General features: G+C 32.6%; 8 protein-coding genes and 3 long non-coding RNA genes across 14 annotated transcripts in view; 7 read left to right on the plus strand and 4 right to left on the minus strand.

Annotated features, from left to right (window-relative positions):
• Positions 1–3796: 3796 nt before the first annotated feature.
• Positions 3797–6413, plus strand: LOC143053612 (uncharacterized). The gene is made up of 5 exons (XM_076226407.1): positions 3797–3942; positions 4385–4495; positions 4844–4920; positions 5265–5502; positions 5968–6413. The coding sequence occupies exons 1-5, from the start codon at positions 3804–3806 to the stop codon at positions 6411–6413; spliced, it is 1011 nt and encodes a 336-aa protein (XP_076082522.1). The 5' UTR covers positions 3797–3803.
• Positions 6414–9192: 2779 nt separating this feature from the next.
• LOC143053760 (uncharacterized) lies at positions 9193–17091 on the plus strand. The gene is made up of 5 exons (XM_076226538.1): positions 9193–9302; positions 9950–10101; positions 12185–12292; positions 12616–12692; positions 17083–17091. The coding sequence occupies exons 1-5, from the start codon at positions 9268–9270 to the stop codon at positions 17089–17091; spliced, it is 381 nt and encodes a 126-aa protein (XP_076082653.1). The 5' UTR covers positions 9193–9267.
• LOC143054762 (uncharacterized) lies at positions 13027–33057 on the plus strand. Its single transcript, XM_076227810.1, has 7 exons — positions 13027–13137; positions 17722–18154; positions 20325–20413; positions 20752–20888; positions 22588–22742; positions 24424–24663; positions 25564–33057. Exons 2-7 carry the CDS (start codon positions 17810–17812, stop codon positions 25660–25662), a joined length of 1065 nt encoding a protein of 354 aa, XP_076083925.1. The 5' UTR covers positions 13027–13137; positions 17722–17809; the 3' UTR covers positions 25663–33057.
• Positions 33058–36811: 3754 nt separating this feature from the next.
• Positions 36812–42117, plus strand: LOC143054763 (uncharacterized). The gene is made up of 3 exons (XR_012971819.1): positions 36812–36931; positions 39771–39890; positions 41969–42117. It is a non-coding gene; the product is annotated as an uncharacterized LOC143054763 (long non-coding RNA).
• Positions 42118–45024: 2907 nt separating this feature from the next.
• Positions 45025–52262, plus strand: LOC143054767 (neo-calmodulin-like). 2 transcript variants are annotated; one of them, XM_076227817.1, is made up of 4 exons: positions 45025–45202; positions 49246–49389; positions 51216–51467; positions 51942–52262. In XM_076227817.1, exons 1-4 carry the CDS (start codon positions 45190–45192, stop codon positions 51974–51976), a joined length of 444 nt encoding a protein of 147 aa, XP_076083932.1. In that variant the 5' UTR covers positions 45025–45189; the 3' UTR covers positions 51977–52262. The 2 variants fall into 2 exon arrangements, with proteins under 2 accessions (XP_076083932.1, XP_076083931.1); XM_076227816.1 differs by having other exon boundaries at positions 45032–45202; positions 51213–51467.
• A 1047-nt stretch (positions 52263–53309) lies between these two features.
• On the plus strand, positions 53310–66562 carry LOC143054765 (uncharacterized). 2 transcript variants are annotated; one of them, XM_076227814.1, is made up of 5 exons: positions 53310–53385; positions 55563–55635; positions 57506–57649; positions 58546–58800; positions 61998–66562. In XM_076227814.1, the coding sequence occupies exons 2-5, from the start codon at positions 55602–55604 to the stop codon at positions 62024–62026; spliced, it is 462 nt and encodes a 153-aa protein (XP_076083929.1). In that variant the 5' UTR covers positions 53310–53385; positions 55563–55601; the 3' UTR covers positions 62027–66562. The 2 variants fall into 2 exon arrangements, with proteins under 2 accessions (XP_076083929.1, XP_076083928.1); XM_076227813.1 differs by lacking the exon at positions 53310–53385 and adding an exon at positions 53398–53500.
• LOC143054764 (uncharacterized) lies at positions 66477–72703 on the minus strand. 2 transcript variants are annotated; one of them, XM_076227811.1, is made up of 5 exons: positions 72321–72703; positions 71227–71278; positions 69927–70070; positions 68055–68306; positions 66477–66719 (listed from the first exon to the last, which is right to left on the minus strand). In XM_076227811.1, exons 2-5 carry the CDS (start codon positions 71264–71266, stop codon positions 66691–66693), a joined length of 465 nt encoding a protein of 154 aa, XP_076083926.1. In that variant the 5' UTR covers positions 71267–71278; positions 72321–72703; the 3' UTR covers positions 66477–66690. The 2 variants fall into 2 exon arrangements, with proteins under 2 accessions (XP_076083926.1, XP_076083927.1); XM_076227812.1 differs by having other exon boundaries at positions 72317–72396.
• A 2846-nt stretch (positions 72704–75549) lies between these two features.
• On the minus strand, positions 75550–80269 carry LOC143054766 (uncharacterized). Its single transcript, XM_076227815.1, has 4 exons — positions 80112–80269; positions 79100–79243; positions 77354–77599; positions 75550–76000 (listed from the first exon to the last, which is right to left on the minus strand). The coding sequence occupies exons 1-4, from the start codon at positions 80146–80148 to the stop codon at positions 75972–75974; spliced, it is 456 nt and encodes a 151-aa protein (XP_076083930.1). The 5' UTR covers positions 80149–80269; the 3' UTR covers positions 75550–75971.
• Positions 80270–82121: 1852 nt separating this feature from the next.
• Positions 82122–89470, minus strand: LOC143053614 (neo-calmodulin-like). The gene is made up of 5 exons (XM_076226409.1): positions 89341–89470; positions 88080–88167; positions 85541–85684; positions 84242–84487; positions 82122–82367 (listed from the first exon to the last, which is right to left on the minus strand). Exons 2-5 carry the CDS (start codon positions 88114–88116, stop codon positions 82339–82341), a joined length of 456 nt encoding a protein of 151 aa, XP_076082524.1. The 5' UTR covers positions 88117–88167; positions 89341–89470; the 3' UTR covers positions 82122–82338.
• Positions 89471–99596: 10126 nt separating this feature from the next.
• LOC143053615 (uncharacterized) lies at positions 99597–101767 on the minus strand. Its single transcript, XR_012971433.1, has 3 exons — positions 101588–101767; positions 101174–101244; positions 99597–99908 (listed from the first exon to the last, which is right to left on the minus strand). It is a non-coding gene; the product is annotated as an uncharacterized LOC143053615 (long non-coding RNA).
• Positions 101768–134197: 32430 nt separating this feature from the next.
• LOC143054769 (uncharacterized) overlaps positions 134198–144179 on the plus strand; it is a 10337-nt gene continuing 355 nt past the window's right edge. The window contains exons 1-3 of the long non-coding RNA XR_012971820.1: positions 134198–134343; positions 140903–141001; positions 144013–144179. The exon at positions 144013–144179 is cut by the window's right edge and continues 355 nt beyond it. This is a non-coding gene — a long non-coding RNA (uncharacterized LOC143054769). The remainder of the gene's footprint in view (positions 134344–140902; positions 141002–144012) is intronic.

Here is a 144179-nt window from a genome sequence, read left to right on the forward strand (position 1 = left end):
CAAGGTCATTCCTGCCAAACAGCGCTAACTAAACTAATTGACGAATGGTTAAAATATTTAGATAATGGAGAAATAGTTGGTACAGTGTTTTTAGATTTCAGTAAGGCTTTTGACCTTATTAACCATGCCATACTTCTAGAAAAGTTAAAATTTTATCATATCGGAAAACATATAATAGATTGGATAAAATCATATTTGTCTGATACGCTAACATTAAATCTGATAAATCGTTTGTAAAGTATGGAGTGCCTCAAGGTTCTATTTTAGGTCCGCTGTTATTTTTAATATATATAAATGATTTACCACTTCATGTTAAACAATCCAATATGGATTTATATGCTGATGATTCAACATTGCATTTTCATGATAAAAACATTGAAAAAATAAACAGCATATTGCAAAATGATTTAAATGCTATACAATCTTGGTGTAACAATAACAGTATGAAAATCAATGCACAAAAAACTAAGTGTATGAAATTGGGTTCAAAACAAAAACTTAAACAACTATCAGAATTATGTATTACCGTCAACGAAACATGTATTGAGAATGTCCATTCTTTCAAATTACTTGGAATAGACATTGATGAAAATTTAAGCTGGGAAGATCATGTTGATCGTATATGTAAAATTATCTCATCTAAAGTATCACTTTTATATAAAATTAAAGTATATTTGCCAATACACACAAGGCAACTATTTTATAATGCATATATTCTACCATATATAGACTATTGTAGTTCAGTTTGGGGAAATTTATTACAAAAAGATTCAGATAGAATCATAAAACTTCAAAAAAGAGTAGCAAGAATTATACTGGAATGCGATATTTCTATTCCATCTAATTTCATGTTTTCTTCTTTAAAATGGCTATCTTTTACCAAAAGAATAAAATACCAACAATCAATTCTAATGTATAAAATTGTAAATGGGCTAACACCTGATTACTTAGCAATACTAAATATTGATGATGTGCAACGCCACAACTTACGATCTGTCTCTAATAATGATCTTTTTGTTCCAAGACCAAATACAAATTTTTATAAAAAATCTTTTCATTATTCTGCAACCAAAGTATGGAATAATTTACCACTCGAAATAAAAAAATGTCCTAATGTGGAATTATTCAAGAAACATAGTTATAATCATTTTCTTGAAAATTATATGCAAGTCAACTAATTTGTTTTCCTCTAACAAAACTATATCAAATATTGTCATTTATTACCCTTTGTATATTTCAATGATTGAATTGTGTATATACTGGTAATATATATTGTAAATTAATGTATGAATGTATGAATGTTAACTATATGCATGTATTTTGTTTGAGGGCCTCATTGAAAATTAGACTATTTCTAATTGAGTTACCCTCTTTAAATAAAGAATTTATTATTATTATTATTATTATTATTATTATGTTGTCAACATTGCGATATCGGCGACATTGACTAACCGTGACTGATTTAAGGGATTACACAAAAATATGGTGCCATAGAATATCGGTCAATAATTAATTTCCATCTAAATAAATGCAGTCTTAAGTTATTTATTAAACGTCGTGGAAACCTTGCCCAAATTTCTTTGATGATTTTATTGTAGCAACGTTATACGTAAACGACTGCATGCGTAGAGGAATACTATTGTCAACAACGTCATAACCATTACCGCTGACAACGTCGAGGTTTCGCTGATGTCGACAGGACTTATTCTTAGACTTCTAATAAGGTAAGTTATTTTAATTGTATAAATAAAAAAGTCGTTGTGTTTTTAAATCTTTAAAGACATGTCGCTTGACCGAATATGTGTACTGCGTAAAAAACATGAGCTCGAAGATGAAAGACATTTTCCGTTGAACTGTCCATGCTGAAATAAACTCAATTAAACATTTCTACCTACGGTCGCATGAGAAGATTTTAGTGAAGATAGCGAAAGATTTATAATCATTTACTAAAACACTATCAAATAACAACTGCGAAATGTATAAATTCAGCATTCTTTCATAAAAAAAGAAATGAAGCCTAACTCTGTATTTTTATTTTGTAAACTTTTACGTTTTTTGCATATGATATCATTTTGCTAAAGTGACATATAGGTCCAATATGCCGGGTGTAGATATCAAATTGCTATGTAACTATATACTTGTCTAAATGTAATAAATAATTACCAACTTACATACTCATTATAAGTTTAACTTGTTTTATTGCCATAACAAGAAACAAACTTTTACATACAATTGAATGGAAAAAGGTTAGAAGTAAACTTCAACGAGACAGCAACACAACGATACAAACACATATCTAGAGGGCAACATCGATATCTTATCGATAGACACGTGTCTGAACAAGATACATGTATTTTCACAATTTGTTCTTGTATTGTGCTGTTTCGATCACCACTGTTCTAGGATAGGGGATGGTACAGAGCTCAAAACCATATCTAATCCAAAGGCAATCTTTGTGTGCCTTCCCAAAGTCAAGAGCCTGTAATTCAGTGGTTTTGACTGTCGTTAGATCATGTCTGTCATATTTACTTTTCGTTTATTGGTTTGTTTCGGCGTATGATAATAGTATAACATGTATTTAACACATGACATGGGTAAAATCTCTTTGTTCTTACTGTGCTATAATCTGACTAATGCATAGCTAAGATGTGCATTAACTACCTCAGATATACTGCACAGTTCAAATCTATTCTTACCTTTAGGGGCGTTTCCTGAATTCTGAAAGGGGTGTGACATGTATTCTATAAAATTAAAAAATATCGATTGTAGCGAGACTAAAAACGCCATCTGACTTGAAGTTACAAAAAAGTTGATAAATTAAACACTATGTACAAATATCGTAGTTTCAAAATACGATAAAAAAGATGAATTGATTGTTGATGTTTTATCATCACTTTTAAGCGCCACATTTCGGCTATTTCATGGCGCCCAGTTTTTATTGGTAGAGGGAGTCGGAGTGCCCGAAGAAAACCACACATTTCATAGGAAAACTGACCGTCCTAATCAATTAATATTGGAGTCGAAAACACCATCACGGGCGCAGTTCGCCCTCAAACCCTGAAGTGTTTTATTATCTAAACTGGGACATGAAATATTTTTATTTTTTTTATGTACACAGTGTAATCTTAAATCAGTGTTTCAAAGTCAGAACAGATAATAACGATCTTTTTGTATAGTTTCTGTCAAAAAAGAAATCATGTACTTAAGAATATTCAAATAAATGAAATCTGGTTTGAATAAGTTTTAGACTCGATGAATTTCATTACGATTTTTTGGCATATTTATTCCTATAAAGGGACTATTTGGGTATCGAATTTAAATTTGTGGTCGCGGGAGGGGGAGGGGGTTAAAGATTGGATAGCGAATCGTTGTTTCTGTTTATTTTTAAACATTTTAGATTTATGTACTAAATCTTCCTCGTTTCCTACATCGTTCGGGTTAATCAGGGTCACATGCACAAGCTCTGCAGATTAAATCCAATATACCGACTTGCTTGGTCAATAACTATAACATGTCTCTGGTGTTATAGATTATGTGTTGCGTTATCTCGTTTGAATAGTTTTACATTTGATTTGTCAGGAACTTTTATATCTGGCTATACGGTATTGGGTTTGCTCATTGTTGAAGACATTCTCGTCATTAAGATAATTGTTTCATTAGAAATCTTACCACATCTCCTTATTGGTATATGTATAATTATTTGTGACACTTACAAGCAAAGTATACGCTTTTATGATGGAGTATAATAGAATACTAGTTCTACAAATCGTATTTTTCTTCTTTCTTATAGACAAAATATTAAGATGGCAGATCAAGACAAAAGAGAGCAACATGTTTTGTACTTTTACGATGCGATTCTAAGCGAAGCTGTTTTTGAGTGTATACTTGAGGAGTGGGAAAACATAGAGATTGACAAAGGGACAGCTTTAAAGAAGGAACTGGGTATGTAAAAGTACGAGGTGGAGAATAAAAAGAGAGAGACTTAAAAAAACTGAAATACAAAACAGGATAAAAATAGTATAATAATAAAAAAACAACCACTGGAAATGAACACAACCAAAACTTCTTTAATAATAGGTATCGTATATATCTTCTCTTGTTGTTCATGTATTATAATCATCTAGCACATATCCTTTAGTTAATCTATATATAGCTAAATTTTGTACAAAGTTACATTTGGTAAAAAGTTAACATAAATTTCCATGGTTTGTGTTGTCATCGTGTCAAACAGGAACCAAGATGGCGCATATCGCGATTAATAATTTTCTAATTCACGAAAATTCTTCTCTTTTTAAAATATATTACAGTCATCTTTGTTCTTTAAATCTGGTCTTGAGGTTAAGTTCTTCGTGTTGATTTTTACATTTCTTTCTTTTTCAATTAGAAGACACTGATAATCTGCATAGCGAAAATGAAGAGAACAAAATGATGATCTTACAAAAATGGAAAAATAGAGAGAATGATATGATAGCAGAAGAACAGCAGACAACAACAGGTAACGGAACACAAATATCCCAAATTGATCGTTTGTCCTGAATATGCATGAAATATTTCCCACTGACCGTTAAGCAAATAAAAACCAATAATTCAATTATTCAAATTAACGTTTTAAGATTTCACTGATGATGCCAGTTTGTTTAAATCGCATTTAAAACTATTCATTTCATGACGGTTACGGATTTTGTTTTTGGAGAAATAACCCGTACACAGAATCTCCAAGTGCAGCTTGGAAATTCCAAATGTTATATTCAGAAATTTATATATGGAAGTTTTTTTTACCCACAAACATATTTAGCTTGTTTGATAATTCATTGAACTTACATTTTTGTAATTTGATTTTAAGGACTTGTGATTACAAAAATATACCAACAGAAGATCGCAGAAAACCCATTTAAGCATGCGGAAGGATGTGTTTATCAGGTAAGACCTACTTACATGCTAAATATGCAAACTTTATAAGATTTTAAAAATCTTCCGCGATCAAAGAGAGTACAAAGTATTCCCGGAAACATGAGAACACAAGAGATCTGTTTTTTGTTGTTGTTTATTATACTAAGTACTTTATTCTTTATATCTTAGCACATCTTTATTCTCTAATCTTTTTTTACCCTATAATTCTCTATTCTATAATCCCAACTCATATTGAAGGCCTTTTTGGTAAAATTATATTGAGCTGTTTTACTGGTGCTTATTTCACATCAAAATCATATTTTGATCCGAGATTTCAAGAAATATTTAAATGGCGTTAAACTTTTAAATCATAGAATCTGGAAGAGAAGAACGCTAAAGACAAACCCAAGAAGAAAAGAGAAATAAGGAGGGAAGAAAAAAGAAGGCTGAAGAGAGCCAGAGAGGAAGAAAAGATGATAAAGAAACAATTCGAAATGATAGACACAAAGATTGAAAACTATTCACGGGAGGTCAAAGTTCAGTGGAAAAAAGAACTGAAGAGAGAACAGATGACAAAGATGGATTGGAGAGAGAGAAGAAAATTAGAGAGAGGTATTTATTTGGGTTAAATTGCCTTTTTTCTTCTCTACATTCGATTCAGTTTTCAGTGTAGGGAAAAAGTTGACATTACAATATTCTCGGATTTAAAATCTTTGAAAACGTAAAATACTTAGATTACCGGTAGGTGTTATAAATATCTTTGTCTCTTTTGGTACGTCTTTTTACTTTCATTCGCTCCTTAACTTCGTATTTAATTTATCGTCCCTACTACGTTGATTCGCGTGTAACTTGTGAATCTTCGAGTCTTTTGTAGACGCATCGTGCGTCTGGGTTTACTAAATTAAAAGCCTGGGAAATAATTTTTTAACACAATTCGTAGTGTGTCTCTGCATTTTTCAAACAAGTTACATTTTTGCTGATAATTAACAAAATGCTATACACGTACACGTGACTTCACTGCAGTTTGAAAAGGTCCCGTATGTTAAAATATCATATAAATGGTATCTTATCTTACAGGAGTGAAAACAAAAGAAAATGAAAAAGTTAAAGTCGAAACGAAGGAAAAACCCAAAAACACGATCAATTCTAAGGAAAGACCAAATACTGTATTAAGGAAAAGTTTCATAAAGAAAGAGTCAGAGAAGAAAGAAGAAAAAAAGCCAGACTGTTATAAAGAGAACCATAAGCAACAAAATGGAGAAATCGAAATATTTATAAATAATATCGATATTAAAAAGGAAGAAGAAAAGGAAGAAGTACAAATCAAAATATTGATAAATGATATCGATATTGAAAAGAAAAAAGAAGAGAACGAAGAAAAGACAGAAGAAAAGGAAGAAACACAAACAGATATCAATGTCAACGTTAAAGTCGATGAACAAAATAAAGAAAACTTGAAGAAAACAGTGACAGCGAGAATTCGCTCATTTTTCATGTCATTGTGTTGTTTTAAAGGCCAGTAAAAAAAATACCTCACTAATTTATTAAAATGTTTTTATTCAACAACTGCATTTTGTTTTTTTTTCTTTCTTTTTTTGAAATTTTGGGTCATCAATGCTCTTCAACTTTGACCTAAGTCTCGTTTGGCTTTCTTTACTATTTTGATCCGAGAGTCACTGGTCACTGGTGAGTCTTATGTAGATGAAACGCACGCATGGTATATTAAATCAAAATCTTTGTATCTTAGTTATATTAGCATGTCGAAATGTCCTATTGTAATGTTTATTTGTGTATTGCTCTGTCCTGAATGTTCTTGCATTAATTTGTACTGAAGTCCTGTCATGTATTGTTGTCATTTTATTTTTATTTTTAACATTTCAATAAAGTCACTTGCTACCCTTACAGGGAAAACGGTATTATTTAATTTTACCCAAGACAGGTGAAGGAAGTCAAATTAGGAGCGCTGTGATTGGATGTCAGGATACAATATATTTTTTTATTTATCTATGAATAACTGCAGTGTGTATATTTACAATATAAATTTTGAAACCTATTGAAATATTTTCTAGAGAATTATTCGAAAAGACTTGCAAAATTTCATAAATTTGGTGCAAAATGACGGTTACATGAAAATGTAACAATAATATTTTTTTTATTGTTACATCGAAGACTAATTGCCGAAATGCAAAGTTGGGTAAGGAACCGATTAATTACGAATGTAAAAATAATTATTGAGGCTACGGTTACATTGCGTTATTGTTACATAAAAAGCAGCAATGTACGCTAGAATTATTAAACTTAAAAAAAAAATATATGCCATAAAACTGACTCTGAATTAGTACATGAAATTGATGTATAGAACCCACAAACTGAAGATTATTAGGAATACAAATGTTTTTTTTGTAATGAATTTTTTTCAATGAAACCCTTCAGCGCTATCAATTAAAATGATTTAGTCAAAATTTAACACTAGCATTTAGGTTCATCATAACAAATTGGCAAATACGCCCGTATTTTCACCTAAAAAACTGCTGTGTACAGACTTACCTGTGCGGTTTGGGAAGTTTTAAATGTTTTTAGATATATAAAAGTTAAATTTATTTTGCATATATCTAAAAGATAAAATAATTTTTTGTGATGATCTGGATTCAAAATATATTTTTTTTTGTCCTCTGCTTGAACAGATTTTATTTTTTTTATCAATTTGGGAATTGAATATATTTTTTTTAGAAAGAAAAAAAAATACACCTCCTGCCTTTTGATCGTTCCCTTTAACATTTTCCTTCTGAACTTATTATTCTATTTCAGACAAAAACTATATCTGTATATGTTAATGCCTATAGTTATTTTGACTTTGGTAAATAAAGATATATGAATTTAAAAAAAGTAACCTAGGACATTCGTCCTGAACATTTATAAAATATTTGCCACTGGGTGTTAAGCTACCAACAACCAATCAATAGGACATTGTCTTGGTATAAAGCTGGCATTTAAGGTAGTGCCTTTCTCATAAAATGTGTATATATTCATATATAAAAAAATAATTCTTATATGATTTGCATATAAGGGAATACGTCAGTGATATGATTGGTCGAGAGAACTTCCGGTAGTTGATCTGGACGTTGGTTAATTTTCGATAGACGATGTTGACCGAACTTCTTTTCGTAACCAATGTAAACAAGATGGCGGCTATGATAACACAGACATTTAACCAAGAATATTTCACTGCACGTTAATCGTTAAATAAAATAACAAAAACAAAAAGATTCGTTTGAATGATAATAAGAGTTTTTGTAGTTTATTTTTATCAGATTGGAAATTTCAAGGAGTACATATCTTTGCGTAAATAAATTCATGCGCCAGGCCTATTCAATGACACAAATATACAAGTTACGTAGGATAGAGGTTACGAGTGTCATAACATATTTTCCCTATTTCCAATTTTAAAGAATTATAAGGAATTTATTAGTGTATAAACTTGACCAAGTCACTCACAAACATATGATAAAAGTCCTTCGAACTTTTATTTGTTTGTGAGTGAATTGGTCGCGTTTAATCCTAGTATAATATATACACATTCATGGATCTACAATCTGTCGAATCCTGTATATTAATTGGCATTGCACAAGGTCATGTTTTTCTTTGACTGTTTATGACGTCTTTAATACACTAAATCCATTGAATGTTGGATGTGTACGGATTGACAATTTAGTCTTAGTTGTACGATTTTTTTTATTAGTTGTTAGTGGCTTTGAACTAGCTGTCAGTTAACTGCGAGTACTCTCAGATCTGTTCCTGATGTCTTTTCGTTGTTGGGATGTACAACTACCCGGCCACGTCCACTTGTATTTTTGTCCATCTGATGTGTAAAGCCTTTTTTCAACTGATTTTTTTTATAGTTCGTTCTTATGTTGTACTATTATATCACTTTCCCAGGTAACATGCTTAATCCCGCCACATTATGTATGTATTTGCTTGTCCCAAGTCAGGAGCCTGTGATTCAGTGGTTGTCGTTTGTTTATTTGTTACATATTTGATGTTTGTACATTTCTTTTATATATGGGCTTTGCTTATTGTTGAAGGCCGTAAGGTGACCTATAATTGTTAATTTCTGTGTCATTTTTGGTCTCTTGTGAAGAGTTGTCTCATGGTAATCATTCTACAACTTCTTTTTTATAAGCTACAAGTTGATTAGACTTCAACTTCATCGAAAGCTACTTTGACCAAAAAATTTAACATAAAGTGGGACAGACGGACGTACCAACCAACGACCGGACAGAGAGAGAGCAACGTTTTCGTCGAAGTTAACGACTGCGCAGAAGAATAATTGTCAACGACGTCATTATCATTACCGCTGACAACGTCGAAGTTTCACTGATGTCGACAGGACGAATTCTTAGACTTCTAATCAGGTAAGTTATTTTAAGTGTTTAAATAAAAAAAAGTCGTAAGGTTTTTAAATTATTTTTTAAAGAAAAGTCATTGGACTAAATGTGTGTATTGCATGAAACACATGAGTTCGAAGATGAAAGACATTTTTCTGTTAAACTGTTCATGCTAAGAAAAGTTGAATAACAAATTTCTACCTACGGCCGCATTAGACAATTTTAGTGACTATAGTGAAAGACTTATTCAGTATCAAATTCCAACTGCAAAATGTGTAAATTCAGCATCCTTTCATAGAATAATTTTATATTTTTCTTGTTGGGAACTTTATATCTGGCTATACGGGATGCATGGGTTTTGCTCATTGTTGAAGACTAACGGGGATATTTTCGCCAATTAGATAATGTAAAATTGAGAATGGAAATGGGGAAAGTACCAAAGAGACAACAACCCGACCATAGAGCAGACAACAGCAGAAGGTCACCAACAGGTCTTCAATGCAACGAGAAATGTGACTTAGTCTTATTACTATTAGCAATTATACCACAACTCCTTATTAGTACCGTATACACATACATATGTATTTGTGACATTTACAAGCAACAGTCGCTTTTACTTTTGAGTGTATATAAATGGTAGAAATATTAATCGTTTATTCTATTTTCTTATATAGACAAACTATAAAAATGACAGATCAAGATAAAAGAGAGCAACATGCTTTGTATTTCTCCGATTCGATTCTAAGCGAAGCTGTTTTTGAGTGTTTACTTGAGGAGTGGGAAAAGATAGAGACTGACAAAGGGAAAGCTTTAAAGAAGGAACTGGGTATGTAAAAGTACGAGGTGGAGAATAAATAGAGAGACTCAAAGCAAAACTGAAAAACAAAACAGGATAAAAAAAAGTTAAATTAAAAACAACCACTATAGAAATTAACACAACCAAAACTTCTCTAATAATAGGTATTGTATATTTCTTCTCTTGTTGCAGGGGCTGATCTAGGATTTTGGAAAGGGGGGCGAGGTAAATTAGAAATTCGGCGAGCGAAGCGAGGCGAAGCGAGGCGAAATTTTTTAGGGACCTTTTTTAGGCTAAAAAAAATAAAATAAGTGTACAATGAACTTTTCACACGGTTCAAGAAGTTTGGCATGTAAACTTCATAGTTGCTGTAAAGTGTAAGGGTCGGACATTTTTTATGTCGTATTCTCCCCATTAAATGTCTATTATAAAATGATTGGATAGATCGAAAGCTATGTACTAATATATTTGATGTGGGAGTTGTCAGTAATACATGGACATGGAAAATTCTCGTTTGTTTAATTAGTATAACCTCACATTTTATGGTGGAAGAAGACTTCAAGTCTTCTGAAGGCCTATGGTGCCGACTTTAAAATCATTGAGCCTCCGTATGCCGCATTCGTTTCTGTGTATTACAATTTCATAACAACTTCTGATTACTGACACCGATTTTTACACATGATTAAGCATCTGAATCATTTAATTTGTAAATTAGGATTGAAAAACAATCACCATTAGCCAAGAAGGGAAGTGAGAGTTCCAAATTAACCAAAGTCTACGAATGAGTCTGAAAGGACAACGAATTTATGAATCATTTTGACTGTCGACAAATGGAGACATAATGGTCATACCCAGCAGGCAGGTTACAGTCGGGCCTTGAAAAAGTATTCAATACATCAGTTCGGCGAAACAAATATTCCGGTCAGATATGGGATTTACATGCAAACCCCGGCATAAAAAAATAACACCCGTTTATTATTCACCATGTTCATTTTATGCTAAATAGTTATGCTTGAATTTTTTGTTTCTAATAGCAAATCTTAATGCTGTTTACAATCAATATATATTCGACCAGAATTTTTGATTAAGACAAAAATCTGGGTAAGAATTTTTTCTCTCAAACCTCTCAGACTCCCCACTCAAATCAAATAGTCCATACCTTAGACTTTAAATATATCTAGAGCTTACTGACTGGGGATCATTATTCAGCTACATTGTATGTTATCAATAGGCTGGGCATTTGGACATGTTTTCGTAGATAAATAATATTGCTATGGAACTTTCACGAGAGTGTAATAGAGTATTACTTTCTGTTTGGTGAAATTATGAAATAAAAGTCAGTACGTTCTTGCTCAACCCTTTGTCGCTTTGGAGGTGCCATACTTGTCACCCTCAGCATAAGCAAGTGTTACTGTAATCTGAATTTCAAAATGACTGAGTGACGTTTTTCCGACGCACTGGTTAACTCCACCGTAGCGAATCACATGACTTTGACATAACCAATAATATATAACAGTAAATACGAGCAAAAACTATCTTTATAAAATTAATAAAGAATTGTCGCTTAAAAACAAAATAGACGGGAAATGGCAAATTTCACGAAGTCTAGTCTGATTTATCGTTTTTACAAATAAAAAAATAAATAAAAGTCCAATCAAAAAGGGGGCGTACGCCCTCTACGCCCCCTCTGTATCCGCCACTGTGTTGTTCATGTATTATAATCATCTAGCACGTATCCTTAAATTCATCTAGCACGTATCCTTAAATTCATCTAGCACGTATCCTTAAATTTATCTAGCACGTATCCTTTAATTCACCTAGCACGTATCGATCCTTAAATTCATCTAGCACGTATCCTTAAATTCATCTAGCACCTATCCTTAAATTCATCTAGATTTTGTACAGTTGGTAAAAAGTTAACATAATTTTCCATGGTTTATGTTATCATCCTATCAAGCAAAAACAAAGATGGCGCATATTGCGATGAATAAAAAATCTAATTAAAATTCTTTTCTTCTTTATTAATTTGACCAAGGTCATTGTTGTCCTTTAAAACCAATCTTGATGTTGATTGTTAATTGTGGATTTTTATATTTCTTTCTTTTTCCATTAGAAGACACAGATACTCCGAATAGCGAAAACGAAGAGAACAAAATGAGGATCTTACAAGAATGGAAAAATAGAGAGAATGATAGGATAGCAGAACAGCAGACAAAAACAGGTAACGGATTTAAAAAAAAATCTCAAATCCATCGTATGTTTTAAATATGCATGATATATTTGCCACTGTACGTAAGCACATAATAACTTATAACTTAATTATTCAAACTAACTTTTTACGATTTTACTGATCATGCCTTTGTTTTAATTGCATATGAAACATTTTTTTTTCAATACGATTAAATGTATTGTGGGCAATTGTATAAATCTGATTAACCTATTTAACTTGATTTTGTGTTTAAGTTTATATATATGTTCAAGATTCATTTCTAAAATTTTTACAACTCATTTTACCTACTTGTTATGAAAATTTTGATTTTGAAGGACTTGTTATAACTAAGATATACCAGCAAAAGATCGCTGAAAACCCATTGAAGCATGCGGAAGGATATGTGTATCAGGTAAGACCTACTTACATGCTAAATATTCGAACTTTGTAAGATTTTAAAAATTCCGCGATCAAAGAAAATTTTTCGTTTTTGTACCTTTTCGCATGGACTGGCTTGGCTATATATCAGCTGTATATAGTTGGTTTTGTTTACTTAATTTTTTGGTTGAAAATGCATTGCATAGAAAAAAAATGTTTTAATCTCAAATATAGACTTTTTTATAAACCCTTTAAATTCGCTTCAATTTTCAATTATTATTTAGCCTTTTCAGAGATATAAATTTTGAAAATGTCATTTTTACGCTACTTCCGCGTTTTAGACCGCCCTCACCGGTTAGTCACGTGATTAGAAAATGGATGCGCCCATAGGAACAACTTCCTGTTTCGTGGAACTAGCTACGATATATCTGTCTTAAATCTTAACTGGCCAACCAAACCATAGCCCAAATGATTAATTAGTAAGTAATGTCATGTTATGTTTTTCAAAACACGTAAAGTCGGTAAACACAGAATATCGGTGACTTTAATATCTTCATTATATATTTATGTGTTAAGAATCAGAATGTATTGTTTATTGTTGTCATTATGTCCCGTCAGGGGCCCTTAATTGGAAAATAAAGAACTTTGAACTTTGAACTTTATACAAATTACTTCGTTGTAAATACCAATCAACTGCAACTTCAAAACAATATATATTTAAGGTTCATCATAACAAACGGACAAATATGGCTGTATTTACATGCCAAAAATTACTCTGAGTACAGACTTACCTGTAAAGTTGGAAAAGTTTTAATGCCTAGCATCCACTAGATATAATAAAGTTAAATGCATTTTGTGTTTCAGAAAGATAAAATCTCTTTTGGATTTTGATGGGCATTTTTTTTTCTTCATGCAAAAGGTGTAAAAATTGACTAAGTTGTGGTACAACTATGAGATGCTCCCTCAGGTAAAAAACCGGTTTGTATTGTTTTCATTGTCCTTAATTGACTTGGACACCAGGTATCTTCACAACTATAGGTGAGTTAAAGAGTTTATCTGAGTCAGTCAGTGAGTGGACAGTATCAAAGTAATTCAGGTGTTTGTTCATTTTTGCACCTTCTGCAGAACGGAAAAAAAATGCCCATCAAAAACCAAGAAAGATTTTATCTTTCTTAAGCACAAAATGCATTTAACTTTTATATATCTAGTGGATGCTAGGCATTAAAACTTTCCAAACAGCACAGGTAAGTCTGTACACAGAGTAGTTTTTGAGGTGAAAATACGGCCATATTTGTCCATTTGTTATGATGAACCTTAAAGTAATATTCTATTCACAAAAAAAATTCAAAATCAAGAATTTGTATACACGAAAATAATATGAGGCAGCTGCAGGCATTACCTTATAGTCCAAATAATTATGACGTCTGGCAAGGCTATTTTGGTTTTTTTCTGGGACGCTTTCGTAAAATAGCCTTGCCAGACGTCATAATTATTTGGACTAGCATTACTTGTGAATGGGGACGAAGCCTGTATGAATTTTTTGTAACTTACATATTTGATTAAAAAAGACACGGAAATACCGTAACGTTTCCGATTTTCGTTCTGTTGTCTGGGATTAAGTTGTGATGTTATTTCTAAGTTATGACATCATATTCAATTTTAACAAAGAAACGCTTTCATCAGGTAATGTTTTTTTCATATAAATATGAGGCAGGCATTACCTGTGAATGGGGACGAGGTCAGTATGATTTTTTTTTTTTAATTCAAACATGTTAAAAAAAGAAACGTTTCTGATTTTGGTTCTGTTGTTAGGGATTTATTTGTGACATTATTTGAATCCGGGTCCGTTCGCGCCCATTCACGTTCGCACCCACTCATGTTCGCCCCCTTTCACTTTCGCACCCTCCATGTTCGCACCCAAAGTCCGTTCGCACCCTACATGTTCGCGCCCAATTTTAATTCTTTTTTTTGTAATCATGCAAGAGTATTCTTGTTGTCAATGTATTAAAATAAAGTGAGACCCCCCTTTTTTTTTGTTGAATAAATCTTAATCATGTTTTGGATAGTGTATTGTTAAAAAAAATTATGATCCTTTCTATAAATAAATTGGGATTCTGTCAACGTTTTATTTTTTGTTAAATAACTCTTAATTATGTTTTGGTTAGTGTATTGCTGTAACTTTGTTTCATTGACTTGTTTCAAAACAACTAAGTGAGATTCTGACTACGCTTTTTTTGTGTGTGTTGAATATATTTTATCATGTTTTGGTTATAATAGTGTATTGCTATATTTTATTGTTTAATTGTTTCAGATCAAAGTGACCAAGCTGTCAAAAACAATTATCTTTTGTGTTTTTCATTTAAAATCTTCAATGTTTTACTCATACCAAGCTATAAATACATTCAATATTTACACCAAAGCAATTTAAAACAACAATCATGATTTCTGTCCAATTATTCAACTGGAATTTGAATTAAAATTGGGCGCGAACGTGTAGAGTGTGAACGGACCTTGGGTGCGAATGTGCGAAGTGCGAACGTGTAGGGTGCGAAAGTGTATTGGGCGCGAACGGACCTGATACCACATTATTTAAGTTATGATGTCATATTCAATATAAACAAAGAAATGCTTTCATCAGGTTACGTTTTTTTATAACAATCAAATTTTAAAAATGAATTAGTATTGAGTTCCTTTCTTAGACTGATAAATATACATTTCAGTCTTCACGATGAAGTATTAAATCTACAGGCCCGGAGCTCAATTTTTAAATTTTTTTAGTTAGATTCTGTTGGCCTATAGATATGATTTTTACAGGCCCGAGAGCAATTCTACTAGCCTGGGCTGCCAGGGCTGCCACTCAGCGTGAAGACTGACATTTTATTCAAAGTCTCATGCAAACAAGACCGGAAACAGAAGTAGAATTCTGGGCCGATCCCGAAATTATAAAATGTGATAAAAAATTTTGAACGATTTTGAGTTCATTAGTACAATGAAAAATTCAGGAAATTTTCCTGATTTTTTTTTTTTTTTTTATTGAATTTTGTACTTCGTCCCCATATAAAACAAATATCAAAAATGAATTGGTATTGAGCTAAAATCCTATATTTTACTCTACTGATAAATATAATATATATTTTATTCAAAGTCTCATGCATACAACTTACAAGACCAAAAAATGGACGTAGATTTCTGCACAAATGCAGGGATTTAAAAAAAATCTGAAAAAAAAGTTAATGATTTTGAGTTCATTAGTACCTGGTACAGGTAGTATATTAAAAAATTCGGGAAATTTTCCCGTTTTTTTGTTGTTGATTTTTTTTGATTTTTTGGAACTTTGTCCCCATATAAATATTTTGATAATGATATATACATTTTGTACATCTTAAAAACATCAAATAATTCAACCTGTTTTCGATTAAAAAATATTAACTGTTAGTCTAACATATATATGACGGGCAAACTGGTAGGTTGCAAAGGTGTTTTCATTAGAGAACGGACCATAATTTATCATTTATTTAGTACAAATTACAGTGTATCATCTACCCTGTTACGCATAACTAAACCCTTAGGCAGTAACCATTTGATTTTTGAAAATCAAATGGTTGCTGCCATTTTATCATATACCATTGTATACCATGTATTGTACCACTTTTTGGAAATCGATTATTTGTGAAATTTGATGCATGACTTCCCAGTTGTTATCTGCTTGGAATTTCACCATGTTCATACCAGGATGATGATGTTGATCCTCTTTTTGCTGCCGGAGGGACACATGTCTCCATATATTTAATGTATGCAAAAACCTATTCATTTCTACATCTACATCTCTTTTAAATTTAACATTAAAAATTAAATTTATTTGGTAGTTTAATTATATATAATCTTCTCCGAGGCTTAAATAGATCTCAAATAACATCAAAGTTAGACATACATTATTATTATACCTCAAGTTAAAATGCCACATTCACCACTATTGACAATGTTTTCTCAGGGTAACAATCTGCTCTATCACCCTCTCAGTTATGTGTTATTTATATAATGTAGTTGCCATATTTCGCATGTTTCTTGACAAAATCTAACACAGTTAATCAGCGTCAGCAAGAGGGCTAAGTAGAAGTAATTTATGGGCGGACCGTTTAGTTTTGTGGGGGCTGGCAAATTAATGAAGTCTAAATATTTATTGCCTACATAAAGACGGACAGATTTTTTTATGTTCACTCAAGTCAAGGCCAGAATATTTACTGTTTTGCCACCCCTTAGAACAACTTTTCACCCCCTAACATATTATTCATCTTTTGTGATACAGAGTCAATTTTTTATAAGAATAGAGGCGTGTTTTAACAAATGGTGAAATTTCTGGCGAGCGTAGAGAGTGTCATTTGTTTTTTAAAAAGATTTATAAACAACATTTTATATTTATTCAGGTCAAATAATAGGAGGGGACATTCACTGTGTATGCCTCAAAACAACCACTGACAATACTTCCTTCCTGATTTTCTGTTGATATCTATTATCTTTGTAAATGATTAATTGGATTTAAGTATTTGGGGTCAGAATAGTTATTTTTATGTTTGATAAGACAAGATTATTTTTTCCACCTGAATGGGGGTCAGAATATTTATTTCTTTAATATGACTCCCACATCATAATCAAATGGTTGTCCTCTTATATATTACAAAGCTGATTCTGTTAAAATATATGATAAACATATCAATAAAATTGAGAATGGAAATGGGGAATGTGCCAAAGAGACAACAACCCGACCATAGAAAAAAACAACAGCAGAAGGTCACCAACAGGTCTTTAATGTAGCGAGAAATTCCCGCACCCGGCGGCGTCCTTCAGCTTTTGTAGTAAAATAGTAAAATCTGTATCCTATATATGCTGTATCACCACTCGACCAATATCACACAATGTCATGCGATACAGATTTTGCCATGTATTATTCTATATTTACAAACTTTTTCTGTGAAGTACATTACTTAAAATTTAAAAAAAAATGGTCTATTGCTCATGTTTATTGTAGTTTAGAATACAAGAAATTTCTTTTGTTAAATTTCCAGACTGTATTCAAGACAAAAATGAAATAGGCCAGGGAATACTAATGTATATTGTACATATATAGAGAGAGACCATGTCACAGAGGTCAGTATGCCACGATACCTCAGAAACTCCCGTTACAACAGAATTTTCCTGCTAATTGGAATAGGAGCTCTAATCTTCATATCATTTCAATTATTGTCATTCAAAGTATTAAACTCATCTGCTCAAAAGAGAGCACAGAATGCCATCAATGAGTTTGAGGATAATGACGATGACAACGTCGATGATGATAGTGATTTAGATGAACCATCACAATTCGACAAAAAGATGCAGAAAGAACAAAAAGCACCTGAACATTTGGACCCAGTTGTTGATGTACGAGGTGTTAGTCCAGAAGACATTGAACTCTATCATCCTGACAGTAACCAGATGTTTACTTGTCTACAGTCAAAGGTACGATTACCATGGTTTCTGTACTATTGATATTTTAAACATAAGCAACAGTGCATCTTAAGCTTCTCAAGGCTGGTTGGTTTCAATATACGTTTCTTAGCATATATATATACATGAATATGCAGGCGAATTGGTGTCAAGATATCTCAGTAGCATGGTATCGAATCCCAGCGAGGGAAGAACAAAAAATTTGTGAAAGCAAATTTACAGCTCTAACATTGTTGGGTTGATGTTTAGACGAGTTGTATATACATGAATATGTACATGTACATGATGTATGTCTGAACTTGTAATTATTATTGTAGTGTATCATTGTATGCATTAAACCAGGGATATCGTTACCATAAATTACTTAAAACCTTTACTAAATTTTTCCATAGATATTTATAAGTTTGGTTGTACCTGTAGAAAACTTATTTCAAACGGGATTCAACATCCTCATTTTTACGGAAATGTTGTTAACCGTGCCTGGAAATTTAGAAATGATCCATGTAAACGTGTCGCTCCTTTAAATAAACTTATTCTAAAAGGTTACCTACAAAATGTATATTCAACACTGTAATAAGATCATTGAATATTGTTTTTATTGGTATAAATATTACTAGTATGTTATATGTATACATATACATATTCATGGATCTACAATCTGTTGATACCTGTAACTTGGCATTGCACAAGGTCATGTTTTTCTCTGGCTGTTTATGACATCTTTAGACTAAATCCATTGGATGTTGGATGTGTACAGATTGATAGTTTAGTCTTAGATGCATGATTTTTTTATTAATTGTTAGTGGCTTTGAACTAGCTGTCAGATAACTGCGAGTACTCTCAGATCTGTTCATTGCGTCTTTTTGTGTCGGGATATATAAGTACCCGGCCACGTCCACTTGTATTTTTGTCCATCTGATGAGTTAAGCCTTTTTTCAACTGATTTTTATAGTTCGTTCTTATGTTGTACTGTTATACCACTGTCCCAGGTTAGGGGGAGGGTTGGGATCTAGCTAACATGTTTAACCCAGCCACATTATTTATGTATGTGCCTGTCCCAAGTCAGGAGCCTGTAATTCAGTAGTTGTCGTTTGTTTAAATGTGTTACAATTTTGTTTTTCGTTAATTTTTTTATATAAATAAGGCCGTTAGTTTTCTCGTTTGAATTGTTTTACATTGTCTTATGGGGGCCTATTATAGCTGACTATGCGGTATGAGCTTTGCTCAAAGTTGAAGGCTGTACGGTGACCTATAGTTGTTAATGTTTGTGTCATTTTGGTCTTTTGTGGATAGTTGTCTCATTGACAATCATACCACATCTTCTTTTTTATATGTTTTTTTTTGTACATGAACCAAACTGTTGAAGGATTAATGTTTACACAAGCAATGATAAGTGTACGTATTCAATTAAAATTTACTCATTTGGGCGATTTTGGATAAATCACTCTGACTCTGGACTCTCTCATTCAATATTGGATTAACCTGAATAGGTATACATAACATGGTAATAAGGGGACAAAGTTCCCAATAACTAGAAAAATCAGTAAAAAAAAATTTTTTAAAAAAATCAGAAAAATTTTCCCGAAATTTTCATTGTACGAATGAACTCTAAATCGTTCAATTTTTTTGATGTCATGTTTTGAATTCGTGCATCTGCGCAGAAATCTACAATGAACTTCCTTTTTCCAGTCTTATTTGTATGAAACTTTGAGTAAAATATATATTTATCAGTCTAGTATAAAATAGGAAGGAACGCAATACCAATTTCATTTTTAATAATTCCTTGATATGAAAAAACGTTACCTGATGATAGTGTTTCTTTGTTAACATTGCATATGACGTCATAACTTAAATTACGTCACAACTAAAATCCCTAACAACAGAACCAAAATCGGAAACGTTACGGTATTTCCGTCAAAAAAATATTTAAGTTACAAAAAGATATTTCATACAGACTTCGTTCCCATTTACAGGTAATGCCTGCCGCATATTAATTCAGATTCTTGTCAACCCAAATCACTAGAAATCACTTTTTCAAACATTGTCAAAGTCAAACCTTATCAGATCAAGTTTTTGTACATGTTTATTTATTTCTAAATAAAACATTGTTTATACTTCATGTACTTAGTCATTTTACTTCATTTTAAATTGCAATGATAATGAATATACTTTTTATTTTCAGAAAAAAATTCCTTTCAGTGAAGTAAATGATGACTATTGTGACTGTGATGACAACACAGACGAACCAGGAACATCAGCCTGTGATGGAAAGTAAGACACTCATATATATGTACATATAAACATCTTCTTGACAAATGCTCAGGCTTATTTGCAAAACTATAATTTTAACAATTTTTTTTTTAATACTAGTTAGATTTGTGAAAATCAGTGTGATTACATGCTTTTTTTTAACACAAAAAAAGAACACTCATACATGTACATGAGGAAAATGTAATTTAATTTCGGATAAACATATACAAAGTACAGAATGTAATGGAAAAAAAGAACTCATGAACAAAATGTAATTATTGGAGAAAAAACGTTACACTGACTCATACATACATTAACATGTAAAAAACGTCAGTGGTTTGATATACATTATATTGTAGGTTTTACTGCAAAAAACAGATCCCTCACCAGGCACTAATAGTGTTGCCAAGTAACAGAGTGAATGATGGGATATGTGATTGTTGTGATGGAAGTGATGAATGGAAGAAAAGTCCACCTCCAAATGGTGTAATACCTGGTATGTATAGCATTGTTTGATGAAAGTAGACATGTAGGGGGGGGGGGGGGGGGGGGGTTGACACCTCAAACATGTTTATCCCGTCACATTCTCTATCATGTCTATGTGATGGTCTCAAGTCAAGAGCCTGTATTTCAGTGGTTTTTGTTAGTTTATGTCTGTTTTTATACGACCACAAAACCTTTTTTGCATCATAAAATTGAGAATGGAAATGGGGAAAGTGTCAAAGAGACCACAACCCGACTATAGAAAAAACAACAGCAGAAGGTCACGAACAGGTCTTCAATGTAGCGAGAAATTCCCGCACCCAGAGGTGTCCTTCAGCTGGCCCCTAAACAAATATATACTAGTTCAGTGATAATGAGCGCCATACTAATTTCAAAATTGTACACAAGAAACTAAAATTAAAATAATACAAGACTTAACAAAGGCCAGAGGCTCCTGACTTGGGACAGACGCAAAAATGCGGCAGGGTTTAACATGTTTATGAGATCTCAACCCTCCCCCTATACCTCTAGCCAATGTAGAAAAGTAAACGCATAACAATACGCACATTAAAATTCAGTTCAAGAGAAGTCCGAGTGATGTCAGAAGATGTAACCAAAGAAAATAAACAAAATGACAATAATACATAAATAACAACAGACTACTAGCACTAAGCAGTTAACTGTCATGCCAGCTCCAGACTTTTATTAAACTGATTGAAAGATTATGTGATTTTATCATATGAATATCAGACACAATCCTCCCCGTGAGGGGTTTAGTATCATACCATCATAACATATATGAGAAGAACATAACCCGTGTCATGCCAATGTCATACAATGCTATGACGAAGTCCTCTGTGTTGTCTGAATACACATTTGGTTTCAAGGGAAGACAAGGCTGGGATTGAGTTTGAGAGTAATGACTCTTGAGGGTGGGTTAAAAAAAAAAATGATCCATTTTTTATCATAATCTTTTGGGTTTTTTTTCCTCAAAGTTTTCCATTTTTCCATTGATTATTTCTGATTTATGTTTAAAAGCAAGAAATACTGATATGGCAGGAGTTACACACCAAACAGGATGTGTAAATTATTATATAAAGTTTAGTGCAGTATTGCACAATTGCAAGAAATCTTCAATTGCACACTATTGTTATTTGTATTTGACAATGGTAAATTCAGAATTGGTGAAAATCGTATTATACTTATTCGATAAACCTACACGTTAATGTACATGTATAACTAGCTTAAATGTTATTAATGTTGTTAAAATTTTTTATTTCTGTATAAATAATTAAATGTTTCATTTTGATTACTGTAAATTCAGAAATTATTGCGATGTTTTTATTATTGCGAAAAATGCTACAGGGTTATAATCGCAATAATTTAAAAAGCATTTTGAAGTATTGTACATAAATCAAACAGGATTTTTTTTCATGTCACAAAAAGTAAAAATCGCATTACAGTCTAAAATGACAAAATTGCAATAATAAATGCACGCAATAATTTCTGAATTTACAGTATGTAGAATATATGAGGGTCTGGATTGGGGGGGGGGGGGGGGGGTTCTATTATTCTGTAAACATTTAATTTTCACCCCTTTTTTCTCTAATCTTCATTTTTTTGGCCCCTTATTTTCTAATCTTCATTTTTTAAGGGCATTATTCTTTAATCATTTAACCCCATCCAAACCCTCATATATTTTCTATTTTCAGCTAACAGAGCAAAGTTATCAGTAAAATATGCTCCATGTGAAGACTTATGTGATAAGTTGATCCAAACAAATAAAGAAGATGAGAAAATACAGAAGATGGGAAAACGTCTACAATTACCTTATATCAAAGCTGCCAAACATCTACCTCACAAAAATGTAAGCACTAGTTAGTCCTTTAGGCAGTGTTCTCCCCAGATATTTCAATTAACATCCTTGTAAGGGAGCTTCCATTTGATTTTTATTGGGGGAAGGCTAGGATGAAATTTGAAAAAAATAGACAGGACAGGAGTTTTGAGTAAAAAAAAAAGGCAGGATGAAGCACATGCAAAAAAAGAGTCAGGACGACAATTTAGGTAAAAAAAAGTCAGGATAAACTTAAAAAAAAAAAAAAAAAAAAAAGGCAGGACCAAACAGAGTGAAAAATAAAAAGGCAGGACAGAGATTACAGCTAAAAAAAATGCAGGACAAAATTTTTCATCCTAGGCAAACCCCCCCCCCCCCCCCCACCCCCTCCCCATAAAAATCAAATGGTAGCTCCCTAATCAAGGAAATTTAAATACCATTTTGTTTATTAAAATTATCGTATCACATCAATAACATAATTTACTGGGGATTCATGTATTTTCGTAGGTATTACATTTTTATGGATATTTGATTTCGTGGTTTTGCGAATATCTGCATACAAAACCAATAAAAAATTTGTATTTCCTGGAATATTTAAATTCGTGGTGAACCTGTTACCACAAAACCCATGGAAATTGGTATCCAACGAATAATAATGAATTCACAGTATAGGATAACCAAATTAGACAGCATCCTGTTAAGAAATATAGCATCACGTTAATTACCACGATGCTAAAAGGAGAACACATTAATTACAAGACTTTAAGAAAGGAGTAGGTCCAGTAAGACCCCTTTTTGGCCCCAAATATAGCATTTTTACAAAATTGTTAAAATGTAAACTTTTAGTTATTTATTGGACAGAAGAATGATTCTGCTACATAAATATGGGCTGTTTTTGACAATACAAAGCACATATATCGGGTAGTAGCACCATTAAGTCATGCTAAATTACTGAAATCTCCACAATTCTAGCATTTTAGTTAAATTTTAGACGGTTTCTGTGTAAAACAAAAGTGGCCACATTCGTGTTCATCCTTAATATTGAAGTGTAAGTTTTTTATGGTGATAATACGCAACATATATAAAGGTTGTGGATGAACACGGATGCGGCCACTTTCAATTTTGACAAAAATCATCTGAAAAGTTACATTTTTCGGCACATTTGGTAGATTTTTCATATTTGAGCTTGAATCGGATTGAATCGGACTAAATCAGTTAAAATCTTTCACATAAACTAATTGAATCAAATAAAATAGACACTTAGTGTTTAAAAAGTGGTCAAAATATTTCGTCAGATGAACCTGAAATTTGAGGCCAAAATTGGTCCTTACCGGACCTACTCCTTTGCATTCTCTGAAATTCGTGAAATATATAGTGACCCACAAAAACCATCAAAATTAGTATCTGCTTATTTAAACTCAATACATGGTATTCAAAACAAATGTTCTACTCCCACCTCCCCCCTAAAAAAATCCACCCAAAATACAACAAGAGAAAAAGAAAAGAAGAAATTATCCCGATGTTACAAAGCTGTTGGAAGTAATTCAAAGTAAATCAATCAATTATTTGAAATATGTGGCTATCTTAGATATTTAAAGTGCTGTTTTCACACTAATCATCTATTTATATTTTTTTTATAATGAAAATTCATGCTATTTTATCCTTGAATATTGGGCATGATTACCATGGTAACCGCTACATTCATATATTTCAGGATTATGGACCAGACGGCATATTCTATAAACTCAGTCTTACATGCTTTAATTATAAAACCAAAGAGTATGAATACCAAGTTTGTCCTTTCCAAAAAATTACTCAGGACCACTTTCCAGGGACGGCTTTTAGCCTGGGTAAAGTATCTACATGGTCCAGTAGAAAAAATGGCCGATATTTGTTACGTATGGAAGGTGGAGACACTCATCTCTGTCCTGATGGAATTGGAAGAATGTCTGTGGTAAGTTGAATATCGCAGGATTTAAAAAGGGGGCACCTGGAGCCCCCAAATCTTGGCAAGGTTTGGGGTGGGACATGTAAAAAGATTATTCATTAACCATATATGTAGCTCCATTAAAGGCAACCTCCCCCTACCCCATTATTCATTAACCATATATGTAGCTCCATTAAAGGCAACCTCCCCTACCCCATTATTCATTAACCATATATGTAGCTCCATTAAAGGCAACCTCCCCCTACCCCTAAATATGCCTCTGATTTGTGTTGGCTCATTAGTGTCTTAAGTGATCTACCCTATGTCTAACTCAGAGTATCAAGACGAAAAAGTAAAGGTTGTTTGTTCTCACTATGAAAATAAGAAGATGTGGTATGATTGGCATTGAGACAGCTACACATATCCTCCAAAAGTTCAAAGTACAAAAATGTAAACAAGTATAAATAATGAAGATGTTGTATGACTGCCAATGAGACAACTCTCCACAAGAGACCAAAATGACACACAAATTAACAACTATAGTTCACCGTACAGCCTTCCACAATGAGAAAAGCCCATACCGCAATCAGCATTAAAAGGCTCTGAAACAAGAATTGGTTATTGCAATGTTTGTTGTTATAGAAATTTACATATAAAACAAACATATATCATGGCACCTATATCTACTTCAGTTATATTTCTAATACCCTATCACGTCATTATAATTATTCAATTTAGTAATGACTTCTACTAGCATAACAATACATATAATGTGTATAGCTTAGGTATTTTAGTGTTTAAAAGTTAGCAATTCAAAATTTATCTTGAATATAGAAACAACTGGTTTTTTTACACATGTATAATCTTTTTATAATCATCTTATTTTTAAAACTTTTTTTACACATGATTTATTGTTTTGTATTTTAGATAACCTTTCTCTGTGGATTGAACGATCGTGTTATCAGTTTACAAGAAGATGAAAAATGTGTCTATGGCATCAAGTTCTCAACACCAGCTGCATGCTGAGAATAATATTGTGCACTCCTGTGCAAACAGATAATGTTATATATGTTTTACCAACCATATTGATCTCGGCCTGCACTGTCAGGTGGCATTGAAACATTACAGTACATGGCTTAATCATTATGCAAAGAGTTTGCGGGAAAATTCTATATAATTTTACAACAGTATTGATCTCGGTCTGCAGTCTCATGTGGCATAAACGAATTACATAACATGGCATTGTCCGACACTGCAAAGAGGTTTCATTAAAATATTATATGAAAGGGCCACTTCATGGTTAGTTCAGCCATATTGAATAGGGGGCAGATTTTTTTGAAAATGTAGAAATAGTATGGGAAATCCTATGCATGTTTTTATACGACCGCAAAATTTGAAAAATTTTTCGTCGTATATTGCTATCACGTTGGCGTCGTCGTCTGCGTCGTCGTCCGAATACTTTTAGTTTTCGCACTCTAACTTTAGTAAAAGTGAATGGAAATCTATGAAATTTTAACACAAGGTTTATGACCACAAAAGGAAGGTTGGTATTGATTTTGGGAGTTTTGGTCCCAACATTTTAGGAATTAGGGGCCAAAAAGGGTCCAAATAAGCATTTTCTTGGTTTTCGCACTATAACTTTAGTTTAAGTTAATAGAAATCTATGAAATTTTGACACAAGGTTTATGACCACAAACGAACGGTTGGAATTGATTTTGGGAGTTTTGGTTTCAACAGTTTAGGAATTAGGGGCCAAAAAAGGGCCCAAATAAGCATTATTCTTGGTTTTCGCACAATAACTTTAGTTTAAGTAAATAGAAATCAATGAAATTTAAACACAATGTTAATGACTACAACAGGAAGGTTGGTATTGATTTTGGGAGTTTAGGTCCCAACAGTTTAGGAATTAGGGGCCAAAAAGGGACCCAAATAAGCATTTTTCTTGGTTTTCGCACCATAACGTTAGTATAAGTAAATAGAAATCTATGAAATTTAAACACAAGGTTTATGACCATAAAAGGAAGGTTGGTATTGATTTTGGGAGTTTTGGTCCCAACAGAATAAGGGGCCCAAAGGGTCCAAAATTAAACTTTGTTTGATTTCATCAAAATTGAATAATTGGGGTTCTTTGATATGCCGAATCTAACTGTCATGACTGTGTATGTAGATTCTTAACTTTTGGTCCCGTTTTCAAATTGGTCTACATTAAGGTCCAAAGGGTCCAAAATTAAACTTAGTTTGATTTTGACAAAAAATGAATCAGTTAGGTTCTTTGATATGCTGAATCTAAAAATGTACTTAGATTCTTGATTATTGGCCCAGTTTTCAAGTTGGTCCAAATCGGGTTCCAAAATTAAACTTTGTTTGATTTCATCAAAAATTGAATAAATGGGGTTCTTTGATATACCAAATCTAACTGTGTATGTAGATTCTTCATTTTTGGTCCTGTTTTCAAATTGGTCTACACTAAAGTCCAAAGGGTCCAAAATTAAACTTAGTCTGATTTTAACAAAAATTGAAATCTTGGGGTTCTTTGATATGCTGAATCCAAAAATGTACTTAGATTTTTGATTATGGGCCCAGTTTTCAAGTTGGTCCAAATCAGGATCTAAAATTATTATATTAAGTATTGTGCAATAGCAAGTCTTTTCAATTGCACAGTATTGCGCAATGGCAAGAAATATCTAATTGCACAATATTGTGAAATAGCAAATTTTTTTTTAATTAGAGTTATCTTTCTTTGTCCAGAATAGTAAGCAAGAAATATCTAATTGCAAAATAGTGTGCAATAGCAAGATTTTTTTTAATTGGAGTTATCTTTCTTTGTCCAGAATCAACTTAAATCTTTGTTATATACAATATACAATGTATATTCACTTTTTACTACCAACTGATAAATTAAAATAATCTTTACCATTCAGTGATAACAAGCAGTTTTTTTACATCTTAATATTTTATGATGTATTTAAATGAGTAGTTATTGTTGCAAACTCCATTAGAAATTTTAATTGAGATTAGTTTTGGAATAAGGGAAAGGGGGATGAGATTAAAAAAATTGGGTTCAATTTTTCTCATTTGAAATTTCATAAATAAAAAAGAAAATTTCTTCAAACATTTTTTTGAGAGGATTAATATTCAACAGCATAGTGAATTGCTCTAAGAGAAAACAAAAATTTTAAGTTCATTAGAACACATTCATTCTGTGTCAGAAACCTATGCTGTGTCAACTATTTAATCACAATCCAAATTTAGAGCTGAATCCAGCTTGAATGTTGTGTCCATACTTGCCCCAACCGTTCAGGGTTCAACCTCTGGGGTCGTATAAAGCTACGCCCTGCGGAGCATCTGGTTAACAAATGCACCATTATGAAAATCTGCCCCCTATCCAATATGGCAGAACTAACTGTGAAGGGGCCCATTGAAAGCACTATGATGGGATTTTGCTTTAAAAGCAACCAAGTAGAGATCATTCATAACATTATGCAAATATGCTTAAATTGAATATTTAGAATATGAAAGTGATTTGTTGTTGTTCTGATATTTTGAAACCAATTTGTTTTATACTTACTTACTTATTTTTCACATTAAGCTAATTCTAGCTGACATTTTGATAATTTATTATTGCCCTATTAAGCTTATTCATTGACTACTTATAGAATTTATTGCCCTTAAATGACTATTTTCTTTTACTAATTTAGAGATTTTGTATATAAATTCTAATTTTCGACAGTTGAGTGATTTAGACTATTTTGTGTGTATGTGTTATAGTAAAAGTATTTGTGCTTGAGGGAGCAGAAGACAACCTTCCAAACTGAAGACCAAGTCTTTATATTTTTATATTTGTTTTATTATTTGTGTGTTTGGATGATTACAAAGAAATAATATTAAAATTGAATACATTACATTTATTTATTTACATGTATTGTTAAGAATGTTAAGGAATTTGTATTTTTTGGTATAAGACAGAGAGTACTTGAACAAACTTCATTTAGAGAAACAGGAACTAGAATGCATTAACTAAAAGATTTTTTTTGATAAACATTCCATCATTTTCATATGCAAAACCCACAACCAATGTCTTTCATTTTAAATGTTGCATTAAAAACTGGGTTTGTCCTGAATAAAAGTTATTACACAGTAGTCAAAGTTGTTGACCCTCTGTCTTAAGGAAAAGAGGCCACTATTTGTCTTTTTGGTTGTGATTTATCTGTGATTAAATTTTCATGCATTCATTTTAAATATTGTTTATAACAATTTAAATATAGGAATATTGCTATAAATAGATTATAATTATTTGTTTTTCAGGAAGCTTATTTTAACTTGTACATTCAGACATGCAATATAATTGTATATTTAATGGTGTTTTTGGTGCACAGTATTATTCATATTTCATTATTCTTTCAATTTTTATACGACCGCAAAAATTGAAAATTTTTTTGTCGTATATTGGTATCACGTTGGCGTCGTAATTGTCATCCGAAGACCTTTGGTTTTTGCAATCTAACTTTAGTAAAGTAAATAGAAATCTATGAAATTTAAACACAAGGTTTATAACCATAAAAGGAAGGTTGGGATTGATTTTGGGTGTTTTGGTCCCAACAGTTTCTTCTATTAAAGCAAAATTTTGTATACCAACATAATTATTGTAATGGTTAAAAAAAAATATAAAACAAATAAAACGTTGCTTTTTGTAGTTTATTCCTATTGAGATTGGGGAGAGCAACTGCAGTTTTTATTCTTTCTGTAAAGTTATGTTTTTAGAATCTTTCTCCGATTTTAGTGGGTAATTACTCATCAAATGAGGTGCTCCTGAATTGGATAGAAGTTTCTTTTTGTAGTTTACTTTTTATTTATGAAATTTACAAATATATTAAAATGTGGGATCTGGAAACAAACTTCACACAGCTTACATCAATCAAATTTGATTTTATAAGTACATAATACATGTATCCCTGTGATGAGAGTTGTAACTGGGAACTTTGTAAATGGAAAATTAAAACTGAAAAATTTTTTCAGTCCTCTCTTTCTTGAGCAAAAATTAAAAAATCTTGAGAGTACTGTCACAAAAAAATTGAGAATAGTCCTAGCCTGCCGTTCGGTGGTACATAATGAAAATTCTAAAATATATTGTAGAAGTTGTTAAATTCAATTGAGTTTTTATACGACCGCAAAAATTGAAAATTTTTTGGTTGTATATTGGTATGATGTTGGCGTTGTCGTCTGTGTTGTCGTCATCTGAATACTTTTAGTTTTCGCACTCTAACTTTAGTAAAAGTGAATAGAAATCTATGAAATTTTAACACAAGGTTTATGACTACAAAAGGAAGGTTGGGATTGATTTTGGGAGTTTTGGTCCCAATATTTTAGGAATTAGGGGCCAAAAAGGGCCCAAATAAGCATTTTCTTGGTTTTCGCACTATAACTTTAGTTTAGGTAAATAGAAATCTATGAAATTTTAACACAAGGTTTATGACCACAAAAGGAAGGTTGGGATTGATTTTGGGATGTTTGGTTCCTACAGTTTAGGAATTAGGGGCCAAAAAAGGGCCCAAATAAGCATTATTCTTGGTTTTCGCACAATAACTTTAGTATAAGTAAATAGAAATCAATGAAATGTAAACACAAGGTTTATGACCACAAAAGGAAGGTTGGGATTGACTTTGGGAGTTGAGGTCCCAACAGTTTAGGAATTAGGGGCCAAAAAGGGGCCCAAATAAGCATTATTCTTGGTTTTCGCACCATAACTTTAGTATAAGTAAATAGAAATCTATGAAATTTAAACACAAGGTTTATGACCATAAAAGGAAGGTTGGGTTTGATTTTGGGAGTTTTGGTCCCAACAGTTTAGGAATAAGGGGCCAAAAGGGTCCAAAATTGAACTTTGTTTGATTTCATCAAAAATTGAATAATTGGGGTTCTTTGATATGCCAAATCTAACTGTGTATGTAGATTCTTAACTTTTGGTCCCGTTTTCAAATTGGTCTACATTAAGGTCCAAAGGGTCCAAAATTAAACTTGGTTTAATTTTAACAAAAATTGAATCCTTGGGGTTCTTTGATATGCTGAATGTAAAAATGTACTTAGATTTTTGATTATTGGTCCAGTTTTCAAGTTGGTCCAAATCGGGGTCCAAAATTTAACTTTGTTTGATTTCATCAAAAATTGAATAATTGGGGTTCTTTGATATGCCAATTCTAACTGTGTATGTAGATTCTTAATTTTTGGTCCCGTTTTCAAATTGGTCTACATTAACGTCCAAAGGGTCAAAAATTAAACTAAGTTTGATTTTAACAAAAAATGAATTCCTGGACTTTTTTGATATGCTGAATCTAAACATGTACTTAGATTTTTGATTATGGACCCAGTTTTCAAGTTGGTTCAAATCAGGATCCAAAATTATTATATTAAGTATTGTGCAATAGCAAGAAATTTTCAATTGCACAGTATTCAGCAATAGCAAGAAATCTTCAATTGCACAGTATTGTGCAGTAGCAAGAAATTTTCAATTGCACAGTATTGCGCAGTAGCAAGAAATCTTCAATTGCACAGTTTTGTGCAATAGCAAATATTTTCAATTGCACAGTATTGCGCAATAGCAAGAAATATCTAATTGCACAATATTGTGCAATAGCAAGAAATTTTCAATTGGAGTTATCTTTCTTTGTTCAGAATAGTAGTTGAATCAACTTAAATCATTGTTTTATACAATATACAATGTATATTCACTTTTACTACCAACGGATAAATTAAAACAATCTTTACCATTCAGTGATAACAAGCACTTTATTTTACATTTTAATATTTTATGATGTATTTAAGAGTAGTTATTGTTGCAAACTCTATTAGAAATTTGAATTGATATCAGTTTTGGAAAAAGGGAAAGGTGGATGTGAAAAAAAAATGGAGGGGGTTAAATTTTTCTCATTTCAGATTTCATAAATAAAAAGGAAATTTCTTCAAACATTTTTTTGAGAGGATTAATATTCAACAGCATAGTGAATTGCTGAAAGGCAAAAAAAAAAAATTTTAAGTTCATTAGACCACATTCATTCTGTGTCAGAAACTTATGCTGTGTCCACTATTTAATTTTAGATTTAAATAAGTTTGAAGAAGAAATCTTTAATTGATTTGTAAAATCTTGACATTTGTTTTGTGTAAAAAAACCCATATAATGTCAAAAATTTGATCACAATCCAAATTCAGAGCTGTATCACGCTTGAATGTTTTGTCGATACTTGCCCCAACTGTTCAGGGTTCGACCTCTGCGGTCGTATAAAGCTGCGCCCTGTGGAGCACCTGGTTTTAATAGATAATTAACTCCCAACTTTAATCAAATGTTTTGATTTAAAAGTTGCAGATCTAATTGGTCAAAATTGTCTCTATGATGAATTCTTGACTTAGGAAATAAAATAACAATAAACAACAATTAGTTTCATAATTGTCAACCTTTTGTTCTAGCTGTTCTTTTGCTCATTCTTGTATGTAGACTATCAAAAGATACCCCCCAAAAAATAGAAACAATGGCTGTCTTTTCCCTCAGAGCTCTTTAAAGGTCCAAAATTATTATATTAAGTATTGTGCAATAGCAAGAAATTTTCAATTGCACAGTATTCCGCAATAGCAAGAAATCTTCAATTGCACAGTATTGTGCAATAGGAAGAAATTTTCAATTGCACAATATTGTGCAATAGCAAGAAATCTTCAATTGCACAGTATTGCGCAATAGCAAGAAATATCTAATTGCACAATATTGCGGAAGAGCAAGAAATTTTCAATTGCACAGTTTTGCACAATAGCAAGAAATATTCAATTGCACAGTATTGTTCTGTTTTCAAATTGGTCTACATTAAGGTCCAAAGGATCAAAAATTAAACTTTGTTTGATTTCAACAAAAATCGAATATTTGGGGTTCTTCAATATGCTGAATCTAACCATGTATTTAGATTTTTAATATTTGGGCCCCGTAATCAAATTGATCCACATTTAGGTCTAAAGGGTCTAAAATTGAACATTATTTGATTTCATTAAAAATTGAATTCTTCTTGGTTCTGTTGATATGCTGAATCTAACCATGTATTTAGATTTTGGATATTGGACCATAATAGGTAAATGTCCAATTTAAAATTTTAAAGTTTTTTTAAGTTTAAGTTCTTAGACCACATTCATTTTGTGTCAGAAACCTATGTTGTGTCAGCTATTTAATCACAATCCAAATTCAGAGCTGTATCAAGCTTAAATGTTGTGTCCATACTTGCACCAACTGTTCAGGGTTGACCTCTGCAGTCGTATAAAGCTGTGCCCTGCGGAACATCTGGTTTTGTTATCATTTAGAGAAAAACTGAAGGTACATGTATTTCCTTTTGAAAATAGTATTTGTGATTATTTAAGTTGTAATAAACTGGAATAAAGATATTAAATTTGTTTAAATATTTTTAGAATAGAATTTTTAGAAATATAGTAAAATGAGGTTTGAGATACTTTTGGAATAAGAAGAAAGCTTATTTTACTTTTACCTATTTTAAGACTGTTTAAGTTATCTATCCCAAATTCATGTATTTGGTTTTCATGTTATATTGGTTATTCTCATCGGATTTTGTCTAATGCTTAGTCCGTTGCTATGTGTGTTACATTTTAATGTTATGTCGTTGTTCTCCTCTTATACATATTTAATGCGTTTCCCTCAGTTTTAGTTTGTTTCCCTGATTTTTGTCGAGCCTGCAACTTTTGTTGCAGAAAGCTCGACATAGGGATAGTGATCCAGCGGCGGCGGCAGCGGTGTTAGCTCACTTCTTAAAAGCTATATATTTTAGAAGGTGGAAGACCTGGATGCTTCATATTTTGTATATAGATGTCTCATGTTACGAAGTTTCCGTCAGTCACATGTCCATTGTCCTTGACCTCATTTTCATGGTTCAGTGACCACTTGAAAAAAAAGTTCAGATTTTTTGTAATGTTAAATTCTCTCTTACTGTAAGTAATAGGATAACTATATTTAGTATGTGCGTACCTTGCAAGGTCCTCATGCCCGACAAACAGTTTTCACTTGACCTCGACCTCATTTCATGGATCAGTGAACAAGGTTAAGTTTTGGTGGTCAAGTCCATATCTCCGATACTATAAGCAATAGGTCTAGTATATTAGGTGTATGGAAGGACTGTAATGTGTACATGTCCAACTGGCAGGTGTCATCTGACCTTGACCTCATTTTCATGGTTCAGTGGTTATAGTTAAGTTTTTGTGTTTTGGTCTGTTTTTCTCATACTTTATGCAATAGGTTTACTGTATTTGTTGTATGGAATGATTGTAAGGTGTACATGTCTAGCGGGCAGATGTCATTTGACCTTGACCTCATTTTCATGGTTCAGTTGTTATAGTTAAGTTTTTTGTGTTTTGGTCTGTTTTTCTCATACTTTATGCAATAGGTTTACTATATTTGTTGTATGGAATGATTGTAAGGTGTACATGTCTAGCGGGCAGATATCATGTGACCTTGACCTCATTTTCATGGTTCAGTGGTCAAAGTTAAGTTTTTCAGTTTTGGTCTTTTTATCTAATACTATATGTCATATATAGGTCAACTATATTTGGTTTATGGAAATATTTTATGATCTATATGTCAGTCGTGCAGGTTTTATTTGACCTTGACCTGGTTTTCAGGGTTCATTGCTCAGTGTTAAGTTTTTGTGTTTTGGTCTATTTTCTTAAACTATAAGCAATAGGTCAACTATATTTGTTGTATGGAAACATTGTTAGCTGTACATGTCTGCCTGGCATATGGTTCAACTGACCTTGACCTCATTTTCATGGTTCACATTAAGTTTATGTGACAGTCGTAATAAAGCTTTATATTTAGGAGTATCAACATAATATCAATGATTAGTAAAGAAGGCGAGACATTTCAGTGTGTGCAGTCTTGTGTTTTTTGTCCATTGATTCACGATTTTTGAACAGCGGTATACTACTGTTGCCTTTATTGAATCTTTTCATAAAGTACCAGAGATATTCAGTTACCTCCTATTAAATACTACTATGATAGCATACTTTTGACTGATTCCAAAAATGCAAAGATCTGTTTTAACTTGAAAAGGGGAGATAATTTGCTCTCCCCTTTTTCTGAAGTAACATCCTGTATAATACAATAACTTTTATTCCACCAATTCTAAAAATATCAGGTTTCTATGAACATTTGCATGGAACATATAAGGGATATCATTTGCTACTCTCAGTTTACACACTATTACTTCTGCTTTCATATGGTTGATAAATCAAGACTAACTTTGTTTTGAACCCAAACATATATGGTTTATTCACTTCAAATCCTGACAATTCAACCGTTTTGGGAGCCTAATATTTATTGCTACTTTTCCATTAATTCAATTCTTTTATTACTTTGAGCAAATGATGCTCATCAGTACAAATATAATATATATGCAAATACAAATTAAATGAAATAATTACAGGAATATGTTGGTTATCTAAGTGTACACATTCCTTAAATTCATAAATCCGTCAAATTCAACTTGACAGCTACACATGTAGACTGCAGAAAAAGTTCACTGTTACGTGACGATCTGATCAGATTTGTTAATACAACATGTTTCAGTATTTTACGATGAACATGTCATTCTGGCAGTGTTTTTTTTTTACCTTGACCTTATTTTCAGAGTTGAATGCCTAGTTGTGTTTTTTTATAAGTGATATGTATATATATTTGGTGTATCATCATTTATGGAATGATTGTAAGGCATGTATCCTCAGACATTGTCCTCAATTTCATTGTTCCTTGTCAATATTGCGTTTTCGTGTTGCGTTTTCGTGGTTTGGTAAGTATCTTGCATACTTTGAGCAATAGGTAAACTTTATTTGGTGTATGGAATGTTTGTAATGTGAACTTTATTTGTGACTTGGTTAATCTGACCTTCACCTCATTTTCTTGGATCATGCATGTTAATGTGATACTGGTAATAAATCTTTTAATGTATTATGGCTATGAACATACATTCATTTAAATCCTGTTTTGTGCAAGATTTTAAGTTCTTAATAGGCCATGAACTTTATTTTCAAAATCAAACCTCCCCCATAAAGACACTTAGTCGTCTCATAAAACTTCAAAAATGGTTGCCATGGAAATCAATTAAACTCAATCTTTATGGCATATCGGAAATGGCTCTCTAACTTCTGTTATCTTTCTTCAAGCATTTGTCTTAATTTTAGGATCAACTGATAAGGGAGATAACGGAATATTGGGTCACGACCTATAACAACTAATTTTTATCATAATAATTCTCGCTTGCCGTGGTTTATTATTTTTGTTTCAATTACTTGTTGAAGTAGGGGCGGTTCCCGTATTTAGATTAAGGGGAGAAGGAATAATCTTTATTGAGCTGCAAACGTATGCATTGCAAACTTAAAGGAGGAAGGGGGGGGGGGGGCACAACCCGGCCTGATTTAGCCTCTGCTCAATATTGAAATTACTTCTCTTCTCGGTAATTTTCGACATGTCAAAAGTGTGCACCACCCCTAAAGAAGACCAATGTCTATTTATTCATATAAGTCTTTACAGTTGAACAATGACCACGATTTATTTTTTAGTTTAAATTGTATTTCATTCAAATAAATTCAATTGGATTAGGCAACAGGCATGTCTATGCAAGCCCTCTCCTTTGCATTGAAAAACAAAACATAGTAAGCGTTGATATTTATAAAGATAAGATAATATGGTTTGGTTGCCAATGAGACAACACTCCACAAGAGACCAAAATGACATCATAGAAATAATTAATACCTATAGGTCACCGTATGGTCTTCAATAATGAACAAAGCCCATAAGAGATCACTTAAGACAAAACTATTCGATTTTTTATGGCAATAAAAGTTGTCTTTAAATACACGTTTAATAAATGAAATAGCTTGCAGTTCGGTATGAGCCAAGGCTCCGTTTTGAAGACCGTACCTTGACCAATAATGGTTTACATTTATAAATTATGACTTTGATGGAGATTTGTCTCATTGGCATTCATACCACATCTTCCTATATCTATTAATAAATGAAAATACGGATTAATTTCCCTGTAGTCTGTTTCTGAACACTAAGTTTGTTTCATTTATAATTCGCCTAACTCGATCTGCTTATATGGAGTCTCCAATAGTTCAGCTAGGTTTCTCTGTATTTCTTGTCACGATATTTAAGATAAGACCATATACACGTATAACTGTAGTGAAAGGATCCCACTTTTGAACTTGATTATAACCATGAAGTGTGTATTAGCTTTTCTTTTCGTTGCTGTTCTTTCAGGTAATGTGACAGTATTTATAAGTATTTTGCTGGGATGCATTTTTCTTGTATGTAATGTAAGTTGTTGAATTTCCGGCTTCAGAGGAGCATCCAGGATTTTTGAAAAGGGGGGGATTAATTTCCGATAATGTCCCCATTAATTATATACATTTTTTTTGGATGATTTTATAATAAAATACATACATATCGTAAAAACTGTGGGATCTATTTTTTTTGCGATTAAAAGGGGGGATGAAGTACGCCTTTTGCACCCCTTAATATGCCACTGTTCATGGATCTAATGTATCAAGTTCTTTTAATAATTACTGAACTTGCAACATTTTCCGTTTGATAATTCATCATCTACAACTTGTAAAGACTCTGGACAATTTAGAGGTTGACATATTATATCGACATTTATTTAACACAGAAGACTGCATCTTTCTCTAGATATCCTTTTCAGTTAAATTGGTGCTTTATTGACACCACTTCTCCCTTGAATTCATTTGAAACTTGGTTTGCATTTTGAAAAGGTGCACTTCATTTTATATTTTTCTATGGTGTTGATTAACAACTTTATTTTTACTATCCTTTACTGCCCCCTCACCCTCATGTTTTGATTTTAACATACTACGAATTGACCTGTTTTTTGTTGCTAGAGTTGTTATGTCTAAAATCCAATGAATTCGTTCAATCACATGTTATAATCTATTTTCACCTTTGCCAAATAAGGTGATATTGTATGATTCCTATTAGAGCTTTCTTACAAATTGACGAAAGGTTCGTACGCTTGACGAATCATACATTAGACTCGTTTTAGGGATCCTTAATTTTGGCATATCTAAATTAGTCATCGAACTTTGAACCATTACGATTACCTTACAGTCAACTTATTAAATTATATCTTTCTTGAGATATAGAGGTTTTCGGGACGTACGATAGGTTAAAATATAACACCACCAGGTGGAAGGAGATAACTCTACAAAGTACCCTAAATATAGGATACTAGTAGTCAGAAAAAACAAATGCCCTAAAAACTAAAAAAAAAAAGTGCTCCCACCCCCTCCATCACTCTTCAAAATTACAATGTTGCATTGTTTAACCTAAGAAATTATCAAAGCAAATACATTGTCCTCTTCCCTTACAGAAAAATAAGAGAAAATAAAAAAAAAAAAAAAAACAAATACCTCCTTGATCATGTTGATTCAAAATTTACAACGCCCAAAATAATAAAATGAAGAAAAACATATGACCTTCATACTATGCCATATGCTGGTGCTCGTTTAATAACTTGTGAATCATCGCCTCTCCCTGGGTAATATTCATTCCCCCCCCCCTTTAATGTGTCTATATGATACACCCGAGTTAGCTGATTACAAATAAAAAAATCTGAATCCAGATTTTCCCTGTACCTTATAGTGTTAAAATTTTGAGAGAGAAAAAAAAACGATTGATTGATAGCGTCGAAAACTAAGAAAAGAAAAAACCATAACCCCCTTTTGAAGTTCAAAGGTTGCTTCCATACTTGTTTTTTTTTATTCTTGTTTTCCCATTTTAAACTTGTTTAACAGTGTGAACTTTGTAAGTTAAACGTTCATATAAAACTGAATTTGCAATTAAAGTTATAGTTTCACATGTGTCGCCTGCGATCACAAGAGTTACATAACCTTCATAACATTAATAGAAAAAAACTTGATCACAAAATCTGTTTTTTTCTAGATTTATTTCACATTACTTCTTCTAAACATTGTAGCATCATTGTTTTGCAAATCTCGAAATTCCACGTTGACAATTTGATGATATACTTGTATTATAAAAAATTAAAAATAAATGTGAATCTTGTCGTTAAATTTAGACTAACGTACTTCAATAATGAACCGCGGTTTACGTAAGTAACGTATCGGACGTAAGTGTATTTGACACTATTTTTCTTTATTTTCTTATATTAAAAGTATATATCATTTACGATATGCTTATTTTTGAAAAATAAATTTGATTTAGAAATGAATGCTGTTTTATCGGATAAAACAAAGACTTGAAATTGTTATTTTGGAAATGTAATGCGTGTTCCCTTTACGTTGGTTCGTATCTTTCGTCAATCTGTATATGTAAGAAAGCTCTATTGAGACCACTATCAACCAGAGTTCACATGACGTGGATATTAGCAAGTATTACTGTAGGACATTTCAACGATAAGATAACTGTACAGTAAGCTATAGAAGGCGCCGACACGAAAAGTCATCATGGTGAAAGAAATAAAATAAGAAAAACTAGCGGAATAATCTATAACAATATAATTAACGAAAAAACAAATATGACAAGACAGGAACCAATGACAACCAAAATCAGATGCGTATTTAAGGGGTGGGACAGGGTGACCGTGCAGTGGCGGATTCAGAAATTTTCATAAGTGGGGGCCCACTGACTGACCTAAGAGGGGGCCCGCTCCAGTCACGCTTCAGTGATTCCCTTTATAAGCAACCAATTTTTTTCCCAAAAAGGGGGGGCCCGGGCCCCCTGCCCCCCCCTTAAATCCGCCTCTGCCGTGTCCCACGTACTTTTGTGGGAAAAGTTTGATTGCTTATTCATTTCATTTTAACGAAGCACTGCAGCATGACTGTATCGACCATCCTGATTATCCATTGAAATGTCTCCCACTGAACTAAACTAACACTAATCAATTTATTTAACGTTAATGGCTTTTTCAAGTCAGAACACAAATTGCAATTGAAGATTTAAACACCTGTTTTTACCATTTTTATATTTGTTTGTATAGTGGTGTATGGAGAGAGATGTCAAGTATAGCAAGTGACTGTACATTGTAATACTTATATTTTTATATTAATTTTTGTTTGTATAGTGGTGTATGGAGAGAGATGTCAAATAGCAAGTGACTGTACATTGGAATCATGCGGAAACGGTGCAATGGTGGAATGCAACGACGAAGACCTGTGTACCTGTCGCGACGCAACAGCAACCAGTATGTTTTTTTATAACTTTTTCATTCGGTTTTGTAAACTGCAGGTTCTCTCTTGTTTTCTGAAGTAATTTGCCACACTGTTGAAGAACATTTATCTATTAATTACACAGGACATAAATCCCAGTAAATCCCAAACGCTACTTCACTTATATATTTAACTTTCGGAGTTGTCTTTCTTTTACTTGAAAAATACTTTAAAAAAAGAATATGAACAGCATATATTTCTTCTGAATAAAACTATTGGTACACAATGGTAATAACAAAATTGTTTTGTAACAGGTTTGAATAATAATATTCATTTCAATGGTAAACAACACACATTATGCAAAGCCTTAAAATATGTCATAATTGTTTTTTTAATGACAGTCACTTGTACATGTTGTATGACAAATTGAAACTTCAAATACAATATATTTATTCTTAAGAACAAATCCAATAGTAGAACATTAATGTGTACCAATACTGCATTAATTTACCATATACAATACAGGTTTCACCTTCACGAAGCGGCTCATTATCATAATTTCCATTGTTTCCTGTTACGGCCTGTGCCGATTATTCTGGGTACGATTTACAAATAAAAATTATTTCAGTTCTTTACTTTAAATTGTGATAAACAGAGGGGTTCCTTCATTTCTTTATCCTTTGATTTCAAGAAGTTTCTATATGCAGTTTGTCAAGCAGCAGACAGGAAGCGCCAAAGAAAGCCTTATAACAGACGACGAGAGCACGATCATGTTGCCCACCTTAAGATGGTACCTAACACTACAGGGAGATAACTCTGTTAAATCAGCTAAACGTTTTAGATACATTGTGTTGGCTAGAAATTTTCTTTCTTTTGTAAAAAGATTAAAACTGGAACACTGTGTCCTCTGTTGGCATGTAGACTAAATTAAAACTCCATAATTACGACTTCAAGGGTTCACTCACTCACGAATATTAAGCTTTTCAATGAAGTGAAGGTGTTAGGTACCACATTAAGCCTGTTTCATCGTGTTACAGAACTGAAAGACGCGTCTTTCAAACGTAAAAACTACATTTTCAATCAAGAATGTCAAAGCTTGCATCTTTTTTCTCTTTAATTTATTTTCTTGCTTATTATTCTCTTTACTTAATTTAATTTAACATTCCATTAGTATGTATTCCTTAATTTTGTAGCCCATTCTTATATATTCTATATTATTTGTTTGGCAATTTTTTTCTAATACTGGCCCATTACTCTTCATTTTTTAAACCGCCTCACCCAGTCCATCATACATTGGTTTTTTTTTATACCCGATTTATGGGCATTATGTTTTTAGTTCTATGCGTCCTTTCGTCCGTCCGTTCGTTCGTCCGTTCGTCCTTCTCCAGGTTAAAGTTTTTGGTCGAAGTAGTTTTTGATGAAGTTGAGGTTCAATCAACTTGAAACTTAGTAAGCATGTTCCCTTTGATATTATCTTTGTAATTAGAAATTTTATCCCATTTTCACGGTCCACTGAACATAGAAAATGATAATGCGGACGGAGCATCCGTGTACTTGAGACACATTCTTGTTGTATATATAGTTGATCATATATCGGTATGTCTTTCTTCAATACAATCATTTTCGTTTTGAATCCTCTACAGATTTCATTTGTGTTTGTTTGTAGTTTTCCCCGTTTGTTTGATTGTATTGGGAGAGACGGGTATAAGAGTTAGTTCATCCTTTTGACGAAATCTTTACTAGTATCCGCCACTGTAAGAACGAGTAAAAAATAAATGTTGCCCACTACGAACAAATTAACCGCTTCAAACTGTACTAGATTCAATTTTGTAAAATTAACGTCATGTCATTGGTCGAATATCAATTTTTAAGAGATTACCAACCAATGGCAACGGTTTTAGTTCCTGAATTCAAAGGACTGTGGTAAATTCAATGTTGGTAAAACGAACGTCATGCCATTGGTCAAATATCATTTTTAAAGAGATGATCAGCCAATCGGAACGGTTTTGGTGCTTTCTTTTGACATTATTACCAATAATGCTTCAGATTCGGACTGGGAATGGCGAATTATCAATATCCGTTCTATAACTTTCGTTCATTTCTTTTCTTTCAGCCTGCCATACAGAGAAAGACTGTGACCACCATGGGCCATGCCATGAACATGGTCACGGACACCACGCCTCGTGGCATTGCTTTGACGGAGCATGCAGATGTATCTAAGCACCGAATTGAGTGATTGAAATAAACATATCATTTTCTCTGTGTTAAAAGTTTTTCTTGGTAGCAACACAGTACATCGTTGAATTTATTAAAAAAAAAAGATCGCTTACTAACTATACACACGAATAAAAAAGTACATCATACAACTATTATTACAAAATTGTATATAATATTTTCTTTCAAATGCTTGTATCTAAAAATTCCTTTCCAAGTAACATATGAGTCATACTGGTTTTTTTTTGTTTTATTTCTGTCGGAGCATACCAGCGAGCTAGTTCAAGCTAAAACTTATCTGTTCTTTTGTAATATTTTTAATGTATTATAAAATTGAAAATGGGAATAGGGAATACACAATATATGTCAAAAAGACAACAACCCTTCAACGTCTTCAACGCAGCGAGAAAATTCCGCAACCGGTGGTGGGCTCCTTAATACAAATGTTCAGTAAAAATTGACGTCATACTAAAGTCCGTTATCTCACGATATGACATCAACATGTTTCCGTCCTGGTATCCATGTAACACTCGCAACTGGACAATACACTTGGGTTATTTTCTGCTGTTTGACACATACCCGGTTTCCAATCTCAATTTTAGATGTACCACTGGACATTACACATCAATTAAATGCACTTTGCGGTTATGTGTTATCAAATCAACAGGTTTTGGCCCTGGTGTCTATGTAATAAACACCACTGAACAGTAAACATCAATACGCCTTAGTGTTCACATGGAATAAAAGTCAATATTTTTTCGTTCTGATATCCATACAATATTCACCACTGGACATTACACATCATTACGCCTTAGAAGTCACATTGCAACAAATCAACATGTTTTGTCCTACATGTATTATCGATGTAATAATCACCACTGGACATTACACATCACTACGCCTTAAAAGTCATATCATATCAAATCAACATGTTTCCGTCCTGGTCTCTACGTATATTCCCCACTGGACATCACGAGGCTTTAAATCAACAGGACATTGTTCTGATATTCATGTAATGTTTACCACTGGACATTACCAAGCAATACGTCTTAGTGCATGGTCACATGGAATATTACCCGCATGTTTTCGTCCTGCTGCCATTGCTATATACACCACTGGTCATTGCGATCAATACGCCTAAGTGGTCATTGTTATCAAATCACCATGTTTTGTTCTTCTATTCGTTCAATTTTCAGCACGGGACATTACAGACCGAAACACTTTAGTGATCATTTGGTATATTACCAACATGTTTTGTCCTGCTACCCATGTTATAAACGCCACTGGACATTACACACCAATACACTTTAGTGGTCAAATGGTATAAAATCAACATATTTTCCCCCTGCTTTATATGTAATATTCCACACTGAAAAATTACAGACCAATACACCTTTGTGTCACATTGTATCAAATCAACATGTTTTCGTCCTGGAATCTATGTAATATTCACCGCTGGACATTAGAGACCAATTCACCTAATTGATCACATGAATCAAATCAACATGTTTTTGTCCTGCTACCCATGTTATATTCACCACTGAACACTTCACATCACTAACCTATACCTTTATATGGTATGAAATCAACATGTTTTTGTCTATGTATATCAATGTAATTATATACCATTGGACATTACACACCAACAAATCTTGGTGGTGACATGGTATTAATTTAAAATGTTTTCGTGCTGGTATCTATGTAATATTCACCGCTGGACATTACAGACCAATTAATACGCCTAAGTGATTAAAGGGAATAAAATGAACTTAAATAGTTTCGTCTTGCTATACATGTAATATTCACCACTGGACATTACACATTAATATACCTATCTTTTTACATGGTATTAAATCAACATGTTTTCGTCCTAATATCCATGTAGCACAAGCCTCTAGACATACTAATACGCTTTTATGGTCTCATTATATCTCATCCACTGGTTTTCGTCCTAAGCACGGATATACTTCTTGGACCAAACAACCAGTGACAGACACCCCTCTTTCTCAAAAAAAAAAAAAAAAAAAAAAAAAAAAAAATGAAAAAATTATGAATTTGACAAAAAAGGGGGATAGCAAAACAATATTTCTTGTTCCCATCTTTCTGTGGTCCGTATATGCATGTAATACACACAATACAGTGCACATCTTATATCACTAGACGTTGCACACCAATCCATTATATATATATAAATATATATCTGTTCTTTATATTTTTGTCCATTATTCTCTATTCTGCAAACTGAATTGTACGTATAGATATAGCTTTACATTTGAATGCATACACTGAAGGAAATGCCTATTAACAATTGAATCCGTTAAATGCATTGTTAAAACACAATAGAGTGCTACAACAGTGTGAATGTGCACACGAACAGATATTTTATAATATGTTTCAAGCAGTTCATTGTAATTGTTACAAAAAATAAATCATTTCAAGTTGGTTAATTTCGTTACGATTAAATTTCAAGTGAGACCTTGAATAATCGAAATATTAGGGAACTATAATACATTTAATATTTATTTTTCAGCTTTAAGTATTTAAATTGTGCAACAGACAATTTAAATAAATTTAGTATATATTCTTCTATTATATACATCTTCTTTAAACTGAACTTTTAAATTATATGTTTGTGTATTTTATGTCTTATAGATAGTAAAAGATTTTTTTAAAAATTTAAAATGAACTTCTTGATTGTAAGAATGAATAAAAGAAAACCATTTAATGATAATCCACTTCTTTCAGATATTCAAATTCATGAAATAAAATAACACAAAATAAACAAGAATTTACCATTTTGTAACTCGTACAGGGGTTTCACTTACAAATTTAAAAATGTGTCAAAAATCTCTCTTTTAAGTGGGATCTTGATTAACATTGCATAATGTTGTGGCCTATCTACGCTCTTTCTATTCAAAACTTTTGTTTGTTGAGTTGTCGTTCCTGATTTAAGATTGATTCGTTTAAAAAGCTTTGAAAATCAAACGTTTACTTACTTTTCGCTAGGAACAATCTGGTTGTGAATTAGGAGTAAATAGAGAGATTCCTATCATTCTAGAACTTGACATAATTTGACAGGAAGATTTAGTTTCAATACTTTACTAATGAATCGTTGGTAACATGTCGGAAAAGGGTAAGTATAGTACTTTTTTAATTGTTACATTGACCACACAAATATGAAATTATGGAAATTCTATTTTTTCTTGAACCACATGCAAACACATGTTAGCTTATTGTAGAAATGAGTCTCAGACCTTTAGTAGTTCTGAGTTTGATTTTTTTCGTTTTGTTTTTCAATACATATCAAACATTTGTTTTTCCTAAACTATAAATTGGTAGAAATAAGTCTAGGACCGTAAATCCGAGTCAAATCATAGCTTCATAAATTTTATAATAGTTGTGTTTACAAAAATGTAGCTCATTGTTGATGGTCGTGCGATGACTTGTAACTTTCTAAAAACCTTATTTTGTCTTAGGGAGGGAAAAATCTTGTTTTCTAAAGGATCACTCTGATTAAAACAAAAAAATTCTATGAAACTGACAGTATCAAGATGCTTGATTTTGATTTTATAACATATTTGTTACGTTTGTGAGGACGTGTTTTTCAACAGACCGTCGGCATTCCATTGGGAACCAATTGTGCCCATCTTCTTGTCGATTTGTTTCTTTATTATCATGAGGCTGACTTTATACAGGAACTTCTTAGGAAGAAAGATAAGAAGGTAGTACTATCCTTAACTTAACTTTTCCCCGCTATAAAGATGATGTTCTCTCACTAAATCATTCAAAATTTGGTGACTATGTTGAACGCATTTATCCCATCGAACTAAAGATAAAGGATACAATAGATACAGTCAAGTCGGACTCATATCTTAACTTACATCTAGAAATTGACAATGAGGGTCAGAATTTACGACCAAAGAGATGATTTCAGCTTCCTAATTGTGAATTCTCCATTTCGAAGTAGCAACATTCCAGCAGCGACTGCATACAGATTATCTATCCCAATTGATACGATATTTCCGTGATTGTATTTCCTATCATTATTTTCTTGATAAAGGGTTGCTTCTCAAAAGGAAGCAATTAAACCAAGAGTTCCAAATAGTGAAGTTGAAATCATCTCTTCGTAAATGTTACGGACGCCATCACGAGTTGGTTAATCGTTACGGAATAAGTGTTTCACAAATGATATCGGAAATGTCCCTTACGTCGTTACTACAATCCCTTTCCCTTTTCATGAATGTGACCTACCGAATTAGACTATTTGCAGGGTTTGTAATAACATGATCAACATGACGGGTACCATATGTGAACCAGGATCTGCTTACCCTTCCGGAGCACCTGAGAGCACCCCCAGTTTTTGGTGGGGTTCGTGTTGCTTGGTATTTAGTTTTCTTTGTGTCATGTGTACTTTTATTTGTCTGTTTGCCTTTTTTAATTTTTAGCCATTGCGTTGTCAGTTTATTTTCGATTTATGAGAATTTCCCTCTGGTATATTTCGCCCCTCTTTTGCAATCATACCACATCATCTTATTTTTTTAAATGTCAGGGTTTACATTGACTTCATATTGATTTGATCGTACGTGACCTAAAGATACCGTTTGATATAATTATAAATCGCCATATTCTGTGCAAAAAGGTAAAAACGAGGGGAGTATTGTCTATTTCATAATTTGCATCCTAAATTACAAACTATCATTAAAATCTAAGTGCTGAAGAAGCAAAGATCGAGTCGGATTTTTGAAGGGTCAGGTGTGGGCCCTTCAGGGAAGTATGCCCACAGCTATTTTTATATTTATAAATTCTATATACTAAAATTATACGTCAAGGTTTGGAAAGATTTCCGGTTTATTACAGTTATTTGTTAGTTGGTTACAAATTATCTATAAGTATATTTGGAGAAAACTGGATGCATACTTTTTTGTATTTAAAGAAAACTACAGGCAGTTCAGTATTATTTGAAATGATAAATAGCGCAATTTTTGAGTTCTCAATATTGATTGATTTCTATCTAAAGACATAATATGTAGCAAAAACGTTATACAAACGTCTAGCAAACGCTTGACAGAAGTTTGTTTTTTAAATTACTTATTGTTCTTTAGACAAAAGCGACAGCTGCCAGATTGAGATAAAAAGAAAAAGAAAGGAAGAGAAAGTCATGGCAATTAAGTTTTTGTCCTTTAGTTTTTAAATCTATATTTTTTTGTTACTAACTAGTACGCCATGACCACAAATAGTATTGTTCGGCCTTTAAAATATACGATTTGTAAAAACAATTATTGATTGTTTAACGTTGTTTATTTAAACAGTTATTTTATAAACAATAATATTCAACACACATTTTCGGCAAGTAACATATGTTACTTTGTGTTTCATAATATTTAATTAAATGTAAAACAAAATGACTATTATACAGTCAATTGACAGAATTCTTTGCATCTATTTAAGTCATATTTGTGTTAGTTGTTAGTGGCTTTGAACTAGCTGTCGGATAACTGCGAGTACTCTCAGATCTGTTTCTAGTGTCTTTATGTGTCCGGATGTACAAGTACCCGGCCACGTCCACTTGTATTTTTGTCCATCTGATGAGTTAAGCCTTTTTCAACTGTTTTTTATAGTTCGTTCTTATGGTGTACTGTTATACCACTTGTCCCAGATTAAGGAGAGGGTTGGGATCCCGCTAACATGTTTAACCCAGCCACGTTATTTATGTATGTTCCTGTCCCAAGTCAGGAGCCTGTAATTCAGTGGTTGTCGTTTGTTTATGTGTTACATATTTGTTTTTCGTTATTTTTTTTTATATAATAGTTATCAAAGGTAACAGGATTATAATTTAATACGTCAGATGCGTATATAAATAAGGCCATTAGTTTTCTCGTTTGAATTGTTTTACTATAAGTTATATGGTGCGCTACTGACCCCCTACGGATCCATAGAGGGTTAGTAAAATCCATAGGGGGTGAGGCCGGAGGCCGAGTCCCCTATGAATTTTATTCACCCTCTATGGATCCGTAGGGGGTCAGTAGTTAACCGTATAACGAATTTATCGGACGCTGGACTTTTTCTGCGGCGTTTTGTTGAAAAATAAACAATGAAACACAACAACATTAACAGATGACGTCGCCATTAACGCGTCATGAACCCCATATGAGACAATTTATCGGGCCCTTTTATAGCTGACTATGGGCATTGCTCATTGTTGAAGGTCGTACGGTGACCTATAGTAGTTAATGTCTGTGTCATTTTGGTCTCTTGTGGATAGTTGTCTCATTGGCAATCATACCACATCTTCTATTATATAATCAAAGACGGATTTCTTTGTAGCTATATTGCAAATGTCTATACAGTCAAATGTCATATGTCTATACAGTCAAATGACAAATACCTATACAGTCAAATGAAGGATGTTTATACAGTTAGATTACATACGTCTATACAGACAAATTACAATTGTCTATACAGTCAAATGACAGATGTCTGTACAGTCAAATGACAAATATCTATAGAGTCAAATGACAAATATCTATAGAGTCAAATGACAGGTTTCTGTACAGTCAAATGACAAATGTCTGTACAGTCAAATGACAGATTTCTTTACAGTCAAATGACAGATGTCTATACTGTGAAATGACAATTGTCTATACAATCAAATGACAGATGTCTATACAGTCAAATGACAAGTGTATATACAATCAAATGACAGATGTCTATACAGTCAAATGACAGATGTCTATATAGACAAATTACAGATGTCTATATAGTCAAAATACATTTGTCTATACAGTCAAATGACAATTGTATATATAGTTAAATGACAGATGTCTATACAGTCAAATGACAGTTTGTATACAGTCAAAAGACGGATGTCTATATAGTCACTTGATAAGGGTCTATACAGTCACTTTACAAGGGTCTATACAGTCACTTTACAAGTGTCTATACAGTTAGATTAGGTATGTCTATACATTCAAATGATAAATGTCTATACATTCAAATGACAAATGTCTATACAGTCAAACGATTTCTTCAGTTTGTACCTATATAGTATATACATGAATTCATAAACATTTTTCTGAATGTGTGGAAAATTAAGGACACCAAAGAAGAAAATATGAATTGGCGTCAATTTTCGTTATATGTCATATTGTAAAACCTTATTGACTTCTTATATTTCAGATATTCGTGAAACGTTTGATCGTTTGGATCAAAATAAATCTGGAGGCATAACACCGAATGATGTTATTAAAGGCCTATATTTGCTGCGATACCATCCGACAGATCTTGAAGAGGCAGATATAAAACACAATCTCAGGATGACTGGTGAGATAATACTATAAGTTATATGGTTTGCTACTGACCCCCTACGGATCCATAGAGGGTTAGTAAAATCCATAGGGGGTGAGGCCGTAGGCCGAGTCCCCTATGGATTTTACTCACCCTCTATGGATTCGTAGGGGGTCAGTAGTGAACCGTATAACGAATTTATCGCACGCAGGACTTTTCCTGCTGAGTTTTGTAGAAAAATAAACAATGAAATACAATAACATCAATAGACGACGTCACCATTAACAGTAGGACGTGACGTCATGAACCCCCTATGAAATTTACTAACCCCCTACTGTCTCATAGGGGGTCACCACGTGACGGCGTTAAACCAATCACAACGTGATATTTTACCCGCGGTGCGATAATTGTCATTAGTCTTATCATCAAGTTATTTGCAAAAAAGGGAAGAAGCAAAAAAAAAAAAAAAAAAAAAAAAACCCAAAAACACCACTATACAGAAGGCAAAACGAGGGTGAACTTCTATATTATTCATTCAATATACTTTCGTATCAATCAATCAATCAATCAATCAATCAATCAATCAATGCGACAGTCAATATGACAATGAATGAAACATCACGACAGTCAAAAGATAAATTTGTGGATAAAAAAACGTAAACTATTATTTTCATGCGCAAATATCTGTTTTTGAAAACAAACTTTTGCATGCATACGCTCATATCTTTTATATAAAATTATGATCTTGTACCATACTTTCAAATATCTGACGAATTTGACAAACTGTTAACCGTAAATTTTTATTTATATTGTATTTATCTTTATATTGTATTTATCATGATATTGTATTTATCATGAAATTGATTTATCATGAAATTGTATTTATCATGAAATTGTATTTATCATGATATTATACTTATCATGATATTGTTTTTTATCTTAAAATTGTGTTTATCTTTATATTGCATTTATCTTTATGATAGACAATAATAGTGCATTGACTTGACATATCAACGCTATAAGGATGAGGCTTAGAAACGGTGAAATGTGAGGCTGTGCCGAGCTTTTTCCCCGTTTCGGGCCGAATCCTTATATCGTTGATATGTCAAGTCAATGCACTATTATTGTCTTTATACTGCAATCTAAGAAAACCATTTTCAATTGTTGTTGAGTGTGTTAATGTTATTTATTTGATTTAAATATTGGGGGAAATCCCGCTTTGAAAAGGCCTTATATCATACAGCCGGAGAAATATACTACACGATGAAATGTACATCATTATCTGTTCAAAACCGCAATCAATGGTGAACGAATTCGTTTGTTTATAGACTAAAATATCTAAATATCAACAATAAACATAAAACATAATGATTTATAGGTTGCAAACAAAAAATATTGACAGGTGAAATATGTTTTTCCAAAAATTGTAAAAGAAACAAGTTTGAGTCGTTAAACGCATCGTTGTTTACATTGGAAACAAGAACAGGTTACAATTTCTATTTAAATATTCATGAGGAAATGTGATATCAGGTCAGTGACTGTATATGACATAGAAATATACGGTCAACGCATTTTGACTGCTCAAATAGAACGAGTGCAGTATAAATTGCATTTATCTTTATATTGCATCTATCTTGGTATTGTATTTATCTTTATATTGCATTTATCTTGGTATTGTATTTATCTTGATATTGTATTTATCTTGGTATTGTATTTATCTTGATATTGCATTTATCTTGGTATTGTATTTATCTTTATATTGTATTTATCTTGGTATTGTATTTATCTTGGTATTGTATTTATCTTGGTATTGTATCCATGTTCATATTGTATTTATTTTTTTATTGTCTAATTAAAAGAAGATGGACTTGTGACATATGAAGAGTTTGAAAGTGTTATTTCTTCTTGGATAAAGGGAGTATCTTATGAAAGCCAATTATTCATGGAGGCATTTAGTAAAGTGGACAAAGATAATAGTGGATATATAGATAAAGATGAACTCAGAACATGGTTAAAAAGAAAAGACCACGAATGGACTGCAGAAGATGAAGAGGACTTAGGCGATCTTTTCAACGATGCTGATGTAAATCACAATGGAAAAGTAGAATACAACGGTAAGAAATTCATGGTTGATCAAGGATTTAAATATACGGATAAAAGGGGTTGACATAGTCAAACGATTTCTTCGGAATCTACAGCTGAATAAAGGCAACAGTAGTATACCGCTGTTCAAAATTCACAAATCGATTGCAAAAAAAAAAAACCCAACAAATCTGGGTTACAAACTAAAAAAGAGGGAAACACATACCGCATAGCCAGCTTTAAAAGGCCACTAAATCACAAATATAAAACAATTCAAACGTGAAAAATAACGGCCTAATGTCTATATTTCCAACTCAGGAATAAGGCAGCTGTTTTCCATTCATACCGTTGATAAAGTCTGAACTTTGACTTTGTACGTTTCTTTTGAATTTAATTTCGGTTCGGTATTTCTTTATACTTTTTTTTACACATGCATGTACCTACAAGATCTATTAATATAATTGAGTTATCCCGCTTTGGTTATAAATATCAAACTTATTTTACAGAATTTGTTAAAGCCTTTTGTGGTGAAGAACTATGACAAGAGAGAAAGAAGCCCAAATTACGAAAACCACGCACTATAATTGAACATTCGTCACAACTCGGCCGATTCCGTACTTTCATCTAACATCTAACGCAGAGTAGCGGATTCTACCGAGGATTGCCGATAGTATATTTGAATTCATTCGCCTACTCTCTGTATCATCGTCGTGCACAACTATTGTCAATTAATGTGTAACAGGTTTTTTTTTTCTTTTTTGACACTGGTCACATGATAGCTCTGTAAATTGTATATATGTACATAAATAAAAATATATTATTTTTACTTATTGTATTGAATACTTATACATATTCTACATATTTTTGAAGTATTATTTGATATATTTGGTCCATCCAAATCATTTTTGTGATCTATATTAAAAAAAAAAATCCCTTTTTTTTTTTTTTTTATTTTGTGATTATTTTTCTCGTCTGCTCAGATCAGTGTAGTCCCATGTACTTATTTTCAGATTATATGATAATCTTACTTTTAATTGGTGATTAAAGGTTTAAGTGCCTCTCAGTCGTGGCAAAGATGAGATTAAGGAGTAGGTTTATGTAGACTAAAAACATACCTGTATAACTAATAAAACTATTAAATAAACATAATTCAATCACAAATAAGGAGGATATTTTTGTTCCATTGACATATAAATGTCTATCTATACTATAGTTATATAACCTTCACGAAATTGCACCCCATTCATATATTTGAAATTCCAAAAAGGTACCATTACCTGAGGGACGTCTGTTATAAGAGCCCCCTTTTCCGCTAAGTCAAAGATATGGTTATCATTCAATTTCTATCTACTTTATTAGAACCAATTGACATCAGAGGATATTAATTCATACCTGGCAGGATATTAATGATCTTTTTTTCCCTTTTTTGTCTAACTATACATCTGTAATATTTTTGAATTAAACGACAGAGGCTGCTATTAACACGTGTGTTTGCAAGTGTAGACGAAAATAACTAAAACAAATTACGTGAATACAAAATTCAAAAGATCATTGGAAAGTACTTTTTAGGTATACATGTACAGATTTTATTTTCTTATCAATTTTAAGTCTTTTTGGCCATAATGGCCGCAAGTAGTGCACTATCATCGGCAATTATAAACCTCCGTTTATAACCTGTACGTCTCAACACTGCTAGGACTCCTTGATGCACCAAGGACTTGCATGTATAATATGCCACTAAGGACTCGAAGGAGCGCTGTTATATATTTACATTAATTTCATATTACGGTAGAGAATATCAGATTGATAGTTATTTGTCACAAGTCATAGTTAATCATCGGGATTATGGACAATTAAAGTGAATTATTGATTCAAAGTTCTTACACTGAACTTCACACTCTATTGAATAAGATTATTTGCTTAATCTCAATAGGCTGAAATATTTGTAATGTAAGTATCCAGATTTTTTTTTATAAATTCCAATGTACATTAAAGTCCAAGTGTGATTTATAAACAAATTGAAATATTTGTCATGGTAGTTCACATTACTTAAATGTTTTGAAAGGTAAGGCACTATTTTTTCTAATATGTATAATTATTATGATCATTATAATTTCTCGTTAGAAAATTAACAAGCCATTACTGCTAGCATGTTTAACCCCGCCACATTCTGTATGTACATGTATGTGGCTGTCCAAAAGTCAGACGCTTGTAATCAATTAATTGGTTGTCTTTAGTTGCTGTGTTACATATTTGTGTTTCGTTCTTTTGTTTTGTACATAAACTCATCTTCGCTAGCCAAGGGTTAAAATCCACTCCCGTGGAGAGAGCGGGAGTGGATTGTAACCCTTGGCTAGCGAAGATGACATAAACTAGGCCTTTAAAATATTTTACATTTGTCTTTTATAACTAACTATGCGGTTTGGTTTTGCTCTTTGTTAAAGGCCGTACGGTGACCTATAGTTGTTAATTTCTGTGTCATTTTGCCTTTTGGGAGACAAAAAGGCCAACCAGCTAATTCAATAGACATGTACCAGATCATCTAAAATGGGCGATGCTACGCACTGAAATGAAATGGGGTTTGGGGGGGGGGGCGGAACTTCTGTTCAAATGTTCAATTAAATCGAACTTTCTTGAAAAAAATACACGGGTGCTAGATGTATCCAGCAAATAAAAACCCCAGCAAATGCAAAGAAATAAGTAGTTGAGAAAATTTTATAAGAGTTATACTTACATGTATGTGTAAGACAAAGTTTTTAATTTGTTTTTGGAATATAAGTTTTTAATCATTGCTACATATACCTCACATTCCTGTCATACAATAAGTGAGCTACCACTTGATTTTTAGGAGGGGGAAGAGGGGCTATGATGATTTTTTAAAGATGTAATCCCTGTCGTGTCCTGCCTTTTTATTTTTCATTCTATTCAGTCCTGCTTTATTATTATTATTTTATCCTGACTTTTATTTTTTGAATAAAAATAAAAAATCATCCTGCCTTTTATTTTACACAAAACCCCTGTCCTGCCTTTTCCAGATTTTATCCTAGTTCTCCCTTGCACTAAAAAAATAAGGGTAGCTCCCTAAGACGATCCATGCTATGGGGCTTCAGAGTTCTGTTTAGTTATGCGGAATGGGCAAATACGCATATATATCGTTTCGTAGAGTATATTAAATATCACGTAAGATCATTGCGGAAAGTACAATGCATGTTCCTGCATCAACTTCCATTTGGAAGGAATAATGCACGTTCGACTTGGTGCATTAGCCTGGGATCCTGTCTTACTACTGGCCGAAAGTAGGCGTTGAGTCAGGGTGCCAAGGTTGTTGGTACATCAACGTCTGTTCGGAAATTATCATGCATGTTCCTATATTAACGTTCGGAAAGTTTACCCATATGATAAAGAATACTTTTGTAACATATGTAATTTCTACTTGTGACCAATATATCCGAGTCGATTTCTCGTCATCTAACCGTTTTTCCCTTCTGTTAAGGCCAAATAAAAATAAATGTGTGGTTCCAATTACCCTACCTACCCTACTTACCCTACTTTTTATTCGTAAAAATAGCCTACCTTAAAGATTTTTTTGTCATTTTCCATGAAGCACTGTTAAAGTCAGAATGTTGCTCCCATAGACTCAATGTAAAAAAAATAACATAAAATAAACAAAAAAGTCTACCTACCTACCCTAATTTTTTTTTATATCTAACTGGAACCACACATTCTATTTTATTTGGCCTTACAAAACCTGTAACATATTTTCTCCAGAATATACATGAAATCATTGCCATTGGCAATAAAGATAAACAATATCAATTAAAGTTAATAAATATATTGGCATTTGATTAAAGTATTAGACTTGAATCATGTATACCAATTACATTGTAATGTCATAACCAAAAAATGGACACAAAGGGAAAAAACCTCAGGCACAACTTTAATAAGTTTAAAAAAAAAACATAATACAATGTACAGAATGTGTTACAACATGCATGTAAATTGGTTCCAGAGACAATGTGGAAAACTTTATATTACGACAAAATCATTGAAATACATGTACAAATATTATCTAATAATATAAGTGTAAATAAAAAGACTATGAATTTCAAACTTATTTTTTTTATTAGTTTACGGAACAGAAATAAATCGAATATAAAAAAAGAAAGATGGCGGATGATATGAGTAAAGAGGAAATGGAAGGTATGTCTTACAGTAATATAGCAATGATCAGGTTCTCCATAATTCTAATGGAGGAAAAAGATGTTTACAAGAACTACTATGCTCACAGAAGCTTGGTCGTCTGTACCTAATTGTCCACCTCTGCCACTTCTTACTTATAGAAGCCTCTAAGGTTAAAAAAGTATCTCCGTCAAATTGTTCGCCTGGGCCACTTCTTACTCACTGAAGCCACTAAGTTGATCTCTGCCAAAATCTTCACCTAGCTATATAGGCAGGCGCGTAGCTACGTTTACGTCAAAACGCCCGGGCGTACACTTGAATTTTGATAAAAAAAATATTTTAAGGTCGTACCCAACACTTTCACTAAAATTGATTTGGCTCGTTTAATTTTCATAAAATTTTGACAATGTATTTACTTTGACCCTTTAACAAAAATATAAAAATTTCAAAAATTTTTAACCAACTGTTTTGTCAGAAAAATTACACTGGTTATATAACAGTTTGACAAACACCAATTTTGATCACTGAGAAGCTTAATATTCCCTTTACAACACAACGTAATTAAAACGTTCAGCTGACTTTACAGAGTTATCTCCCTGTAGAGTTAAGACCACCTTAATCTAAAGAAAATAAAAAGATTTTTTTAGAAGCACATCAGCTTTATAATTCTTTCTTCGTTAGCTTGTAATTGCAGAAATTTAGTTTTCAGCCAAATGGTATCCTATATTATATTTGTTTACTTTCTGTCAAGTCTGAATTTCTACTGTGAGTTCTATACTGACTTCCCTTTTGTTTAAAGAAATTCATTATCTGCTGAGATTCGTTTTGTGGTTTAAAGATTTGTCGAGCCTGTGACATATTTATGACGCCAAAGAGAGACATAGCTGCGTTCCTAAATTTCGTCGTCGGCGTTAACATAAAGGTTCAGTATGTTGTTAAAAAAATAACAAAGGCTGGGTTAACATTTTTTACACAACAATTTCTTTGTCAAAACTTCATCTAATTGTTAATAAATGAGACTTTAGCAGAATCCAAGAATTTTTTACAAATTTTGTCTGAAGCAAAGTTTTGAAAGTAAATTTTGTTTATTCATTTGTCAGTATTATACCGACAGATGGCTTTTTAAAATTATTAATGCATAAACCTTGATAGACTGTCATGAAACTTGTGCGAAAACTAATATTTCAGATCAAGAAAAAGTATCAAAAGAAAATGTTTAATTTTTCAAATCCTGTAATGGACTGATAAATGGATTCACTTTTGCGAGGAATATCCTAGACGAGAACCAGGGTTCCACAGAACCCTTTACGATATCTAATATTGCACCTGAACATCTCTGAAGATGTAATTATTACATGTTCATTTACGAAATTTGGACATAAAATAGATATGTTTGTTGGTTGAGTGCTTTACCCCCACGGCTCTTTTTAAACATATTTTAAAAGTTACTGGTTTTGACATTTTCTCTAAGTCCAATGACCATTATATGTTGCTACTGATGAGTTCTTAATGACAGAAATGGTATCCATTCTCCATAAGTCTAAAGATTCCGGGGCTTCGCTCCCTAGCTCTAACCCACTACAAAAATTGTTTGACATGAACCTGTTTTGGGATCCTTGGATTCCTCGCCAAGGTTCGGGCGTACAAGTAAAAATGATCTAGCTACGCCAATGCTAGGCATCTTCTTATTTACAGAGGCAAATTGTTCAAGTGAAAATATTTTGTCCGTCATTTTTATAGTTGTAATCTCTGTGCTTCTGTCATCCTGCCGTATTTTTACCAATTGTCTCACCACAAACATAGCCTTTGAAAAATGTAAGCCCCTGCCCCATAAATCAAATTGATAGCTCCCCAATTCTTTCTTGAATCTAACTGTGTTATCTTTTTTCAGAAATTCGTAAAACTTTCAATCTTCTCGACAGAAATCACGATGGACGACTATCGAAAACGGAAATCATTAAAGGCATACACTTGTTAAAAGTCAATCCAACCGAAGTCGAGGCGGAGGATATAATGAGCGAGTTGGATCTTGATGGTAAGTTTTTTCAGACTCGACATCATTATCAATACTTCCCATACTACATTTTAACTTTTAACGGAGAAGACGCGATTAAAGGGCGACATCTCTTCGAATTGATAATGCGTTTGTAAGGGTTTCACAAAAAGAATCTTTTAATAAATATTTTGATATGAGCGTCATTGATGAGTCTTATGTAGACGAAACGCGCGTCTGGTGTTCTAAATTATAATCCTGGTGCCTTTGATAACTATTTTAAGCATTCGTATGCAACGCATTTGAATACTTTTGTGTTTTAAGATCTTACGTGATTTCAATGTGAAAATGTTACTGCTAACCGTATAAAAAAAGATTTAGTAATCATATTTTTTTTTATTTGATTAATTTTTTACCCTAAATGTGTTTTTGTTCAAAATTACGTATCTATCAGAATCTTCACCAACAATTAGTTTCATTGAGCTTAAAGTAACACATAATGTAACTTCCATATAACTGATCGAATGTGATATTCCATGACTTCGTGCTACGTTTTCTTTTACGATTAAAAATTGAGTTGGATCGATGTACAGAAGAATTGTATCATTGCTTGTTTGGGTTAAAAATTGTAGAATATTATTGCATATAATATTCTTGGATAAAAGTTCCATATTCAAATTCAACTGGTTCTCGGCTGACTACTGTTTTTTTATTACCGATGCGTTAAATACAAGCAAATTTCTGTTCACACCAAAATTATTCTATAGAACTGGTTTTCACAAAATGAAATCATCCGTGAGAGGAATAAATAAATAAATATGACATTTTTTCTTTCAAAAACAAATGAACCCTATTAGAATGCATCACATGTTGTTATTCTGTACTTTCAGATACCGTTTTTAATTTTTTATATATCACATTAAACTATTTTCAAATAGGAGACGGACTGGTTACTTGGGAGGAGTATCTGAAAGCCTTATCAGTTCAAATCAAGAAACAAGCATACGAAGAACAATTATTCACACAAGCTTTTAAAAAGTTTGATAAAGACAATAGTGGATTTATAGACAAAGAAGAACTTAAAGCTGTCTTGAAACGGAAAGGAGCCAAATGGACTGATGAAGATTTAGCATACTTAGACGACCTCTTTCTTGAAGCGGATGAAGACGGAAATGGACGCGTTGAATATAAAGGTATTACTACTTTCTGTGTGCATTTCATCTTCGCTAGTAAAGAGTTACCATCCACTCCCTTGGCTAGCGTAGATGTGTGCAGTTTAGCATATTTCCAAAAATATATTAAACTCGGGTTTTATTTTCGGCAACCTCGGTTTTATTGATTTTATAACGGCAAAATGTGTGTCATCTGCACACAGGTAACATAATTCGAGATAAGAGAGGCATGAAAATAGACTCAACCTCTGATGCCAGATAATACCAAGTTTACCAAACGCCTCACTGTCGGACGGCCATTTTACAAATTGATTTTCTTTGAAGCACATCATTACTGTCAAGTAGCACGACAAAAAAGTTTTAGTTTATTAAGAGAGGTAGAAAAAGTGTAAGCGAGGGCAACACTCCTAAAAATTTGTTTATTTTATCGCTTTGTTTAAATATATTCTATATATATATATATGATTTAAAGTGACACCGATTATATTTTTCGAAAACGTTATCCCTAGTGGTCATTGAAGAGATCTGTTGTCGTCTATTTTTTCGATTTCATGATATCAAAATTGTGTTGGTGCTTTGTAAAGCTTTGGACGTCCACTTTTCGAGATCTCTGAAACAGGCTAAACGTATCTAGCCTTCAACAGTAATATGAGATTAAGGGGAAATATAAAGCGGATTTAAAAATTACCTAAAGATATTAAATTTTCATGAAAATGCACAAGTTTCATCTACATTATGGATGAGATTGTGTGATAGAATTCAGGAATTCAGGAAGCTGACTATGCGGTATGGGCATTGTTGAAGGCCGTACGGTGACCTATAGTTGTTAATGTCTGTGTCATTTTGGTCTTTTGTGGATAGTTGTCTCATTGGCAATCATACCACATCTTCTTTTTTATATTTGTTTTGATATATGCATTTGCAAAAAATCATTAAAATTTAACTGAAAATTCCAACTTATGATACTATTGTAAGTAGCAAAATAAATGCACAGTAAGTGTCAAATCTAGTCTCATTTCAATAGTGTCAAACCGCTGAAATATTACATATCTCTGTAGCATACGTATGTTTCTATCGAAGTTTTATTTGTTTGTTGTTTGATTAGATTTCCCGTGTATGTACTTTTCGATTTTTTGTTTTGCAAGTCTGAAAAGCCAACTTAAAAAGTGTTTGTTCTAAATTACAGGTTTACAGTAATCATTTGCCTTTTTTTTAATTTAAAAAAAAATAAAAATCACAGATAATACATAGTATGTCCTTATATCATAGTGCGTGGAACGTGAGTTTACGTTGATGATAATCGTATTCGGAAGTTATATCAGTTACATCAGTAGAACCTTGCTTCAAACAATTTTACTTGGTTATTTGATTGATATAAATGTCCAGCGACAAATATTACATTCATATTAAGAATGATAGCAAGACAACAGTATATACATATATACATTGTACCTGCTAATGTATTAAACAGATATGTTTATGATTTAACCCCATAGTGCTGCGTGTTGGGCGGTGAAAATCAAATATTTTTAGTCTTTAAATTGACCCGGTTGGAGATCAAACCTTCTTCTTTGACAACTAGACTATTATCGGTTTATGTTTGACTGGGCTTCATTATATTACACACAAATTACATACGAGGAGATTTATAACTATTTAAATAGTTACCACTTAGCTAATACATTGTATGTAAGAACAAACAAAAATCAATTATACTTATATACATGTTAGTTGTTAAAAACCACTCTCACAAAACTATGACAAATAACAGTGATGTATTTACTTGTTATATCAATGACAAGAGATCAGGGATATACATCAATAAGACAGCAACCAAACGACACAAATAAGGGAGATACCATTTGATTTTTATGGAGGGTGGGGTGGGGGCTAGGATGAAATTTGAAAAAAATACTAGTAGGCAGGACAGGAATTTTGAGTAAAAAAAAAGCAGGATGAGACACTTGCAAAAAAAAAAAGTCAGGATGACAATTAAGGTAAAAAAAAGTCAGGATAAACTAAAAAAAAAAAAGGCAGTACCGAATAGAGTGAAAAATAAAAAGGCAGGACAGAGATTACAACTAAAAAAAATGCAGGACAAAATTTTTCATCCTAGCTCCCCCATAAAAATCAAATGGTAGCTCCCTAAACAAGAAATCGAGACATGTAAAAAAAGTGGTGAGCAACACCTAATTCTGTAAAAAAAAAAGAAGAAGATTATAATATATTATACGATAAAAACAATTTTGAATTGAAACAAGTACATGAACATGTAATGGTTGAAGGTGGTCATTTTTGTCCGATTCTTGTTTCATCAAACGCCTAAATCATCCCACAGCCTGCTCTTTCTTACTTTATATATTTAAGAAGACCGTCGACTATGTACATGTATCTATATGGACTCGGTGGCGTGCTCACTTAAAATTTTAAAGATCGCGAGGTCGATCCTCGGGTAGTTCAAACCATATACTTATAATTCGATATTTTCTGCTTCTGTTCTTAAAAGAGGGACGAAAGATACCAAAAGGGACAGTCAAACTCATAAATCTAAAACAAACTGAAAACGCCATGGCTAAAAATGAAAAAGACAAACAAACAACAGCACACATGACACAACATAGAAAACTAAAGAATAAACAACACGAACCCCAACAAAAAACAAGGGGTGATCTCAGGTGCCCCGGAAGGGTAAGCAGATCCTGCTCCACATGTGGTACCCGTCGTGTTGCTTATGTGATAACCAATCCGGTAAATAGTCTAATTCGGTAGGTCACATTCATGAAAGGGAAGGGGATTGTAGTTACGACGAAAGGAACATATCCGATATCGTTTGTGAAACGGTTATTCCATAACGGTCAACCAACTCGTGATGGCGTCCGTAAAATTTACGAAGGGATGATTTCAACTTCACCATTTGGAACTCTTGGTTTAATACGCAACGTTAAGGATTACGAACTGATTTGATCGTTAACAGACTAATGCTCATACATTTTCCTAGGCAGGGTGGCATGTATTCCGATAGACTGTTACTTTGTGGTGTGAAATAGCATGTTAAAATGCGACTCGGTGCCTCGGTCTAGTTCAAAATATGGTGCATATTCGTGTCTCATATACATGTTACATTGTGATATTTGTCGCGTGATGTTGAATATCAAAGTGAACTGACTAAGCTTAAGTGTGTAAGAACTTTCTTTTTATTTTGTTTTGTTATTTTTCAGAATTTGTGAAAACTTTCTGTGACCAGTGATTTACTTCCTGAGGAACATTGTACTTTTATAAAGCAGGAACATTATTGGTACGGCTAGAAGCACATATTACTATTTGTTTTACAATGCAGTGGCGTAGCTTGCATGTATGCTCAAGCATCCACATCATTTTTTCAGGAAAAAAAATATAAATAAAGATATTTTCGCAGCAGTTAAACTCAAGGTATCCGTATGTAACAAGGGTTAAGGTAGCACTCCACAGTTAGGTGTGTAGTTTCGCATTTTGGCCCCTGTGGATTTTTCAAATATGAGAGCTAGTGTGCAATAAAATTCATTTTTGGATAGCTGAGTATTAAAATAGCCTTTGTATTGGGTTTATATGAACATCAAGATTATGTAATGTATGTAATATAGGCTGTTTTCTGTATGACAGTCCGTATTTGCATGTCCCTACCATACATTGGTCCGGCAATTATTGTAATGTTTTTTTCCAACTTTTTATCGCACGAACTTTGTGATTGGATTTTACGAAAAAATGAGGAGAAAGACACACATTTTTTATTTGATCATTAGGAAGATTTATGAAAACAGTTTCTAAAAAGGTATCATTCAAAGGCATTGAAATTCTAGTTTGATCCAAATTTTGGGGGGATATGTGACATGTCCACCCCCCTTTTTGCAATATTTTATTGTAAATAAATGCAGAATGTTGCCATGGATACACATAAAAGGAATTAATTTTCACTCTTTTAACTTTTGAAAATCAAATCTATGGAATATGCTGATTACATACATATGTACATGTACAACACAAACAGTTAGGTTAATGTATTAGAAATCCAGGAATATGAGATGATAAAACTTTTTGTGGCTCATTTTTGATTTTATTTTCTAACTGTGTAGTGCTACCTTATGGCACATCAGAAAGCACAGAAATGCACTTTTTAAGATAAAATTTACCCCAAATATTTAGTCTTTAATGTTCTTGTTTTAGTTCTGAAGGTAAAACATCTGCTAGGAATGCAATTTATGTTTATTTTATTGTTTACTGTCCTTAGCAACCAAATATACACATTTTGGCACTTAGACATGTTGCGGTCTTAAATTTGTACTCCATTAGCTTCGCCATTGTAACCAAAGATTGAGCTTTATATGATATCCTCAGAATGTATCGCTTCATATTTTTGAATGCGAATAAGTCAAATAAACATTTTTAGTAGGATTTTATATTATAATTTGGCATTAATTAGATTTAATGATGCCAGTACTGCTAGAAATTTATACCCTGCTTGAGAGCTTCTAAACCAAGGTTAGGTATGCTATTAACAGCAAAATTGACCTATAAGTGCTTTCAAATACCTAAAAATTGTACAATTTGTCCTCTTTTAAGGTAATTTTATGATTTTAAATAAGATAATGGGAAAAGTTTTAGAAATTTACCCCAAAAATGAGACAGACTTGAAGTTTTTCACTATGATCCAGCATTTATTTTTAAATCACTTTTTGTCGCGTTTCAACATCAACTGCTAACCTTCATAAAATCTTTATTACTGAACCAATTTTAAAAACTAAGGTACCATTTTCATCGTAACAGCTAGTAGAATACAGAAAACATAATAAAAATTGAGGCAGGAGGGGAAAAATTTCACCTTAAGGTAGCACTCCACAGTTAGGTGTGTAGTTTCGCATTTTGGCCCCTGTGGATTTTTCAAATATGAGAGCTAGTGTGCAATAAAATTCATTTTTGGATAGCTGAGTATTAAAATAGCCTTTGTATTGGGTTTATATGAACATCAAGATTATGTAATGTATGTAATATAGGCTGTTTTCTGTATGACAGTCCGTATTTGCATGTCCCTACCATACATTGGTCCGGCAATTATTGTAATGTTTTTTTCCAACTTTTTATCGCACGAACTTTGTGATTGGATTTTACGAAAAAATGAGGCGAAAGACACCCATTTTTTATTTGATCATTAGGAATATTTATGAAAACAGTTTCTAAAAAGGTATCATTCAAAGGCATTGAAATTCTAGTTTGATCCAAATTTTGGGGGGATATGTGACATGTCCACCCCCCTTTTTGCAATATTTTATTGTAAATAAATGCAGAATGTTGCCATGGATACACATAAAAGGAATTAATTTTCACTCTTTTAACTTTTGAAAATCAAATCTATGGAATATGCTGATTACATACATATGTACATGTACAACACAAACAGTTAGGTTAATGTATTAGAAATCCAGGAATATGAGATGATAAAACATTTTGTGGCTCATTTTTGATTTTATTTTCTAACTGTGGAGTGCTACCTAACATCCAATTATTTCCGATGAAGTGTGCTTGGTCTTTTATTAAGGATAATTTAGTTCATGTAATAAAACAAGATGGATAAATCGCAGAAAAGTGTTCTCGATGTTTTTTTGTAAAAAGATTACGTCGTCGGCTACGGCAAGTGCAGAGGACGATGCACAGATCCTCGGACATGTTTCATCTGAAATTGAGCCTAGCGGAGCGATGGCTTCTACAACTGACTAACAACATAACTGACAACTAAACCACCATATCCTGATATCGTTTCCTGTGACATGAAAGACGACGTGAAAAAAACTAATCTATAATAGAGTGTGATCATTCCTAGGCTTATCAGTTAATTCCAGTTTCTATCTAGGTCCACATATTAATTTTATTTTCAATAAAAGAACAAAATTCCTATGTCCCCTGTTTTGCACATATTTTATGTAACCAAGGAACAAGGGCAATAACTAATAAAAAATAATGTTTTTCCTTTTCCTTTTATTTTTAATGGAGAAATAAAAGCTTCAGAGAAAATGCAATGGGATTTCCGTTATAATTTTATATTTCAAACGGTTAAAGCTTATACTAATTTTCGAAATTGTCATTGCTGATGATATAAAAATCTGGCAAGAATTGTACACATGAGAGTGCAAACAAGACCGGATGGACGAACACCAGGAATTTCGATGATGTCCCCTGCGACGCGTTAATGGAATCACTTCAGTTCCTGTACTGTGATGGGGCCGTTTTTTGAGAAATGCTAGGAAAGGGGATCACTTCAGTTCCTTTATACAGAAGTGCCGCTGTGATGGGGCCGTTTATGAGATGTCAAATATATGATTGGTGGGAAACTTTTACATCAAATAAATAAATTATGAATTACATTCAATTTCGAGAATTTCGAGAAAACATTAAAATTTTGTTTGAAATATAATTATATGAATTCGTGGGTATTTTGAAATTAAACAAAAATATAACCAGTGTCGGATTCTAGGGGAGTACATGTGCTTACAGGAACAATGTCTGAAAAAAAAATATAATTTTCTGCATAAAATAGCCTAAAAAAAAAAGGGCATCCACATCATTTCAACCCTGGCTACGCCAAAAACGAAGAAATTTGTCTATCCTGTTATGTCTATCCTGTTACTATGGTTGCTATGGTTACAGTAACAGGATAGACAATTATAGACAAAAACGTCGTTAATTTTTTTATCTTAACATGTAGGTGGAAAACGAATGAAATATTTCATTGTTTGAACTCATCTTAAGGTTATAACGTCTTAATCTTCCCAATTAAGCATTTGCAGGTGCAATACTGATATCGGTAACAGGATAGACAAAAAGGTAACAGGATAGACTTTTATATAGTGATATATCAGAAACGTACGTTCCTGTTACCAACGAAATAAAGAGAAAAGTAAATTAACCTATGAGGGATTTACTTGATGTTGGGTTTAATTGAAAGGGTGAAAAAAGGCCGAACAATATAAATTGCTATCTTAGACTTGCATTACTGGTGGTAATTTTTACAACCTTTGAAAACCAATTTTTAGAGCCATTTTTCAGTACAACCTAGAAAATTGGCAAATAATCTATTATTTTACAGAATGAATATATATAGAAGTTTATTCTCTTGAAAACCATCCAATTGGTAACGTAAAACAAGCTTAACATTTTATCTAAACCTTTTCTTAATAACCCAAAATTTCTTTTGAAAATGGTAACAGGATAGACAAAATATTGTACCATCGATCAAAAAATGTTTCAAGATATTCTTGTTTGACATCATTAAGATTGCATCTTTTAATATGTTGTTCTTAAAGTACTGTTTGTTTTGATTTGCTTATGTAGAGGGTTGTTTGAATAAGTAACTTTTAATAAATTTTTCAATTTCAAAATTCGACATTTTTTGAAAATGACCCATTTAGCATGGAACATTTTAAATAATCTAATCAACTTGCATATAGAATGTCCACTTAACAATATATATATAAAAAAGCTAAAAGATTGAACATCAAAATCCGAGATTGCACATTAAAGGGGGAGAAATTCCTGCTCCACTATTTTATCATGTTATACAAATACGTTAATGTAAACAATAATTAGATTTAGATGTTTTAGCAGATAGATTTTTATCATGCAAAACTTTCAATTGTATGTTAATTAAGAACGGAATGACCAGATACAAATTACAATGGAATAGAAAGTTTTATTGACATATTGATTATAATATATGTATATGTATATGAATATGAAATGGTTATATTGATTTTAAGATTTTCTAATATATACACGTACGTATTCCACAAATTCTATGCAAGTCAAATGGTCTTTGTCAATGTAGTTCATTAAAAATACAATACTTGGTAATCCAATCATCACGATCAATTGCTCTACAATCGCTTAAACTTCGCAGAAATATTTAACAAATTCTGAAATAAAAGGAAGAACGAATTAACAAAATCGCAATATACACACAACTATAGATATTTTGGTTGATTGAGTGTGGCTTGTTACCTTACATTCAGTGGCAAATATTTCATGCATATTTAGGACGAGAACAAATCTGAAATAAATTGATTGAAAATACTGCAAGTAAATCGACTGTTTAGTTGATCAAATATAAAACACTTAAGTAATGAAACGTAAATTTTTTCAAACTGTTTTTAGCAGTAACATGTCTCATGATAGCGTCGCCACATTCAGGACACGACACGTTGGCAGAGGGTCGCAGAATTTTCTGATGTTTGTTGATTTTGGCGTTTTCGATGAAGGCTGCGTACTTCTATCCAGTCAGAAACTACCGTCTCATAAAATATCGAAGGGTTTGTTTGATGAAATATCTTCACTGATAATTTGCTGGACCATAGCATATTTAGTCCTTTACTGATACTCAAGCGGATATTTGATATACATTTGTACATACAAATAAACAATAAAGAATGAGTTATCTTTCCTTTTACAAAAATATTTCGTTTGAAAAGTTGTGTTGAATGACAGTGATCGTTCAAATTCGAGCGTCACTAATGAGTCTTTTGTAGACAAAACGCGCGTCTGACGCAAATACAAAATTTAAATCCTGGTATCTATGTTGAATTCATTTATTCCAACTGTGAATAATCTCATTGAAAATAAATTATAAAATGAGTTTAACTCGTTTTTAAAAGATAATTGCATTCTCTAATCGAAGCTGTTAAGAAATTTGTGAGCGTTATATAAGATAAACACCTTCCATTTGATATTGGAATACAAAATATTTGTGCCAGTTATATTGTATTTCATTACTATTGCTTTATGATCATTTGTATGTGTAAAAAGTTAAAAAGTTAAAAAAAAGTTGGTTAACTGAACTCAGACATTTAAAAAGTATAATCACAAAAAAATAAACTCCGAGGAAATTTCAAAACGGCAAGTCCCTAAGCAAATGGCAAAATCAAAAGCTCAAACACATCAAACGAATGGACAACAACTGTCATATTCCTGACTTGGTACAGGCATTTACTTTTATTTTGTAGAAAATGGTGGATTTAACCTGGTTTTATACATTATGTAGCTAGCTAAACCTGTCACGTGTATGACAATCGTATAAAATTCCATTATTTTGACAACGATGTGTGAACAGAACAAGACATAATAGGTAAAAATGTCAAAATAAGGGGTACAGCAGTCTCCGTTGTGTTGGTATATCAATAACTGCAATGTATAAAAACAAACAGATATATAAAGAAACATTTACCAGGACACAATAACACAATAAAACCACTTACCACTATATGATATTTTGCCATCACCATTAACATCTGCCTCATTGAATTGTTTTTCTATTTCTTCTTCTGTCATTTTACACCCAGACATAACTTTCTTCAATTCACCTAAATCTACCTCCCCACTGTTGTCTGTATCATACTTTTTGAAATTTTTCATATAAAGTGCCTTCTTTTTATCAATACGTCTGTCCATTTCTTTTAATTGTTTAGACATAATGCTTTTATATTCATCATATTCAATATAACCATTTCCTAAAAATAAAAAGAATATATTTGAAAATATAAAAACGTGTTCCTTTAAATTGGATAAAAAAAACTAGATTACTTTTTGGTTTTGATTCAGAAGAGCAGGTGACTCTGATAAAACAAGAGACACGTGCGCAGAATGAATTTGAAAGAAAACACCGTTGTATAGGGCTTACTATGACACAATATAAAGTCCATGCGATTCTCTTGGGTGTTTGGTCTCAAAACCTCTTATTTTATAGGCCATGACACCCTTCATTACACGTTTACCACTGATATGTAAATACAAAAATCACAATTAAAATCACACCTTCTGACAGTAACAGCCTTTTCTGTTATCTTTATAAACCCGAAGCCGCTAGTGCTGTTATGTCTTTTATCATGCATTGAATACAAAATTTTAAAAAGTTCTCAAAAAGGAATTTTCATTTTTATGTAAAATTATTGAAGATATTTTCTAAACCTGATTCATCACCACTCAGCGTCAGAAGATACTGTATTTTTTTCCAATAACAATGCTCAGATACATTGACGTAATAATATACAAAAGAACAATATGCATTATGTTATGTTAATACTACTGTTTAACTGGAATCCGATTGTATTACGCTACACTCAAATGAACAAAGTGTAGAAGCCGAGAACCAGCTTATAGGTGGTATGGTAGTATTTGCATTCCAGAATTTAGGTTGCTCTTTTGTGTACCCTACCTAAGTCAATGTAACTGAACAGTGTGATTGGACAAAAACTACAGTATTAAATACTTTCCCAAACTGAGGGATGAATCTGGTGTAGAAAAACATGATATAATTTTACATACAGATGAAAATGATTTTTTTGGGATTTGTTTTAAACTTTGTATTCACTGCACGATAAAAGACCTAAAAGCACTAGTGACCTTAGGTTTTTAAAAATAGCAAAAAAAAGTAAACGGTTATGATACACTTTCAAATTCATTTCTTAATAGTAAAATGAAAGTACTTTAGTTAACTGTGAATGTAGAATTTTTCGCAGTGTTATAAATGGGTGAAAATTCTAAAAAGGCTATCATTATCCCCTATGGACCAGGAAATACTACCGTGCCACCTATAGGGAAAACGGTACTATTTATTCTGCCATAGGCGACAATATTAACATTTTCTAAATTTACCACTTTTTAAGATAAAAACCTGGATAAAACAGTTATATGTTGTGTTAGTACTTTATTATTGTGTTTTAAAAATTAAAGCCAAATAGTATCATGACCAACTTCCAACAGAGCTTGTTTATGTTATCCATGCCCACCGTCATTTTACACCAAATTTATGAAATTTTGCAAGTCTTTTCGAATAATTCTCTAGAAAATATTTCAATAGGTTTCAAAATTTATATTGTAAATATACACACTGCAGTTATTCATAGATAAATAAAAAATATATTCTACCCTTACATCCAATCACAGCGCTCTTAAGTTGACTTCCTATGCCCTGTCTTGGGTACACAAAAGGCCAACCTAATGCTGGGAAAATTAAATACTACCGTTTTCCCTATACTATTGTGCCCCCTGAGTGATGGAGTAAAGAGAATGGTTACGGAACGGAGATGATCAATATACGGATTTTGCAGTATTATTTGTACATATCTTACCATCGGTATCAATTTCCTTGATCATTTGCTGAGCCTGTTGTAGTGTCATATTAACTCCTATAAAATGGCCTCCTTTTACAAATTCTTTTGCAGACAATTTATTGTCTTTGTTCAAATCTAATAATTCAAATGTTCGTTTGATTTCTGAAAAATGGAAAAGACATTTCTACCCTGACCAATTTATGAAGATCTATTGCGATTACATGTTATTATTTTGATTTCGACGATTGTAGCCATATGTGGAGCAGTATAATTATTATCAGTTTTCAGTGGTCTATTTTCATATAGAGTTATCAAACATACTAACATGAACTTTCAACTAGATATGAGTGAAGTAGTTTGCTGAATTAAGTCATCTTTGTATCCTCAAAGAGAAAATTGTCGGTAGAGATTTTAATTGTGTTCTTAACACGAATCTTCTCTTTACATTTATAATCTAACAACAATTGAAGGTTACACATTTAGTTTCTATAAGAGAGACGAACGATACTAAAGGAATATTCATACTGTTAGTTGAAATTAAACTGATGGTGCAAAAAATGAAAACGACAAAAAGACAAACATTACACAAAACACATCATAGAAAACCAATTACTCAGCAACACGAACCCCACATCTAGACATTTCTTGTCTTATTTTGGTAATTTTTTAAGATTATAAGAAATTAACCGTCTTGTCGGAATTTTTCGACCCCGACCTTGATACACAAATGAAGATAATAACTAAGTACATATAATTTAATACGTATACATTGATATAAAAGATAAAAAGGTTATACTAATATAGTAGTAAGATTTTTTGACCAGATTAATGTAAACCATTTAATTCGAACTATTATTTGATAGTATTTTTATTTAAAAAAATATGTAGGTATTGTCAGATATCATCTGAATTGTAGGTAACAGTTTAAACATTATCATATTTTAAGACACACCGTCAACGCACTTGCTTGCTTTTCTAACGCTTAAACATGTTTGTCATGTTCAGAAATACAGACAACAGTGGTACACCGCTGTTCACAAGTCATAAATCGATTGAAAGAAAACAAATCCTGAGAACAAACCAAAACGGAGGGAATACATTAGTTATAAGAGGAAGACAAAAGAACAACAGGAACACCAAAAAGCAACAACAACATACGCCAGCTAATATTGAGACGAACTATTTGATAGCAACTGCCTTATTCCTGACTTAGTACAGGATATTTTAAATGTTTTGACCTCGAAGTTCATTTGCTAGTCTGCTTGACTAATCTTCAAATCTCCTTTTATATATAAAGGTCGGTAGTATATACTTTTACCTGAGAGATGTTCTTTACTGATTTCTTCTAGGTCTGTCATGGTATCTTTTGTCTATTTAAAATTGAAATAAAATATCACGAATATAAAACATTTGATAAAATTATAAGTTTTATTTTCTTCTCAAATTTCTGTGAATCTTATTCTTCTTACCGGAACATATGGTTATTTTCTTTAGTTTGTTTTCAACTTATATTTTCAGTTTTTGTATTGAGGGTTTTGAGTTCCAAGTTCCTATTAATCTAGAATTAGTTTGAATGTAATTTCTCTATCCCTCTTTAAAAGAATTATTCAATATTCTGAGTACGTCATTGGTTAATTTTTCGATTTTTGTTTTACATCGGCTTACTACATTGATTACATTTTAATATGTTTTCAATCAATTTAATTTTGGGCCATTTTTTTTTCTGTATTTGTTTGTTTTCTGTTTTTTCCCCCTGAGACATCGATATGTTCCCGCTTTCTGTTTTATTCTATTTTCATTTTCAATATTCTGATTTAAATATATTACCTTGTTCCTCTGTTTTTGTTTGGATATCTTTCTGATTGATTTAAATATCATTATGTGTATTACTAGGTACTTGTTTATTTTGCGATTGCTTGTTTTTTATTTTCCAATCTACAGTTTTTGGCTTTTAACTGAGTAAAGCACAAGAAGAACATTGAAGCGAATCACTGTCTGGATCCAGTATTATTTTTTATCTGTTTACATTATATCATCCCTTAAATGTTAAAATTGAGAATGGAAATGGGGAATGTGCCAAAGAGACAACAACCCGACCATAGAAAAAAACAACAGCAGAAGGTCACCATCAGGTCTTCAATGTAGCGAGAAATTCCCGCACCCGGAGGCGTCCTTCAGCTGGCCCCTAAACAAATATATACTAGTTCAGTGATAATGAACGCCATAGTAAGTAATGGATTCCAAGTATCACTGAAGATACATTAATTATCCAAATGTGTAACAGTTGGTACTGATTATGTTATTTATCTATAATTTCAAAAAGAAACATTAAGACACAATTTTAAACTTTTAACAGTCAAATGACAAAACATCGTGCCTTGGTTTTAGAGAAAAAAATATATACCTACTTACGTGTGTCTATACCACAATCATACAACACACTTGTTAAATTGTCAGAATACTGTTTGAACTTTATTTATTTGAAATCCCTCGTGTTGTAATTCAACACACTATATTTCTTAATCTTCTCATTTTATCACTTAATGCTGAACTAACGCCATTTAATATTCCCTTTGTTTTGTTCTTTCATCACAAAAATCTGATGGTCACAGGTCAAATGATCAGATAAATAATAAAACAATAGAAATAAATGTGTATTAAATAAATAAGATTTTTAAATTTAAATCTTAAATAATAATCGATTCTCATACCACGAATAACCTCTCAATAGTTTGGACTATGAGCAAGATACATAAAAAAGGTCTTCTTAGAACTAAGGTTTCATCTTTACCATATAATATTGACATAAAACTACGCGAAGGTCGTAAAAGGTTTTTTTTTTTTTTTTTTTTTTTTGGGGGGGGGGGGGGGGGGGGTAGCGTGCACATTTATGAACTGGACCGCCATTCTCTAAAACCATGTGGAGCATCAGTCGAGATGAAGTGACTTTCTATGTGTTTAATGTGATATGCACCAATACTTTCATAATATTGTAGTAAGCAAGAAATTTCGGTAGTTTGATGCTTGGCTACGATTCCTTTTCCTGAACATTAGAACTACACTTATGTGTCTAAGTGGCGCCACTCCTCCATTTTGGCATCTTTTATTCTTTATTAAGCTTCAAAACTTCTTAGGATTGAATTTCTGTTCAGGGTTGATCATGTCATGGATGTATGTAGAATAAGCTTTTAATAATATCTTATTCATTCAAATGCGACGTCATTTTTCATTTTTTAATGATCTGTTTTACAAATTCAAATGACGTCATTTTTTTGTCATTTTTTACAATTTCAAATATGACGTCACTTGGCGTTGAGTTTTAAACTTATTCGGATGTGTCTACATTTTGTGTTGCAAATGTCTGGTTATGTAATGCATTTCAGTTGTTTCCTGTAATTAGTTCATACTTCAGTTTCATCATGTAAATCTTTTGTATAGTAATTTTATAAATTTACTGTTTGCAAAAGTATAAATTATTCTAAATAATAGGGATGCTCTGGTAACTAACAGAAAACCCTGGCCGTTTTTGGCACAACCTTATTTTATCTTTTGGTCCTCGATGCTGTTCGACTTCGTGCTTGTTTCGGCTTTCAAACTTTTGTATCTGGGCGTCACTATTATATCTTGTGTGGACAAAATGCACTTCTGGCGTTTTAAAACTTTGAACTTGTTGCCTTTTGTTGGCTGTTGTTCGTGTGTTTCTTTGTCAATTGTGTTCTCCAATTTATTTATATTGTAGTCCTGTGGTGTGGAGTTGTCATTTTAATGTTATATTTCACATGGCTATAAAAGGGGAGGTTTGGCATGCCACAAAACCAGGTTCAACCAACCATTATTTCCTTTAAAAATGTCCTGTACCAAGTCAGGAATATGGCCATTGTTATATTATAGTTCGTTTCTATGTGTGTTACAATTTAACGTTGCGTCGTTTGTTTTCTCTTATTTTTGAGTGTAAATTGACATTGCGATAAGACGTGTCACGGTACTTGTCTATCCCAAATTCATTTATTTGGTTTTGATGTTATATTTGTTATTCTCGTGGGATTTTGTCTGATGCTTGGTCCGTTTCTGTGTGTGTTACATTGTAGTGTTGTGTCGTTGTTCTCCTCTTATATTTAATGCGCTTCCCTCAGTTTTAGTTTGTTACCCCGATTTTGTTTTTTGTCCATAGATTTATGAGTTCGAACAGCGGTATACTACTGTTGCCTTTATTTACATTCTTTTTGTGAGTCTTTTTGATAGTTTTGTGTCTCTTGAAGTCTTTTGGTGTTTTGATTGTATGTGTTTTGTAAAAGCTTCTTTTTCCTACGTGTGATACGTTTTATTGTACCATTTATCTAAGGTTCGTGCTATCTTGCTGAAGACATTTTTGATGGTACGTTTTTGTCTTGGATATACTTGAGCCCTGATTTTATGAACTCCCACATCTCTGATATTGAGCTATGTGCATTGTATAAGCCATGTACTATTTTAGATAGTCCATGTGTATCTGATTCCTTTGTTCTATGTCTGCTCTCTGCTTGACGTAAATTTTTCTTTGTTTTGGTTGTGGGTGCGTTGCTATGACATTACTTTCAATAAAGAAGATATAGAGACATCCCACATTTACTATGATAGATTTACAGTCAGGTGTTGTTTCATTTCCATATGATGATTCCGTGTCACATAGTTATGGCAGTTCTTCGCTGATGACGATATCTAGTACAGCTTCCAATACACCCTCGTGTCAATCTTTACGATATTTTCTATACTGGGTATTGTGGTGGAAATATCGCAGAGCTTGATATTGTAGTTTCATTGGATATAGACAAAAACGAGTTTAAAACAACGATGATGAATGATTCAAATAATGATGACGAAATATTCGCCATTCCACAATTTACACAGTGACATGAAATGTTGGAATACGCAAGTATGTTATATGAAGGTGTAGATATTAACATGAAGTCTGTGTGAAACAAAATAACCAAATAGAGTAAAATAGTGGCGTTCGAAGTCGTCAACAGAAGGTTGGCTGTTCTCTCTGGGCATTGTGGCTACCTGCACCAAATTAAAACGCAACTAAGTAGCAAAATAGTACTGAAATTGGTATTGAAAACCAATCAACCAAACGATCAATTCTAAACCATCACTCAAACAAATAATCAATACATTTGTTGACGGCCGTACCTTGACCTATAATGGTTTACTTTTATAAATTGTTATTTGAATGGTGATTTGTCTCTTTGGCACTCATACCACATCTTCCTATATCCAATTAAAGTCTCTGTGTCAAAAGGTTGCATATATATACCAGTGCAACGAAATTGAATTGAAATGCCTTATTTCATGGTATTCATAATTCTCTATTTCAAAATATAATTTCCAAACATTTAAACACAAAACTATATTTAGACCAAAAAAATTTCAGCAAATGATATCTGACATGAATATTACATTGTAATTATCTAAACTCAAAAGTTTGCGCGATTCTCATTTTTTGTGTGTCCATTTGGTTTGTCTGTTCCGAATCGATTTACAGATCGAACAGCGGTTAACAATTGTCGCCTTAATTAACATTTTGAAATGTAAATACAATAGAATATATCGATAAGATATGGTATTTTATCACCAAAAATCCGATATTACATAAAAGATTAAATTGATTAAATATGCTTTTTATGAAATCATTATAAAAAAATTGACAAAATATATCACATGGCATGTAGATGTCACAAACGATACATATAATAACATCTCAGACACTAAAACACTTCTGTAGATAGATGAACGACATCACCTTTTTGAAATCATGGTCCTCTGTTCCATTTATTCATATCAGACATGCATACATTTATACATTTGTAATATGTGCTAAAGAAAGTAAATCAAAACATAACTGCGGAAACGTAACTTTACACTTTTTATTTGAAGTCAAACTGACACACGGTTAATTGACCATATCCCATTTTAATGAATATCTGTGATGAATAAGTTGTCTCTTTGTTGTCCTTTTATTAGTGGAAGTCTTCAGATTTACAGGTGCTTCTCAATATGTCTTAACAACCAATGGGTACAAAGGCATCATATTTCGCAAAAGTATTTAACAAATTCTGAAAAGTGAAACAAGATTTTAACAACTACAATAATAGAGATTTGAAATCTTTTCCATTTGCAAAATATGATGGCTATTGATTTTGATTTCAAACACTTTTTATTTCGTTTTTGCTCATCATTATCGCGGTGTTTTGTATAAGTTGTCTATATTTTGGTCCAGGTTACTTTCAAAATGTCTGCTTTGAGTCGGTGACGCGTGAATCCAAAAAAGTTAAAAAGGCCAAATAAAGTACGATTATTGAAGAGATTTGAGGAACAACAATTCTAAAATCTTAGCCAAAAACAGCTAAGGTAATCTTTTCCTGACGAAGAAAAGCCTAAAGTTAGTGTATTTCAAAAAATTAAAAGTTTTGTAAACAGGTAATTCATAAATATGACCATATCAATGATAAATCATGTCAGCACAGTAGTGCTGACTACTGGACTGGTGATAACCTCGGGGAATTAAAACTCAAATAGCAGTGACATCATCGACCCAGTGGATGTAAGTTAACTCATCATAGATACCAGGAATACATTTTGTATTGACGCCAAACGCGCGTTTCGTCTACAAAAGACTCATCATTGACGCTCGAATCCAAAAAAGTTAAAAAGGCCAAAAATGTATGAAGTTGAAGAGAATTGATGACCAAAAATCCTAAAAGTTTAGCCAAATACAGCTAAGGTACTAGTAATCTATTCCCGAAGTAGAAAAACCTTATTATTTCAAAAGTTCAAAATTTTTGTAAACAGTTTATTCATAAATATGACCATATCAATTCATGTCAAGTGCTCACTACTGGGCTGGTGAAGCAACAAGGTTTGAATACGGTAGATACATGTTTAACTTCTTTGAAGTTCTTGCAAGTAGACTACTGAGATACAGAACACATTTGAAGAAAAATAAACATTTTTCTAAAATGAGTTTTTCCTAGAATGGAGACTTAGATGGAGAAATCTTTCCTTGGTACACATTCCACATATTTCATTTCAATTATTAAGGTCAGTTTGACAAGGAACTACGACTTTTATAAAAAGGAAGTAGACAAAATGTGTCACTAATGATATAAATAGATTATCCATCTGATGCTACAGTATAAGACTCGATGGTTATATTTGTAACATAAGACCTCGAAACCTCTGTTTAAAAGAGCGGAAAAATATTGTGAACTATGAAAAACTGTCGAGGATTATTCATCACTTTTTATGTGCAACAACATTCCTGTGTACATGTAAACTTAACGGTAAACATGGAACAGTGATCCAACACTGGTATAACCACATAATCTGAAACTACCAGTTAAGTTCGCGAGACAAACTCTAGATGGAGAAATGTATTTTATTCATCTAAGTTAGGTTAAAAAACATACCATTGAACGAGATCTCTCCGTCACCATCTGTGTCTGCATTATTGAAATGCTCAATAATTGCTTTTTCTGTCATACCATATCCGGACCGACCAAGAACCATTTTTAATTCGTCAAAGCTAATAGAACCGTTCCCATCCTTATCATATTTCCTAAAGTTTGCCAGATGCATTGCTTTCGCCTTTTCAGCTTTCTTCAACTTTGAATTTATTAATTGTCCGTACTGTTCATATGTAATTAAATCTTTACCTGAAAATGAAAATAAACACATCATAGTCAGATACAGACTTAAAGTTGTGTACGCCTGAATCGCTCACCAATAGCGATCGATGAAGAGCCAAAAAAATACAAAATAAAGTACAAAGTATTGTATAATTCATATATCATTTCTACGTATTTATACATTCCTGGCTATCAAATGCTAATGATTGGGCATTCTTGGTTAAGTTTAATCCATAAAAGCGCTTCGGACGCAGGAAAGTTATAAGGAGCTATTATCCTTTTCGAAACTACAGATTGTTTTAGAGAAGTAACAATCTTAGAGAAAGTCAACGATTTTTGTAGATTTGATTTACTGTTTTGAAAGGGTAACCCCCTTTTGCCATTAGGAGGCAATGTGCTAGTAAAATAAATAAAGCTTAGGTTAAATGATTTAAAAACTAAATTACTGTAAACCAACTTATTTCGCGTTTTAGCCAACTATTACACTTCGCGGCTACTTATATTTGCGATTTTCAAATTTGTATGATGTGGTTTAAGACGGAAAGATCTAAGCTTTACATTTTTGTGACGATTTATATTTGCGTTATTTTTGTACTCGCGAAAGTCGTGAAAATAAATCTCTCCCGAAAATAGGTTGGTTTACAGTAACTAAACTATCTATATCTTCCCCAAAAATATTTCTTTTTGTAGACAAATCAGGGAGAGGACTCATTAAATTATGATATTATTAATAACCTTAAATAAAAGTTATCAAATATACCAGGATTATAATTTAATAAAAAAAATTTAAATAGACGCGCGTTTCGTCTACATAAGACCCATCAGTGACGCTCAGATCAAATTAGTTATAAAGCCAAACAAGTACAAAGTTGAAGAGCATTGAGGAACCAAAATTTCAAAAAGTTGTGCCATATACGGCTAAGGTAATCTATTCCTTGGATAAAAAAAATCCTTAGTTTTTCAAAAAATTTAAAGTTTTGTAAACTGGAAATTTATAAAAATGAGCATATAATTGATATTCATGTTAACACCGAAGTGCTGTCAGCAAAATGAAAAAAAGGAGATATGGTATGATAACCAATGAGACAACTATCCACCGAAGTGAATATGAGCGAGTATAGGCAACCGTGCGGCCTTCTACAATAAACAAAAAACTGACACCGTACAGTTAGCTATAATAGGCTCCGAATTGAAAAATATAAAACGATTCAACTGAGAAAGTATCGGCCTAATTTATAACAAAACGGTTTACGCAAAACAAATACGACTGACATGAACAAACTACAAACATTGAACTACAGGCTCTTTACTATGGGCAGGCACATACATAATGTGGCAGTAGTAAACATGTTACATGGCACCAAAACCCTGCCCCTCACCGTAGACAGTGGTGTAACAACATTGTTTACTATATATATTGATTTATCAATTTTCACAGCTGTAAACTTTTAGAACATGTATGAAACTTCCATCGTTTTTCTTTCATCCTTACAACTATGCATATGTCCTTCCTTCATATTATCTTACCATCAGTGTTTATTTGTGATATCATTTTTAGTGCTTCTTTGACTGTCATTCGAATTCCAATAAGATTCCCGCCTCTAACACACTCCTCGACTGATACTTTGTTATCCACATTCTTTTGCAGACAATCAAATGAAGTTTGAATATCTGAAATATAAGACACTTAAACATTAAAACAATGAAGTATTTTAAACCTTTATTTCTTACAAAACTTGCGGAAAGTCAAAATTATATAGATATTGTGAAGCCGGACCCTGGACAAATGAATTTGATTATTCTAAATTTTAAAAACAGTTATTTAATTTACGACATTATTCACAGTGTTATGACGTTCAATTAAATTTACATGTGACGACACTGCACAATTTCTGCTGAAGTGTTGTGTTTAAAAAAATTACTTTCAATACTAATGACGTATACATACTTTTTTCAATGATCTGTAAGTATAAAATTTGATGCTATTTTTATGTATACGAAATGAAAGCAAGTAAACGATTCCTCGTTTTAAGAAAACTGTAACCTTCACTTGCTTTCATTTCGTTCACATTTTCAACACACAGCGTCCAACAACTTAATACAAGGGATATGGGAGGTGGTTTTATTTTCATTAAATTTTGTAAATGCAGAATGTTTATAATCTCAAGCTTGTGTATCTTTATCTGTTCAAGGTAAAGCGATCTCCTGAAATTTACAATGACATTAACGACAGCAGCAATTGAGCATTTTAACATTCATTTAATGGCACTTAGGATTCCAGCAACAGATATCCAGCAGCTAACACACATTTCTCTATTCTTGTATCCAATTTACTGATATGCAAAATTACTAGAATATATTTAACATGTGAAAGTATAAAGATGTTAGTCATTTCCCCCAAATGCTTTCCTAAACTTTGTTTTAGAATCTGCTCGATCGATATGTGATAGGATTAAATAAGCTTCAGGCGCGACCCTTACCCCCAGTTGTTAATCCTCTTGACCATATGCCGTAAAAGTCTTAAAGTAAATATTCTTACCTGACAAATTGGCAATCGATTTATCACCTGCTTGCATGATTCCAAATGGTCGAATGCGTTAAGATTCTGAACATAAATATTTTATACGACTTTTTCTGTGAAAACACAAACTATACCGATTCCAGGAAGAATGCATTTAGGAAGTCTATCTCGATTGTATTATATCTCGTGTTTTTTTTTGTAGGTATATCAGGATTGCATAATATTTAAGTCTTTGTTTTATATATTTGAGTATTCTTTATACCTTGTTGTTTATTAAGTTGAATGGAAATAAACAATTTTGATCTGATATCTATAAAGTTGTGTCAAAAATTAATCTAACGGTGCACATTTAAAACAAAGGATATATTCTGGCATTGTGTAATCTTTATTTATTTAGTTGAATAGAAATAAACCATAATCTGATTTCCATAGATTTATGGCAATAATTATTCTAACTGTGCACATTTGAAACAAATAAAATAAATGCATTATCATTAAGACCGAATTTATTATTGTTTAAATGTTATAAATAACAAACTGCACAGTGACATCTGCCAAATAAATATTTACCAAGTACTGAGGTTCCAAAAGTATAATGTTCTATCTTCATTCACTGATTTATCATTGTATTTAAGTAGAATCACACGGATCATAACGCGCTGATCACGAAAGGTGATTTATGGTTTATTTTGGAAGTGTGCGTGTATAAGTCTATAGATTTGTTCAACTATACGTAAAACAAAGATACGTAAAAACCCGAATTTTGTTTTACTTTTAATATATTGGACAGATATATAGTTGGTTAGCTCCGCACACTGTGTAGTGTACTAGAGGACGTGCTATGTCAACAACGTTTCTATCTTATAATATGATAAAAAAACAAAGGGTTTGGGGTATCCACCTATGCCATAAAAACAGAACATACACAGCAAAAGACTCACTTAACAGCGTTTTCATTGCTGTTCTTCATTTCAAAGACACTGTGAGGCCTTCAATCTGTTTATGTTCTGTAAATTTTCTGTTTATAAAATGTTTTTGTTTTCAAAGCAGCCGAAACTGTTTTCTGTTTATCCTGTTTATTTCCAACCATTAAGTATAATCCAGTGAATGTTTTGTTCAGTCATAAGATGTTTTAAGCATATCAACAGTGATATGCCAAGCAGTCGTTTTTGATAATCACTGGGTCGATGTCACTGCTGGTGGATGATTCGTTTCCGCGGGTACCAAAGCCGATTAGACAGCACTTCTGCGTTGACATCTGATATCATTGATACGCTTGTATTGATAAATTATCTGTTTACAAAACTTTGAATCCCACAGGAATGAATTACCTTAACTGTATTTTGCAAAACTTTTTTTGAAGTTTGTGTCCTCAATGCTCTTCAACTTCGTACTTTGTTTGGCCTTTTTAACATTATGATTTTAGTGTAATTAATGATTTGTTGGCGAAACGCGTGTCTGGCATTACAAAAATTAATTGTGGTAACAACGATGATATTATTTAAAACCACTTAATCAATGCTACTGTTGATGAAGGTATTTTACCCAATGGTATCACTATCCCAGTAGACAGCATTTCTGTGTTGATATGAAATATGGTCATAGTCATCAATCAACAAGACAAAACGTTTTATTTTTCGAAATTGTATGATATTCTTCACAATGAATAAATTATCTTATCTATATATGACAAAGCGTTCCGGAATTTAGATCCCCAAAGCTCTTACCAATTCGTACTTTAGTTTGGCTATTCTAACTTTTTTGTTTTAAGCATCATCGATGAGTCATCTGAAAACGTAACACGCGCCTGCTTTTTATTTTACATAAATTCTTTCTTTCGCTAATGTGACAACAGAAAGCTAATAGTCTTAAAATTAACCAGTATAACTTACGATCGTAACATTTTTTTTTTTGTGAAAAGAGTACCTAACGAATAAATGTTAATACTGAATGTAAAATATAACACAATGTCTCACAATAGTACCAAAGCTAGAATCATATGTGCGTTTTAAATAATCAAAGGTAAAGTGAGGATCCTATGCAGTTTTATTAAAAACGGAACAACATAATGTATATAAGTATCAATTGAATATATTCTTTTTATTTTGAATAATTATTCTTAAATAGTCCATTTTGAATAATTATTTATAAATAGAATGATAAATGTATTTTTATCTCTATAAATGTATCTTTTTGGTATCAATTCTCTTTTTCTCCTTCAATGATGATTCACATATAACTAGAGTCACATTTCGCAAAAGTACTTCACAAATTCTGAAATAGAAAACAGAATCTTATCATCAACAATAGTTTAATTGTCTTTTTGAAACCCTTAGCTGCTACTGAGGACAATATTCAGTATTACATTAAAACATACCAATACACATGATATATTGTAAATTGGGAATGGAAATAAGGAATATGTCAAAGAGACAACTCTACTAAAGGTAAGAAAACAGCAGAAGGCTACAAATGATTTTGATTTTTTTGAAATATTAAGGCTTATCTTCCTCAGGAATAGATAATCTTAAATGTATTTGGCAAAACTTTTAACAAATTTTGATCCTCAATGCTCTTCACTTTCGTCCTTAATTTGGTCTTTTAAACTTTTTTCGAGCATCACTGGTGAGTCTTTTGTAGACAAAACGCGCGTCTGGCGCAAAAACCAAATTTCAATCCTGGTATCTATGATGAGTGTTTTTACAACCAGTGGGTCGCTGCCACTGCTAGTTTAGTTTTCATTCCCAAATGGTATCACCAGTCCAGTAGTCAGCATTTCTGTGTTGATATAATTTATACATGTTATAATTGATATGGTCATAATTATAAATTAACTTTGAATTTTCGAAATACTAAGGCTTTTCTACCACAGGAAAAGATTACCTTAGCTGTATTTGGCAAAACATTTTGGAATTTTTGGTCCTCAATGCTCTTCAACTTCGTACATTTTTGGCCTGTATAACGTTTTTGATTTGAGCGTCTGGCGCAAATACCAAATTTCAATTCTGGGATCTATTGTGAGTTTATCTTTAACACAGCAAGAAAATCACACTCCTGGAAACGGGAGCGGTTTCATTGCCTTTTCCGTAACAAAAATGAACGAATTATTTTGAGATATAAGATAAGTATACTAAATCGCCATCAAATACAACTCATATAATGATGATGTACGTATTTGACATTTACTAGTATTTCATTAATATCTCATGATATAGGTAAACTGGGCCGCGGTCATTGTGTCCAGTTTGAATAACATTTCTGTAAGTGATTACTAATATATCCGATAACAATTAATGCTGGTGTGCAATATATTTCTTTTTTTTTCGGGAAGACACTTGCTTCCAATATAACATCACCACTGAATTTGTGCGGATGTAAATCTTCAACATAAATTTTATTACTCTACAATTAAACATGTAGCCAAGAGTGTGTTTTCAGTGTTTATTTTCCATGATATTCATTGTTGTCAGATCATAACACCTTAAAATATCGACCAATGTTAACATAAAACTTGTACGAGATGGATATTAATATCGTTGTATTAATTCAACGTGAATTATGACAAAGGAAAGAGAGGAAAAATATGCCAGAGGGACATTCAAACTCATAGATCGAAAACAAACTGACAATGCCATGGCTAAAAAAGAAAAACACAATCAGCCAAATAATAGTACACAGAGCAGAAAACTACAGACTAAACAACACGAACCCCACTAAAAACCGGGGGTGATCTGAGGTGCTCCTCAAGGGTAAGCAGAATCTGCTTCACATGTAAAACCCGTCGTATTCCATAACGGTCAACCAACTCGTGTTGGGGTCCGTAAAAACATGAAGGGATGACCTCAACTTCACCACTCGGAACTCTTGGTTTAATAGCCTCCTTGTGAGTAGCAACACTCTATCAACGATAGCATGCGTTCTGTGTTTATAAAGGAGACACGAAACCTCATCGAAATAAATTTTGATTCAAGGGTGAGTTCTTATCTTGTAACCTGGATTATTTTTTTGAAAGTTTTCTGTTTTCATAACCTGATGATGAACATCAAATAAACAATCAATACAATAAAATTTTAAGAATTGAACAATATGACTAAATATTTTTTTCTTTTAAATTACTCAAGATTGATAGATAAATTTTTAAAATTTACCATTAAAAGAGATCTTTTCGTCACTATTTTTGTCAGCTTTATTGAAATGTTCTACGATTGTTGTTTCTGTCATATCATACCCTGGCTGACTGAGAACTAATTTCAGTTCTTCTAAGTTAATAAAACCACTTCCATCTTTGTCATACTTCTTAAAGTTTTTCCGATGCATTGCTGTCTGTTTGTCCATTTTATTTAACTGTATATTCATTAATTTTTCGTATTCGTCATATTCTATGAAGCCACTACCTAAAAAATAAAGAATAAAGAATAGGGTGAAAATAGCATTGGAACAATAAAACATGAAAATTCAATGCACAATCGACAGCGCAATACCAAAAATCGTACAACGGTGATAGATGTGATATTAGTCCACAAAACAAGACACTGAGCAAAACGAACTGGACATAAAACTGGATTTCTCTTGTTGAATCACGTTATTATAGCATTTATATTTTCACAGTGTATGGTGTTTCATTTGTTTGCGACAAGACTCTAAATTTCGTAATATGTATGATATGTTTTACGAACTTATTAACTGGGAAACAACAAATATAGTAGAAAAAAGGTAACTGAGCTTCTCTGGTTGCATACAGCGATCCGCATCTGTGTTTGTTTAGTGCGTTATAATAAAATAAGCAAATTGCCCTGACAGAAAGTAAATGATTTTATCGAGGCTCTAAACAAGATAAAGACTCCTGTAGTTTTAGGCCAAGTATTAGATATACAACCCTACCAAACGTTTGGGACATAAGTAACAGTGACACAAGAAAATAAAGGGTGAATCCGAAATCAAAGTCATCACAAAAACAACCGAACAAAAATAAACCATAGATTTGAAATAACTTCTTAAAAACTACAAGATAGTAAAAATTTGAGAGCTACACACACCGTGGTTGATCTCAACTGCATGCGCGGACCTCGAGGATACGCACATTTACAACATTTGACATCCATCGCATAGCTCATGCATGGGATGAACACAATAAGTGATAATTTTGTTTTATGTGAAAAGAGACAATTACGAATATATCATATATTATATTTGTCTTTACCACAACCCGCTCTGAATTCTCAAATCTAATCATTCCAAATGCGATCTATAACAGGTGCCCCTGTCTTTATTAAAATTACTTCTTTCAATTATCTACTTCTGGTCCGTTCATCCTTCCCGATGCACCATGCTGGGTGAGGTATTAAATGGAATGCCATTATTATTCGTTCGTTGTATTTCTTGTGTATTTACATTCTATTTGTCAACCTCATCCGCCACACCCCGACCACACTACCCTTTTTTATTACCATTAGTATCTACTTCGTTTATCATTTGTTGTGCTTCCTCCTTCGTCATTTGAACTCCAATTATTTTCCCGCCTCTAACAAACTCCGCAGCTGATAATTTATTGTCCTCATTTTTATCTAGATGTTGAAATGTTCTTCGAATTTCTGAAAAATGTGAAATTAGGAATACTATCAAAACGGTTTATGGTCGATTCTAAAATACACAATAAGGAAGGAGGCTAGCAAAAAGATCTTGACAAACAACGAAACAACTACGAGTTAATCGTTTCAATATTTAGTGGAAGGGAATTCTGAATACACTTTCGTAATACAATTTATAAGGTCCACTCAAAACTGAAGTACCTTTGTACAAAGTGTACAATCAAGCCTTAAATCAAACGAAAACAGTAACCATGACCATCCAACAACAATGCACAATTGACAAACTACAGATAAAACTAAAAATTGAGCATTTGAGCCCATCACAAAACTGAGAATAAACCCGTGTGCTAAAAAAAAGTTTCTACTCCACTAACGACTAACGTCATGTGAGTATTAGTAGTGATAAGGAATTCAAAATAACGGAATTACACATAGTTTTGCTTAACCCTTTGCCATAATCATACTGTAAACCATCAACTAAATTTGTATCACCAGTGTTATAAGGAAGGCATAACCCTTCCTGAGTACTTGCGCTACCTCTTGTTTATTTGGCAAGGTTCATGTTGCTATTTTTTTTATTTCCGAGCGGGGTTTATATGTAAAATGTTCACGTTTCGCACTTACAAAGAAAAAAAAAAAACAGAATTAATGTGACATTTGCCTCGTCAAAATATGACCTTTAACAGATCATGTCTTTTTAAACACATAGCTCCTCAAATATTTAAGTACTTATACATGATACGTGTCCTCAAATATTTGGTTGAGCGTAACTGATGCAGCCGAATCCAGAATAGTGCATCAGGCGCTCAAAATTTGAGATTTTCTTTTTTGGAAATGGTTTGTGTGTTCTTTGACTTATAATTTATGTAAATTGAAAAATTGCATAATTTCTAGTTCTTGTGTGAACACGTTTTCGTCTTCAAAATTCGGCAATATTTAGACGTATCTTTGACACGGATAGATAGTCCTTTGTGTACTGGATGAAAGTCAGCCGTTCTAAGTGTCTCAGTTGAGTGATACCTTACACAGGCACACTTCAATAGTTTTAAAACTAATTCTTATTTATTTTTAAGGGCGAATATTGCTAGCCTCATACTGTGATCACACAAATATAATATTACATACAGGTATTATGCATATTCTATTTACGTGACAATTTTTATTCATTTTTATGCCCCATTTTTGGGTATTATGTTCTGTGCGTCCGTCCGTCCGTCCGTCCGGCCGTCTGTCCGTTCGTCTCGCTTCAGGTTAAAGTTTTGGTCGGGGTAGTTGTTGATGAAGTTGAAGTCCTGTCAACTTTAAACTTAGTAAACATGTTCCCTATGATATGATCTATCCAATTTTAATGCCAAATTAGAGATTCTAATATGACGTGCTTCTTTCGCTTTGTAAACAACACTGTGATGAAATTCTCGATATATCTATACTTAGCGCAGACTCAGAGATATACATAATAATGGTTGTCACAATATACTTCCCACGTAAATCTTCATGTATTGGAACATATTTGCAGACCCTTTGCCGATTTTATTGATTTAAAAAGTGCAATTATTAAAAGACAAAATAACTGTTATTCTTATTCTGATGCATAATAAAAAGAAGTAATGCACAAGAGCTCGGAGAAATTAACAAAATAAAAATAAAATAAAATTCCGCGAAAGTCTATTAATTTTTTTGGCGCATTTAAGTCATTTCAGAACATGACGTCATACAAATGAAACCACTAAAGTTGAAAGTTTTCTGTTACGAAAGCTAAAATTAAAAATGGCAAATGTTGGGTTTGAGAATTAGAAGAATTAAACATTTTTTTCTCTAGTGGTCATTCACGAAATAACCCATGTAAGCTACGGATTTATTAAGATATTTGAGCTTTATCTAACAGGGAGTAAAAAAGGTCAGCCACACACACACCAAAACAATTTCAGTATTTAATTACCGTATTTGTCCTATTAGAATGGAAATAATTCAAGGAAGCCATAGATTGTTGGAAATTTACACATGGCCTGGGCCGTAATATTCGGTAATTTTATCCCTCGCTAATGCTTAGGATAAAATTCGAATATCACGGCCCAGTCCATGTGTAAATTTCCAACAATCTATGGCTTACATGAATTATTTCTTAATTTTACCCCATTTTCACGGTCCACTGAACATAGAAAATAATAGTGCAGTTGGGGCATCCGTGTACTTGGGACACATTCTTGTTATGGCTGAAATTAATGCTATCAAATAGTGGTATATTTATGTCTAAAATATTTATGAAATATTGCAGTAGGAATTGATTTGATAGATAAGAACAGTTTTTTGTAGAAAAAAAGCTTGAAATAATCATATCTGAAAGTGGGCAACAATCTGTAGGAATTTAGTTTTGTAAAAAAAGTTAACATTTGCTCACCTGACTGGTTAGCTTGTGATATCTGTGCTTCTTGCATCGTATTGAGTGTATCTAATTTTACAGTAGAAATCTAAATAATGATCCGGCCCTGTGAAATTAAAACATATATACTAATTCGCTGTTTCAGAATCTAATGCATCCTGGGTAATATGTTCAAAAGTGCACAACAAAACGTCCTGATTGGTTGAAAATGTCATAAACAATGGAAATTTAACTAATGACGCGTGACGTTATTTTCATTTTGGGGTACGAACAATAGAATTACCCATGATGCTTTAGATTCTGAAAAGGCCAATTGAAAGACTGTACAGTATGACAATGAGACAGCAACCCGTAACAGTAAAAAAAATGAAATTCTAAGACCTTCTAGAGAGCAAGGTTTACAATAATGATATAGAATTGCAAGATAGTTTGAAAATTACTAAATGGCATCATTGACATCAAAATATTCGGCTTTGAACGTTCATTATGTTCATGATGAAGGTAAATCCTGAAAAGATCTTTAGACGTATGCAATTTATTCAGTGTTCCTTGCATTGTTTACAGTACTGAGTCGATGCCATTGCTGGTGGACTATCATTCACCAAAAAGATCATCAGCTCAGATGGCATTATTTATTACAAATCTTTCTAAAATTGTTCTTTAATAAATTGATAACCTACTCGGAAACTCAAGTTCCAACTCCTGACCATCAGGCAAAATTGGCCATTTCAATATCTAAAGAATCATGGGTAATATCATTGTTCGTACCCCAAAATGAAAACAACGTAACGTCATTGGCTAAATTTCCATTGTTCCATTACATTTTTAACCAATCAGGACGTTTTGGTGTACACTTTTGAAAATATAACCTTTGATGCATTAGATTATGAAACGGCGAATTGACCTTAGATGGACATAGCTATTATCTTTGGTCCATAATGTCAAATAAGGGCAACAGTATTATACCGCTGTTCAAAAGTCATAAATTGATTTAAAGAAAACAAATCCGGGTAACAAACTTAAACCGTTCTCTCCGACTGTTTCGGTTTCTATAACATGTATAATCTTTGACATATCAAGTATTCGGCTTTTAGTTCATAATAAAGATAAATCAAGAATAGGTCTTCGGACGCTTTAATCTTTTTTAATTTTATTTTCATTCCCTTGTGTTGATCAAATATTTCTTCATTAAAATTGTAAACAATACAAAACCACAAAAAAAACTAATGATAGTATTCAGAGTTTACAAAATAAAAACGTTATTGTAACTTTAATATACCTTTTATCTGTCTAAATCCAACGTTTTGCAAAAAATCTGACGGATATAAAACAACTACTTCAAATGATTTAGTTATCTTTCCTAAAGAATAATTGAATAGAATATACAGTTTTATTGTTTTTAATCTGAAATAAATCTGTTTTAATAAAAACGCAAACAATTTGAATCTTTTGAAGTAATAAAAGCATGCATTTAATTTGTGCAATCGAACACCTTGTACATGTCATCAACATGATCAAGGCTGGATACAACAATGGTTTAAAATTCAAGATAAGTAAAACAATAAAATGTATAAAACAGAACAGATAAATGTATATTGCATATAAAGATGTAATGATCTTTTGATATAAGTATTTTTTTTTGTATGACGTTTTGCAATTTGGGGTCAACATTGTTTTGAAAATATTTGATTACCTACAAAATCGATTTATAGTCGTGGAATAGTTGTCTTATAGGTTGCACTTTGTAAATACAGCTGTTTCTCAAACCAAGCCTCTTTTGGGGAGATATATAATATTCATAGATAATTAATTATGTTTACCTAATGGTTCCAAGATATGATCTCTATGGGTCATGTCATAGAGACGTAACCTGGGAATGTTACCAGTAAATATGCATATGTATTTTGGTCAAATTGAAATCTGTAGGAACCCTAAAGTCAAGTTTAAAAGGGGTAGTAAAGGATTTTAGTGTAAGTTCAAATTCTTAGAATTTCGTGGCATAAACATTTTGAAAGTATGCCGCACAGACCTTTATTTTAACCTTTGAAAAAATAGTAGTTCATATGAACTTTCCATTCCAGGATATATTTTTTTCAAAACTTCATAGTTAAGGTGGTACATATAAAAAGTAGAATTGTATAATTGCCAATAAGACAACCGTCCAAAAGAGCTCAAATAACACAGAAATTAACAACTATAGATCACCGTACGGCCTTCAATAATGAGCAAAGCCGTTAATGCATTGTGAGTTTGAGTCGTAAAATTAGTTCCTATGGGAAATTGCATTGTAGATATTTACCTAAATGCATTCGATAACACAATTTGATATCAATTCTCTACTAGAAAACGCATAACATAAAACACTACACTAGACTTTTCAAAAAATTAAAACAAACGTTTAGTTGATAGTGGAACTAACTAAGTATCTAAAACATCTTGCAGACATATACCCGACCACATGTACTAACACCGGATTAAAACTTTAACTGTGTGTGAACCCACAAAAGGATATCTCTCATCTCGGAAATTTGATTATCTCCCTTTTAACATGTTGGACTAAGATTATATTCACTTATAAACATTGAAAGAACACTTTATGAATTCCATGCATCCGCAGAACTTTTCTTGATTTTCCTTCACCAGGAACAACAGCCGAATATTTGAAAGCCAGTTTCGTCCCTCTCTGGAAGAGCTTTGTGACCAGCATCAACATAAAAATAATAGAGAAGTGCGACTCAAATTTGACTGGGGAAGTTGAAACCCGAGTTTCTGAATAATTTTCAATTCGTATGCGGACAATATGAGAAAAGATTTTGACAAATTAAACCATGTCAGCAAAAGGTTACAAAACGTAAATTGACAGATCATACGACTTTCCTGATATTCAAGATTTACGCCAAAGAAATATGTCGAATCCAAGTCCAATCGTGTAGGGTAATACACAGGTGAAGGTGACTACGAAATTCGGGGGACCGGGTAGTTCTTCTTCATAACATTTGACAGTAGTCTTTAGTTTTGTATGTTGTGTCTTTTGCACTATTATTTGTCTGTTAGTCTTTTTTGTTTTAAGCCATCAACGTTGATTTGTTTTCGACCTATGTGTTTAAATATCCTCTGATATTTTTCGTCCCTCTTAAATATCTAATCTTAATTTTAGCTTGCTGTGGAGCCGTTTTTTGTCATCAATTTAGAGTGCATTTATTGCTAACATCCGATTACATTCGCCTTTTACAAGAAAAGAACCGATTCTGTCCTTCGATAACTTATCCCTCGACTACGACCAAAAATAGGCATAGCCTTTCATAGGAACAGAATAGCCCTCATTACAGCAATTCAGTATCTCATTAAATACCTTATTAATATGGTATCATCCTCATAATGAGAAATATTTAACATATCAGGACTGTCCCATAGAAGCACTTATTTTTGTTATCCTAATTTCTATACCTATACCAAGTCAGAAATATGACAGTTGTTATCCATCCGTTTGTTGTGTTTAAGCTTTGATTTTGCTATTTGAATAGAGTCTTTTCGTTTAGAATTTTCCTCCGAATTCGGTATTTTACATTCTATACACTAGTACTATTTCACAACAGAGCTTACATCCAAACTGAATATAATTAAGTACTAGTATTTGATATATGCAATACACTGAATTTGATACACAGCTGACCAAGAAATCACTTTACGAAAGAAATGTAACTTACATAACCATATTTAAGATAAACTTAAAGGCAGGTAAAATGAATATGTATGTCATCAAAACTAAAAATAACAAAACTTGTGAACTCAGAGTAAAATTAGAGGAAAGTCCCAAATCGAATGACAAAATCAAATTCTCAAATACATCAAACGAATGAATAGCAACTGTTACATTCTTGACTTGTTATAGGTATTTTACCTAGTTTTTATAGCTAGCCAAATCCCTCTATTGTATAACAGTCGCATACAATTCCATTATATAGACAACGATGTGTGCACAAACCAAAGAGACACAATAGGCAACTGTCAAAAATAAGGGTACAACACTGCTTCCAAATATTGGAAGGATCATGCATCTTTATATGATATCCTTGCAAAATTAATGTATGTATAAAAAAATGAAATAATGATCGCTTATCGTATTAGTATCATATTAAAAGAGACATGAATAATCTTCAAGTTATTGATATTTAAAAAAAAAATCTATATTTACACCACAAAAACAAAAATTCTGTCAGCGTGATCCATTCGATCAGATTTTTATCAAGTAGCAAAATAATGACTACTTCATTGTATTACAACATGCTGAAAAAGACTCACACAAATGTCTGTTTCAATTACAGCGAGTCGTAAGGAGAACAGTTAATAATAACAAATAATTCAGTTAGTAATACTTTCAAAGGGTAGAGGGTTATTAGGGATTAAAAAAGGCAACAGTAGTATACCGCTGTTCAAACTCATAAATCCATGGACAAAAAACGAAATCGGGGTAACAAACTAAAACTGAGGGAAACGCAATTAAAATTGACAAAACACTAAATGCTTTATCTGGATTCATTTTGGTAATTGTTAAATTGGAAATCATATCACTTGATGTCTTTGTTTTTTATTTTGTTTTAAGATGAGGTTGTATAAAAGCATCCGGATGCAAGGCAAGTACTACGCATTTTTGAAACTACTAGAATGTTTTGCCGATTCTTGTCAGAGTCCAGTATTTTTTCAACTTCATCTCGAACCAAATGAAGCGCTTTAAAGTACATAGTTGTTCTGAGTTTTGCCCTTGTTATGATTCGTAGGTGATTGTAATAGCCCAGGTCAATGATATCTACATCAGGATCAAACCAGTAACAGCAAATTCATAAAACTTTAAAGAAAACTGAAAAAAACTTACCGTTATGTAAATGCAAGAATTCCGATATGTGAATGGATCTTTTCTAAGTCTCGTTCATACTAGTATATATAACGATGAGATTTTGCTTGTCATATTGCTTTATGCAACTCTTTAATGAGGAAAACATTAATTACTCTTATCAGACCTAGTATATCACTTCTTTAAGTCTGCGTTCTTGGAATGAAAAGTGATGATAAAAGAAAAGGCAACATGGAAAAGGCTTTGGAACTTTCTCTTTAAATCATTTAACACGAAACATAATTGTTTTTTTTTTCGCTGTTAGTTTAAGTGAAAACAAAATTGATTAAAATCTATAGCACGAATTTAAAAACGTCCACAATTGAATGAGCTGTAAAAAATTTGCAACCGGAAGTAACTTTTCTTAATCATCTTATTGACCAATGCGGCCTTTTTACTGTTATAGCCAGTTGGCCGTTTGTCTATTATAGTCTTTTCATGTATGACTCTTATAATTGCGGTCGTTCATGATATCACTACAAGGACTTAAGAAACAAGATCCTTACAGAGAATTGCAACAGCATAATTACGAGGACGAGCAATTGAAGCCGACACCATATTAGTTTCCAATTGCTATTGCAAATTTATTGACCGATATGCTGAGTCTGTGACTCAACTCCCTGGATTAATATGTGCCCGGTCTAACATCTCAGATATTTAGGTACTAGAATAGTTGTCTGATCTGCAATTTTACCGATTGCGTCCTATTCCCGCTTGTGCTTTTTTTGACTGAGTAAGGATTCTCGGTGATTAGTGCCGACATAGCAGGAGACGCTTACCATGATTGTCTCCTGTTTAGAGTTTACTTTTGATGTCTACATTTTTTTAGTAAGCTGGGTTTGTCTCTCTCTCTTTGAGTGTGTTAACTCTGAACACTTGTGAAAACTCATTTTAATGTTAATTGTAAATCCTCTGTTTAACAAACATTCACCATTTATTTTAATTACATGTGTGCATACAGTTGGGCAACGGTAGTCAGTCGGAAAGTTCAAACTCACAGATCAAAGATACAAACCAAGGAAACAAACAACAAACCGTGGAAATCATATGAAGCATAAAAGATGTGAGACCTGGTTGCAAACTGGATAATTTTTTTTTTTAACAATTCTAACCATTTAAGTTTTCGAATTCACATTCACGCTATTTTGAAAAATCTGCACAAGCTGGTATCATAGAGCACTAATAGAAAAACTTTTTTTTAAATTCGAACGACACTGATGAGTCTTATGAAGACGAATCGCGCGTACAAATTTTAAGCATTGAATTTAAGATTAGTTATGTTTTCGTACATAACGAATTAGTTTATGTTGTAGGCTTGAGAAACAATTATGAAAATCTAAGAAAACAAAAAATAAACATGTCACAATGTTTTATAAAAAACAAATGGGTTTTAAACAATGCTTACTCGACTTTATGACACTTTGAAACAAATCTATTTTTGACAATGGTAGCAGTTCAATCAGGTTATCAGTTTTTCAGAATATAGATTTTCGAAAAATAAACCTAGTAAGTCGGTCGGCATATGCATGAGCCTTTGTTTGGTACACAAGCTTAACAGTTAGTATGTACGAAACTTGATATGAATAAAAACCTGATAATCTAAATGCCCTACCATACGGTTTCTATATATCACCACGGTGAAATCAGAAAAAACACAATTAGTTCTTACAAAAATAGGTTTGTCACATATTATCGCCATTATCAAGTTTTAATATATAACATATTCTACAAAGATAAGCTATATATGTATAACGTTTCGTTTTAGATTCTAGTAACAAGTCAATATCGATGACATATATAATTTTTGTCTATTAAATTCCAATAGTGTCATTAGGTGTAATTCATATGTGTGCTTTGGAATTCTTTAATAATGAAAAAATAAATGATTTTTTGCAGCGTGTGCGATTGGATATGACTTATTTGGAGTTCTGAAATATCAAAGTGTTTTTTCGAAAGATCTTCTTCATACTAAAAAGTCTTTGTTAAACGAAAAGTATATAATAGTATATAGCATTCAAATTCTAAAGAAAAAAAATACTGTAAGGGTTTTTCCTGTTTTAGTTGGAATGTACAGATCTTTTACATTTTGTAATATTATTTATATATTAAAGTATAGATAGCCAAAAGCGCAAATAAAACTGGAGAAATCCCCTTCACAATGTGTGTCTCTACCAAGTAAGACCATCAGAGCGATATATGTTGTAATCCCCTTCACAATGTGTGTCTACCAAGTAAGACAATCAGAGCGATATATGTTGTAATCCCCTTCACAATGTGTGTCTCTCCCAAGTAAGACCATCAGAGCGATATATGTTGTAATCCCCTTCACAATGTGTTTCTCTACCAAGTAAGACCATCAGAGCGATATATGTTGTAATCCCCTTCACAATGTGTGTCTCTACCAAGTAAGACCATCAGAGCGATATATGTTGTATTCCCCTTCACAATGTGTGTCTCTACCAAGTAAGACCATCAGAGCGATATATGTTGTATTCCCCTTCACAATGTGTGTCTCTACCAAGTAAGACCATCAGAGCGATATATGTTGTAATCCCCTTCACAATGTGTGTCTCTACCAAGTAAGACAATCAGAGCGATATATGTTGTAATCCCCTTCACAATGTGTGTCTCTACCAAGTAAGACCATCAGAGCGATATATGTTGTAATCCCCTACACAATGTGTGTCTCTACCAAGTAAGACCATCAGAGCGATATATGTTGTAATCCCCTTCACAATGTGTGTCTCTCCCAAGTAAGACCATCAGAGCGATATATGTTGTAATCACCTTCACAATGTGTGTCTCTACCAAGTAAGACCATCAGAGCGATATATGTTGTAATCCCCTTCACAATGTGTGTCTCTACCAAGTAAGACCATCAGAGCGATATATGTTGTAATCCCCTTCACAATGTGTGTCTCTACCAAGTAAGACCATCAGAGCGATATATGCTGTAATCCCCTTCACAATGTGTGTCTCTACCAAGTAAGACAATCAGAGCGATATATGCTGTAATCCCCTTCACAATGTGTTTCTCTACCAAGTTAGACCATCAGAGCGATATATGTTGTAATCCCCTTCACAATGTGTGTCTCTACCAAGTAAGACCATCAGAGCGATATATGTTGTAATCCCCTTCACAATGTGTGTCTCTACCAAGTAAGACCATCAGAGCGATATATGTTGTAATCCCCTTCACAATGTGTGTCTCTACCAAGTAAGACCATCAGAGCGATATATGTTGTAATCCCCTTCACAATGTGTGTCTCTGCCAAGTAAGACCATCAGAGCGATATATGTTGTAATCCCCTTCACAATGTGTGTCTCTCCCAAGTAAGACCATCAGAGCGATATATGTTGTAATCCCCTCACAATGTGTGTCTCTACCAAGTAAGACCATCAGAGCGATATATGCTGTAATCCCCGTCACAATGTGTGTCTCTACCAAGTAAGACCATCAGAGCGATATATGTTGTATTCCCCTTCACAATGTGTGTCTCTACCAAGTAAGACCATCAGAGCGATATATGTTGTAATCCTCTTCACAATGTGTGTCTCTGCCAAGTAAGACCATCAGAGCGATATATGTTGTAATCCCCTTCACAATGTGTGTCTCTACCAAGTAAGACCATCAGAGCGATATATGCTGTAATCCCCTTCACAATGTGTGTCTCTACCAAGTAAGACCATCAGAGCGATATATGTTGTAATCCCCTTCACAATGTGTGTCTCTGCCAAGTAAGACCATCAGAGCGATATATGTTGTAATCCCCTTCACAATGTGTTTCTCTACCAAGTAAGACCATCAGAGCGATATATGTTGTAATCCCCTTCACAATGTGTGTCTCTACCAAGTAAGACCATCAGAGCGATATATGTTGTATTCCCCTTCACAATGTGTGTCTCTACCAAGTAAGACCATCAGAGCGATATATGTTGTATTCCCCTTCACAATGTGTTTCTCTACCAAGTAAGACCATCAGAGCGATATATGTTGTAATCCCCTTCACAATGTGTGTCTCTGCCAAGTAAGACCATCAGAGCGGTATATGTTGTAATCCCCTTCACAATGTGTGTCTCTACCAAGTAAGACAATCAGAGCGATATATGTTGTAATCCCCTTCACAATGTGTGTCTCTACCAAGTAAGACCATCAGAGCGATATATGTTGTAATCCCCTTCACAATGTGTGTCTCTGCCAAGTAAGACCATCAGAGCGGTATATGTTGTAATCCCCTACACAATGTGTGTCTCTACCAAGTAAGACCATCAGAGCGATATATGTTGTAATCCCCTTCACAATGTGTTTCTCTACCAAGTAAGACCATCAGAGCGATATATGTTGTAATCCCCTTCACAATGTGTGTCTCTACCAAGTAAGACCATCAGAGCGATATATGCTGTATTCCCCTTCACAATGTGTTTCTCTACCAAGTAAGACCATCAGAGCGATATATGTTGTAATCCCCTTCACAATGTGTGTCTCTACCAAGTAAGACCATCAGAGCGATATATGTTGTATTCCCCTTCACAATGTGTGTCTCTACCAAGTAAGACCATCAGAGCGATATATGTTGTATTCCCCTTCACAATGTGTTTCTCTACCAAGTAAGACCATCAGAGCGATATATGTTGTAATCCCCTTCACAATGTGTGTCTCTACCAAGTAAGACCATCAGAGCGATATATGTTGTAATCCCCTTCACAATGTGTGTCTCTACCAAGTAAGACCATCAGAGCGATATATGTTGTAATCCCCTTCACAATGTGTGTCTCTACCAAGTAAGACCATCAGAGCGATATATGTTGTAATCCCCTTCACAATGTGTGTCTCTACCAAGTAAGACCATCAGAGCGATATATGTTGTAATCCCCTTCACAATGTGTGTCTCTACCAAGTAAGACCATCAGAGCGATATATGTTGTATTCCCCTTCACAATGTGTGTCTCTACTCAGTAAGACCATCAGAGCGATATATGTTGTAATCCTCTTCACAATGTGTGTCTCTCCCAAGTAAGACCATCAGAGCGATATATGTTGTAATCCCTTCACAATGTGTGTCTCTACCAAGTAAGACCATCAGAGCGATTTATGTTGTAATCCCCTACACAATGTGTGTCTCTACCAAGTAAGACCATCAGGGCGATATATGTTGTAATCCCCTTCACAATGTGTGTCTCTACCAAGTAAGACCATCAGAGCGATATATGTTGTAATCCCCTACACAATGTGTGTCTCTACCAAGTAAGACCATCAGAGCGATTTATGTTGTAATCCCCTACACAATGTGTGTCTCTACCAAGTAAGACAATCAGAGCGATATATGTTGTATTCCCCTTCACAATGTGTGTCTCTACCAAGTAAGACCATCAGAGCGATATATGTTGTAATCCCCTTCACAATGTGTGTCTCTACCAAGTAAGACCATCAGAGCGATATATGTTGTATTCCCCTTCACAATGTGTTTCTCTACCAAGTAAGACCATCAGAGCGATATATGTTGTAATCCCCTTCACAATGTGTGTCTCTACCAAGTAAGACCATCAGAGCGATATATGTTGTAATCCCCTTCACAATGTGTGTCTCTACCAAGTAAGACCATCAGAGCGATATATGTTGTAATCCCCTTCACAATGTGTGTCTCTACCAAGTAAGACCATCAGAGCGATATATGTTGTAATCCCCTTCACAATGTGTGTCTCTACCAAGTAAGACCATCAGAGCGATATATGTTGTAATCCCCTTCACAATGTGTGTCTCTACCAAGTAAGACCATCAGAGCGATATATGTTGTATTCCCCTTCACAATGTGTGTCTCTACTCAGTAAGACCATCAGAGCGATATATGTTGTAATCCTCTTCACAATGTGTGTCTCTCCCAAGTAAGACCATCAGAGCGATATATGTTGTAATCCCCTTCACAATGTGTGTCTCTACCAAGTAAGACCATCAGAGCGATTTATGTTGTAATCCCCTACACAATGTGTGTCTCTACCAAGTAAGACCATCAGGGCGATATATGTTGTAATCCCCTTCACAATGTGTGTCTCTACCAAGTAAGACCATCAGAGCGATATATGTTGTAATCCCCTTCACAATGTGTGTCTCTACCAAGTAAGACCATCAGAGCGATATATGTTGTAATCCCCTTCACAATGTGTGTCTCTACCAAGTAAGACCATCAGAGCGATATATGTTGTTTGTTGTTTGCTTTTTTCGAATTTGTCGGAAGATTGAGATATTTGGTTGCCACAGGAAATGAGGGCATGTAAAATAGTGACAGTTTGCGTTGGTCTTGCAACAGGACAATACCGGTCTAAACTTGTTATTTAACGTAAAAAGAGAGATATACATCAAACAAGAAGCATCTGACTCATGATGACTTAACTTTAATATTCTGACAAGACGTTGCTGCTGACCTAAGCAAGGTTTATACTGCAAGAAGAGCGCTTCGGGAATGACCATCATACTTCAGGGTCTTTTATAGCTGAGTGTGCGGTATGGGTTTTACTCATTGTTGAAGGCTGTATAGTGGCCTATAGTTGTTTGAAGATGTTGACTTGATATTTGTTACATAGATTACAACAAGACAAGTTATAGATCATGTTAAAATTTGTTCCAATACAATGAATTTTTACCCGGTATGGGACTTTCTATTGTCATGCAATACTCACATAATGCATGTTACCATATATATGGTCTATATATATATAAATGGTTATCCTCAGTTTTACAGAACAAAATGTGTGTACCAAACACAAACTGTGGAATACAGACATAGAGTAAACCGCTTTGGTTTTATGATTACAGGACTACAGAATGTATATATTATACTATTGTTCTTAAAACAATTGTTTAAAAGACTTACCTCTTCTTTTGTTTCTTCCATTATAAATTCAGCATTTGCAGACTCAGAAACTTCAACATTGCAATAACTATTCATGCTACTTGAAGGCTGAAAAAAAGATAACAGAGTGAAAAAAATGAACACACATTTATCTCACCTTTACAACTTTAAACCGACCATTCTTACTTATAGCTGACTAAACAGTATAGGTTTTCTCCTTTTTATTACAAACTGGGTAAATGGTCTTATTTGGTAGGTCATATTCATGAAAAGGGAAGGGTATGGAAGTTACAATATAAGTTGCATATCTAATATCATCTGTGAAACGGTTATTGAACTTTGGTGGATAGTTGTTGTCTCATTGGCAAACATACTGCATATTTTTATTTTCATTATGCCATATGTCTATGTAGGTGACATAGAAGGATATTAGAGAAACCGAAGAAGGTCATTGACTGAAACGTCTTACAAAATGGTTTAATTATTAGAATAATTGTAAATACTAGTATATAATAAGGGGTGGGTAGATGAATCATTGTCCATTATTGTTCAAATTGAATATCCATGGGAAAATATTACATGCATATCTAGACGAGAAGATGTTAGTGGATATTATTATGAATCCTGCTCTGAACTAAATCAACAAATGAAATGCAAATCTAAAGTAAAAATGAATTTCCAAACTTTAATAAATATTAGCTGAATTATAAATTACAGCTATTTTCCTAATACACGTAGAGCAAAACTTTAGTTAGTTCACTTGCTTTGTTTGTATATTGTACAATCATATTAGGATATAATATATACAGGTTAAACTTTGCCTATAAATATATTATTTAAAGATGTCAATCTTATCTACAAAGCTTGTATAAACAATTATATAAACAAAGCAAGCAAGCCAACCAAAGTTTTACTTTGCAAGCATTATGAAATCAGCTGTAAAGGTTTTATTTTAAGCCCTACTGCAATAATGAGTTAAATGAACCTGTCAGTAGATGCATATATAGAAAGTTTAATATGCTACAGTCAGTATCCCATTGGTGTTTTTTTTTCTGTGTCAAACAATTGAAACATGTTCCATTATCAAACGTATCTAGTAGGAATATATGAAGGAGCAGACGTACAAATCTAATATAGGTGGCATAGTTAACAATGCAACCTGAATATCAATCTATAACTCAAGATAAACTGATTTATGTTGCTTCCAATAATCAAAAGTAGGCCAATATTTTTTGGGGGATTTCTACTTAAAAAACAATAATGTCTTAACGGGAACTGATTTAAAGCAAAAGAACACAGAACGTTAAATTATTTTTTTTGATAGGAATAGAACATACTGGTAAGAAAATTTTCATATCCTTGTTTTGACTTACATTTGGTTCAACTCTGTTTTCCTTGTCTGCCATTCTTTGAACAAGTTCTTTTCTGCATCTGGAACACACCCCTGTAAAATTGAAATTGAAAATTTAATTGTAGCAAGAAAGCATATTTCAAAACATTATTTTCATTTAAAAAATAAGAATGATCATAGGGCTGATTCACTTCTCCTGGCTCCTTGGCCTAATTTGCTTATAAATTAATGATAGTACAAAAGGGAAGGCAGGCGCGGATCCAGCCATTTTATAAAGGGGGGTTCCCAACCCAGAGTAAAAGGGGGGGTCCAACTATATGCTCCCATTCAAATGCATTGATCGGCCAAAAAAAAGGGGGGTTCCAACCCCCGGAACCCCCCCCCCCCTGGATCCGCCATTGGAACAGCAACAAAATACATGTAAGCATGCACAAACCTGATCCAATTCCAAGTAGAACATGATGATATTTCATGAGAAAAATAGACTGCTCCTTTGTGATAGTGCCTTTCAAGTTGCTCTTACTGTTTGTACATTTCCATCCTATGGAACATAGTGTACTTGGTCTCCAACCAACACCAAGAGCAAACCTTTAGAAAATGAAAAATTAAAAAGTAATAGTTATTCTAATGCAATTATTTTGTATCAATGATTCTGATTGGATGACAGTTAGCGTAAAATTCTCTATCTCCTTGTCTGTAACTAAGGAAGCCGACATTTTGAATTGCTGAATGTATTGACATGTAATTTCTACAATAATAAGCAAAAAAAAACTCACATGTTGCACCTAAAAATTTTCTTTTTATCAAACTTTATTACATTCTGAAGCGACACAGAAGCCAAAAAAAACGCCCAGTGTTTATGTTTGACGCCGGAAGCATACCTATGATGTCACCTAGTGTAGGGACCAAAGAAGATAACATATTTTCGCAGAATTTTCTTTAATGAAGATTTTACACTGAAATAATGATTGAAATTTAATTATGAACTTGTTTTGCATTAGAATAGAGATAACTGTATTGTATTTGAAGCTTTTGTGGACGTCCATCGGTAGTTTTACTGTCGCAAATACCCGTTTACCTGTCTCCGCTCCGCGTCGCCAGGTAAACTAAATTTGCGACAGTAAAACTACCGATGGACGTCCTTAAAGCTTCAAATACAATACAGTTATCTCTTAAATATAACTTACTAGAACAATAAATTATATGTAAAAATCACAACAAAAAACAGCCAGGAGTCAGAAAAAATCTTGTTATTACTTAGGTACAGATTATTCATTTGAGGGTGGATTGACTTTTTTCTTCTAAGAACAACTCATTTTTTAGACTCAATAAAACACAATAATCTAGTTAATCTTTATAGCACACCTCTAATTTTTTTCTCTCATATACATGGGGTCATTGCACAAATCCTATCAGGAATGTGCTAATTGACATTTTCAGCAGTTACAACTTTAGAAAAATAATCCTAATTTGGATAGACAAGGGCTCAAGTTCTGGAAAGTTATTGTTATTCTTACAATAAAAGTAGCCTAGGTACCTGTGTTTCGGGCATATGGTTAGCGTATCATCATCTTCTTCAAAAAGACCAGCTCTTATCTTCAATAATGAACTTTCACTGTCAATACTTCTACGACTTATTGAATATTTGTAAAGATGCGAGTCCACTGAATCTTTACAACATGTTAGGGGAAGAATTCGACTTGGCCAGGTCTTTTTATATTCAATTAAGCCACACTGCTGTACTGTTGAATTAACAAAACTGCAAACAAATTGTATACACATACATGTATTAATATCATAATGTGAATGTATTTAAGAGAAGTTTAGTTAACAATGGTTAATACTAATTTGTTTTACACCTTTTTACAAACTTTTATAGTAGACTTTACTATATTATAACATGTATAATACAGTATTGTGTTTTGCTCATTGTTGAAGACCATACCAAGTGACTTTCATTTGATTAATTCTACCTTATGTTATTTGTACAAGCTGGTCTCATTTATAATTGCTACCTAGATGAAACAATTTGAGTTTTTTTTTTCCTTCATGAATAGAACAGGTAACTTATCAACTAGTTTGTACTTATATGAGAAACATGACTGCTGTAAATGTGGAGCAGGATCTGCTTAACCTTCTGGAGCACCTACATGTAGTTTCGCATCCAGATTTTAGTGGAGTTTGTGTTGCTCAGTCTTTACCTATGTGAATATCCATGATATATGGCGACAGTACAGATTTACATACTTTTTCACCACAATTATTTGTTCCCAGTTGTGCAGTTACCTGTGTAAATATCAATTACTTTAAGCCATTGTTCAAGAGACAAAATTATAAATATACATATATTTCTTTTACAAATTGTGACTTGGGTGAAGAATTGTCTAATTGGCACTTATATCACGTCTGCTTATACGTATATATCTACAGACAAGATTTTTGAATTATAATGTTGTGTATTTATTTTCTAATATTGTATTGTTATAACAACTCATTATACGTATAAAAGTAATATTTTTGTATTAAACGAATTTTTGTAAATAAATTGAATGTTATCTATTTTGATTGTTGCTGATATGGTCACAATCACCAAGGTAGAAATATTAGGCTTTCGTTGGTTTTTTATGTACTGATGTTTGTCTTTTTCTTTTTTAGCCATGTCAGTTTATTTTCAACTTATGAGTTTGAATTTCCCTTGTGTATCTTTTTCCTCTCTTTTACTCTTGATCTATTGAATAATAATAATATTTGTATTTTAAACAGTAAGCTACGGACAAATTAGATATTGCATAAAAATAGAATAGGCATGAACTATATTCTACTTTCAATAACAATGAAATTAGGGCATAAACCTTTATTTGGTAATAATAACAGTAGATGTATGTTTCATTATCATGATTATAATACGTTATTCTGATTGGCTAACTGCACATCACGTGTAATCGCATTACACAATAAAACATATCAGTCATAATAACACGAGATCCCACAATAAAGTCATAGGGTTGTAAAAGCCGTGACCGTGCCCAAATGTTTGGAATGAAGAGCTTACACGCTTCATACAAAATGTACTTCGGTCAACGCTTTTACACCCTAATGAAGTCACAAAAAGAAGCATTCAATTCTTAAAGAAATTTAAATATTTCACACTATAATGATCATGTGTACTGTACTACAACATGTACAACTTGGGGGTAAATTTACCTTTAACTAATAATCTTCAACCTGATATGGAACAGAGCATCTAACATATGAACAGACTTACAAACAGACATACATACAGACCAGAAAACATAATCGCCATCAAAGACACAGTGTAAAAACTTAACTATTGTTTAAATATGTATGTGAACCTCTAGTCCAAAATAGTTATGACGTCTGGCAAGGCTATTTTAATTTTTTCTGGGAGTAGGAAGGCGTCCCAAAAAAAAAAAAAAAAAAAAAAAATAGCCTTGCCAGACGTCATAATTATTTAGACTAGTGAACCGCTAAATGTTTTTTGGCTAATTGAGTTATTGGGTTGATGTGTTCCTTGACCTGTCATTTTCTATTATTTACATTATCATGATTATAGACCAAGAAGTTATAACAAGCATGAAGTCTTTTAGTCTCAGCATGTGTCTCATATTATATTATAAACATGTGCATGCAAAAATGGTAATGAGACAACTCTCCATCAAAATATCAATTTAAAAAAAAAAGTAAACCATTATAGTTCAATGTAAAGTAAACCATTCATTATAGGTCATAGACATGATAAAAAAATATTGCATGAAATAAAAAGGATTTTTTTTATCTTGAAGTAAAAAGGATGGGCCTGGTGACAGCTTAGTTGGTAATTTCTTTTTGACGACAAATGCATTTGAATGGGAGCATATAGTTGGACACACAGAGGTACCAGAGATTTTGCGACGATGCAAATATTAAACTTTACAATAAAAATAAATATCTGTAACCAATGAATTCAAATAGCAAAAGCTATGCAATTAACAAATATTTACTTATTAAGCTTCATGTCAATTATTTAACAATAAAATACATTAAATATGAAATTTGGAGTTTTACCAAGGGAGCTAATAATTAATTAATAACACTGTCTGCCACACAGCATTTCGGGGACTCTCCCTCTGGTATCTTTCGTCCCTCTTTTATAGCTGACTATGCGGGGGCTTTTCTAATTATTGGGGGCATTATGATGACCTATAGTTGTTAATTTCTGTGTCATTTAGTCTCTTGGCAATCATAATACATATTCTTTTAAATATATAGCGATGTCGTTATTACGACATAGCTACATGTATGTCGTTAAAACGACATAGTGTATGTTGTTATTACGACATGTTATGTCGAAATTACGACATAGCGATGTCGTTTTAACGACATGTTATGTCGAAATTACGACATAGCGATGTCGTAATAACGACATAATTTTTTTTTAATGGCCCTTATCGGCTTCCGTATAAAGGAGAGGTAGAAAATACTTTCATACATGTCATAAGACAGCAACAATTATTGTTTTTTTTTTCTGCATCAGATGAGACGACTTCTGAAGGTTATATATTGAAATTTCAATTAGAAAACTTCTAAAGAGTGTAAGGGACGACATCAAAAGATCAATATTAGATAAAAAAAAAACTTAGTTCAAATAGTTTAGGGGTGGGGGGGTTGAACTGCTGCAAGATTTGGTTATCCGACATTGATTTTTACATATATCCATATGGGTCAATCAATTTTTCCCAAATTAAGTTAATAGGGGGGTAGGGGGGTCAGTGAAAAAACTATTTGAATTAAGTTTTTTATCCTTCATTGAACTTTTGATGTCGTCCCTAAAATAAGTAGGACTCTTAGAGCTAATTATAAACGTATGAGGTGATTATATCTTAATGGTTGTTGCACTTCAGTTATTTTCGACAATTTATTCATTTCGGATTACATACTTAGGTAACCCTATAGTAATATTATATAATTTTGCAAGACTGTTTACTCCATTAATTTGTCTTTATCACTTGTAAAGATTGTCATCGGTATACTAAAAGCAAATTTGACATATATTTAGATAAATATAACATGCATAAGTTGGAACATGGATGTGTAAAATAATTATGGATGGGTTGTTGTTTAATTTATAGTTTTACACTTTAATTTCTATTACAGTTTTTGTATTTTTGATTTTATATAAATGTTACAATCTGAATCGACCTTGACGGACCTTTTTCACTGACACAAGAATGCAAGATATTAGTTTTTTTAAATGATGAGTTGTTTCCAAAATCTTAAGCGGTCTAATACAAGAAGAGATAATTTTAACAGTATTTGCTATACAAAATGTATGTTAAATATAGGCCAATTAAACACAATCGAAAATTTTATTTAAATCTGTTAAAGGGACATAAGACATGTTAGATTCCATTTAGACAAAAATTAAAATTTGATTTTTTGGCGGTCTCAAACAGTTATTAAAGCGGAATAATGATATACTATTTCGCTATTAGCAGTCAATTTGGTTCAATTTGGTCAAAATCGAAAACATTGCAAATATATTATTGCCTTGCAGGTGAATAATTCAACCTCAGTTGAACCCGTCTTCAAGTAACCCTAACTTGACCTTAATCTGAAGATTGATTACGCATGCCCTTAGTGTGTTCAGAAACTAAAACGAAAGGAATGTCAACATTGAAAAGTGAAACAAGTGATCCACCATTAAAAAAACATTTCTTCGACCGATTTGGTCAACAAGAAATCATTCATATCCAGGTAAAAACAATGATTTACATTTCTCAAATCTATGACATGAAATTAAACAGACCTCGTAAGTTCGTCATTACACAACTCCATATGCTTCTCAGTCTATTCTATATTTATATTTATGTTTAAATCGGGTCGAATAACTATCGGAAGTCTTCGGAGGTAATTTCGATGGTTAATTTGATGGCATCTAGTCTAAAATACGAACGAAATGCTTATACGTTATATCTAGTCCATGCATTGTTAATTGTTTCTTTTAGACATTTTGTAATTTGGATTTACGTTTAAGTATGTTATGAATCAAATATGAGAATTTATGCCAAATCGGTTATCATCAATTTGACAGCTAATGCCCATTCAGTAGAAAGTTAAAAATGCAACACGATCAATAACAGTCCACACTGGACTACAATTAAAATTGAGAATGGAAATGGGAAATGTGCCAAAGAGACAACAACCCGACCATAGAAAAAAACAACAGCAGAAGGTCACCAACAGGTCTTCAATGTAGCGAGAAATTCCCGCACCCGGAGGCGTCCTTCAGCTGGCCCCTAAACAAATATATACTAGTTCAGTGATAATGAACGCCATACTAATTTCCAAGTTGTACACAAGAAACTAAAATCAATATAATACAAGACTAACAAAGTTCAGAGGCTCCTGACTTGGGACAGGCGCAAAAATGCGGCGGGGTTAAACATGTTTGTGAGATCTCAAACCCCCCCTATACCTCTAGCTAATGTAGAAAAGTAAACGCATAACAATACGCACATTAAAATTCAGTTCAAAAGAAGTCCGAGTCTGATGTCAGAAGATGTAAACAAATAAAATAAACAAAATGACAATAATACATAAATAACAACAGACTACTAGCAGTTAACTGACATGCCAGCTCCAGACTTCAATTAAACTGACTGAAAGATTATGATTTTATCATATGAACATCAGGCACAATCCTTCCCGTAAGGGGTTTAGTATCATACCATCATAACATATGAGAAGAACATAACCCGTGTCATGCCAACAACTGGTTTTTGAATAAATGTGTTTAGTTCCGATGCAAAGACCCTATAAGTGAATCAATACGCTAAAATATGCAGTATACTTATACACTTATTTCGTGTGTAAACAACTATACACCTGGGAAGGCATTTTGGACAGTTGAATGCAAAAGACAATTCGAATTCGAAAGTCAAATACTGAAATAAAATAAGATTTGAGGCTCGAGTCAATGAAACAGCGGTATAAGAAAAATACAAACACACACAGCAACCGACAATAGATTGTCATAATGTACAGTCTCATAGGTACCAGTTTGCTTATAAAGCTGAGTTTTGTTTTAATTTGTTTGTTTATTTGTACCTGTTTAGTTATTTTATCGTAAATCTGTCGTAAAAGAGAGGGTGAAAATACTTTCATTAGACAGCAACAATTATTTTTTTTTTGCATCAGACGAGACGATGTCTGACGGTTATATATAGAAATTTCATCACTAAAACTTCTAAAGAGTGTAAAATAAGTGGGACTTTTAGAGCTAATTATTCACGTATGATGTGATTATATCTTAATGGTTGTTGTACTTCAGTTAAATTTGACAATTAATTCATTTCGGAATACAAACTTAGGTAACCTGTAGAAATATTATATAATTTTGCAAGACTGTTTACTCCACCAATTTCCATTTATTATAGACTTAAATAATTTGCAATTTGCTAATTTTCTTCAATTACAAAAAACGTCGATCTCCTTTTCTGTTTTTTTCGGTCCTTTCCGGTTCTTTTTGGTCCTTTTCGGTCCTTTTCGGTTCTTTTCTGTAAATTGTCGCTCTTTTCCGTAAGTCGTCGAACCCGTAAACATGAACTTTCTGTATCCTGATTAGATAATTGTCTAGTTTCCATGTTTGTCTTAAACGTCTCAATTTAGACTGAAACTATGGTTAACCACTGCCACATGTGATGTCCATATTCCTGATGTGTTTATCTGGAACTGGTCATACGTGGTCAAGGTCATTACCAAATTTTAAGACGCCATCTAGGGACGAAATCCGAAGATACAACAATCCAGACGCTATACTCATAATGCGTCTGGGTGATCGAGAATAGGACCAATGCGGCCTTTTTGCTGTTATCGTCAGTAGGCCGTTTGTCTATAGTCTTTTTATGTTTGATTTTATATTTGCGGTCGTTCATAATATCACTATAAGGACTTTACAAAGGTAATATGATCCTTACAGGGAATTGCTCCAGAGTATTTACGAGGACGAGAAACTGAAACGGACACCATATAAGTTTTCCGATTGCTATTACAAACTTGTTGACCAATACGATGCGTCTATGACTCAACTCCCTGAAAAAAATGTGTGCCCGGTCTAACATCTTAGATATTTAGTTACTAGAATAGTTGTCTGATCTGCAATTTTACCGATTGCATCCTATTTCCGCTAGTGTTTTTTTTTTTGACTGAGTAAGGATTCTAGTGGCGGTCTCATCGGGGGGTTCTGATCCCGGATCCCGCTTACTGTGTTGTCCGATTCCCGTATCCCGCGTACACTATGTACGTAAACACTTCTCATTTTTTGACTTTCACGTGTCACGCTTACAAAAAATCGTCAATCCCGCGTCACGCTTAGATCCCAATGAGACCCACTCTAGTGGTAATTGGTGCCGACAAAGCAGGAGACGCTTACCATGAATGTCTCCTTTTTAGAGTTTACTTGATGTCTACCTTTTTTTTTAGTAAGCTGGGTTTGTCTTCCTCTCTTTGGATGCGTTAACTCTGAACACTTGTGAAACTCATTTTAATGTTAATAGTAAATCCTCTGTTTAACAAACATCCAACATTTATTTGTATTACATGTGCGCATACAGTTGGGCAACGATAGTCAGCCGGAAAATTCAAACTCACAAATCAAAGATATAAACCAAGGAAACAAACAAAAATCGTGGGAATCATATGAAGCATAAAAGATGCGAGACCTGGTTGCAAACATGTAATTTTAAATGTATTAACAATTCTAACCATTTAAGTTTTCGAATTCACATTCACGCTATTTTGAAAAATCTGCACAAGCTGGTATCATAGAGCACTAATAGAAAAACTTATGGTGCCGTTTATTTTTTTAATTCGAACGTCACTGATGAGTCTTATGTAAACGAAACGCGCACCTGGCGTACAAAATTTAACCATTGAATCTGAGATGAGTTATTTTTTCGAACACAACGAATTAGTTTATTTTGTAGGCTTGAGAAACAACTATGAAAATCTAAGATAACAAAAAAAAACCATGTCACAGTGTATTATAAAAACAAATGGGTTTTAAACAATGCTTACTCGACTTTATGACACTTTGAAACAAGTCTATTTTTGACAATGGTAGCACTTAAATTAGGTTATCAGTTTTTCAGAATATAGATTTTCGAAAAATAAATCTAGTAAGTCGGTCAGCATATGCATGAGCCTTTGTTTGGTACACAAGCCTATCAATTTGTATGTACGAAACTTGATATGAATAAAAACCTGATAATCTAAATGCCGTATCATACGGTTCCTATATTACCACGGAGAAAACAGCAAAACACAATTAGCTCTTACAAAAATAGATTTGTCACATATTATCGCCATTATTGAGTTCTAATTTTTAACATTTTTAAAAAATGATATGCTATATATGTATATATTATATTGTGTTTGTCTTCACATTTCTATAGCAAGTTAATAGCACAGATCTTTTGGTCTATTAAATTCCAATGTCGTCATTAAGTGTAATTCATCTGTGTGCTTTTGTATAGTTCTTTAATAATGAATGAATGAATTATTTTTTTGCAGCGTGGGCGAATGGATTTGACATATTTGGAGTTCTAAAATACCAAATTGAATGTGCTTCTTAAAAGTAATTGTTCAATGGAAACATGTAGGTAGAATTACTATTTAGTCCTTATATATAATATATGTGTCTTAAAACAAATTCTTGTAAGGGGTTATCCTGTTTTGGTTGGAATATGCAGAAATTTTATTGTGCGTTTTACTTTTACATAGTATAGTACTTTTTACTTTTACATAGTATAGATAAGCAAATACGCACATAACACTAGATATAATTGAGTGTTATACCAAGATACAAGCATTAGCCTTTCAAAAAGGGCTAGTCGACTCTTAGCTGATGAAAATGGAAAGTACTCTCGCTTTGTAGATTAATTCCTTTACTAGAATAGCCACGTGCATCAATCAACAAATTTTACCACACACGTGAGGTCACACGTTATGAAGTAGTATATATCGTTTAACTCCAGAAGATTCGACTATGTATAGATAAAAGTTACCTGTGTACCAATATCATGAATATGCATGATTAATGACCAGGCAAAATCTAATTGCTAAAATAAAGAGGACAAATCCGATACTCTACGGGATTGAAGGACATTTACTAGGTTTGGATTGTCCTAACCAATCAATAAACTTTGATTATTCACGTCTCGTAATATCTTCCAATCAGATAGCAAGAAAAATTCACGCACTGACTGTCCATCGTTCAGTTCTTAATATCGACTCCTAGGAGTCGATAATAATTAAAATCAATGGAAACGGGAAATGTGTCAAACATACAACAACTCGAGTAAAGAGCACCAAACAGTCCGAGGCCACCAATGGGTCTTCAACACATCGAGAAAATCCCGATCCCGAAGGCGGGCTTCAGCTGGCCCTAAACAATAATGCAAACAAGTTCATTAAAAATGGACGTCACTCCGAAACATATACATAAACCAAAATAAAAAACAAAACGACAAACAAGACCAATAAATGCCAGAGGTTCCAGATTTGCAAAAATGCGGTGGGGCTAAACATGTTTTGTGAAATCCACCCCACTAGTATTGCTAGCCAATGTGGAACAAACAAACATACAGCAATACGCACAGTTTAAAGGAAGTCCGAGTCAAATATTATACACATTGTAGGTAATAAAAGAAACTAAGTAAAGTGACAATAATGAAGATAAATTTACAAAGGACTACTAGCAGTTAATAATATGTCAGCTCCAAATCTCAAACTGATTGAAAGATTATGTCTTCGTCATACGAAAACCAAGCACAATCCCTCTCGTAAGGGGTTTAGTATCATAGCATCATAAAATATACGAGAAGAACATACTCCGTATCATCAAAACAACTGGTTTTAGAATAAATTAGGTTTTTTCCGACGAAAAGACCCTGTGATTGAATCGATATTAGTTTCAAGTATGCATCGTCAATGACCTGACAATAGTATCGTATATCCCTTTTGAATAATTCTGTTAAGGTTAAGGTTAAGTTAGCTTTTGAGGTGAATGGCGTAGACTATCAAGACAGTATGTTGTTTTTAATTTTACGAATTATATAAGAAGATTATGAGTATGAAAGTTAGGGTCTATTTGCGTTTGTCTTGTAACAGGACAACAACGGACCACTCAGGGATTTATTCCCGGTGGCTATTTTACGTTAAGAGAGTGGCATTCAGCAAACACGATGCATATATGACTTATCTTAAATATGCTGACAAGACGTTTCTGCTTACCTAAACATGGTTTATACTGCAAGGAGAGTCCGTATGGATGCCCATACTTTGACAAGGGTCTGAATTGGGGTTCTCAATTTTTCCATGTTCTTAAATTATTTAAACCATGTTTATCTATTCTTTATATCTATTTTGTCCATGCATGTATGTGCACATTACTGATGATGCTGTGTTTGATATGGGCTTATACTTGATACCAACTTCCAGCTACCAACAATCCCAGTACCATGCAAACGTCGGACGTAAACTTGTAAAACTTCCCTTAAAAAACAAATATGCCTAAATATTTGAATATTGGAAAATAAATTCATTATAATCCAGTATGTTAAATTATATACTTCATAGATCAAATAAAATTCGGTATTTTCATAGTTCCTCTGGTTAACTTCAGGTGTGAGTCGTTGTATTTTTGTTATGTAAAAGGCGCTGCACTTAATTTAAAATTACGAGTGCTTATGCACTAAAAAAATACATCAGAGGAGAATTGATTAAATATACAACACAGTATGTATGTATTATCATACTTCAGTGCCTGAACCTGACCATGAAAAATGGGTTCTGCTCATTGTTGAAGGCCGTACGGTGACCTAAAGTTGTTAACTTCTATGTCATTTAGACTCTCTTGGAAAGTTGTCTCATTGTCAATGACATGTCTTTTCTTATTTTTGTATTCATAGATCTTTAAAAATCGGTTATATATGTGTTCCTCTTGTTAACCTTGGGTTATGTTCTATTTATAGTCGTTGTCAATGGTAACAGTAACACAAATACGTAAACTGATACCCATATCCATCTAATTTAAATTTTAATTAAGATATCAAATATTAACGGGATAGATATATAACAATCTGTAAATACTAGATATCACAACACATAAAACAGATCAAAACCTTTCAACGAATTGTTGAGTTTGATAGATATATGGCCCATGTTTGCATCTAAAAAAAATTTAAAAAAACAATATTCTAATTTCTCTATATAACTTGTACATGTTAAATTATCAGTTTGATAATAAGAGATCGAATAGAGAGAAAACATAAAGATTTGAAATAAGACAATCACTGATGTAAAATGTGTTCTAATATATGGAGAAAAAGGTTGATGCAAATCTCCGAGGGTTGAAATATCGCTTGAAATATACAACAATCACCTGTGTGCTTAAAATGTCCAATTATATTTTAAAAGTTCACATCCAATTCAGCACAAGTCTGCTTACCTGCCAGAGCACCAGAGATCGATCACCCCTTGTATATATACAATATATGTTTGTTGTTGGAAAATATAAAATTTATTTGTATGAGCTTTAGAAACAGGACGAAAAGCGAAGCTCCGTCGAGCCTAAACCCGTGTAGAGGCTTTGCTTATCAAGATTCAAAAATTGAATCATTGAAAATGAAATTCAAGCTGCGCTACTGCGACTCTTTTCTCACCAAAAATCTTACGATTAAAATTGATTGTAAGTTCTACTGAAATATGTTCAACTTATTTAAATATTTTTACTCTGAAGATATTTTGTGAAAAGATTTACTGATCTCATTGACGTTTACCTTGTACATGCTTCACCTTTTATTCATAGACATATTCTTTAATTAAATACATGAACGTCTTATTAATGTTTAAATTCAAAGTCTTATTCAATAAATGTATCAATATAAAGATCGCGCGTTTCATATTTGGTATTTGTTTGTTTCTATAAACAGCTTTAAAAAAAAATGCTATAAACAAGTTAAAGTGCCGTCCTATATTTTCACTTTCTTTAAGCAGGATCTATCTTGTACGTTAAGGAGAATATTTATACTTCCGTTATTTTACCACACAAGTTTCATTGGAAACTTTCCCTTTAATTTCTCAGGAACATTGATTTTGTATGTTTGCAATGTATATATATAAAACTATAGTTTATACACCAAAGTGTAATTTAGGTACTGTTACTAAACAACTATAGGTCACTATACGGACCAACACACGTATAAAAGCACATATTGTACATGTATAGTGAGTTAGCTCTGCAAATTAAAATGTGAAATAAATCAACATAATTGAAAGAAATTGACCAACTACACATACAACTGTCATCGTTTGGACTGCAACATATTAAAGTGTATCTTAAATGATGGAACGCCAGGTGTAATTTGTTTGTTCCTAATAACCAAATATTTTCACATCACTTACGGTTGACTCGAAGGTGGACTTATGCAATTTTAAGATTGTCAACGCAGAAAATATGCAAATTGTTAGTCAGTCATGGAATGCATTTGAAAAAGAGGACAATAATGAGATTTTTCTTAAAAAGTCAACTGTAAATACTCATATTGAATATTTTGATGTCCTTAGCCATATAAGGGGAAATAACTCAGATATACAGGACCTGCTTACCTAGTTTTTGGTGGGGTTCCTGTTGCTTAATATTTAGCTTTCTATGTTGTGTCTTGTGTACTATTATTTGTCTGTTTGTCTTTTCCCTTTTTAGCCATGTCGTTGGCATTTCTTTTTCAATCTGTGAGTTTGACTGTCCCTCTGGAATCTTTCGCCCCTCTTTCATATACATGTACTTATATTTGATAAAAAATTGTGCAGTTAATTTACTTGTTTTGTTTGGAGCAAGATATAGTCTATTATTTTACTCATGAGTGTACACACATCCTTCAGTTTGATTTATTTCGAATATAATAAACTGTTTCCTATGCCTCCTTTTGTGCCAAACTCACTTTTTAACGATAGTTCAAAGCTTTTAAATCTTTGGCTATATCAAACCTGTTATGCTCAGCGCATTTGCTGGAGTTTTTTTCTCCACAAAACTGTTCCGTTCTTCGAAATGGTTTCACATTTGGCCTTCAAATCGGTTTAGCACATAGCGTTTGGTCTAGAGTTAACGATACACTATAACAAATATGTATATAGATGCTTGCTTAAAGTTGAGTTTCAATTTCTTAACGCATGTGCAGACACAAAGTGACCCTAAAACGTTATTTTCTGACTGCATAAATATGTTTGTGCTTCGAAAAATATATTTACACAACACATGCATTCAATCAATTCGTATTTTGAGATGATTTGTATAATGCAGTTTTTACAGAGATTTAAGTCAATATTTGAATTTATAGAACTGTTTATAACAGACTAGTCCACTTTGCTAATATAAACAATGACAATTTGAAAAATCATTCAGCTAAAATATGGAACAAAAATGGTGATTTAACGGAACGATCGAATAAGATTAAATAAAACAATGTAATTAAATTGATTGTTTGCAGTGTAAAATATAGGATATTGTTCGTTTACATCGCTTTTTCAAAATTATAGGACGCAATGGGAGCAATAAAATAATAAAAAAAGGAAAATGGACACCATGACAAAATAAAAAGAGAAGCACCTCCTTTTCCCAGAAAAAAACAAAACCAAAACTAAAATTAAACAAAAAAAAAAAAAAAAAAAGGACGAATAACAAAACAGATGTATTATATAGAAACTAAGCAACCCAAACTCAATAAGAAAAAAATAAATCATTAAATTCACCATACTGATAATTCTGATAATTTTGTACACTTGTCGCATGTTTCGTCTACAAAAACTCACCAGTGACGCACGAATAAACAAAAATATACAACCAAATCAAATACGAAGCTGAAAAGCAAAAATTCCGAAAACAGTTTTGCTAAATGCAGCCATGCTGAAATATTCTTAGGGTTAGAAAATATTTAGTATTTCGAACAAAGTTTTCCAAAACTAAAGATATTAAACTCAGTTTCTCTTAGACTTAGTATGGTAAAACGTCAAGGTCCAACAATGCGTACAAGTGCCTTGATCACTTTCACGGGTCTAAAACAGAACAAAACTCGAATGGGATCCCAGTTAAAGAATACTAGTCCAGGTTACCATTGACCTGTCAACTTCTGTTAAATTTTACGAGATTCTGAAATGTAAAGGGTGGAAGATGGTCTAAGTAAATAGTGTAAATTTTAACAAGGAAGTTACCAAAATTACCATATTAATGCGCAAAACGGTATTGCTCTCTTAAATATCGGTCATGACCATAACAAAATTCCCTACAAACTAGGAGTGGTCTAATAGTATGATAAAGTACTGGAAATTTTGAAGTTTAATAGGGGAATAAAAAAATCTATCCCTCAAATTTGATAACATTGCATTTACGTAATGCAGGGACTTTCTACACTAATAGACGGCTTAGCAATCAGTTAAAATCAATAGAGACGATTCCCGTTAGTATAGAAAGTCCCCTCGGTATATCTTTAGTAAGATGTCAGGTAGTGTAATCTGCCGAGGTTTGCCGATAGTAACTACTTGTAAACATCGCCCTGTGTTGTTTGATGACTACGACGTTTCCATTTACCCTCATTCCTTTTTTTGTAATCTTTTTTCTTACAAACATGCACTGAATCAGGTTATCATCCTGAAATATTTGTCTCAGTATGTGTACGTATTAACATAATTTATTAAGTAATAAAAAATGTGCTACTTTTTGAGTTAAATTAGGTCGAAATTTTGTATATTTCCTCAAAATTCGGATTTGTGGCCGTATTTTTACTTTCGAAAGAAAGACATAACTTTTTTGTTTTAAAAGATAAACACAAATTGTTTTTTGTTAATAAATAATTTGTAATTTCTGTATTTTATAAGTATCCTAAAAAATTATGGTTTTTTTTTTATTCAGAAATAACTCATATTTATCAAATGGTCATGAATTGAGAAAAAAAAAAAACGTCATTTTTTGCTGTATATTTATCAAAATTAAAAAAAAAATGACTATTTACAGTTTTATAAAATTTGGTCCACATAATCTCCCTGCAAAATGAAACAAAATGTCGTTTTAAAACATAGGGTTCCATGCACACGTTTTCAAATTAAATCAGTTTGTATGATAAAAATCAGTTGAAAAATGCATCTTTTCCCGATATGTCACAGTTTGACGTCGCGAAAATAACATTTTACGTTAGCAACGTCATTACCTTCCCTGTAACTGTATCGTATGCCCTTAAGGTGGTACCTAACACTACAGGGAGATAACTCTGTAGAATCAGCTAAACGTTTTAATTACGTTGTGTTGTAAAAGGAATATTTAGCTTCTCAATGATCAAAATTGGTGTTTGTCAAATTGCTATATAACCAGTGTAATTTTTCTGGCAAAACGGTTTGTTCAAAAGTTTTTTAATTTTTATATTTTTGTTAAAGTGTCAAAGTAAATATTTTGACAAAATTTTATGAAAATTAAACGAGCCAAATTAATTTTAGTGAAAGTGTTGGGTACCACCTTAAGGGTATACGATACAGTTACAGGGAAGGTAATGACGTTGCTAACGTAAAATGTTATTTTCGCGACGTCAAACTGTGACATATCGGGAAAAGATGCATTTTCCCACTATTTTTTATCATTCAAACTGATTTAATTTGAAAACGAGTGCATGGACCCCTATTTTTTAAAACGACATTTTGTTTCATTTTGCAGGGAGATTATGTAGACCAAATTTTATTAAATTGTAAATAGAGGAATTTTTTTTATTTTGATAAATATACAGCAAAAAAATACGATTTTTTTCTTAATTCATGACCATTTGATAAATATGAGTTATTTCTGAATAAAAAATGCATATTTTTTTAGGATACTTATAAAATACAAAAATTAAAAATTATCTAACAAAAAACATTATTAGTTACACAGTAAGCAATTGTACTAATACGAGAATTTATCGGGTCAATAAAATTCATATCGGGTGAGGCGAAGCCAAACCCGATATGATTTTTATTGACCCGATAAATTCCGTATTAGGACAATTGAACACTGTGTAACGAATTTATCCTGATTTTGTTATTTTACATATTATTATATCCAAATTCAATGTTAGGACAATATCAATAAATATATTTTAGATATTAAATCAAAAAATTTTTGTGAAAAATAAAAAAATATTATGACTACAAAGCAACTCAATTGTTTTTTGTTTTTTTTATTAGGTCAATCGTATAAGGGAGATAATTCCAATTGACGTAATAAATAAGGGAGATAATTCCAATTGACGTGATAAAAAATTGTACTGAAATTTATTAGGACAATATCAGCCAATCAAATTGCGAGAAATTACTCTAAATCAGGATAATTGTGTTTATCTTTTAAAACAAAAAGGTTATGGCTTTCTTTCGAAAGAGAAAATACGGCCACAAATCCGAATTTTGAGCAAATATACAAAATTTCGACCTCATTTAACTCAAAAAGTAGCACATGAAGGTATATTTTTTATTACATATTTGATTTAAGCAGGCAAAAACTAGCCTATATGGAAATTTTCATCAAACTGTAAATACAGGATCAAAACTGTATCGTATGCCCTTAACGTGACTGGGCATGACGCAGACTTGATACGGCTACTGGCGTAATGGACAGTTTAAAGTTCAAAGGAATCGTTACTCAAGTCTTCAATGCTATTACATTGACATTATTTAAAGCCAACATTTTCTAAATTTCTGTACTTAGATATTAGTTATAAATAAGGGTCATATCTCAGGCAAAGCTAACCTATATAATGACAGTGGATATTCTTTCTATATAAAAAGGAGATGGGGTATCATTGCATTTGAAACACTTTTATCAAAAAGCTGCTGGAATTTAAAAAAAAATCATTGACTTTCAAAATATTGGTTTTGAGTGTTCCTGATGAAGATAAACCCAAACTTTTTAGCGTTTCTGATAAATGAATCCAGGTTGAAAACGCTTCGAACGCACTATTTTTCTTGGTCCTCGGGTATCTTATGCGTCCTTGACATTTAGATTTTTTATCGTTTATATTGGAAGTTTGCTACTCAGTTTCAAAATAACAAGCTTTTCATAACACTAGTATATATTGATAAAATAGTAAAGGAAACTAAAGAGCAAAAAAATAAATTATATAGGACAATGTGCTTGTTTTTGAGATATAAGGCATCGAAATTTTAGCGGGAAAATGTTTTCTCTTGATTTTTTATAGCTTTATTATTGACAAGTTAAAGTTCTTAAAAACAATTAAAAAATGCCAAATATTTTATACGACTTAAACAGATGTCTTATAATTACACATGTAAAAGATTTATGAAAAGAAAAATGGGGGTCAATGGGCATTTTTAAAGGCATTTAAATGGATAAAACCAGAAGGTTCCGAAAACGATGAATAAAAACAGCGCCTCGTTTGCATCAATTATTAAGTATTAATCTTATTGGCTGAGTGACAGTGGAATATGACAGTTTCTTCTTCATATACCGTGCAATCTCGGCGTTCTCGTTTCGTACCTGACGTTTGGACCAACTAGGATGTCCAAAACAGTAGCCTTCCCAATAATAGGGACATTGATGACCGAATTGTCTAAGCTGTTGTAGCATATCAAAAATGAGGTTGTTAGTTCGAACTCCGAAAGTGACGTAAAACACCAAAGATCAATCAATCATCATCAAATCTCTATAATGTCACATGATTTTTGACGTCAAGTTCGTCAAAACACAAAACATGCAGGAAAGAAACAGACGACACCCATGAATTTCCTGACATCTGTCAATCACATGCTGTATATGCATCATGCAGGATGGTTCTATCCTATATTATCAACTGTGTATGTTCCTGTAAAAGTTCCAAGATTAACATGTGGTTATATAGTTAAATAGACCGTCCTATTAAAGCGCTTATGTCGATTACAAATATTCTAAATTCTGACGCCTTCTGTGGTCAAGATTTAATATTTGTGTCTAATTACCAAGTACAAAAAAAATATTCCCAGAATAGTTAAATGAATGGATTAAGATTTTTGATTTGAAAATGAAGTTCAAGATATCGAGCGTGTATTTCTTCACATTAAAGTAAAAAATAAAGAAGATGTGGGATGATTGATAATTGAGACAGATGATCAGAGACCAAATTACCTAAGAGCTTGTACGACCTTAACAATGAGCAATACTCTAACCCAATAGCAGAGCTCTGACCCCACTGTAAGCTTTAAAGATCCCCAAGAGACAAATTTTCATAAACTCAAACGAGAAAACAATTGACCTGACTAATGCACAAAACACTAAAGAAAAACAAATATAACATATACAGCAACACACACCAACCAAAGTAAGATCACAAAAATACTCCGAGGAAAATTCAAAAACGGAAAATCCCTAATCAAATGGCAAAATCAAACGATAAAACACATCAAACGAATGGACAACTGTCATATTTCTGACTTAGTACAGGGATTTTAAAATGTAGAAAATGGTGGATTGAACCTGGTTTTATAGCGCTTAACTTCCCACTTGTACGACGGTCGCATCACATTTCTTTATATTGATAATGATGCGGGAACAAAATGTCAAAAATATGGGTACAAATCAACAAGAACCCCACCAAAACTTGGGATGATTTTATGTGCTCCGGAAGGGTAAGAAGATTCTACTCCACATTTAGAACCTGTGGTGTTGCTCATGCTATTACAAAGCCGGTAAATAGTCAAATTCGGTAGGTCACATTCGTGAAAGGGAACGGTACATATTGTAGTAACGACATAAAGAACATACCCGATATGTATATACGGATATTCCATAACGGTCAACCAACTCATGATAGCGTCCGTAAAATTTACGAAGTGATGATTTCAACTTCACCATTTAGAACTCTTGGTTTAAAAATGAAAAGGTCACAATTGGGAAGCTGAAATCATCTCTTCCGTCGTAAATTTTAGTTTTCAACCGACCCTCATAGTCAATTTCTATTTATTAGTCATAATCAAAAGGTAAAATCCAAAGCTCAAACACATCAAACGAATTGACAACAACTGTCATATTCCTGACTTGGTACGGGCATTTCCTTATGTAGAAAATGCTGGATTGAACCAGTCCTGGTTTTATGGCGTTTAACCTCTTACTTGTATGACAGTTGCATCAAATTCCATTATATTTACAACGATGAGTGAACAAATCAGCCATAATAGGAACATTGTCAAAATATGGGTACAGTAGTCATCACTGTCTCACTATCTCAAAACAAACACAATTTTATATTTAACAGAAAAGCACTAAAAGCATCTATCAAATTTAAGAACCACATTCATTAAGGTATTTAATTTGATAATGAAGTTTAAGATATCGAGCTAGTTTTTCTTCACATTAAAGTCAAATTAATAAGATGTGGTATGCTTGCTGATGAGACAGATAACCAGTGACCAAATGACATAAAAGCTCGTAGCCTACGAGCTTCAACAATGATCAAAACCATCACTCCATTGTAAGCGATAAAGCTATACTGTACAAAACACTAAAGATAAAATAGAATATGTACAACAACAAACACCCACCACTGAATTACAGGGTCCTGACTACTGTACAAAACACTAAAGAAAAAACAAATAGAATATGTACAACAACAAACACCCACCACTGAATTACAGGGTCCTGACTACTGTACAAAACACTAAAGAAAAACAAATAGAATATAGACAACAACAAACACCAACCACTGAATTACAGGGTCCTGACTGCTGTACAAAACACTAAAGAAAAAACAAATAGAATATGTACAACAACAAACACCAACCACTGAATTACAGGGTCCTGACTACTGTACAAAACACTAAAGAAAAACAAATAGAATATGTACAACAACAAACATTAACCACTGAATTACAGGGTCCTGACTACTGTACAAAACACTAACAAAAAACAAATAGAATATGTACAACAACAAACACCAACCACTGAATTACAGGGTCCTGACTACTGTACAAAACACTAAAGAAAAACAAATAGAATATAGACAACAACAAACACCAACCACTGAATTACAGGGTCCTGACTACTGTACAAAACACTAAAGAAAAACAAATAGAATATGTACAACAACAAACACCAACCACTGAATTACAGGGTCCTGACTACTGTACAAAACACTAAAGAAAAACAAATAGAAGATGTACAACAACAAACACCAACCACTGAATTACAGGGTCCTGACTACTGTACAAAACACTAAAGAAAAACAAATAGAATATAGACAACAACAAACACCAACCACTGAATTACAGGGTCCTGACTACTGTACAAAACACTAAAGAAAAACAAATAGAATATAGACAACAACAAACACCAACCTCTGAATTACAGGGTCCTGACTACTATACAAAACACTAAAGAAAAACAAATAGAATATGTACAACAACAAACACCAACCACTGAATTACAGGGTCCTGACTACTGTACAAAACACTAAAGAAAAACAAAAAGAATATGTACAACAACAAACACCAACCACTGAATTACAGGGTCCTGACTACTGTACAAAACATTAAAGAAAAACAAATAGAATATAGACAACAACAAACACCAACCACTGAATTACAGGGTCCTGACTTCTGTACAAAACACTAAAGAAAAACAAATAGAATATAGACAACAACAAACACCCACCACTGAATTACAGGGTCCTGACTACTGTACAAAACATTAGAGAAAAACAAATAGAATATGTACAAGAATAAACACCAACCACTGATTTACAGGGTCCTGACTACTGTACAAAACACTAAAGAAAAAACAAATAGAATATAGACAACAACAAACACCAACCACTGAATTACAGGGTCCTGACTACTGTACAAAACACTAACAAAAAACAAATAGAATATAGACAACAACAAACTCCCACCACTGAATTACAGGGTTCTGACTAATGTACAAAAACACTAAAGAAAAACAAATAGAATATAGACAACAAAAAACACCCACCACTGAATTACAGGGTCCTGACTACTGTACAAAACACTAAAGAAAAAACAAATAGAATATGTACAACAACAAACACCCACCACTGAATTACAGGGTCCTGACTACTGTACAAAACACTAAAGAAAAACAAATAGAATTTGTACAACAACAAACACCAACCACTGAATTACAGGGTCCTGAACCAGCACATACAGTGGATATCACTTTTAACCTCTCATCAAATCTGTCAGAATCTGTCAGGAGAACTGTTCTAGGACAGTATGTAGAACTATCATCCTGGAACATTTTAGACAGTTCTACCTAGAACTGATTTAGACATTTCTACCTAGAACTGACCCTGACAGTTCTATCCTAGAACAGTTGTACGAATAGACACACCCTCTTATACATATTTTTTTTTACAGTCGGGTGCTGTTGATTTATATGCTCTGCTGCACTGTTCGATTAATCATGCTATCATTTTATGTATAGCAGGTTAACTCTATAGTTTTTTGGATCTAACAGGTCTTTTGATTAGCTGAAAGTTGTTTGTTTATCAGCTTATAGACATTATTTTGCCATGTGACTGTTTGACGTCATCAACGTTTTCAAGATTTTTTCCTTAAAAATGGTATTAACAAGAAATTATTTTTTCCTGTCTAATTGAAATAACCAATTAAAAAATGCTATTCGGGTAATTGAGTGTGCACAACATTTTTTATGCTGTTTCTTCAGACACAGAAAAAAACTTTACCATTGATTCTTAAACAAACATATCACATGTTTTTCATCCCAGATTTTCATCTCTTACACATACAATCACAAGACTAACTATCGTTAATATCATTAAAGAAATGTCATGTGACGTCATCAACGTTTTTTTCACGATTTGTTTCTTACAATTGGAAAAAGAGATAAATTATAAGGAATGAGTTAATATTTTTCTGTCTATTGGAAATAACAGGGAAAAAATAATACGCGGTTTATTGAATGTGTAACACATTTTTTACTTTGTATTCATTCACAAAAAATATTTTTCCTTCCTTCCTTAAATAAACAAATAACAAATGCCTCTCATCCCAGCTTTTCATCTCTTTATGTTCTTTATACAAATACAACCACAAGACTAAATATCGATAATATCGTTAAAGAAACAAATAAATCAAATTGATTGATCGGAATACATTTGTAATGGCCTTCAAGTTATCGGATGTTGCTATTTGTGACCGATTAAATCAACAAAAATAAAAAAATAAATAAATATGCGTTATCTGGCTATAAGGTAATAACTAGAACGAGTTTGTAAACAGTGTACAGTTGCTATATGTACATGTATTTGTTGGTAAACAAAAGGGGTGAATACAGAACCTACATGTATTTGTTGGTAAACAAAAGGGGTGATACGGTTACTACGTGTATTTATTTGCAAACAAAAGGGATGAATGGAATTTACTTTTGGTTTACTATTGAGATAATTAAAATTGTAAACATATATTTTTAGTATATTTTGTGAACTGTTTAAATGTATAAAGATTCAATTTCCAATATAGATTCATTTATTTTTATTTTGTCCCAATCAGAGGGCTGCAGCAACATGCTATATGTACACAGCAAATCAAATTAGAATTGAGGTTCGAGTCAGAGTTGTTTGTCATTATAGATATGGCGCAACCATTCAAGTTCAAAAAGGGATGAGGGGGTAAGGTTTTTTTTCTGATTCGTGCTGTATTTTGTTTTTGGCGCCAACAATCAAATTACTATTTTCAAAATATAACACTATAAGAAATTGGGAAAATCTGGATTCAGATTTTTTTTTTCATCTGCATGACCAAAATCTAAAAAAAATTGGAGATCAGAATATATTTTTTTTTAGGAAAAAAACATAACATCCCCACCGCAAACCCCTTGAAGATTAATGTTCGTCCCCTTAGTTTAAAGGACACTAATATTGTATTGATTTTCATTCATTTTACACGTTTTCATTATAAATTTCAGATCCTTTCCCCAGGGATGTATTTTAATCGTGTAATCACAGGAAAAGAAAACAATTAAAACTGTTACAGTTATTATCTTTTCAACAAAATTAATTATATAAATGAATTTAAATTATGTAAGGTTGTTGAAAAAATACAACCTTTTAAAATAAATTCAAGCCAGCTATTAAATATAACTATAGTTAGACATGTAAAGACGAAGAACGTCAGTTAAAATAAATATAATCAATAAATAAAATTATATCGACGCAAAAAGAACAGTATACCAACTTATTTTCGCGACTTTTGCGAGTAGAAAAATAACGCGAATATAAATCGTCGCGAATATGTAAAACTTGGAGCTTTCTTTATTAAACTTCATCAAGTAAATTTAGAAAAGTGACGAAATTAAAAAGCCGCGAAGTGGTCAAGAAAGGGTAAAACACGAAATAAAGACTTAGTATCGGCGAAAATAAGTTGGTTTACAGTATACTAACAACTAGCTAGCAAACATTATGTACCGTATATAAGGACTTTACTACTTTACTAAAGCTACATGTACACAAGAGACCAACGGGATAATCAAACTAATAATTCGAATACGAACTAACATTGCCATGCAAAACAACCGAAAAACCGAAAAATGACAAAAAGACAAAACAACAAAATACAAAACAAAACATTAAAGACTGCGCAACACAAACTCCTCATAAAAATGAAAACCGGAGATGATATATATCAGGTGCTCCGTAATGGCAAGCAGATACTGCACCACTTGTCGCACCCGTATAGTGTTTGGTGATTAGAAAAGTGAAGGGATGGGGAATATATATGGGTAGACATCAGACCTTTAAACAGATCACTTACGGACAATTTAAATAAGTTGACGAAAGTCTGTCAATGTAAAAAATGGTATACGTTAGGTAGCGGGCATATTTCCTTGCAGCAACAAACCCGCCTTGTAATAGTCTTTGCACTCTCTCGTTTATATAGATCGAATGATGTGAATGCGTAATGTAAATTTCAACAAGCCATGCAACCACACGATCCAAATTTCCTTGAGATAAAACGTTCACAAGCGTTAAACCTTTGCATTTCGACGTGCTTCAAACTCAGCAACACGCGTCTAGCGATTGCTTTAGCGTTCCTCTTGCGTGCACATAACGCATACGGACCTCGTCAATTTTCTGTGTCCGTCAGGTCACGTCGGTCTTTACGCCAATGTGTGACGCCGGCATAATATTGAATAAAAAAAATACAGGACAACTCATTATGTACAGAGAAAATTGACGAGGTCCGTATACTTTGGAAAACGCTACAAGTAAGTTTGAGACACGTTTAGGGCACGTTGTATACCCCTCAAGATAGCTCGAATTTTATTTGGACTTTTACTTTGGACGTATGCAGGGCGTGTTTGTAACATACACCTGATGTATTTCAGCGCTCCGTGAACGTACAAAACGCACACGTGGCGTATAAAAAACGTATTATGACATTAAACGATATTTGCACTGAAATTTATATAGTGTCATATGTTTGTGAATTTACAAGACCATGTGTTTCAAGAATTTGTACAAACAATAACATTGAAAATGGTAATGGGGAATATGTCAAAGAGACAACAACCCGACCAAAGAGCAGAGTACATCCGAAGGCCACCAATGGGTCTCCATTGCAGCGAGAAAATCCCGCACTAGTATTAGTTCAGTGAAGCACCCCATAATATCTCAGACACGCCGTAAGCACTAATAATCGTCTTGGGTACGCCCGGGACGCGTCTTAAATACGTTCAAGGGACGTGTTTCCTTCGCAGGGTGCATTTCATCTACGTTAGACAAACGCCCGACATTCGCCAACATGGTCCGAGTACATAGTTATTTCGTAGTGCATTTCTTTTAGACAATAAATGGAAATCCCATCAGTGCTTTCTCAATAATATTTTAACAGTGTGGTGTACTACTTTTGGGACAAATGATATCAAAATTATAGAAAACTTCATCGGCTCTAACTCAAAATATGGACAATTTTATGTTCAGGGGATCATGAAATCTTTTGACAGCTTTTGACATGCTTATTTTTTAAACCTTTTACAGCTTAACCAAATCACTACTTTACTTTAAAATTCATGAATCAAATATTTTCACAGTGTAATTTTATCCCCATACTTCGGCTATTTGTGAAATAAAACATGAAGAAATTAAATTGGAAGGGGTATACAAAAGATTGGCAAGTAACACCCTGTCCACACTAGGGACTATATTCGTGGACAACGAAAATCCGAAAATCAACGAAAATCAACTGTGTGCTCGGACCACATACGTTACTTGGACGGCCTATAACACTTTTGTGCGCTTCTCTTACGCCCTAAACACACTAGCGTATTGGCAGCGTACATGTTGTTTTTTTACCATGCCCGTCGTACGTCGGAGCTATACGCCAGTTTTACATTCAAGAGGCGATGAGTTTTAAAAAATAATTTGGTGTTGTCGTTATGTTCATGTTTGTGCATGTGTTGTTTATGAGGTTTTTTCTGTATGTGTATGTGTATGTGTATGTGTATGTGTGTTTGTGTTTGTGTTTGTGTTTGTGTATGTGTTATTTTGTTTATGGTTATGAATGTGATATTTTGTTTGAATGTAATATATTGTACCGTGTTATATGGAAAGATCTTACATAATTATGCTTGACTAGTTGGTACCGACTAGTTGCCCTATCTTATTTGATTTATTTGAATACAATATTGTTTAAACTAAAAATAAATTTAAAAAAGAGGAGACCATAATATGTAAGCTGTCATAAATAATTCTTAAGTAATTTCGAAATATTTTGTTCGTCATTTTTAACCTCTCCTTATTTTTTATAACATTTTGAAGGTACAATTTACTCTGAAATTTATTAGTTGTGTGTCTTGTCTTATAAATGGTATATTTACTTTTGATGTGGTTATTAGAACCGGATCTTGCCATGGTGACTACGACATTATTTTGGTTTATCCGGATATTTTAGTCTCATGCATTTTTTTTATTATCTAGCCTGTCATTTTTATGTTTAATCGGAATTTTATTAACAAATCATTAAACGTAATAGTACAGACATATTTCACCCGATGACAGATGCGGATTTGAAATGGAGCATACCGCGCCTACGTACCGCCAACCCATGCAGCCTTTAATCCTTTTCGTCAATATTCATGATCATTCTTAAGACCCCTTAGTAAAACTGACTGGATCCGCGCCCGGTCCAATGGGTTACGTTTTTTTAATGTCAATCTATAGTTTGTTTTTTTTTCTACGAATTTCAACATATTGTATGAAAATTTATAGAATATAGAATGATTGACGAAAAACAATAGAGAATAGAAAAAAAATGGGAGAAAAAGTAAAGAATAGAGAATAATTGGCGAAAAGTAAAAAATGAAGAAAAATAGACCAATAATAACAATTTGCTAATAATTGGCAAAAAAACCCCATAAAAATGGCTGAAAAAAAAAATATATGGAATAAAGATAGAAAGGACACAACCCCTCAAATTTCTTACAGTTTTAAACAGATAAAATGCGGTCCAGTTGTCGATAATAATTAATCATCTGTATTTTATTGATAGATATTAGAATTTAAATGTGGTGGTCAATGTGCCCTGTGGTATGATTCATCGAATGATTCGAATAACTGACCGCTTACCTTTATAAATATCACGTGTCCTAGAATTCAGGTAAATAAATACATTTATTTTATCACTATGCTTTTATTTGTCATTGTTTATTAATTGTTACTCATTGGAATGGCTATTTGTTTTTTGTTTGTTTGCAACCAACGAGGGTGTTGCCGTGTACAAACAAAGAATTGTACTTATAAACTATATACCTTCTTTATAATGTATGGATACAAAAGTAATAACAAAAATGCCGAACACCTAAATCTTCTAAGTAACTTTAAACAGGAGAAATACATTTAAGCTGACAAAACCATGTACGTTATTAAAAAACTGAACGAGTGTAAAACTGTCATATATATCAGACTTGGCATACAAGCATTTTCCGAAAAATATCCGGAAACTTTAAGGAGCTTGTCCAAGACTCTTAGTTGACTTAGTTAGTGGGTTATGGTTTCGTCAATAAATTTCGCCAGTATACGGGAAAAAAATTGTCTATAATCGTAAATTACAGCGCGTATTCTGTGGAATTCGTATCAAAATGATTTCACTTTATTTTTTCTCTGTAATTATGTCCCCCCCTCATTTTTTTTTATTTCACATCAATTTCTTGCAAATACTAAAAATTCGTAATATATTTTAAAAATCTGCATACGTGAATAAATTTTAACAGTTTTACACGATTTTGAAGGCTATCTGGCGTGTGGTGGGTAAACCAGTTCCGTTGCTGAATATCTCCCGTTTTCAAAATATACGATCATCTCCACGGCACATGATGCCTTAGGGACTTATCATTATTTACATGGGAGGGGGGAGGGGGGGGGGGGCTGGTCATTTTGAAATCTAAAATATAAAATTTCTTGACCCCCCCATTATATTTCACTATTTTTATTTGATTCCCCCAGTAAAACTTTTACAAAAAATTGACCCCCCTCTATTTACATACGAAAATTTTAACATCAAAATGTCTTGAAATAGGGCTCTTCCGTAAGGCCTTTTCCGTGAATATATAAAGTAGGTAGAGCAAGCCAGTGCTTTTAGTAGTTTTTCTGACTTTTTTTTCTAATTTCCTATATTGTGCTATAAAAGAAAACTTGATCCTAAGCATTTAAACAAAAATTAACTTTTTGAAACAGTAACAACACATTATTTATTAAGAGGAATCTATTATATGAACACTGCTTAAACTTAAGTTTTACTTAATGCCTTATATTGAAACCTCAATTGAGTCGCTAAACTTTTATATGGATAGTTCATGCTTTCAGCTTGAACAATTGAATTACTCATTTATCGTCACATTTCAGTCACAAATTATGTGTGATAGTAACCTTAATATTTTTATTTATTTGCCTAAAAAGTACAAATTTTGAGGGAGTTAGAGCTATAAATGGTATTTCACATCCAATTTTTTATGGTAATATTCTTTATAAAGCACAAAGGTGTCAGTATTCACCTCAGCAACTTACAAAACCTTTGAATAGACTTATTAAGAAGGGATATAATTACGATACTGTTGTCAAGTCATTAAAGATTGCATATTTTGGCGTTAATATTGAGTCACTGATAAGGTCTTTGCATCGGAACTAAACACATTTATTCTAAAAACAGTTGTTGGCATGACACGGGTTATGTTCTTCTCATATATGCTATGATAGTATGATACTAAACCCCTAACGGGAAGGATTGTGCCTGATGTTCATAATTTATGATGAAATCATAATCTTTCAGTCAGTTTAGTTGAAGTCTGGAGCTGGCATGTCAGTTAACTGCTAGTAGTCTGTTGTTATTTATGTATTATTGTCATTTTGTTTATTTTCTTTGGTTACATCTTCTGACATCAGACTCGGATTTCTCTTGAACTGAATTTTAATGTGCGTATTGTTATGCGTTTACTTTACTGCATTGGTTAGAGGTATAGGGGGAGGGTTGAGATCTCACAAACATGTTTAACCCCGCCGCATTTTTGCGCCTGTCCCAAGTCAGGAGCCTCTGGCCTTTGTTAGTCTTGTATTATTTTAATTTTAGTTTCTTGTGTATAATTTGGAAATTAGTATGGCGTTCATTATCACTGGACTAGTATATATTTGTTTAGGGGCCAGCTGAAGGACGCCTACGGGTGCGGGAATTTCTCGCTACATTGAAGACCTGTTGGTGACCCTCTGCTGTTGTTTTTTATTTGGGCGGGTTGTTGTCTCTTTGACACATTCCCCATTTCCATTCTCAATTTTACCCAAAGGGATCTTGTTATGAAAACAAAAGGATACATTGTGGTGTTCTTTGTCTCAGAATCATTATCAATGTGTATCAATATTCAAATGCAGAGTAGATAAATATTTAATCATTTATAGAATTTATTGCTATACACTATGTTTTTTCATAATGTGGACAAAATTTTGCACAAACGCTGTAGATTTTGTTTTGATTTGTACTTAATTTCTCTCAAACTAAATATTGAAGAAGAGGGTATGAGAAACATAGAGACTGGTGTATCAGCAACATCAGATGTAAATGCAGACAGAGCTAAAGACATTGGACTTGGTATATTAAAATCAATGGAAGGTAAATGTGTATCCGATTTCACTTTAAAAGAAAACACCAAGCTATCACACTTCAAGACAAACCTATTTGCGTAAATGTAGAACCTGAAATAGCAACAATAGACCCACAACTTCTATTTCAGAGATTTATCGTAGCAGCAGACAGTATATATGAAGACAAATCAGAAATATTTTCTTATGAACTATCTAGTCAACCAAGTTCTATGTTTGATTCGTCCGGATTTATGAGGGCAGCATCAAAGTCAACGCTAGCGGACGCGATTTGGAATCTTGGAGACTGCAACACTGAATATACAGATACTGTTTACAGTTATGTTGTTGATGGCGGATCACTTATGCATAAAATACCGTGGAAAAGTGGGTTAACATTTGGAGAAATCTGTAAAAGGTACGTTGATTCTGTAAAGTGTAATGGGCCAAATTCAGTCGTTGTTGTATTTGATGGATACGTGTCCGGTCCTGATACGAAGGATGCAATGCATCTTTAACGAACCAAAGGAATCTTTGGAACAAAAGTAACATTTACAGAGACAACGCCTTTTAGGTCAAAGAAGGAATTATTTTTGGCTAACAATGAAAATAAACAGAACTTTATTGAAATGCTGAGTAAAAAGATGCATTCAAATGGAATTCAAACAAAACATGCCTCAGCAGATGCAGATGTCCTGATCGCTAAACTGCAGTGGAATCGTCAATTTCACACCCAACAATACTCCTTGGTGAAGATACTGACCTGTTGGTACTTTTGTTATATTATTACACTGTTGGATCTAACAATCTTATCTTTAAGTCGAACCATGATAAGAAGACTAAGTCAAAGATATGGGACATAAATAAAACGAAAGTCGTTCTTGGACAAGACATGTGTAAAGTTCTTCCGATCATTCACGCAATACGCGGTTGTGACACGACATCAAAGCTGTATGGTGTAGGGAAGGTAGCTACGTTAAAGAAATTCATAGATAGTCCAATATTAAAAGAACTTGATGAGGTGTTTCTGAAAGAGTCTCTTGTTGAAGACTTCAAGAATTCCGGTGAAAAAATAATCACGTTTTTGTATGGAGGTGTTCTGCTCGAAGGACTTGACATTCTCAGATATAAAAAGTTTGCAAACCGAGTTCTAACTTGCAAAGAAGTGATTCAAATACATACTCTACCACCAACCACCGAAACTGCTGCATATCACAGCTTAAGAGCATATTTCCAAGTTCAGACATGGATTGGAGGAGAGGAGATAGATCCTTGTGATTTCGGTTGGTTAATCGTTAATGGAAAACTGATGCCTATTAAGACTACAAGGCAACCCGCTCCACAAAGACTCCTTTCAATCATACGTTGCAACTGCAAGACTAATTGTGATACTCGTCGTTGTACGTGTCGAAAACACGGCTTAGAATGTAATATAGCGTGTGGTGAATGTCGTGGTCAGAGCTGTATGAATTCAAGGCATGGTGACATTGATGTCGAAGCTGATAAACTTTTCTCGGACTCAAGTTAAAATTAGATATTGAACAGTGTTGTCAGTTACATATTTTCAATCTCCTAGAAAGTAAATACCTTAAAATGTCCTTTTATTTGAAGATGTGATATTGTGTCTTTTAAATAGGTTCCATGTCGTTCTTTTTAATTAAAATATTAAATCCCTTTTTTACTTCAAAATTATAGTGTGTTTTATTAAAGTATATTTTAAACAGAAAAATAGTCTTCAATTTCAGTTTTTCACAGTTTTTCATTAAAAAGTAACTATTTTACCCAAAAATTCGGATGTTTACAAAACAGTAAAGATTATCATCGTATTGTGATGTAGTATACTGTCTAAAAAACGTTTAAAAATCGACGTTTTTATATTTTGACTATCAATAGGCTTTTACCGATTTTTTCACAAAAATGCAGTTTTTAACCCCAAAAATTTCCATTATTGAAACCATTTTTGTTTTAATATTGTGTCTTTTTATAAGAAATCCGTATAGCTGTTCTCATATATTTTAACTCATGTCTTATATTTTTGTCATAATAATAAAATATAAGAAATTTCCAGTTTTCAGCGATTTTTGTGCAAAAACCCATATTTTGACCCTAAAATTAGCGAAAATTAGCCCATCGATTTCTGTCGATTTTTTATATGATCAACAGCATATGCCAATAGATTGAATTTCACCAAGAAACCTTTTGTTGCAATTAGTTTGAGGTTGGCCGATTTTTTTTTAGCTAGATTGACTGGACTAAAATGTATGCTTGGCAGTTAGGCTTGTTAATTTAGTGATCAAAGTGAGTGAAATACATGTATAACAACTGAATTATTTGGATAATGAAGCTGCAGCTTCCTCCATCACCAAAGTCTTGTGATGTCTTACTTTATAATTGTATATGCATGCATGGTGTTAAAAGTATATATTTTTTACTGTTGTAATGTTCCAATAGACATTTTGTCTTGAAGTATGCCAAATACTTATTTTCATGTGGGTAAAAACTTGATCCCCCCACTTTGAATTTATAAAAAAATTTGAACCCCCCTTTTCCATATACATAAAAAAACTTGATCCCCCCTGTATTTCGACCAGCCCCCCCTTCCATTCCCAGATAAAAAAATGATAGGTCCCTCCAGCATGATGCATTCATAATGATGCATTCATAAAGTGGCGTTTTTCTCGTTTAAATTAATCATACGTTTAAAAATACCGTTGCATTACGCAAAAAAATTTACTAAAATGCTCACGACTTAGGACTATTATTTGTCATAAGATTTTTTTGTGAACAAGCGGGATTTTGATTTTCTGTGTGTATCAAGATCTATCAAGGAAGAGGCAAACGGGGTCATGGCTATAAATAGCTAGCGTGTTTAGCAACAACTAGGTCAAATGTGAATCGTAAGAGTATGGTGTGATATTTAAATACCGTACCACGATGTAAACAATGAAATCATGTTAAGTTTGTATGATAGTAATATAAAGATATTCTGAAGGATAAACCCCGTAAAGAAATTTTGAAGGAAGACTTCTCAGTAAGTTTTGAATATATTATTTTAAATGCTAGATATTTCTTAAAAAAATAAATAGGTTTTTTTCAAAATTAAATTTACGGAAAACGATATCAAGTGGCCTGTTTTTTTCTCAAGGTAAAAAACCATTCTTCATTTGCATGTATATACAAAATAATAGATTGTTTATGGATCAACCAGGGGGAGGGTTATATATATTTTTTTTGTCGGAGTCAGATATTTTTAAATTTAGTTTTACAACGCTATTAATCAAACATTTCTTTTTCAATATTTAACACTACATATATATATATATATATATATATATATATATATATATATATATATATATATATATATATATATATATATACATGATATATAAGACTATAAGGTATGGAGAAAATCTGGATTCAAAATAAAGATACATGCCCTCAACGAATTGCATATTATATATGCTGCAAACGTCTTGCATGTCTTGACGTGAATATATAGTTTGGTTGATAAATTTGACTGCCACAGGAAAAAAAGGATATTTATACATTATTGTTTTTCAGAATTGTCAAAGTACTCTTTAAAAACCTTTAAAAAGAAAAAGTTTCATAAATAAAAAGAAAACCGTGTTACCTATATTGAAATCATGTAAATCTGTATATTGAGAATGACAACATAAATTCATAGCTTTTTTAAAAGCAAGTGACCACATTTTCACGTCCATATATCTATCATCTACACATAATACGTCAAACTAATGAACATTTTCCAAGAAAAGATTTACATAAGCTTTTTACTAGCTATTATGTTTGTTTTATTTGAGTAAAAAGTCTTTCCTTTAAAAAGATTTCCTCAACAATTAATGTCCCTTGCGTCAATGATTTCCCGATAACAACTAAAAGTATTAAAATTGTCTATAAATGAGGTTTTTTAGTATGTAAAATTATTAATGATATTTGTTCAAAACGTGGCTGTAACATAATTGAAAAGGTTAATATTGAAAGGTCAGTATAAATAATAAATCATTATTAATTGTATTTTGTAACTTTTTTTTCAAAAGAGAACAGTTTCCATCGATTTTTCCCTTTCATCTACACAATAGTATTAAATTATATAAGAAAATATGCATAACATTGCAGTTTGGAAATCTAATGAAAATTTATACGTAATGTTATATATATGCGTAACACCACCGTGCACGTTTTTTCAATACATTTGACAGAAGCTGCTTTATCTGATGAAAGAATCATCAAAACTCGTATCATGCTTTTTAACTTGTAATTTAATGTTTGGCTTCGGTAGGCCTCGGCAGATTATGCTACCTTAGAATGTTTTATATATGCTGAGGTGTGTCGAATGCGTGTTCTCCGGCTTTAAAATTCAGAAATCGGAACGATCTCTATTGAAAATCTGTATTGACAATTACTCGATCCTTCCGGAGCACGTGAGCATACCTACAGTTTTGACCTTTGACTGGCAATGCTTTGAATATCTCCTTGATATCGTCCTTCCTTTTCTTAATGGACAATGATCAATCGGTTGAATATAAAAAAAAGAAGATGTGGTATAATTGCCAATGAGACAACTCTACCACAAGAGACCAAAATGACACAGAAACTAACAACTACATGTATGAAGCTTGCTTTTGAAGTAAGTGGCTTCAACTACAGGTTCGTGTGATTGTTTGTTATTAGATTAGGGACGAAAACAAGAAAGGATAACTTGTCGAAGTTACGGTAAAATAGTAGAGAACGTAACGGTGCTGTCTTTTTAACGATTTGTTTAGTCTACGTTTGAAATTTCAAAAGCGTTGTCAGGTGAAATTATTTATTTCTTTTCGTTCAACCAAAATGTTCGCCCTGTCATGTGCAACGTTACATCTTTAGTGAATATATGGCAGAATTAATATCCTTCCCGAATATCAAATGATCATCGACACATGACAAAGTCAGTGCATATTCATTTTTATTAAATATATTTATATACGTATATATTATAATGCCTCGTAAGTCACATAAAAATTAAATATCGCAATAACTGAAGGAACGTGTCTAAGAAATAAGAAAATGGCACACATTTATTGCAATTTGTAAGATATTTCTTTGATGGATCACGTTTTTCTATGAAACATTTAATTACATGATTTGAAGAAAGGGGGTAATATGTAAGGGATGGGTCGCGTTCGCCATCCCAGGTCCGATTTCATGCATTGTTTACTTTTAGTAATATTTACGTGACTTTATGTGTATCATTATGCAAATGAGTTCCTATACTTTATTTATATCCTGTTGTTTACTTACATCTTATCAATTGATAAATCATACACTCTCATTATTCGCATTATAAATTCAGCCTCTAACATGAAAAAACGGATGTTGGTTAAAAAAAACCCATAGGCACGACACAATTGTGAAATGCAGCAAAAAGAAATGAAATGGGGAGGAGAGGGGGATGGGTAGTTCATTACGTTTTTTAAAAACAGTGTAACATTATACGGTAAATAATCAATTTAGAAACATTTTTATTTAAAATATTTCTTATGATCGACATTTTTATTTATGTAAATACAATTATTACATGATAAACTAAAACAAGTTCTATATACTGAAATAAACAATATGCTATGCTTTGCTCTTCAAGGATTACGAACTAAGTATAATCAAAGGACTTCGGCCTAGCAAACGTAAGGGTCTTTGGTAGTAACCAACACTCAGCCCACGAAGCGTACCTTGCATGTCTTTATAAACATTTCTATTCGACATTGTGCTGAGTGCTCCTTTAGAGGAGGGATTTCTAAATAAGGGTGTTTTGAAAATCACTAAGACTGAAGACAGGAATTCCTCATTTGAAATCATTCAGGGATGATTCCAGGTGTTTTCAAATGGGTCCCTTGAACATCAAATTGGGAATTTTTATCCCAATTGGGAATTTGTTATGCATACAATCTAAAACGAAATAATATCATTTTCCCGACCTGTAAAAACGGAAAATGTATATGAATTTCCATTTGTACACTGATTGAAGAAGTTATTGGATTCAAACCAGGGAAGTTAATACATGAATACCATTACACATGATGCAATATCATCTTAACTTTGGTAAACAATGCATATATACCAGCTAACATAAACCTATGGCAAGCAGTTTAGCTATTTATTCGAATTTCAAATTATCTCAAATTATCTCATAATATATAAGATATCTTACATAACATATACGATTTTTATAAGATATCTCATTTAATATATGAGATATCTAATATAATTAAATTTTTTAAAGATTATATGAGATATCTTATATTATATGAGGTATCTTATATATTATATGAGATATCTTATACATTTAATAAGATATCTTATAAAGTTTAAAAACTTTATAAGATATCTTATATGCTTTATACTTAGATATCTTATATGATTATAAGATATCGTATATACTTATAAGATATCTTATATACTTTATAAAATATCTTCTAAAGTTTATAAGATATCACATTAAGTATATGAAATATCTTATAAATATTTTTTATACAAGATATCTTATATAGTTTATTGGATATCATCTTCAGAAAATTATATAAGATATATTATATGAATTATCTTATAATTTCTATACGATGTCTCTAATGATATATCTTATATGATATATAAGATATCTTAAATAATCTGTTTTTATAAGATATCTTATATAATAAAGAAGATATCTAATATCGATTATAAGAAAAATATGAGATATCTTATAAACTATAAAAGATATCTCATCAATTTTATAATATAGCTCATGAACTATCATGTAAGATATCTTATAAACTTTATAAGATATCTTATAACTTTATAAGATATCTTACAAACTATATAAGATATCTTATGAACTATTATATAAGATATCTTGAAGTCAGATTAAATAGCAAAACGGCTCGCCATATTAACCACTGAAAAAATCATCCATTGGGTATTTTTTCAACAGATCATCTTTATAAACTTACCTTGATTCAAATGGATTTCAAATTGAACTGGCCAATTGTCGAAATCAGAAAAGCAATTACAAAAGGTTATATTCTTGATAAGATAGTTTAAGCAATTGCACCAGGCACCAGTGAACTTTAAAATTATTTGGATCATTTTTATATCTTTTGAAACAGTTCCATAAAGATGACATCGTATTTCAGGGGGGCTCGTTTCAGGAATGGTCTATCATCAATATTATTTTCAAAAACTTTTGTCTTTTGAGGAAATAGACCAAACTTCTTTTACAAAACAAGTTTTAATCAAGTTACATAACCGGCTCTGCTGGGCGATCTGCTTTTAGAAGATCGGCGCCCATTAAAATTTATTCATTAATGTTATATCAAAATTTGAATTTGTTCTTTGCCGAGGTCTGCTTTGACACCAATTTTGAAAAAAAGCATGTTTTTGATCAACCTGCTTAGCGATCTACTTTTTTTTAATTCAAATACTCCCATAAAATTTTATTCAATTAAAGCCGGCTGCTAAAACTGTTTACCTCACGTTGACATAATTAAATCGTTGTTAATAAAATGCGATCGTAGTCAGCATTCTTATCCGGATTTTACTACGTTTTGACGACGAACTATGAAAAATTATAGTTGCCGTAATCTGTGACCTGAAACTTTTCCGGAAATACCGATTTTTTTTTTATTTTCCTGAATTGGGAATTTATTATTCACAAACATTTGTTTGGGGCCGCTGGCAGATTTAAGGGCCGCTTAGCGGCCCTAAACTATATAGTGGAATCATCCCTGTCATTGTACGATTTATGTATTTTTTTTTAATTCTATGCATTGAACGAAAAGTGCATTTGGATAAAGAAAAAGAATTACTTTAATTTTTTTTTTCAACGTATACTCTTTATAAGTGACCTTCATTGTTTTTTGTAACGTCTTGTAATTTAACTAAGTCTGAACCGAATTACTTAACCAAGGATTTGTATACAAATTATTCCTTGACTAAACTGATACGATTAAAATACATGATAATCTGCATATTATATATGCATAAATAAAAGTATATATGACGTAGACGTCTATGAAACGGCAACAATATATATTATGCATTTTAAACTTACTGATGTCAAATATAAGGACAAGCGTATATGGAAAGAGTTCTATTTGAACTCCCTGGTCAGTCACGAAATATGCAAATAAAAAGGGGTGTTAAATTGAATTCCTGTGAATGCAGCAAGCATGGGTTTTGAACTCGGACCATACTCTGATAATTGCTATTCATTAGACAATCATTGAGATGCAAAGAGTTTTTTTTTGTTTTTGTTTTTTTAATTGATATATAATGTATAAAATGAATGCAAGAAGCATTAGTCTTCTGGATAATGACTCAATATTTGTATAATATACTTTTTTTTAGCGATGAGGCCTAAATCTTTAACTCGTCTAAGCTCTTTATACATGTATATCAAAACCGTTCTTGATTAATAATGTCTATATCTAATATTTCAAGCATTGGGATTCATTCAAAGTGAAAGTTATGGGCACAAAACAATTGTTTTATTCTTTATTGAGATAATGTGTTATCAATGAAAACTCATTCAAGATTTATAAATCTTTTGGATAAATTAAATGACTTTATCATTAATTAAATACATTTTTATCGATGAGGCCTATTTCATAAAGTTTACGTTTCACATAGGAACACCGTTCTAGTTTTATAATGTCTATACCTAAGTCAAGAATTTGATTTTGTTTAAATTGAAAATATGCGCCACAATCTGTTTGTGTTTGTTTTTGATTGAGATAATTAGTAACCCATCCCAGGGGCGGATGCAGGAATTTTCGAAAGGGGGGGTGCTAACCCAGGGCACCCAGGGCAAAGGGGGGGGGGTGCAAAACATATGTCCCGATACAAATGCATTGATCGGCAAAAATAAAGGGGGGTGCGCACCCCCGGAACCCCCCCCCCCCCCCTGGATCCGCCACTGCATCCCCCCATAGAATTATAGACTGCTTTTTAATAAAGCCTCAATAATTTTGAATAAATATTATATTTTTTTTATGAATGAGGCATATGCTTAGCTTGGAATAAGTCAAGCATTTGTGGTTTGTTCAAAATGAAATTATGCGCAAAGTTAACATTTGTTTTGTTTTTGTTTGAGATAAAACTTTATCTATAACAACTTAATCAAGAATTGTAAGTCTTTGCTACTGGATCAATGAGGCCTATATCGTGAACTCAATGATTTTAATATAATGGTATTAAATTCAGTCCTGTTTGTAACACTTATATTTTATTTTGTGTTTAAACATGTTACGTTGGCTTGCAACGGACACTCAAACCAGATTACAAACAATTAACCCTAATTACGCAACGTAATTTTAGACCCTCCTAAATCCGTGTATTATTGTCAAGGTTAAAAACTATATACATTCTGTACCTGTATTTTTACACGGGGATTTAAATTGATTTTTTTTCTTCTTTATTAACCGCAATATAACTGTTGAGATCATGTGACTTTACGATCAATGGACTGAAAAACGTCATAAAGAGATATTTCAAAATCCGTTTGGAATTACCTATAAAGTGACAAGCAACCTTATAACATGGAGTTTTATTTTCAGGACTTGTAAAAAAGTTACACAGCTGAGATTTATATAAGAGAAAGTATTTGATACAAGGAATATTATTATATCTGGGATTTTAAACAAAAGAGTGAAAAGGTAAGGTTCAACATCTAGGACGATTTCGTTTTTATACACACCTGTCAGTTAGAGTTAGTACACGCTTAAAAAAGAAAAAACAATGAGACAGTTCAGAAATCTTGGTATTTGCTTGTCGTATATCTAAAGTCACAAATTCTTGCTTAAATTTAGTTTTAATTCTTAAGATGTTCTCTAGTTAAATTGCATGCTGGAACATAAATTCTTTTTCCTTTCCTCGTTGGACTTGTATTTCAAATTTTCTTCCTTGGACTTGTTTTTCAAATTTTCTTCCTTGATCCTCAAATATAAAATCGTTTTTTACCTATATCAGATGTCGATATATATTTTTGGATTTACCATTTTGAGCTCAGTTTTTGTTTTTATTAGAGCTAAAGCAGTTTAGTTTCGAACGCTTTGTCCGGTCTCTCGTTTAGTGACCGCCACCGACATAATTTATAACACCTTCTTTTTCCCGGCAGCGTATCGCACTCGACAACGACTTGCCTGGTTACCTTTTCTGCAATGCTTTGTAAAAATGTTATTTTAAATATTTAATGTATTTGCTGTTTCAAAGATAAAGTCAAGACTTGCATACATCTTGCATTGAGATTAGCACTAAACCCTGATAAAATGATAATTTTAAAATAGTTAAAAAATATGTTTGAGTTAAAGTTTTAAGTGTTTTTTGCAAAGGGGGGGGGGGGGGGGGGAACGGAAACGAACTCCTGAAACGCCGTGACATTGAGGTCAGGTTACATTCATAACATTCTCTTATTTTATTTCAATCACAAAGTCAATACAATAATGCTACATGTATATTTTAAAACACTCTGTGGCAAATGATTGTTAAATAATAGGTTATTTATGTATAAATAACCTATTATTTAACAATTATTTGCCACTTTGCCACAGAGTGTTTTTAAATGCATACAAAATACACATTTTTCTCCCGGCAAATATTAAAAAACAAAATCCAAAATGTTGTTTTACTTTATTTCACTTTCGCTAACCTCGAAACGATTGAAGACACACGTGTTTGAACCTTCATCACGTGACCTTCATATTGCATGTATGATAAAAATCAGTATTTCATTTTTGTTGAGCTGTGACATTTTAGATAATCTGGAATGCGTTGCGTCCTTATCAAACAAAAACATGCTGATATTTCTTTTTGCCATGCAAATAATTTATTTTTTAGTTGCAATAATTAGAATGTTTATACAAACAGCCTATGGAAAACTTGAATATAAAATAATTTAAACAGAAAAAAATATTTTTTTTGAAAAATTAAAATGACCATATTTCTATTGTCCAAAAGCTGGTCCATGTTATTTGATTGATTTATTTGCAAAATGAGCTGTTTACCACAACTTTCTGCACTATTCTGTTAAATCGTGACGGTCAGTTTGTGTTTGTAGAGGAAGCAGAAGTTCCCAGGGAGAACCGCCTTATTTGGAAAACTGTCATTCCCGTGCAATTGTGATAAAATTAGCAAATATGCATCTTTTTAGTAGAAAATTTCATTGAATGCAGTTTTTGGTGTGAAAAACGAAACATCAGCACATATTGAAAACATGTTTTGTTTTGATTTAAAGTGACTGTCATTACGTTTAAAAAGTTCTTTCATTTAGATATGAATACTTTAAATTTATGTGACATCTTACAGCAGTTATTATTTGCTTAATCTTTATGCATATGACACAAGGTTAACTATCTTTAAAGCATATTCACGATAGTACGATTTAAGTCAAGATTTAATACCTTTTTTAATAAATTGCATTGCTTATCGACTTTATACAGGTGAAATAAGCCGTATACCCTTTCCAAACTATTTTTACATATTCTATTCAAGAAGTATAGCGTTACACATAAATAGGCCATGCTTATTGAGCACATGTTCCCAATTTTAACCGTTTTCAATTGTTAAGTATTTTAAACACTTCAAATAATTAAGTTGAGACCGGTTTTTAAATCAATACACACTTTTCGAATGTAAATTTAACAATATTACATAAACCAGGAATTCTAATAAACTATGGTCAATTAAAAAAAAATCTATGAGAAATCGTGATCTACGTGTATCCAATACGTTTTATTTTATGTATATAGCACTTTAATCTACAAAATACAACTTGACAAAGATCATATTTCTTTTTCAAGTAGGTATTATAGATTTGTTGCACATGTTTGATGTTCTACGCAGTTATAAAAAGTGATTTATAAATCCATTTTATTTTTACAATAAGTAAACATGTTTTATAAATTCAATTTTATATAACTATCAGGTATACTGTACATATGTCTTGAGATCGATACCGGTAACGTTTGAACTCAGGATCACTCAGCGTTTGAAGTTTTTGATTCGCGTCCGTCCATAGGGTTGGAACGTCTTCGACGTCGTCGGATGTTGCTGCATATTCAAACATCTATGATACAAATGCGACGAATTTAAAATTATGAAAACATACAACAGGAACTTCAGTTGTACGTGACTTTCATACCAATGCCCCTTTAAAATAAGTATATGATGCAATATCTATATGGTCGTATATATTATCTTTAAGACATGCTTTCAAACAGGAATCTGATGTATAGTAGTTGTCGTAAGTTTATGTAATTTATACATGTTTCTCGTTTCTCGTTTTTATATAGATTAGACTGTTGTTTTTTCCCGTTTGAATGGTTTTACACTACTAATTTTGGGGCCCTTTATAGCTTGTTGCTCCGTGTTGAAGGCCGCACATTGACCTATAATGGTTTACTTTTATTAATTGTTATTTGGATGGAGAGTTATCTCATTGGCACTCACACCACATCTTCCTATATCTATGTACAATGTTAGCACAATCTCGTACAGAATTATGCAGTATGAGTGCCAATGACACATTTTTTCACAAAAGACCAAATGACAAAGAAATAAATAACTATATGTCAACGTACGGCCTTCAATGATAAGCAAACCTCATACCGACATCAAACAAAAGCGTCCAACTGAAATTTTACTCATATGATATTCTTGGTTTTTTTAGGATACGGATTCACATATGATCAGTTTCATTTCCATAGCAACAGGCCGGAAGCGGAAGCAGAAACAGCAAATTCCAGAATTCATGGATGAGGACGATTTAGCATCTGACGCAACGGCCATGATAGGCTTGTTGAAGTCAGACGAAGAAAAATTAGAGGAACATGCGAA

This window comes from Mytilus galloprovincialis, chromosome 12 (genome assembly GCF_965363235.1).
Source record: "Mytilus galloprovincialis chromosome 12, xbMytGall1.hap1.1, whole genome shotgun sequence".
NCBI lineage: Eukaryota > Metazoa > Mollusca > Bivalvia > Mytilida > Mytilidae > Mytilus > Mytilus galloprovincialis.

Excerpts from the sequence above, each read along its gene's own strand:
- LOC143053612 (XM_076226407.1), top strand. The coding sequence starts at position 3,804 with ATGGCAGATCAAGACAAAAGAGAGCAACATGTTTTGTACTTTTACGAT. Across the intron at positions 3,943-4,384 it reads AGCTTTAAAGAAGGAACTGG|AAGACACTGATAATCTGCAT; the intron begins GTATGTAAAAGT and ends TTTTTCAATTAG. Across the intron at positions 4,496-4,843 it reads AGAACAGCAGACAACAACAG|GACTTGTGATTACAAAAATA; the intron begins GTAACGGAACAC and ends TTTGATTTTAAG.
- LOC143053760 (XM_076226538.1), top strand. The coding sequence starts at position 9,268 with ATGTCGACAGGACGAATTCTTAGACTTCTAATCAG. Across the intron at positions 9,303-9,949 it reads ATTCTTAGACTTCTAATCAG|ACAAACTATAAAAATGACAG; the intron begins GTAAGTTATTTT and ends TTTCTTATATAG. Across the intron at positions 10,102-12,184 it reads AGCTTTAAAGAAGGAACTGG|AAGACACAGATACTCCGAAT; the intron begins GTATGTAAAAGT and ends TTTTTCCATTAG.
- LOC143054762 (XM_076227810.1), top strand. The coding sequence starts at position 17,810 with ATGCCACGATACCTCAGAAACTCCCGTTACAACAGAATTTTCCTGCTA. Across the intron at positions 18,155-20,324 it reads TTACTTGTCTACAGTCAAAG|AAAAAAATTCCTTTCAGTGA; the intron begins GTACGATTACCA and ends TTTTATTTTCAG. Across the intron at positions 22,743-24,423 it reads AACATCTACCTCACAAAAAT|GATTATGGACCAGACGGCAT; the intron begins GTAAGCACTAGT and ends CATATATTTCAG.
- LOC143054767 (XM_076227816.1), top strand. Across the intron at positions 49,390-51,212 it reads ACACAATCTCAGGATGACTG|AAGATGGACTTGTGACATAT; the intron begins GTGAGATAATAC and ends TCTAATTAAAAG. Across the intron at positions 51,468-51,941 it reads TGGAAAAGTAGAATACAACG|AATTTGTTAAAGCCTTTTGT; the intron begins GTAAGAAATTCA and ends CTTATTTTACAG.
- LOC143054765 (XM_076227814.1), top strand. The coding sequence starts at position 55,602 with ATGGCGGATGATATGAGTAAAGAGGAAATGGAAG. Across the intron at positions 57,650-58,545 it reads GAGCGAGTTGGATCTTGATG|GAGACGGACTGGTTACTTGG; the intron begins GTAAGTTTTTTC and ends ATTTTCAAATAG. Across the intron at positions 58,801-61,997 it reads TGGACGCGTTGAATATAAAG|AATTTGTGAAAACTTTCTGT; the intron begins GTATTACTACTT and ends GTTATTTTTCAG.
- LOC143054764 (XM_076227811.1), bottom strand. The coding sequence starts at position 71,266 with ATGACAGACCTAGAAGAAATCAGTAAAGAACATCTCTCAG. Across the intron at positions 70,071-71,226 it reads CAGTAAAGAACATCTCTCAG|AAATCAAACGAACATTTGAA; the intron begins GTAAAAGTATAT and ends TCCATTTTTCAG. Across the intron at positions 68,307-69,926 it reads CAAGGAAATTGATACCGATG|GAAATGGTTATATTGAATAT; the intron begins GTAAGATATGTA and ends TTTTATTTTTAG.
- LOC143054766 (XM_076227815.1), bottom strand. The coding sequence starts at position 80,148 with ATGCAAGCAGGTGATAAATCGATTGCCAATTTGTCAG. Across the intron at positions 79,244-80,111 it reads ATCGATTGCCAATTTGTCAG|ATATTCAAACTTCATTTGAT; the intron begins GTAAGAATATTT and ends CTTATATTTCAG. Across the intron at positions 77,600-79,099 it reads ATCACAAATAAACACTGATG|GTAAAGATTTAATTACATAT; the intron begins GTAAGATAATAT and ends TTTCATTTTCAG.
- LOC143053614 (XM_076226409.1), bottom strand. The coding sequence starts at position 88,116 with ATGCAAGAAGCACAGATATCACAAGCTAACCAGTCAG. Across the intron at positions 85,685-88,079 it reads ATCACAAGCTAACCAGTCAG|AAATTCGAAGAACATTTCAA; the intron begins GTGAGCAAATGT and ends CACATTTTTCAG. Across the intron at positions 82,368-84,241 it reads CGAAAAGATCTCTTTTAATG|AATTTGTGAAGTACTTTTGC; the intron begins GTAAATTTTAAA and ends TTTCTATTTCAG.